The sequence below is a fragment of the Crinia signifera genome, chromosome 2 (genome assembly GCF_055691185.1).
Source record: "Crinia signifera chromosome 2, ASM5569118v1, whole genome shotgun sequence".
In the NCBI taxonomy this organism is placed as follows: Eukaryota; Metazoa; Chordata; class Amphibia; order Anura; family Myobatrachidae; genus Crinia; species Crinia signifera.
Window position 1 is genome coordinate 372345729 of NC_139218.1, and position 126740 is coordinate 372472468.

Consider the following 126740-nt stretch of genomic DNA (forward strand, 5'->3'; position numbering starts at 1 on the left):
CTTTAGACTGCAAACATGTGCCAGATCACAAAGATGCTTATGATGGATCCTTTCATGAGTTATCCATGATATTAAAATAAGTGTATCTATATATAATATAAAAGAAAAAAGTTACTGTAATCGGTCATAAGCACCCCCACCCCCCCATACACTACAGCCATCTTCCTTGAGCCGCCTGGGACTATTTAAAAAGCAATATTTGAGCAAGTCCACCATCAGGGGGTTACTGAAGTGCAGCACCATCAGGCTCTAGACCAGTGGTAGCCAACCCTAGCCCTCGAGAGCTACCAACAGTTCACATTTTCCAGACAACCTAGCTGCTGCACAGCTGCACTCATTAAAAGATCCACAGATGGAGCCAATTAGCTCATTAGTGATTCTGTGAGGAGATCTGCAAAACATGCACTGTTGGTAGCTCTCGAGGACTAGGGTTGGCTACCCCAGCTCTAGACTATACCGCAAGATCAATCAGGAGGTTACTGGAGTACAGGACCATCAGGCACCAGACTATACCGGAGGGTCAATTAGGGGGTTACTGGAGTACAGCACCGTCAGGCACCAGACTATACCACAGGATCAATTAGGGGGTTACTGGAGTACAGGACCATCAAGCCTCAGACTATACCTGAGCATCAATCAGGGGGTTACTGGAGTACAGGACCATCAGGCACCAGACTATACCTGAGCATCAATCAGGGGGTTACTGGAGTACAGGACCATCAGGCACCAGACTATACCGGAGGGTCAATTAGGGCATACCTCCCAACATGACCCTCTCCAGGAGGGACACAATGCTCTGCTCCTGGACTTTTCTCATAATGTATGATTGCCATCACCTGTGGTGACACCTTTCTTATTAGTTAACCTGTTCAAAAACAGGTGATGGCAATCATACATTAAGAGGAAAGTCCAGGAGCAGATTAGTTTGTCCCTCCTGGCATGGGTCATGTTGGGAGGTATGAATTAGGGGGTTACTGGAGTACAGGACCGTCAGGCACCAGACTATACCGGAGGGTCAATTAGGGGGTTACTGGAGTACAACACCGTCAGGCACCGGACTATACCGGAGGGTCAATTAGGGGGTTACTGGAGTACAGGACCATCAGGCACCAGACTATACCTGAGGATCAATCAGGAGGTTACTGGAGTACAGCACCGTCAGGCACCAGACTATACCTGAGGATCAATCAGGGGGTTACTGGAGTACAGCACCATCAGGCACCAGACTATACCACAGGATCAATCAGGGGGTTACTGGAGTACAGGACCATCAGGCACCAGACTATACCTGAGGATCAATCAGGAGGTTACTGGAGTACAGGACCATCAGGCACCAGACTATACCTGAGGATCAATCAGGAGGTTACTGGAGTACAGGACCATCAGGCACCAGACTATACCTGAGGATCAATCAGGAGGTTACTGGAGTACAGGACCATCAGGCACCAGACTATACCTGAGGATCAATCAGGAGGTTACTGGAGTACAGGACCATCAGGCACCAGACTATACCTGAGGATAAATCAGGAGGTTACTGGAGTACAGGACCATCAGGCACCAGACTATACCTGAGGATCAATCAGGGGGTTACTGGAGTACAGCACCATCAAGCCTCAGACTATACCTGAGCATCAATCAGGGGGTTACTGGAGTACAGGACCATCAGGCACCAGACTATACCTGAGCATCAATCAGGAGGTTACTGGAGTACAGCACCATCAAGCCTCAGACTATACCTGAGCATCAATCAGGGGGTTACTGGAGTACAGGACCATCAGGCACCAGACTATACCTGAGCATCAATCAGGAGGTTACTGGAGTACAGGACCATCAAGCACCAGACTATACCTGAGGATCAATCAGGAGGTTACTGGAGCACAGCACCATCAGGCACCAGACTATACCGGAGGATCAATCAGGAGGTTACTAGAGTACAGCACCATCAGGCACCAGACTATACCACAGGATCAATCAGGGGGTTACTGGAGCACAGCACCATCAGGCACCAGACTATACCTGAGCATCAATCAGGAGGTTACTGGAGTACAGGACCATCAGGCACCAGACTATACCTGAGCATCAATCAGGGGGTTACTGGAGTACAGCACCATCAGGCACCAGACTATACCTGAGCATCAATCAGGGGGTTACTGGAGTACAGCACCATCAAGCCTCAGACTATACCTGAGCATCAATCAGGGGGTTACAGAGTACAGGACCATGAGGCACCAGACTATACCTGCGCATCAATCAGGAGGTTACTGGAGTACAGGACCATCAAGCACCAGACTATACCTGAGCATCAATCAGGGGGTTACTGGAGTACAGGACCATCAGGCACCAGACTATACCTGCGCATCAATCAGGAGGTTACTGGAGTACAGGACCATCAAGCACCAGACTATACCTGAGCATCAATCAGGGGGTTACTGGAGTACAGCACCATCAAGCACCAGACTATACCTGAGCATCAATCAGGAGGTTACTGGAGTACAGCACCATCAAGCACCAGACTATACCTGAGCATCAATCAGGGGGTTACTGGAGTACAGCACCATCAAGCACCAGACTATACCTGAGCATCAATCAGGAGGTTACTGGAGTACAGGACCATCAAGCACCAGACTATACCTGAGCATCAATCAGTAGGTTACTGGAGTACAGCACCATCAGGCCTATACCTGAGCATCAATCAGGAGGTTACTGGAGTACAGCACCATCAGGCACCAGACTATGGGCCAGATGTATCAAGCTTCAAAAAGTGATAAAAGGGAGAGTGCTAATCAACCAGCCAATCAGCTCCTATCTGTAATTTTTTTTTAAACCCAGCCTGTAACATGGCAGCTAGGAGCTGATTTGCTGGTTGTTTATCACTCTCCATTTTATCCCTTTTTGAAGCGGATAGATCTGGCCCCTTGTCTTCATAATGTCTACAACAGTGTCCAACGTTGGCCCTCCAGATGTTGTGAAACTACACATCCCAGCATGCTTTGCAATAGTTTTAGCATTCTCTAATAGCAAAACTGTGGCAAAGCATGCTGGGATGTGTAGTTTCACAACATCTGGAGGGCCAACATTGGACATGCCTGGTCTACAGTATGTCTCTGCGGGTGGTTCCTCCATCTGTGCTCCATGTAACAGGAGAGGCATTGTGGACATCCCAGAACTACAGGAAGCAAAGGTGTCACACACAGTATCAGCGCATAGATAACCCAAAATACTACCAGAACCGTAGGCGAGCAATGTGCCCCAGTATGGGTAACCAGATTCATCCCACAATGTGTTATATACACTTCTGGGAAACATGTTGGCCCAGGTAATAGCAGACATCTGCTTCCAGGCTGCACCGCACAGATGTTCTCACAGAATACCACCAACACCCCGGGACTAAATTAAGATCTGGCCTATTTTAGCATCATTGATTGTAGGTTTGGCTTGTCTATCTTATGAGTTATTTCTCTACCAAGGTAAAAGTTTGTGGTCTGTGATATTACTCAGTTTAGAGCTAGTTGCATTTTGCGTGTTAAACCGCAGCAGAATTTTATTAAAGTTCACAAAAAATGTGTTATGTTGCATTTATTTCTTAACTGGAACATCTCTAGGAACATTTAGGCAGGAACGTAAGCTCGCAATGCGAGAGGGGTGGGGAACTTTTTATGCACGAGACTGTATTAACCCTTTAGAGTGCATTTGTCAAATAGGTGTAAAAAAAATGCAGAGCAAACATTTGCACTCATCATAATGAACTGTAATGTTTGCCTTACATGGAAAACAATCTATTTTTTACACCACGTTTTTTATTTGAATCTATATAACAAATGTGAGCGCCGCAGGGATTTTTAGCGGATATTTTGAACATCTCTAAAAGAGATGTTGGCAGGGTTAAAACAACTGTTGCTGCTGGTGTAAGGCAGCAGCATTACCAGAACACATACGGGTGGTTGGCGGATGGGATGGCATGATGATGGCATCATTGCAGGGGTCCGGAAAGTACACTTAACCCTTTTTGAACCTCCAGCCTAACTTTAAATCTTCCTGCTAGTGGCCAACCGTAATCTTTTTACCCGGCGGCCTAAGCCTAACACCCCCCCTTCGCCCCCCCCCCCCCCCCCCACAGTATTCTGGCCATATAACAGCCAAATCACCATGGGACCATGCCCACTGCTACATCAGCATACCTCCCAACTTGAGCCTCTCCAAGAGGGACACAATGCTTTATTCCTGGTCTTCCCTCTTCATTAATGATTACCATCACCTGTGGTGAATCCCCTTTCTGATCAATGAGCTGGTTTAAAGCAGGTGATGGCAATCATACATTAAGAGGGAAGTCCAGAAACAGGATATTATGTCCCTCCCGGGGAGGGTCATGTTGGGAGGTGTGCTTCAGTCCATTTGTTGCTGAGATGGCAGCCAGGGTGTCTGGCCTCCAGATTCAATGTGACACTGGGCCATTGATTCTCAAACCTCAGGCGCCCCACACCGTTCACATTTTCCAGGTCACCCGCCAGGTGCACTCATTACTGACTGACACATTTTAAAAGATCCACAGGTGGAGCTATTTATTTCACTTAATTCTGTGAGGAGACCTGCAAAACATGCACTGTGTAGAGCAGGGTCGTCAAAATCTACCAATGGTCCACATTTTCCAGATCACCTAGCTGGTGCTCAGCTGTAGTCATTACTAACTGTCACATTTCCCAGATCACCTAGCCGGTGCTCAGCTGTAGTCATTACGAACTGCCACATTTTCAAACATGCTGCATTCATTCCTACTATAGATCCACAGGTTGCCTGATATACATGAACTGTTGGTAGATCTTGAGGACCGGTCTGGCCACCCCTGGTGTAGGTGGTAACATGGTAGATCTCCAACCGGTCGACTTGCTGTACCATAACGTACTGCCTGCCAGGTGTGATAAAAAGAGAATTTTTAACATAATACTGCTAAACTAAAGGATCAGAAGAATGATCCCAAACAGAGGAGTCTGTGTGGTTCTCCCACGTTCAGATGATCACATTCTCCGTGTATGTGCTACAAGCTGGATGTAATGGAACCTGAACCACAGACATCCGAATCTTCATGACTAAAGTTGTGTTAATGGAGGACCGAATGTCCTCGCAAAATGTTTCACAAATATCTGTGGATTACGCCACATGGCTTCTTTAGAAATTCGTTCTATGTTGGTTATTCAGACTTGAGCGCAAAGCTGCACTTTACTTAAACGGACGAAACCATGTGCAAGTACCATGTGCAAGTGTAACATGCGCAAGTTATTTTGTTTCTGTGCAGGGTAAATACTGGCTGCTTTATTCTTACAATGCATCTGGAAAATAATAACTATTTACACATCTTGTTAAGGTAAAGCCTTATTTTAAACTTAAATTCATATTTCCCCTCAAAATTCTACGCACAATTCCTCATAATGACAACGTGAAAAATGTTGGGGGGGAGATTTCTGAAAATGTATTAAATATAAAAAAAAGTAAGTCACATGTACACAAGTATTCACAATAATAAACAAAGAGGACACTATCTACAAGTTGTATCACCAAAGGAGCAAGCTCCTGCGATCATAAGTGCGCTAAAAACGGGAGCGTGAACCTGGCGAGTTATTGCCGGTGCACACTCCAATTGCTGGCAATATGGTAGCTCAGCGACCGTATTGCCATTGATTTTTGCCCGTGTGTACACAGCTTTATAGAGACAGGCCTGTGCCTATTCAAATCATGTCCAGCCAACTGAATTTACCACAGGTAGACTCCAAATAAGCCGAAGGAACATTTCAAGGATGATCAGAGGAAACAGGAAGCACCTGAGCTCAATGTTAAGCTTCACAGCAAAGGCTGTGAATACTTATGTACATGTGATTTTTAGATTTAGAATTTTCAATAAATTACCAAAAATCTCCCCAAAACTTTTCATATTGTCGTTATGGGGTCTGGTGTGTCAAATTTTAAGGGAAAGAATGAATTTATTCTATTTTGGAATAGGGCTGTAACAACAAAAAGTGAAGCTCTGTGAATACTTTCCGGATGCACTGTATATTTCAGTTTGAACACACCTCACCCAAATCAAACTCTGACAAGTAAATTACTGGGAGGTACAGTTCCTACGGGTGCCGGATGGCCTTCCAACAGGGGGAATTCGGACAGTCAATAGACAGACATTGGTATTCCGACTTAGAGAGGCTATTCTCCCTCTGGGGGTCCACGACCCCCAAAGAAGGAGAATAGAATCTATGGCGAGCACAGCAAAATCGCAAGAGGCTTCTCTGTGCTTGCCCCCGTCAGAGTCCCGGCAGTCGAGTGTCCGACGTCGGTCTAAGGACTGTTGGAAATCCGACTGTCGGAAGCTCATACCACGGCCAGTTCGTACACCACTATCAGATTGTTCTAGCGGGGACAACACACATTTAACCAGTGACAGATGGATCATTTACATGCAATAAACCCGTCCGAGCAGCGGCTGGGAGCTTGTATCCACATTTTGCCGGGAATTCTTTCAGCCAATCAACGTCCGGCCAGTCATTTCACCCCCCCAACACCACCTGGTCAGACCCCGCTGCCCGTTGGGTGGTCGGACGGCCAGTAGGTCCGACAACTGGCTCAGGTCCGATGCGCACAGGACATCAAACTGAGTCGATTTGGGCGACCTGATTTGTCGGAAATGGCCTAAATCGGCTCAGTGTATGGGCACCTTTTAAGTGGCAATTATTTTAAAAGACAAAACCAACCAGAGCTCTATTCTGTACCATCCTTTCTTTATACCTTTGTTATAGTATCAGAAGTTTATGTGGCATATCTGAAGAATTCACTTGTGCAAAAAATAAAACAATTCTAATAATTATATGACAAGGTCGTTGATGATTCCAAAAAAACAAACAAAAAAAAACCTTTAATGTGGCATGAAAATTAGACAAACAATTGGACAAATAATGTGACATTTGGGAGAAGTTAAGAGCGTTTGAGCCGACAAAACATTGATGTGACACGTTTAAATCTCCCTTTATTTTCCACTCAATTCTTAATCGTAATAAGGGTTCCGTCACGGCTCAATAGAAAAGTCCTTTTGTCGAGAACATTAACAATAAATAATGACACTGGGAGAAAAAACTTTGGCAAAATAAGAAATCTGCTTAAATAAGTCAATTTATAGCAATGGGTTCAGTATTTGCGACGGTATAAGAAGCAACAGAAGGGCTGGAATACAGGAGACTGGGGTACAGACCAGGTTCTTTATCACAGCGGAAAACGGCATCTCCTGTTGACCAAAGTTATAGCGGAATCAGATTTATTTGGAATATCCAGCAATTTTCAGACTCTTAAACCAGCTCACAATTCAAAATAAATATTTTGAACAGTTAGAAGCTCATTTAATAACCTGGAGAAACTTAACATACGATAAAGAGAGCATAAAGGAACTTCCTTCCGCTAGGTGAAGTTCTGCTGACCAAAACTAGTCAGTCAATGACGGTTTACCATAAACCGCAGCCACCAAGCTGGTACAGGATTCTCAGCAGGACCAGATCGCAGGAAAGATGGCGGGTACAGGACAGAGGGGCAGATTTATTAAGCTTGGAGAAGAGATAAACTGGAGATAAAGCGGAGAAAACGTAAAAGGAGATAACACATCAGCCAATCAACTCCCAACTGTCTTTTTCAAACACAGCTGATTGGCTGTGCATTATCTCCTTTTACCTGTTCTCCACTTTATCTCTTCTCCAAGCTTAATAAATCTGCCCCAGAGACGGCCCAGGTTTAGCTGGTCATGGGTAGAAAGGGTTATTGTAAGGGATAAAACAGTAGTGGCATTCCCTTTTAAATAAGCCCCACTGAGCATGTATTAGTATTACAGAAAAAGGATGCTGAAAATAAGACCCATTAACAGCCAGCTTGAGACCCACTAGCAATCTGTTTTATGGAAACTGTTGCAAGTTAAAATGTTTGGAATAATTAGACCCTTAACACATGAAATTGCAGTGTTTGACTATACTACTCCTTGCTCCCCCATCGGCCAACGGGCCTGCTGCAGTGTTACTGTTAACAGAATGCAGGCGACAAAATCCAACTCGCGCTATATTTTTAGACACAAGCGTTCGAAAAAAAAAAAAAAAAAGTGTCCAATTGCTTGATACTGTCTGACCATAACATTTACAAGATATTTGGATTCAAAAATTCTACCCATGTTGAAATAAAAATTCTGGGTAAGAGAAAAAAAAAATGTTTTTTTTTTTTTTTTTTTAAATAAAAACAAAAAATTGGGGGAAATTGTAACCTAAAAATTAATGTTATGTATGAATCTGGCCAGTGAGCCCCCCGAAAGAAAAAACAAACATACACTGTGTATGTATGTATTTATGTGTATGTATATATTATGTGTATGTATGTGTGTGTGTATGTGTTTTGTGGGATCTAAAACAAGTAGACGTGTCAGCCAACCAAAATGGTTCTTTTCATCCAAGAGACTCATCGTTACACAAAGGATATTTTCAGTGCTTCTGAACCATTATTTAGAATGGAAGCCAACACCCATCATATGAGTTAATGATTAGAAGATAGCCTTGGATACAAAAAATGGTTGCCATATTCCAAATCTGTATTGAAAACCAGTGTAAACTTCACTAGATTTTAAATATTAAACACCAGCAGCCAATCTGATGGAGGTCATTGCCGATTTCACATGTAACAAGTAAACATCAGTTCCATATAGAAGAAAGAAAAAAAAAAAACGAAAAAAAAAAAAAAAAGGGAAGTACTTCAGGCGACTTCGGCAAAGATGAAAATATTCTTCAAACACTTCATGTTGGGGCATTTGAAAGTTCATGTTTTTGTTTCCAAGATTAGATCTTGCTATAATGACAGACGGACTTTATTCCACTCAACAAATTCGTCAAGGAGAACGGGCCCTGGAAAGATGGAGAGAAGTAGTTAGGGATATATGCTGCTCTTAACTGGTTTTCTGGAATTTTTGAGACACAGAAACAAACAATTTTCACAAGGGCCCAGGTTCAGACCGGTTTGCTGGGCTGTGAATGTTCGCAGACTAGTGAACAGGTAAATGTGCCCGCCCCCCGCCGGTCGAATCCCCTCTTTAACATGCGTAGGAATGTGTATGATAACAGATCCCTACGCATGTGGGTGCACGGGTGAAAAATCAACCGAAGGTCACTCGACTTCCTGTCCCTCCTGGAGTGGACGGCACATTGCAAACCATGACCAACGGGGCCAGAGCCGAATTTGGCCCGTTACTAACAGATCTTAATGGGCCCCTACGTTATACAAAAAAAGAGAGGTGCTGGGATCTTAATATTAAAATAATTACTGTACCAGACACTATGGTCAGTTGTACAGCCCTTTTCTACAGATATTGAAATTCCAGGTTTTGCATACGGACCCAGGATTTTTGTAATCCCATGTGCTCATTGCCGCCCTGGGTTTTTGCCGGGTCACAGATCATCTCAGCTCACAGACCCACTTCAAACTGCACCTTGGACCAGGGAAATTGCCGGGTCTTCCCCGTTCACACTGGTTACCGAGTCTGCCCTGCCAACAGTGTGAGGAATTTAAGAGCAGCTTTGATTGGGTGGCTAAGATGATGTCATTTAAAGGGGACTTTTTTTTCCCAGCCAAAAGAGGTGTGTGGGGAAAGCACACTGCATTGAAGAACTACTGCTTACAAAGTGCTTTAAGCTTTTTCACAACTAATGCTAGGTTTTATGGATGCCACGGGCAGACACTATATTTGATATGTTGTAGTACACTGTCGAATCCTTGACAGTGCCAATCACTTGCTTCTTTATTTCCTCCTCCCCTATAACAGCCAGCAGCTCCAGCACGCCATGTCTCTTCTTCTCTCTGCAGCATTAAATGGACGTCACATGTCACCTGATCTCATTCCTAAACAAGCAATAAATGCAAGGGTGATAAAGAGAGATAAATATCCAGCCAATCACCTCCTAACTGCCATGTTGGCTGGACGTTTATCTCTTTATCACCCTTGCATTTATCTCTTGTTAAGGCTTTATACATCTGCCCCGCTGTGTGAAAAAAACGGGCCTTCCACATCATTCACCAACCATCAAATGAGGTGGAAGGCCCACGCACATCTTACTGTAGGTTACTCTCAGGTAACCTTAGATATGCATGGCCATTTGGCAGGAAGAGGGCGGGCATCTGATATCCGGTGAGGTCACCTGCCAGCACCCAGAACCCATGTCACAGGCTGATTTCTATGGGAATTCCCATGAAAAGCTGGGCGTTCCCATGGGCGCCACTGTCCGCCAAAGCCCCACGCCCCCCCACCTGCTGTCTTGGGTGTGTGCACGCTGTTCGACGTGGCCGCACGCACCCGGTGTATGCACATACGCCCAACATGGGAATAGATCAGAATAAGGGCCAAGGTGCCTTCTGCAGCGTTGAAAGACCCAGCGACTGCGTGTACGGTGTTCAGCTCTGCGTCATAGGCCTATAGATAATAATACAAGTATAAAAAAAAAAAACTCACAGGCGCCATCTTCATCATAGTTGCTAAGGTCGGCGTGGACAGTCCGGCTAAATTCTAACACGTTATACCATTGGTCTTTGTTCATAACTCGGTATTTCGATTGCTGTTAAGAAGAAAAGTGGACAGGTAAGAGCGTTCTTGTAGACACAATGTCCAGCGGTGGCATTAAACCAACGGTCATCAGAGAGTAATGTACAAAATGCATTTTGCTTTGGGTGGAGGTCAATAATAATAATAAAAAAACAACCCAACAATACATTTGTTGGTATTCTTTGATGTATCATACCCATAAGACAGAGACCATGGGGGAGGTATGCAAGACAATAGCATATATATATATATATATATATATATATATATATATATATATATATATATATATATATATATATATATATATATATATATATATATATATATATATATATATACACACAGGTCGAGTATCCCGTATCCGAATATCCGTTATCCGAATTATTCCGAAATACGGACATTCCAGAAAGTGAAAAAAAAATTTTTTTTTGCTAAAAACTCACTGGGGACATTTGTAACAGCACTACTGAGGACATGATATGTAACTGGCACTATATATGTACAAGAAAATGATTGCTTGGCATTCAAATTCAGTGCTGAGATAGTACACACATTTTGTTTCACGTTTTGAAACCTTGTTTTTTGAACAAATAAAATATATTTGTGTGTATTTTATGTGGTAATAAAATATATTTGTGTGTATATTATGTGTTTATACAGCATAAATGCAAGATACTTCAAAATACATCATTGAAATAATAAAATATTCCGAAATACGGAATAATCCGTTATCCAAAATTCTCCTGGTCCCGAGCATTTTGGATACGGGATACTCAACCTGTATATTATATATATATATATATATATATATATATATATATATATATATATATATATATATATATATATATATATATATATATATATATATATATATATATATATATATATATGATTAATGGTTAGATATACTTTGACTTAAAAGGGCTCATACACCCAGGAGTTTCTACTACAGGGAGAGAAGGAGAAAAAAAATTGGAACAGTTTTTAACCCCTTCAGTGGCATGCTTCGGCTTCACGTTCATAGTGGGGGTGGCGTGGGGGTGCATTTAACATTGTAAGCCCCCATTAGGGTGCTTATACAATTAAACATCGTATAGGGGGCTTATACAATTTTAAATCGCATAGCAGTGCATCGGGTGTATGGCATGCGATGCGATTATATGTTGTGCGACCAAATATCGTGGGTGCCGTGCTAGTACACAAGTACCCACTTTTGTAAAGTTTGGCATCACTCTGCATTATCGCTGCAGTTTTCTTGGGAAGCGCATGGCTAGGTTAGCAAGAGGAATTATTGTTGGCGGAGAACTACCCTCTCCAGCTTCATTACAGGGATCTGCACAGCCCACAACCCCATCTGAGGTCTACAAACATCCAACAGGAACCATTAATGACCTAAAGGCTGATATACCCCAAGCACTGACAAAATTATATTCACAACCAATTAATTTCAAAATAAATGGTTAAAAAAAAAGAAAAAACGAACTGTTAGATTATGTACTAAAATTTGAAAAGCTGTTACAATGCCTTTTTTTCTCACCCTGTGTAAGTTGTTCCAGTAGATGTGCTTTTATAGCAGACAGTCCAAGACATCATGTAAGCAAAAAGTGATGTATATGGACTTAAGGTGTCCATACACGGTACAATATCCCAGTGCGTTTTGAACTAGATCGCATTGCACGCAAATCAGATGCGATTTGAACCTAGTTCAAAAAGAATAAACTGCACAAACTTTATGTGCTGTGCGATGGGATGCCAGTGGGAGCGCGCATTGCACAGCACCATTGTACCGTGTACGGGCACTTTGAGGGCTCAACACAATGGGCGGTATTCAATGTGAATACCCTGCGAGGTGCAGCGAATCCTTTTTAGGATTCGCTGCACATTCGCCACGTTCCGGAGCCAGCGGGCTCCGGTATTCAACGTGTCAGGGGCTCGCTGCCCCTGACAGGCGAATATGAGCTCCTGCGGCGATTGCCGCAGGGAGCCTCAGGACGGTGCCAGGCAGAGAGATGGTAGTCTCTCTGCCTAGCCCAGACCTTTGTGGGGGGTTAGGTGTGCTCCCCGGGTGCCAGGCAGCACAGGCTGCCCCCCCGGGGGTCCCAGCAGGCAAGCGTATATTCACTACACAGGATCGTAATGATCGTGCAGTGAATATATGAATATGTAATGAGCGGCTCCGCTCTGGCGCCACCTGCTGGCTGCTGTGTAAAAAAAAAAAAAAAAAAAAAAATATTATTTTTAAAATTAAATATATATTCATGTGCTTACAGCACATGAATAAAAATAGCATGCCCCTCCTCAGAAGAAAATTCCTGATTTTTTGACACCAAATGTAAAAAACAGAACACTTTATTTTAAAAGTTCACATTCCACTTCACCATAAAAAGATAGCGATTGCTGCTCGGTGAATCATGGTGACCAAAACCTTCAAATGTATTCGCCAACTGGTCATTGAATAGGGTGATTCACCGTTTTAGTCAGAAATTCGCCAAACAGCACAAATTCACCATAAAAACCTGGCGAATCAGGCTCATTGAATACCGCCCAATGTGAAGAAGTTGCTGTCGTAACAGCATAAAGCCGCAGATGCAATTATCCCACCTCGATCTCAACTCTAGGGAACTGCAAGCAAGAATCTGCAAGTGTGGCAGATCCAAATCAAAACGGTTTACCAGACTACTGGACAAGTGTGTACCCTGCGCCGCTCGGCCCCCACACCCAATCCTGATCCTTTAGGTCTCTTGGTTTATAAACATGCTTTAAAACTAGGAGACCTGAAAGTCAACCTGGCAACTGATATTGTAGTGTAAGGGCTTCTGAGGCAGAAGCCAACTGACCGCGGGTCCAGAAAGTCCAGCACACTGTGTGGCGGCAGTGTGGGATCAGGAGGGACGCAGAGGAGGGCATGGCTGCGGAAAGTATGCCGGCAGAACTGTGAATTTTACATGTGCGTAGTACGGCAAAGGGCCGCATGTATCATGGCGGCATTACATTCAACCCTATAGCCCTTATTCAGATCTGATCGCCATACAAATTTGTTCTCAAAATGGGAAAAACCATGCTGCACTACAGGTGGGGCAGATGTAACAGATGTGCAGAGAGAGTTAAATTTGGGTGGGGTGTGCTGAAACTGAAATCTAAATTGCAGTGTAAAAATAATGCAGTCAGTATTTACCCTGCACAGAAACAAAATAACTCACAAATCTCTCTCTCTATACATGTTACCTCTCCCCCACCTGCAGTGCACATGGTTTTGCCCATTTCGAGAACAAATTTGTGCTACGATCAGATCTGAATAAGGGCCTAAGCGTTGGTTTGCAAGCTGCAAGGGTTGCAGAACGGATTTTGAATGCTGTTAAAAGTAAGATTTAATCTGTTACGCAGGTATTTTTAAATGCTGGTGTGTACAAGGCCTTAATTGTGTATCAGCAAAATATTAAAGATCTCTCTAAAAAAAAAAAAAAAAAAAAAGATTAAAAAAAGTGAAGAATGTGAGCCTAGAAGTGCGAAAATTAAGTATCAATCATTTAAAAAGGCAGCAAATCTTGTATTAAAACCACCTTAGATTAGACAGTGTATGAGCTGAGCCCTCTAGTGGTGGCACCCTAGCAGTAAATCACATGGCATGAAGTGGCTATGTCAATGTTTGATCTCCCAGAGACCAAGAGATTAATTTAGTGAACAACCACTTGTCTGTGGCTTTGACTGCTGTTAAAATAACAATAGCAGTAGATGAGAAACACGTCTAATTTATCATATTTTTAGAATGAGAGGGAGTGGGAGAGGGAGAGAGAGAGAGACTCTGATTGGCAGGTCCCTATACCGTGTTGCCATCCACAAAGGTATTTGTAAAAGAAGAAATGAGGAGGCAGCACTCACAGATTTCATAAATCAAAGTAAAAGGGTGTAATGGTCACATATAATCTGACGTTTCGAGGACCTCTTTCTCAAGATGTGAACGTTCACACCTTGAGAAAGGTCACCGGACCTCGAAAGTGCTGCCTCGTCATTCTTCTTTTATATATAGAGAGAGATATCTCTGACACCCTAATAATTGCTTCAGTGTCCGGTCCCCTGATGGAACGGTCTTTATTTACCTAAATTGCCTTGTACTGTAATTCATTATTTTCTTGCTCATTTATGTATTGTTTAGGCGCTGCGGAACCCTTGTGGGGCCATATAAAAACGCTAATAATAATAATAACAATAACAACAACAAATATCAATATTGCCATTTATATGCAGCTGATAATTGTCTAATGCAGTGATGGCTAACCTTGACACGCCAGCTGTTGTTGAACTACACATCCCAGCATGCCCTGCTACAGTTTTACTATTTGGCCATGCTAAAACTGATGCAGGGCATGCTGGGATGTGTAGTTCAACAATAGCTGGAGTGTCAAGGTTAGCCATCACTGTTCTAATGTGTTATCCTACTGTTCAATAAACAAACCTCCAAACCACACACACACACACACACGGAACAGCGATGACCCTGCCCATCAATTGAAAGTCTCACCTCCAGATATTGCAAAAATACAGTGAATAAGGGCCACGTTCTTCCTAGCAGCAGGGCCAACATGGATTTTGTGGTGTCGATATCCAGACTTCTCTGGTCTTTGTCCTACAGCATGGTAGAAAAATGCACCCGTACATTAATAACGCTATACATGGCTTCACAGGCTACATCCTAACGTTATCATCGAGGATTACATGCAAATAAAATGGAGGCTATGGGGTTTACAGATCATTGATTTGTACAATCCGGCACTTGTGATCAGGTTTATGCCCGATATATATAAGGGAAGGTACTTCTATGAGCCGTGTGTCACAGAAGTTGGCATTTAGAAGATTGTCCGTCCATAGCGGCTCTTTAGCAACCTTGTATACTCTCACTAGACCGACATACAAAAAGGTCGACATGCATTACTACGATAATTGAAGGTCGGCAGGCCTTAGGTCAACACACTCAAAAGGTCAACATGGCTTTAGGTCGTTACGGAGAAGGTCGACAGTAAAAAATTTTTTTTTTTTGAGCCGACATGTGCCGGCAGGAGGTATTTCATGCCCTACCATCCACTAAGGCGTAGAGGGAGAAAAGAACAGGGTGCCCGAGGCATGGCGAGCAGACACAGTGCACCGATACAGTATCAACATTCGGGACAAAAAAAAATAAAATGTGAAAAACCCATGTTGACCTTTGACTGTCAAAATTCCCCATGTCGACCTAAAGCCAGGTCAACCTTTTGAGTGTTTCGACCTTCCCGTGGTCGACCGAATGCTCCACACCCCCTTGAGAATGCAGCGGAGCCAGAGAGAGTACAGCTGGGTGTTGCTGCACGGTCATACAGAAGCCTGCAGGATACCCCTGTGATTAGTGTTGGTTGTTGGGTTGCACACAGCTCCTGTGAGAACCAATCAGCTCTCTGCATTCGGCATATACTTCGCATGTTGCCGAGCTGGCACAGAACTGCGACAGCAGTCTGTAAATAGTAGCAGCGAGGCTGCTTTTACAGAAATGTCAAGTGTATATATTCCTAGTCCGGAGCTAGCCATCAGCCTGCGCTTTGGAAATTGGTTGCTATGGGCAACATCCCATCTTCATAAATTTTCCCCAGTGAATATGGATCTTCTCATTTTCCTTAAGACATGGTCCTCGGGGCATCTAAACGGTGAGTATCTGCACGGCACAAAAATTAATCCCGCCCAAATCTAACTCTCTGCACGTGTTGCTGTTTATCAGCTGCACGGGGGCGCCGTTCGCACACGCGTACTTACCCTTGCAAAATCAAAAGCATATCGGTAAATATTCTTAAAGGCAGTGTTATCATTCAGTTGAGCGCGTAGATAATCAAATTTACCCTGTAACTTCTCTGTGCAGTCACATCTTAAATACAAGCAGGAAAAGCAGATAAACAAAATAATGGGAGAACGTGGAAAGAAGACGAACAGCAATTTCCAAAAAAGAAAATTAGTTACAAATCAGCCTGTACTACTTTATACCCAAACACATACTGTACAATGTTTATCAAATAGCATGCAGCAAAAAGCAATACTACTTCCATTCAGATTTCAGGAAGGTAGAACACAGTCATGTACTTAGAATATTTGGCCAGTTACATCAGTCCCTGGGCCCATTGCAGTCTATATATTCCCTACCACATTTACACACACACACACACACACACACACACACACACACAAACACACACTAGGGGTTAGCAGAAGTTGGGAGCAAATAAAACGACCAGATATAGATGTGCCCTCCTACACCTAGCCGCAATACAACTAACAGTGGCAGAAGCATGGTGTAAGTGGGTGAAAGTGACTAAAGGCCCCAACAAACTGGGCAATTTTGAACTGAAAGCAGCTCAGTTTTGTCATTGGAGCTGCTTTCAGCAGCACAGTGTACGGCCTGGCGATGAGCATTGATGCGCGCTCCAGCATCATTGCCGCCCACCGCTGCTCATCTGCTGGTATTACCAGCAGATGAGCGATGAGGAGGATGGCTTTCCATAGCATCCTGCTATGACGACGGAGCTGTCACTGCTGGAAGTGCAGGGACACAGTGTGCCAGCAGTGCACCTCCTCCCTGCGCTGCTGCCGTCCTCCTTACTTCCGGGGCCGCCGTGTGGAGTGATTTGATAGGATGTTCTGTCAAAGTGAGTGGACGCGGCGCTGGTGATCTCCCCGCATTGACCGAGCCCAATGACCTGAACTCGGGGGCGAGAGGGGCGGTGCGGACACCCGGCCGCAGGATATGCGTACGGTGGCCTGAGCTCTGCCACTGTCAGGAGGCTGGGGTACGCCATGTCTGCTCCCAGCAGCAGCAGTGTGTCCCTGCAGCAGGTTCTGGACGAGTGAGTGCCGCCCAGAGTCACTGATTCCCTCATACATACATACACAGTACAACACACTGCTCCCCACACACACACACACACACACACACATACATGTCACACAGCTTGCTTCACACACATATGGCACTACAGAAAATCAAAACCTTACAGTAATTTCCCAGTTTATGACGGTTTTCCCAAGTATGGGATGCAAATTTAGCATTTGGGTCATTTTCCTTATACAGTATGGCCTCTATGGGTGGTCTGATATTTACCAGTAGCTGCTGCATTTCCCACCCTCGGCTTATACTCCAGTCAATAAAGTTTCCCAGTTTTTGTGGTAAAAGGAGATGCCTCGGCATATATTCGGGTCAACTTATACTCGCGTATATACACAGTAATTTATAACTGCAACCCAGTCACTTCAGCCACCAGTGCTTAATGCTTGCAGAGAGAACCAATCCACAACCTAAATGACCAAAGCCCTCCTATGTCTTGGGGAAATCCAGCGGGGAGGTGATTTCATGTTTAGGCCAAATAGGCCCAATCTGGCGAAAAGGGGAAACCTCCCCCACTCTACCATAGGATCGAGCCGCTATGGATATTATTTTTACAAAAAAAAGAAAAATATATCTTACTGTAATGAGGTCATCCCTTTTAGCCATTCTTCCTTAGTGAAGAAGCCCATGTTTTCAGCCTCTAGTTTCCAGGCCAGAACCAGCATGATAATCTGAAAGATGCAAAACGCATTAGATCATTCATATCTAGACCACACTTATATGAAGGACTGCACCTTCTTGTCTTACAGTTGTCTCTCTCTCTCTTACAGACCCGTTTAGGCTCCTCCCCATGGTCGCCGACCGATGAATGATTTTTCAAGTGATTGCAGATCTAAGACACCTCTTTGGTGTCTTACATCTGCGAGTGCCTGTACAGGAAGCGGGCGGGCAGCTGGCATCCGCTGCTAGCCCCATAAGGGAATTACCATGAAACGCTGGGCGTTCTTATGGGTGAATCCACCGGCCCGCAACCCCACGCCCTCCGCCTTCACTGTTGTGTGCGAGCACCTGGCAAATAACTATTCGCCGGGGCCACTCGTACACAGCGGCTGCACATGCGCAAAATATCACACCCCTGCTCAACCACACAGGGGAGCGAATCAACCAGAATAAGGCAGCTGGAGGGCCGAAGTCTGTTTCCAACTACATGGCAAGGTTCACAGATGGTCACTATGCGCAGACAAGGTTTCCCCAATCTAGACAGAAAGATCTACATCAAGAGAGTCATGTACTACCTGCATAGGTTTCCAAGTTCTGAGGAACAAGGATTGCACCATCAAATCTTGCCTTGTATGACAAAAAACAAAAACAAGCAGTAGAAAGGCTGGGACAATACCCGGGACAACAGTGTCCTTGTGAAACAGAAAATACTGATCGTGTATGACAGAGCCCAAATTCCCCCGATGAGGGGAGAAGTCGCATACAATCCCCCTTAAGCCGCCCGGAACCTTCCCAATGCGGCCCCCGCCCTGGGAGTGGGTCTGACCCAGAGATCTTACGTGCAGCAGGGGGGGGGGCACATCATATCAGATGTCACACACTTGAGAATGAAGCCGATTTCTAGGCCCGATCCTCCGGAATCAAGTGAAATCGGGGACCGTTAGGTTAGGTAAAACAACCCCCTCCTTTCCTAACATACACACTCACCAGGCTGTACACGTTTCAGCAGTTAGGTAGTGCCTCATGTAGTGCAGTAAGGTAGTGCCACGTGTAACGGTACACCCCTGGGATGTAGGCCAATGGATGGAGCAAATGTGTCTACATAGTGCAAGAGATTTTATTTATGGCCTGGAAGCAGCAAAGGCACCGGATGGTTTGTACAGTATGGAGGACTAACATCCACTAGATAGCCCTGGGCTCCAAGGTGTGGTTCAGAAGAGTGGACTGTGAGGAAGACCATTTCCTCAACTACCACAATAATGAGCAGGTTCTTCCTACCAACCGGTGGGTCTGGTCCATCAAGCACAATATGAAATGTCTACATGGGCCTTGTAATGTGACTGAAAGGCATCTAGTCTCAACGGGAATCCTATAGAACTAAGCAGAGATGAACCACCCAGTGGTTCTCAAACTGTTTTGAACCACGGCACCCCAGAGTATCAAAATTATTTTCACGACACCCCTAGGGCAAATGTTTTTCATTGATAAAATCAGAAAAAATATAACTGTAATGTGTTTATATCTTATCCTTAGGGCCAATGTATCATGCTTCAAAAAGTGATAAAATGGAGTGATAAAAAGCCAGCCAATCAGGTCCTAACTGTCATGTTACAGGCTGTGCTTGCAAAATGACAGGAAGGAGCTGATTGGCTGGTGGTTTATCGCTATCACTTTTTGAAGCTTGATACATCTGGCCCTTAGTTATCTAGTAATAAACAGGATTAACTTCTGTTTGTCTATTCCTCTCTATTCTATTAATCTAATTCTCTCTACACATGTTACATCTGCCCCCACGCAGCGCACATGGGTTTGTCCATTTGAGAAGGAATTTGCCTTTGCGAGTGAACCAGAATAAGGGCCTCGGAGTAGAAAGCCTAAAAGCTACATAAACTTACATTTTCTGGTTCTACGCCAATGTCTTCACAGAATTTTTCCATAGCTTCTGGTCCAACAATTTCATCGGGACCTATTGAATAAAGTGATTAATCTAATTAACCTAAATATATATCGTGAACCAACGGGAACATTTTTGTTGAAAACGTGAAACTGAGAATAAAGTATTTTAGCACAGAAGGTTCCTGTGTGTATTAGCTAAATACCAGCATAGTCATTACAGACAGAGAGCAGAACCTGTAGTACAACCCTAATGGACCAATCACAGATATTATAATATCTTATATATTTAGTCTGTGACTGTGTGTATAATGCTGGGCGGAGTCATGGGCGGAGTTATACACACAGTCACAGACTCCAGTCCTCACAAACACTATAGCTCAGCTGCTGCAGGAAACCGAAAAAGTTCCCCATCATGTGCACACATCCCCACAGCCCACACACACATTATGCAGTGATGGGGAGGCACCAGCACAGCCACATACCTCCCAACTTCTTCAGTGTTGGAAACGGGGCCCTCACGGCGAAAAGGGGAGTGGTCTATGCAAATGAAGATGGGACATATGCAAAATATGTCACACACCCTTTTCGTATGCTGCGTCGCTGAATAGACGCTGTGCACAGCGTCTATTCCTCATGCTGGGGGGACTCCCAACTGCCCCCCCCCCTCCCCGCTGCTCACAGCCATACACCCCCTTCAATCTTTAACTTAAGTGGCACAGTGCCAGTATGTGTGCACAGGCTGGCAGAGGGATTCAGAGAGTGCCTCTCACCTACCGCATATGTGTGTGGATTTTATATGTTCTCTCCACGCTTACGGTTTCAGTGTCCGATCCATAGGCTAAAGACAAGCAGCACACTAGCTGAGCATGCTGCTGGACCTGGAGCAGAACATATATGTGAAATACAATGCGCATCTTACTTACCAGCGTACTCGTAAAACCAAGCCAGGCACTTCTTGCTAGAAAACAGATCTTCACTTATTATTCTAGTGGGAGCTTGTGTCCTGCAGTAACTGAGGGGAACGACAAAAAAACAAAACATAAAAAAAAGGGGAAATGGACAGTGACATCTCATGTTGTACGGTGGGACCCTTCCGGCTTATAAACCGTGACACGGATAATAGACGTAGGTACTTGTTTCCTAGCACTTCGCCCACATTTTCTACGTAGGGCACCGTAAGGAAATCGGCCATTGTACCCCAGTATATCGCATGGCATTTTCCGCAAAATCGCATGCTATTTTATACGGTGTGCGATGCCATGACATTAGGTATACAATAATATGATTGTATGTCCCAAAAATAGGTTTAACGCACCCCCCACTATCCACGCCACCCCGAAGCGTGGCGAGCACAGCGAGCCCCGCGAATGGCATGCGATTTCACTACCCTGAATAGCCAACTACGCAAATGGCGTAGTGGGCGCCATGCTAGGAAACAAGTACCTAGACCTACAGCAGGCATGCCAGTGCTCAGCAATGTATTAACTATATAGTGGTAAGGAAATTCAGGGGGGAGGTGTATCAAACCTTTGAGGGCCAGATGTATCAAGTTTCAAAAAGTGCTAAAAATGGAGAGTGATAAACAGCCAGCCAATCAGCTCCTACCTGTTACGTTACAGGCTGGGTTTGAAAAATGACAGGTAGGAGCTGATTGGTAGTTTATCACTCTCCATTTCAGCTCTATTAGAGCCAGATGTATCAAGCTTCAAAATGCAATAAAGTACCAGCCAATTGACTTCTATGATTCTACAGTCTATGAACCAAAGCTGACTAGTACTAGGCTTATGATTTGGTTGGTACTTCATCTCTATTCACTTTATCTCTCTCCAAACTTTGATACAAATGCCCCTGTGTTTGGAAAAATAACAGCAGCCTATTGGTTGCAACTTTCTCTCTCCAAGGCTTGATACACCTCCCCCTTCGCGTTGTGTTCTGATCACTGGGCCGGAAATACTACATGCTGGGTATATGTTACTATGTGACTGGTGAATGCTTATTATGGTGGTCACAAGTACCTGCTGAACATAGCAGTATGTATTATCCGTATATTAACATTTACTTATATATAGCGCTAGCATATACCATTGCACTTTATGGCGGCTATCTGAAAAATGTTAGAGGAAAAAAAAAGGCTTCCACTCCCAGACCATTGATTCCAGCGGGAGTCACTGTGGGGTAGATGGATAAAGCAGTGATAAGGGAGAGGTTAGCCAGAGAAGTGGCCCGTGGCAACCAATCAGCACTGCAGTAACACATATACTTCTCACTGCTTCCTACATCTACCCCTGAACCTCAGCAACACTGCACTGCACTGTAACATGTTTTTATGCGTTGAGGTGTCCTTATATTCCCTTAGTAGGACTCATTCGGCGGTAATACCTAGTTATTCTACATTTCTTGAGGTTCATGTCGTCAGTGGAGGACGATTTTCTCTTTTTTTTCACAGGCATGTTGTTGTGAGGGGGTGCACGATGTATAGTGACACAGTTGGGATCTCTGCAACATTGAATGAGAAAACATCAAATCGTTACACAATGTCTGGTGCAGTAATAAAACCCATTAATACACAAAAGCTGAATATTCACTTACATCGCACCCGTCACCTACACAGCAGAGGTGGCGCCAGTGTATTCATGAGGATGTAAGCCCAGCACACAGGTCCTTAAAGAGCAATACGCACGAGGAATGGCGATGGGACATGAGACACTGGCTAGAAGTTACTGTATAGGAAGCATTATCATGAATGTTGCCTCCGTCCACGAAGCGGCAGCTTCCACTTATGCTGGAATAGTTGCTATACTTACAAAAGTGTTCTGCTGCAAGCATGGGGATTACAAACTCCCAAAGGCTATATATTCAAGCAGGTATTCTCTGTATGTATGACCAAAACAAGGTATGCGTGCAGTAGGGATGCAAGATCCTTACTATTTAAACCAGGCATATCCAACCCGCGGCCCTCCAGCAGTTGCAAAACTACAAGTCCCATCATGCCTTGCCACAGTTTTTCTATTACAGTTTTTCTATTGTGGTACAACTATGGCAAGGCATGCTGGGATGTGTAGTTTCACAACAGCTGGACAGTTTGGCCATGCCTGCCATAAGTGTTGACTTCTCAACACGTTTCAAAGTACTGAAGTGAGCACAGAATACTTACATTCCAGGTTTTACAATCAGACCCTGTTAATAGGTGTCTCTCAAAGCTACTGTAACTGTGGAGAGTAATAAATGATGTCCCTGATGATAAAAAACCATTTGCCACTTACATAATGTGGTCTTCTCAGTTCTGCTGCCCCGTACGCTGACTGCTGACAAGGCAGTTTCCATTTTCAGAACATTTGAGTAACACTTAAGCTACAGTAAATGATTTCCTGGGAAAACGAGGCTAATTAGGCAATAAATGAAACAGTACATTAAAGGCCCATACACACTGGGCGACTGAGCTGAAAGCTGCTCAAAACTGCCTGTTTGAGCAGCTTTCAGCTCAAAGCCGCCCGTTGTGTATGCCCCGGCGATGAGTGGTGAGCACTGCTGCGTGCTCCCGCATCATCGCTGGGAAAGCCATTTATCTGCTGGTATTGCCAGCAGATGAGTGGCTTTGAGGACGGCTTGGCATAGCGCTGCTCTATGCAAAGCCATCCTCCCCCTGCTGTCGGCGCCGGACAGGGGCAAAGCCGCTCAGTGTGTATGCACTGAGCGGCATTCCCCACAGCGATGATAGTGATCATCACGGTCCATACACGCTAGGCATAATCGCACAGGGTGTATGGACCTTTACTCTTATTTTCAGACATTGCAGTTAGTTGCACTGGGCAATGGGTGCAACCACTAAATAAAAAAAGTAATGAGCACGCAAAGAATATATATATTTCAATCACCCCAAGGAGTGCGGGTGTGGTATGCACCTCCAACAGTGAGGATCCCGAAAGTCAGTATCCCGATGTTGGGATCTCGACTGCCGGTGCGAGCGCAAAGAAGCCCCTTGCAGGCTTGCTGCTCACCACAGGTTATATTCTCCCTCTATGGGGGTCGTGGACCCCACAAGGGAGAATAGCCCCTGGGAGTCGGGATCCCCCTGTTGGAGCACCAGCAGTCGGTATTCCGACGATGGGATACTGACTGTTGGAGCATCATCCGGCACCCAATGAGTGCAAGGGCTTGTATAATCTAATTATTGCAATAGATAGATACTATAATTTTACCATGCAGCCTAAAAAATAGAAGAATATATATATATATATATATATATATATATATATATATATATATATATATATATATATATATATATATATATATATATATATATATATATATATATATATATATATATATATATATATATATATATATATATATATATATATATATATATATATATACACATATACATACATACACACCCATCATAGTAGTCAGAATCATCAGTATGCCACAAGACCCTGGGGCGGAACTACAACTTTGTAGGCCCCATAGCAAAATTTTTGAGGGGGCCCCTAAGTCAGGTTTCCACCAGAGTCGGTATGGCTTGTGCCGTCCAAGAGGTGCAGTGTTGACTATCATTTTAACACTGGCCCATCAGGGGTGGGATTAAGGGTGAGAGTCACCAGGACTGTGTGGGTCACTCACTTCACTCCCACCTAAAGGAGAGGGGCAGGACTCTCTCGTATAGGTTTCCTTCTTTCTCCCTCATACATAGTGTTCCCGCTAGGCTGTTTTAGCGGGGCGCTGCGCCCTGCCCGATTTTTAAAGGGCAAAATGCGCCCTGCCCCTCTAGCAGCACCCCGCTAAAACAGCCTGGTGCCTGCCCGACTCCTTGCACGGGGAAGCCCAGCGCCGCCTTAGACGGCAATGCCCGGTGCTTCCCCGGCATCAAGGCACCTTCCCCCGTGGTGACGGCATCTTCGGCGGGGCCCGCCCCCTTTAGTGACGTCAACGGCCGGGCCCGCCCCCTTTAGTGACGCCGTCGGCCGGGCCCGCCCCCTTTAGTGACGCCGTCGGCCGGGCCCGCCCCCTTTAGTGACGCCGTCGGCCCGGCCCGCCCCTTTTAGTGACGTCGGCGGTCTGGGACCGCCCACAAGTGTGCCGTCGGCGGCCCCGGACCGTCCCCCCGGCGCCCTGACCCGCAAAATTTCTAGAGTGAACACTAATACACCCTGTCTCTCATATTCCTATGCATCTCTCTCCTTCTCTTTTACACATATACTGTGTCATTTTGTTTCTGCCACATACACACATAAATCTTTTTATTTCATTACACTCATACATAATTCCATACACTGCCACTCACATACATGCATCCATAAAGCGCCTCTCATCTACATACGTACATAGGTCGACCCTATTAACCCCGAGGGGTGCGAGTTGCCGTTTGGGTTCCGTTTTCACGCTGAAAGCGGCACCCGAATTAACCCTAACTCACACCCTTCGCAGGTCCGAATTCACTGAAAATTGCTTGCACCCCTATGGAGGTGCGAGCACTTTTGAGCGAATTCAGCCCACCATAAAGTGTGCCCGGTGTCATGATGATTGGCACTCGGCGAAAATATGTGGATAGAGTTAAAAGACCGTGTTGCCTGGCAACCGCCCCAAAACATGACAGATCTAGAGAAGATCTGCATGGAAGAGTGGGCCCAAGTACCTGCTACAGGGCGCACAAACCTGGTCAAGAACTACAGGAAACGTTAGACCTCCGTAATTGCCAACCGAGGTTATATTACAAAGTATTGAGTTTAACTTTGTGATTGTCCAAATATTTATTTTCCACAAGAATATACAAATAAATTGTTTTAATACAATGCGATTTCCAGTTTTTTCTCTCCACATTCTGTCTCTCACAGTTGAAGTGTAGTAGTAGTAAGTTTATTTATAAGGCGCCACAAAGTGTCCGCAGCGCCGTGTACCTATGATGGACATTACAGACCTCTCATCTTTTTAAGTGGGTCAACTTGCACAATCTGTGACAGTCCAAACACTTTTTTCGGTACTCTTTACCTAGAAGGGCGCCAGCGATTGAAATCGCGGGCGTCGGGGGTAAAAATCGCGGTCATCGCGGGCATCGCCGGTAAATCGGGATGCCCGCGATTTTTCCATAGGGAACAATGTTAAAAAGGCTGATTGACCGCGATTTTACTGTTAAATGCCTCAATGGACCCGATTTGGCCATAGGAATCAATGTTAAATGGGCCACAGAGCCCAAATAGGCACAATTAACCCTTCAATGTCCCCCCCAATTTTTAACGCCACCCCACGATCCACGCCAACCCGAAGCGTGGCGAGCGCAGCGAGCCCGCGAGGGGCGGCGGTACGCGTCCTCCGACCTTTTCATGCCCTACTATCCACTAGGGCGTTGAGTGAGAATATAATAGTGTGGCGAGCGCAGCGAGCCACCGCGCCCGAAGCGTGGCGAGCGCAGCGAGCCCCGCGAGGGGACGCGGATACCTTCACAGGTAGACGCGTCCCCTCGCGGGCTTCACAGGTGTCACGGACACCTGTGAAGCCCGCGAGGGGACGCGTATAACTGTGAAGGTATCCGCGTCCGCTCGCCACGCTTCGGGCTCGGTGGCTCGCTGCGCTCGCCACACTATTATATTCTCACTCCACGCCCTAGTGGATAGTAGGGCATGAAAAGGTCGGAGGACGCGTACCGCCGCCCCTCGCGGGCTCGCTGCGCTCGCCACGCTTCGGGTTCGCGTGGATCGTGGGGTGGCGTTAAAAATTTGGGGGGACATTTAAGGGTTAATGGGCTCTGTGGCCCATTTAACATTGATTTCTATGGCCAAATCGGGTCCATTGAGCCATTTAACAGTAAAATCGGGTCCATCGCGCCTTTTAACATTGATTCCTATGGTAAATCGGGAGCATCGCATCGCGGGTACATTTATGGCCGGCCGCGACGCGACCGACACGATTTCCATGTTTAACATGGGTTTCAATGGGAAATTGCGGGCATCGCGTCGGTCACGTCGCGGCCAGACATAAATGTACCCGCGATGACCGCGACGGGCGCCCTACTAAGTAAAGAGTACCCTTTTTTCTTCCACTGTATACACACACACACATTGCCTCCTGCTTCACACATATATCGATACATACACGCAACTCTTTCACACACATACATAGCACACATACACTGTTTCATACACATAAATATATCCACTGCCTATATACAGAAAGATCTCCGCAAACACTCCCCTTCAACCTCACGCCTGCGCTAGAGCACACAGAGGCCACATTGCCAGACACCTTATCGCTGGTAGGCCTGGTGCTTCGCTGCTGCTGCTACTGGATTACTGCTGCCGTCTCCCTGCCCCATGATGCTGCTCCCTGGACTGAGAGGTGCTGCTTAATCTGGCAGGGGGAAATTGCAGCTACTGCAGCTGCTTCCAGCTCTATAGCACCGCTGGCCAGCTTGGCGGTCCTGCTGCCTTACTATGGAACCCTTGCCTCCCCCGATAGCTGTGCAGTCGTATGCCCGCCATCATCCTGCCATCCGTCCCCTCCACAGTTACACCCGACCAACCAATCCACGCAGACCACACCCCAGGGGACCGGCCTGTTTTAAAAAAGTGAGTCTCTGGCATTTGGAGGTAAAATACTATTGCACGAATATGCGAACCGTGCAGTTTCTAGGGTTATAACCTTTTGTTTTTTAACAAACATTTTTTTTTTTTTTTATAATTATTTTAAAATGTTAGTACATGTTTTTTGCCCTGGAAGCCAAACGTTGATTAAGATCATATTGTAACTGAACTGAAAATCGACCTTTAGTATAATTTTTTTACTTTTACTATAATTTTTTTTTTTTTTATGTTTTTTTAAGTTATTGTAAGTAAGAAATGTTACCCATAGCTAACCAATCATATTCTTGCAATTACCCTCTAGAACAGTGTTTTTCAACCACCGTGCCGTGGCACACTAGTGTGCCTTGAGCTGTTCTCAAGTGTGCCTCCAGATCTAGAGATGCCCAAACTAGTTTACAGCCGCCACCAGTTCAACTGTTATTTACTGGTCTCTTCTTTTCATTTAAATAACCAATGTATTTTATTTGGTCACCTGTGGGGACCAGTGTGATTGTTTTTTATATGAGGGGCAATAGGTTTGGTTTTTTCCTGTGGGGGCCAATGTGTTTTGCCCTGTGGGGATCTCATGGCGTGCCTTGGCAATTTTAAAATCGTATTTAGTGTGCCGCAAGGTAAAAAGGTTGAAAATCACTGCTCTAGAATGTGCTACAGAAATTAATCTGATTAGTTGCTATGGGTAAAATGTCTCAATTCTAAACATTCACATTTTAGTAAATACTGGGTACTCCTAAGGTACAGGGACCCTTAAGGCCCTAACCACTAGTGCGATATGGCCACTTTTCATCCGATTCCGAGCTTCCCTTACGTGGGATAGGATGAAAAGTGTCAGCCAACTCGAATACAAGGTGCGATCCCGCGCTTCTCGGATCGGAGTTGCAGTTCATCATTGCTGCCATGAATATTTACCGTATTCAGCAGCCATGAATAGGATTGCATACGATACTATGGGGCAGATGTATTAAGCCTTAACAAGAGATAAATGCAAGGGTGATAAAGAGAGATAAACGTCCAGCCAATCAGCTCCTTACTTCCATGTTGCAGGCTGCGTTTGAAAAAAAAGTCAGTAAGGAGCTGATTGGCTGGATGTTTATCTCTCTTTATCACCCTTGCATTTATCTCTTGTTAAGGCTGAATACATCTGCCCCATTGTATGCGATGTATCATATGCTTTCCAGCCACCCTGGAGCTGCCGGGTAAAATAATGGGGTATTACGATACCTTGCACTAGTGCAGCCTTTCGGAGTGTCCATAATACATAACCTCTAACTCTCCCTATTTAGCCGGTACAGCACCTTTTTTTTTTTAACGGTCTGTACCAGCTAAAAACAGATGTATCGATTGTACCAGTTTTTAACTGTCACAGTGCCGGAACTGACTGAGGCAACGTAGTCGCCACTTCTCCATTACCCGTGAAGTCCGGCTCCACGTGCTTGGAGGGGGCAAAGAAAGGAGGAGCGGAGCTTTAACAGTGAGCACTGTTGCTCCCGCTCCGTGATGCTTACTGTGGGGTAATACGTTCGAGACCACAATGGGGCTGGGAGACCGTGATGACGACTGTGGTGCTCTAATGTCTGGTCGCGGGCTTGACGTGTCATGCATCCGCAACCCTAATAGAGGATGCCGGGTGACATCAACCTGCCTCCTGAATGAATTCGTGAGCTGCAGTGTGCAGCGCAGCCAGGTGAAGCACCTCCCAGACATCCACCAGTAAGCAGGGATGTACATGTGGTGGATGTGCAGGGTGCCAAGAGGCATCTTGGAAAAAAATAATCAGTACACATTCAGAAAGGGGGTGTGGCCACATCCACTTTACCTGTGACCACACCCCCTTCCAGGATGTGTACCGGTTTCTGCCCTTCAGATGTTGGAGGGTATGATAGCAGCTTGGTACAGTCTGCAGTTTAAAAAAAAGGAAATGCAACGGTAAGTTCGGCCACAGAAAAAGGCCCAGACATCATTGGAAGGCAACAGTGGTGGATGATTACAGGATCCTTTGCTTGGTAAAGAAAAAAAAAAAAAAGAAAAACCTTCTAACAACATCCAGCCAAGCGAAGAACAAGCTGCCTCAATTACATATAGGTGAGAGACTACATTTGTAGATATACATAAGGAACAAGTACAAGTGTACTTGTGCAGAACAAATATGTACAGAGTGCATGCACCAGGGGAAATCATTGTGTATATATAACAGTACACACATGGATCATGCAGACATAGGGATAGATAGGCAAATCTAATTATGTAAATATATGGTAAAGTGCATTGCAATACGCAGCAGGGTAATACAGTCATGTACTATACAGATGTTTCCACAAACATCTATTCTTCATGCAGTACAAGTAAACCTATAGCAACACAAACACAGTAATATGTACTAGGGGACATTATTATGTAAACATAATAAATTCATACACGCGAATATGTAAACATACAGCAATGCGCACGCATGCACACACACACTGAAGCATGCAGGAATATAGCAGCATGTGCATGCGGACAGTATAATATAATACACAGGAACACAGTGACATTTACATAAGGACGATATACTATAGACAAGTGGCATCAGGTAGTAGCCACATGGAAGACTCCTTGCAAAACAGGGGCATGGCCTCACAGGAAATGGGCGTGGCACACAATAGTACTGATTCACATTATGCCCACACATTATGGCCCCTTATACACCACACCTAAATGCCCACACAATAGGGACACCCTTACCTATGATAATAAAGAGTGAACTGGGACTAATGACCCGACACTCAAAAGGGGCTCAGGGTGTTGCCTACCTACCTTGGGGCGCATAAATGCCCAGAGTCAATTTTATTTGTGAAATGGGCCCACTGCCCACTTAACATGAGCCTAACAATGAGCCTAATGCCTGAAATCTGGTCTATAAAAGGGGGGGGGAGGATATAGTACCAATGGGCAGGGCCATCCACAGGTATTTTAAAATAGCTTAACGAACACACAGTGCAGCCTCTTTGCTTCCCACCAGCTACAACAGTGCTCATGTTCTCAATTCATCTTCTTGCCTCTTCAGCAGCAGCAGAAGCTCTTCAGAAAATGGGCCAGATTATCTAAGCTTCAAAAGTGATAAACAGCCAGCCAATCAGCTCCTACCTGCCATGTCACAGGCTGTGTTTAAAAAAATGTCAGGTAGGAGCTGATTGGCTGGCTGTTTATCACTCTCTAATTTATCACTTTTGAAGCTTAGAGAATCTGGCCCAATGTCTGTTCCCAATCATTGCCACTGCTAAAGCTGAAGGCCTTGGCCCTTATTCTGATCTCGACGGTACGGCCCGCGTGCGGCCGTACCGCCAATGTTTTCACTCTGCACATGCGCAGAGGTCACTCTGCGCATGTGCAGGCGAAATCGCCGCACAAAAATTTTATACGCCGCAAAGGGGGCGTATAGGGGCGTGAGGGGCTTAATAGCCTCATTTCCCTATGCATACGCCCCGCGTTTCATGGGCGTTCCCATGCAAACGCGGGGCGTATGCATGGTAATGAGGCTATGACGCCAGTGATGGGGGCGGAAAGCTGACATCGCCGGATGTCAGCTCTCCACCCCCATACAAGCTTTCACACGGACGATTGTCCGTGTGGTCTAAGCTTGCGTGAGCGGGTGGAGCGTGCGGCCCTGCCTTCGATGGTCGTCGACCATCGAATGCAGGGGGCAGCTCCCACCATGGTGGAGGCGTACGCCCCACCATTTTCATGCGGATCGCCAGCCGTCCGCGTACGGACGGCCGTGGCGATCCGTCTTGTAGGCGGGGATTGGTTTGTGCGGCCGGAGCAACGTATGCGGCTCCGGCCGCACAGATCAGAATAAGGGCCCTTGTTATGAGGTGCCTTAGCTGTGATTGGTTACTTGCTGGAGAGCCATGATTGTTTCACGAATGGCGTCTAATTTAAAACGGGCACTGGGTGCAGCTTATTATCAGCGGCTGGCATATCAGAGCAACTTTTAGAGCCGGTCTGCTCCAGGATGCGAGGAGAGCACAGGACCATGTCATACAATATAGAGGACAACGCACAATGCCGTGTACATGGGGAAATGGTCTAGCAATCTATAGTAGGCCAGACAGTGACATGTACATGGGGACAGTGACGTACAATATAGAGGAGGACAGACAGTGAAGTGTACATGGGGACAGGGTCATGCAATAAAGAAGGAGGTGGCACAGGGACATGTACATGGGGACAGCGCCATACAATCTAGAGGAGGGGGCACAGTGACATGTACATGGGGACAGCATCATACAATCTAGAGGAGGCGGCACAGTGACGGGTACATGGGGACAGCGTCATACAATCTAGAGGACAGACAGTGACGTGTACATGGGGACAGCGCCATACAATCTAGAGGAGGAGGCACAGTGACGCGTACATGGGGACAGCGTCATACAATCTAGGGGAGACGGCAGAGTGACGCGTACATGGGGACAGCATCATACAATCTAGAGGAGGAGGCACAGTGACGGGTACAGCATCATACAATCTAGAGGAGGCGGCACAGTGACGCGTACACGGGGACAGCGTCATACAATCTAGAGGACAGACAGTGGCGCGTACACGGGGACAGTGTCATACAATCTAGAGGACAGACAGTGGCGCGTACACGGGGACAGTGTCATACAATCTAGAGGACAGACAGTGGCGCGTACACGGGGACAGTGTCATACAATCTAGAGGACAGACAGTGGCGCGTACACGGGGACAGTGTCATACAATCTAGAGGACAGACAGTGGCGCGCAGGGGCGTAACTACCATAGGTGCAGGGGGTGCAGCTGCTATGGGGCCCAGAGCTGAAAGGGGGCCCATCTTTGCTGTCAAACTAATATGTTTTGCATACATTTATCACCATCAGTTGCTAAACAGGGGGCCCTTACAAACTTTTGCTATGGGGCCTACGAATATCTAGTTACGCCTCTGGTGGCGCGTACACGGGGACAGTGTCATACAATCTAGAGGACAGACAGTGGCGCGTACACGGGGACAGTGTCATACAATCTAGAGGACAGACAGTGGCGCGTACACGGGGACAGTGTCATACAATCTAGAGGACAGACAGTGGCGCGTACACGGGGACAGTGTCATACAATCTAGAGGACAGACAGTGGCGCGTACACGGGGACAGTGTCATACAATCTAGAGGACAGACAGTGGCGCGTACACGGGGACAGTGTCATACAATCTAGAGGACAGACAGTGGCACGTACACGGGGACAGTGTCATACAATCTAGAGGACAGACAGTGGCGCGTACACGGGGACAGTCATACAATCTAGAGGACAGTTGCGCGTACATGGGGGCAGTGTAACACACAGTGACCTGGGGGCAGTGTAACACACAGTGACCTGGGGGCAGTGTAACACACAGTAACCTGGGGACAGTGTAACACACAGTGACCTGGGGGCAGTGTAACACACAGTGACCTGGGGGCAGTGTAACACACAGTGACCTGGGGGCAGTGTAACACACAGTGACCTGGGGGCAGTGTAACACACAGTGACCTGGGGGCAGTGTAACACACAGTGACCTGGGGGCAGTGTAACACACAGTGACCTGGGGGCAGTGTAACACACAGTAACCTGGGGACAGTGTAACAAACGTGACCCGGGGACAGTGTAACACACAGTGACCCGGGGGCAGTGTAACACACAGTGACCCGGGGACAGTGTAACAAACGTGACCCGGGGACAGTGTAACAAACGTGACCCGGGGACAGTGTAACAAACGTGACCCGGGGGCAGTGTAACACACAGACAGGCACATGCTACATAGGAGCAGGCACATACAAGAGCACGTAGGGAATAATGCAGAAGGAGGATACACACGCAGCGCACCCCGGGGCAGGCAGCTTTTACTCGGTCGGTCAGGACTCCCGTCCCCGCTATCCCCAGCCATAGCTACCTCTCAGCTCCGGGTGGTGCTGCAACCCAGGCGGGAGAGCGCTGAGTCCCTGCTGCTGCTGCTACCGGCGGCCGGTGGTGGGTGATGATGAAGTCGCTGCTCTGACGACGTCTCGGGGAGCGTTGATGACATCACGTGCAGAGAGAGCCAATGGCGAGAGCGTGCGGTGTGTGACACACCACCGGTCACTGCCAACACTGCCAGCTCTGCACTGCCCTCACTGCCAGCACTTTCCTTACTGCTGCCACTGCACTGGCCTCACTGCACTAATTGCCAGTACTGCAGTGGTGCCCTCACTTCAATATAAATGCCAGATCCTGCCCACACTGCCTTAAATCCCTGCCAGCGCTGACTTCATTTCCTGCACTGCCCTCACTGCATTGCTGGACATCACCCTGCACATCACTCAGTCTGGTACACTGCCCACTCATGGCCTAATGGTGCATACACACCGGACAATTTGAACTTTGAAGGACAATGCGGGCGTTCCCGATCGATGGGTATGACCAATCGTTCAAATCTTTACGTGCATCGTTATCGATGAGCGTACTCGCCGATCTTTAACGATGGTCTATGATATTCCCTTCATGCAGGAAGATTATAGACCAATCTTTTGTGAAGTGTATAAAATCGTTCCATGTGTATGCACGACAAACGATTTTATACACTCGTGAACGATGTTGGAAGTTTCCGGCATGGTTCCGTGTGTATGCAACTTTATTCTGAGCAGCATGCTAGTCATGAGTGTGGGATACGACAAATCCTTGTGGCAGCCATGACGATCTCAGGATCTGATCTGATGCGCTCAGGACCGCGCATTGCATCAGAATCAGAGGTAAATGACATTACATAATGAGATTACTATCATTAGATTTTATTTATAAGGCACCACAAGTGTTTCGCAGCACCATACAAAGGGCATATAATGGAACACTACAGGGAGATAAAACTTAATACTACAGTAAATACAGTGTTCGAAGTGGAAATTTCAAAGTGGGGGTATGGAAAAGTAAAGGTTATTTTGGTTGACTCTTTCTGACAAAATCCTTCTTAGAGGGACAAAACCATGTGCACTGCAGGTGGGGCAGATATAACATGTGCAGAGAGAGTTAGATTTGGGTGGGGTTTTACTTCAAAGTGAGATCTATATTGCAGTGTAAAATAACGCAGCCAGTATTTTCCCTGCACATTATCTGCCTCACCCGTAGTGCACATGGTTTTGTCCCTCTAAGAAGGAATTTGTCAGAAAGAGTGAACCAAAATAACCCCCTTAGTTATGTGCGCGCCGAAGGCATGCATGCTCCAGAAAAGGGGTGTGGCCTAATGGAAAGGAGGTGTGACATCACAAAAGGGGCTTGGCATTACACGGTATACACACACCGTAATGTCCATTGCACATTTTAGCAAACTTCATAATACCCATTACACACAATACCGTAATGCCAATTACACATAAGGCCACACGTGATGCCCATTGGATACTATGGGGGGGATTTACTAAGATAAATTCGTGGAAAAAAAATCTTATTTTCATACGAAAATAAGATTTTTTGGGGGCGTAAAAGAAAGATTTAACTATTGTTTAATACTGTGGAACTATGAGTCCCAGCAAGCCTTTCCCGCAAGCTGGGACTTGGAGAACCACAAATCCCAGCATGAGGGGCATTAAAAGGCCCGCTGGCACTTGTAGTTCCACAGTATTAAAAATAGTAAAATAAACACACACAGACACAAGAAAAATACATCCAAAGCCCACACATACTGATACTTACCTATCTTGAGCCTGTCGGTAGGTCCCGGGGTCCGGGGCTCCATTGTCTGGTGCCTTGGTTCCTGGGTCCGTGGCTGCAGAGTCTGGGATCCGGGGCCTTGGTTCCGGGGCTGGTCCGGGGCTGGTCCTGACTCTCCCTTAGCATCAACCCTGACCCTCCCTCAGCGTCAACCGTGACCCTCCCTCCCTCAGCGTCAACCCTGACCCTCCCTCATTGTCAACCTTGCCCCTCCCTCAGCATCAACCCTGACCCTCCCTCCCTTAGCGTAAACCCTTTACGACGGTGTGAAGAGCGCCCGTAGGGTGCGATGAATCACCTAGTATATATATATATATTTTTTTTAAATATATATATATATATTGTATATATATATATATATATGCACACACACACATTATGCATCCTTGCTCTCGACGGTGGACTAGGGACCATTGGAGCCATTTAGGAGTTTGCTATGCCTGTATGCTGCTGCCTTTGATACCAACAGTATATGAATGTCACCTGCTATGCTCTACCTGTGAATGAGAATAAACTACTAAGTCATCATTTGAGACCCTGGGTGACATTCTATGGGATGAGATAAATGCACATTTTTTTATCTCGCTCCACATCGCCGTTCTTCGCACTTTTTTAATTTGCATTTTTTGGTAATAATTCGCATATTTAATGGGATGCGATTTGGAGGCTGAAAAGTGCGATGTAGTGCGATTTGCCGCGAAGTGGTGCGATTTTATGACACCAAAAAGTGTGATTTCTTCCGCTGGTCATGTGCGAGTTTTGGACCAACCGGAGTGCGATTTCCAAGACTGTCTCCGCATGACTAAGAACCCCCTAACCTATTGGCCCACCTCTGTCCCCTCCATTATGCATCACACCCCCTATATAAAGGGGCACTGGCGCCATTTCACTCTTTGATAGGAAGTAAGGAGCATGGAGAGGAGCAGTGGCAGTGTGAGCAGAGGAAGAGGTGTTGGTGGCAGAGTGAGGAGTGGCAGAGTGAGGAGTGGCAGAGTGAGGAGTGGCAGAGGGAGCAGTGGCAGAGGGAGCAGTGGCAGCAGCCAGCCAAGTGGGAGAGGCAGCAGAGGACTGCTGAGGTCGTCCTCCATTACAGGGAGTGGCAGCAGTGTGGCAGGCAGCATGGCCACAGCAAGGCCAGCCCCAGACCAGGCCCTGGCGGACAAGCCCCATTAGGAGGAGGTGGAGGATCCCATACCTCCCAACTTCTTTGCTTCATAAATAGGGACACTCGTGCGGCGAGTACCCCAGAGCAGCTGCAGGAGGGCCACATGTCAGAGGTGGAGGAAGATGGAGGTGAGGAGGAGGAAGACACTGGCATGGAGGAGGAGGGGTACATGGCTGGAGTAGAAATGAGGAGGAGGAGGTAGAAGCTGGCCGCACAAAAAGTGGCCGAAAGGTCAGATTCTCATACGAGGAAAATGCTGCACTTGTCCGGGCTATCATACCCCTGTTTGACCGGTTACTGGGGAAAAGTCACCTAGGGGCAGCACATGTTTGGGGGCGGCACTTGGATGCCTGTGATAGTACTGTCAGCCCAAAATGTACCAATAACTGCAAAATACCCACTGTACTGTACATATTCCATCTTAAATAGAGTGTAAATGGATAGGACATGCAGATACTGCCCCTATAAACTGTCCTACTTGGTAAACATTATTGTTGTGCCTAGGGGCACCCTCATCCCTAAATCCGCCCCTGCCAGGCAGTGAACGCTGTAAGTCAGCACAAGCGCCTGGTCAGAAATGTCAAGAAGAGGTTCAACGATATCAAGAGACAGCTCAAAAGTAAAATGGCCATGGAGTTGGAGGAGGCCACCAAGACTGGCGGAGGAAGCCCCACCACTGTCTGCTACACGTCCTATGAGGTCAAGCTCAAAAGAATCATACCCCCTGAGGTCCTGCCTGGCATGCACGTCGCGGATACCGATAGGCCGCTGACGCCATCCAGAGCTGGTAAGTGTGACCACATGCAATCTTAAACATACATGGCAATGTTTTCAAACTGTAATGTTCACTTGTATTGTTATGCTAAGTAAAGTGCTGCTGCGGAACTACATAGCCCAGCAAGGTCAGGCAAAAAAAATTGCCTGCTTCTACTTTCAAATTGGTCATAATGCTGGGCCTTGTAGTTCCACAACTGCTGATATTGATCAACACTTTAACATTATTTCTAGCAGCTTAACATGTATGTGGCCCAAAAAACATTGGTGTACTGGTGGTTTAGCTGCCATGCCTACATACCACAGATTTTCCACCAGTTGTAATGTGTCAAATAGTTTAATAATAATCTAACAAAAAATTCAGGTGTAAAACATATGTCAAATAATGTGGGGAGTAAATAATGTAGTCCTTAACCAAAGGAAGTATTGTCCAGTAATGTCATTTCAATGCATTTTTGGCATAAATGCTTATCCATTGCAAGGTAGATAATGGCTGCCCATCTTTCCTTTCACAGATTGTCCGCCCCGAAGTGCTCACGCATCAAAGAAAAGAAGGCCTGTTGGAGCAGAATCTGTGGAAGCAGGTAAATGAACAAAAAACAGGCCATTACACACACCCATGTCACATCAACAATATCTCACACTACATTCATCTCCTGCTGCTACATTGCAACGGAAATGAATGTAATCGGACCTAGCCATCTCACTTATTATTAATGTCAATGTTACATGCAGTATCGGGGTACATGTGTAAGTACATAATACCCCTAGGTATGTGCGTTCAGCATCTCAAGCCCTTTCAAAACCAGTACTGAAGAGAGACTGGCCTATATATGCATCAGTACTTACCTCTTCATCTGTATCCACAGGGGATTCAGTATGAAATCCCGGCGGTCGGGATCCCGGCGTTCAAAATCCCGACGCCGGAATCCCGACCGCCGAAATCCCGACAAGGGGGGGACGTGGATTGCCCCCCCTTGCGGGCTCGCTGCGCTCGCCACGCAGCGGGCCCGGTGCCTCGATACGCTCGGCAAGCTAATTTATTCTCCCTCCAGGGGTGTCGTGGACACCCACGGAAGGAGAAAGAGTCGGGATTTCGGCGGTCGGGATTTCGGCGGTCGGGATTCCGGCGTCAGGATTCTGAACGCCGGGATCCCGACTGCCGGGATTTTAACTGCATCCCTCCACAGGTACTGTACAACTAGGAACACAACCAACAGAATCCTCTATTATGATGTTGGACGAAATGGACATCATTCTAGAACCCGTGGAGACCTTTGCGGCTGAGGAGGAAATACAGACGTCATCACAGAGTGATCTTCCCCCAAGTGGGGTGACTCCCAACCCACCCCCACCCACATACACACCCCATACAGCAGCTTCTGCTGCACAAGTTGCTAACTCCTTGGTAAATTTCAAGGAGAAACAAATAGAATTTATGGCCTCCCAAAGCCTGCTAATAGGGAACACCCAGGGTTACATGCGTCACACTTTTCTTCAATTAAGAAAAATTTCAAGGAGTGTACGGGTTGGTGTAGGTACTCATGTGCGCATGGCTAATAGCATTGACACCCGTTTTGCAGATCTTACTTCTGCTGTAAGGGAACAGAATAGCCATATTGGCAGCCTTGCGCAAAGTATAGCTGCACTTAGCCAATCGTGTACAGCGCAGACCAATGCCTTAATAGGTATGCAGGCACAAATTCAGCAGATGGAGGTCAATGTCATAGGTGCAGCAGCATCTACACTGAGTTGTGTATCTAGCACCCCAGTAAGTGGCTCCCCCACTTCCCCACCCCGTCGGAGTATTAGGACCCGGGGTGGCCTGGGTGCAGCTTCAAGAAGTGGTTTAGGGTGGCCTGATGGTGGAAGAAAATAATTCATATTTTTTATACATTTTTAATTTCCATCTAATATGCAATACATCTTGTTACATCCCCCGACAGTTCGAATGTTTGAGTGACAAAAATGCAGGTTGTTTATGACATACTATACTGCAGTAAAAATGTCTAAACGCATAACATTTTGTCTGTGTATTATTTTTAAAGCAATTGTTGTGTGAAATATGACATAGTGTAATGGTATACAATGGGATTGCTGAAAAGTAGTGTTGGGTAACTTCTGGCCCGTCAAAGGTTGTGGAACTACATATTCCAGCAAGCTCTGGCACTCATTGGCCCTTATTCTGGTTGGTGCGGTCGAGCCGCATATGCGGCTCCGACTGCACCAGACGAATCCCCGCCTACAAGACGGATCGGCACGGCCGTCCGTACACGGACGGCTGCCGATCCGCATGAAAATGGCGGGGCGTACGCCTCCACCATGTTGGGAGCTGCCCCCTGCATTCGATGGTCTTCGACCATCGAAGGCAGGTCCGCACGCCCCGGCAGCTCCCGCAAGCTGAGACCACACGGACAATCGTCCGTGTGGTAGCTTGTATGGGGGCTGAAAGCTGACATCCGGCGACGTCAGCTTTCCGCCCCCATGAGTTGCGTCATGCCCTCATTACCATGCATACGCCCCGCGTTTGCATGGGAACGCCCATGAAACGCGGGGCGTACACATAGGGAAATGAGGGCATGAAGCCCCTCACGCCCCTATACGCCCCCTTTGCGGCGGACGAAATCCGTCTGCGGCGAAGGGGGCTGCACATGCGCAGATTGACCTCTGCGCATGTGCAGTGTCAAAACATCGGCGGTACGGCCGCACGCGGGCCGTACCGCATAGATTAGAATAAGGGCCAGAGTTTGGACTGTAATGGTTATAGTGTGTCAGGGCATGCTGGCACGTGTAGTTCCACAACACCAGGTGAGCCATGTTTTAGAGCAAAATTAATTCATACATGTTACAAATGTACTTAAAAGGTTGATTACAGCAAGGGATAGGTCAGCACCACCAGCTGCATCAGTTGGGCTCTGTGTATTAGGCTAAATGTGGGTGGAAACAGATGGTATTGCTAAATAATTTGTTTATGAGTACACTTACAGCAAAGGTACATGTTGGAATACAGGGCACACGTGCTTACCAGAAAAGTAACGGCTGATGATTTGTGTACGCACCAGATTTCCCCCTCTGCGTACCCCTCACTACCCGAGGTGTGGTAGGTTGGGCTTCCTGCATGACTGCTGCATGTTCCTCCTCCACATAGGCAGGTTGGGACAGGGCTATGTTGTGTAACATGCAGCAAGCCTGGACGATCATCACTACTTTTGCAGGGTGGTAAAGCAGCGTATCCGATGATCGGTCCAAACACCGGAATCTACTTTTCAATACGCCAAATGTACGCTCCACCACATTGTGGGTTGCAATATGGGATTCATTATACCGGTGCTGTGCAGGGCCCTCTGGGGAGCGCAAAGGTGTCATGAGCCAGGAAACACACTCATATCCTGAGTCACCTAAAACACAGATAGGAAATTATTGCCTTATATGGTAAGGTATGTACATTGTGCAAACAGGAGACACTGGGACAAGAGCAATATGCTTGTGAAACTGGAAACACACACATTTGAGCAGGTACAAATAAGGACAGAGAGGGTAATATGTAAAAATGTACTTACCAAGTAGCCAGCCCTCTGGCATTTGTTGTTGGTTGAATCGGTTGCAGATGGCCGAGTGCCTCAGAATATAGGCGTCATGGCAGTTCCCAGGGAAGCCTGCCACAACACTTAGGATTTTGAGATGAGCATCACATACCACCTCAACGTTCAAAGAGTGCCGCCCACGCCGATTGACATAGACGTATCCCCGCACGTGCGGTGCCCTAATCCCAATGTGTGTGCAGTCTATAGCTCCCAGCACGTGAGGGAATGCTGAGAGTCTATAGAAAGCCACCTTGTGGTCCTGCCACTCCAACTCAGAACGTGGGAATCTGATGTATGTCCGCCACAACTTCTTTAAAGCAAGTAACACTTGAGTAAAATGCTTAGAGAAAGTGGGCTGTGATACCCCCAAGGACCATGAGGTCACAGACTGAGTGGAGCCTGTGGCCAAATAGTAGAGGGTACACATTAATTTCTGCCACCCCCGAAAGGGTCCAAATCATCTCTCACCTGCTCATATAAGTCCAACAGGTTATTGCGGTTCAGCCTAAACATCGCCACAACCTGTTGATCCGAGAGGGAGTCCAGGTACAGGCGAGCACGATACATACAGTCAGGGCAGCCGAGAGGAATGCCAGGCCCCGGTAAAATTTTGGGGGTGTGGCCTAAGTGTGTGTGGTGTGGGCACCTCCCACACTTAGGCCACACCCCCAAAATGTTTAGAGGTGGGTAAAAGAAAACTCTAAAAACTGTAATCTCAGACGCAGCACACACCTACAGCATGTGCTGTGCTGACAGCAGGCTCAGCATGACCTCTCACGCTGTCAGTGAGACACTCATGCTGAGCCTGCTGTCAGAACAGCACATGCTGTAGAAGTGTGTGCTACTGGTGATACCTGGGAGGGACGAAGGGGGAAGGGAGGGGTCGAACCAGGTCCCCTGCGGGGCCCCTTCAGCAAGCCTGGGCCCGGGTAATTAGTACCTGCTCCCCCCCTCTCTCGGCTCCCCTGCATACAGTACGTGGGGTACGCAGTAGTCGGGGGGCTACCTGGATCTGGTGCGCAGCTTCCTCCCTCCTGCGCAGCTCCTCCAAATGGGCCACATCACAAATCAGCAACTCCAAACCACTCTGCAAAATCTCCATGTCTCAAACCCTCACAGGTGTCCTTAATGATGTTGGGGTTTATGTAGGGGTGTTTCTGAGTGAAATTGAGTGCACCTGTGTTGAAATTAACCATTTGTGCACTTGACCAAAGTGAGTTCTGGGCCAAATCGCCCAACAGAACCTGGTCTGGAAAAAGTGCGATTATTACACACCTTAAAAGTGCAATTTGCGAAAACGCATCCCATTAAATAAGCGATTTCTATACTTTTCTTTACGAAAACATCTGGATGCAATAAAAATGCGATTTTTTTCACACATTTTTGGTCCGCATGAGTTATCGCACATAATATGCGATATCCGTCCCTTAGCGCATCCTATTAAATATGCGATTTCAAGGAAAAATGCGATGTCGCCATTTTTTTTACTAATATTCGCCAAAAAACACAAATCTCATCCCATAGAATGTCACCCCCTGTGTTTGTGATCCTTGTTACAATTGGTGGAGAATGCGAGCATGGATCCATCTCAGCAGGACACGGTACCGCATGAGCCTGGGTGAGATATGTATCAGAGTTTAAACTGAAAGTTGGTGTTTTTTTCCCCTCTTCTCTGGTGATGCATTGTGCTTGTAGCCTTAAAGGGCCATCACATTATAAATAGACTGTTACTGGTGTGTGTTGAATATCCAGCAAAGCAGGAGGGTGTCTGCTGGGTCTGTTTGATAAGCCCGGCACATTATATAAAACCGTATAGGTTATCCCTTAAAGGGGAAGCGCGAGGAGATATGGAGAAATTACTAAAAAAGTTTGTTGAACTTGCAGCAGGGCAGCAGAATATGGCTGCAGCACAACAAACCCTGATTCAGAATATGATTGCAGCACAACAAACTCAGATACAGAGCCAGCAGGCCCAGGTCCAGATGATATATGATGGGCAGCAGCATCTGGCTGAAAGTCAGGAATGCCCAGTGTGCCAGAGTTTAGGGCTCCACTGGTACCCCTCCCTATCATTTCTGTGCGTTTTGAGCGGATTGGTATGGATCTGATAGGGCCAGTGGAAAAATCTGCTCAAGGGCACCAATTCATATTGGTGGTTGTTGATTTTGCCACCAGGTACCTAGAGGTTATACCCCTGCTCAGTATGAAATCTGGCACCATTGCCAGAGAGCTACTAACCATGTATACCTTCTTAGGGATACCGAAAGAGGTCTTAACAGACCATGGTACCCCTTTTGTGTCTAGACTCATGAAGGATTTATGCCGGTTGCTAAAAGTAGACAGGATTACCACCTCAGCGTACCACCCACAAACAGACGGCCTGGTAGACAGGATTACCACCTCAGCGTACCACCCACAAACAGATGGCCTGGTAGACAGGATTGCCACCTAAGTGTACCACCCGCAAACAGATGACCTGGTAGACAGGATTACCACCTCCGTGTACCACCCGCAGACAGATGGCCTGGTAGACAGGATTACCACCTCAGTGTCCCACCGCAAGCAGATGACCTGGTAGACAGGATTACCATGTCTGTGTACCACCCGCAAACAGATGGCCTGGTAGACAGGAATACCACCTCCGTGTACCACCCGCAAGCAGATGGCCTGGTAGACAGGATTACCACCTCCGTGTACCACCCGCAAGCAGATGGCCTGGTAGACAGGATTACCACCTCCGTGTACCACCCACAAACAGATGGCCTGGTAGACAGGATTACCACCTCAGTGTACCACTGCAAGCAGATGACCTGGTAGACAGGATTACCACCTCAGTTTACCACCGGCAAACAGATGGCCTGGTAGACAGGATTACCACCTCCGTGTACCACCCGCAAGCAGATGGCCTGGTAGACAGGATTACCACCTCCGTGTACCACCCGCAAACAGATGGCCTGGTAGACAGGATTACCGCCTCCGTGTAGCACCCGCAAACAGATGACCTGGTAGACAGGATTACCACCTCCGTGTACCACCCGCAAACAGACACCCTGGTAGTCAGGATTACCACCTCAGTGTACCACCCGCAAACAGACGGCCTGGTAGACAGGATTATCACCTCCGTGTACCACCCGCAAACAGACGGCCTGGTAGACAGGATTACCACCTCAGTGTACGACCCGCAAACAGATGGCCTGGTAGGAAGATTTCATAAAACCCATAAGCAAATGATAAAGAGAGCAGTGTCTCAAGAAAAACGAGATTGGGATCTGCTCTTACCTTACTTGGTTTGCGATTAGAGAAGTACCCCAATCCTCTACAGGGTTCAGTCCACTTTGAGCTCCTCTATGGGAAACAGCCCAGAGGAATTTTAGATCTATTAAAAGAAGGGTGGGAAGACCAACCGTACCAGGACCCTAACGTCGTTCAGTTTGTGGCCCAGTTATATGGCCATCTAAGGCAGATTGCGCCACTCCTGAATGAACTCATGGAAAGGGCCCAACATTGTCAGAAGCAAATGTATGACGTTACCTCGGTCAACCGGTCCTTTAACCCTGGAGACAAAGTGTTAGTGCTGGTATCCACCACAGAAAGCAAAATTTATGCACAATGGCGGGGCCCTTATGAGATCATAGAGGTGATGAAACCAGTCAATTACAGGGTTGGACAGGAGGGTAGAAGGAGGGAGGTACAAATCTACCATGTACATTTGTTAAAACCCTGGAAGGAACCTGCCAGGGTGCCCTCTTTTGTAGCTAAAAAGGTTCCAGAATGCCACGCTTACTCCTGAACAGAAATGGGAGTGGTGAATTTGGTGAAGCGCTACCAAGATGTGTTTTCTGCCGTCCTGGGAAAGAAACAGATCATCGAACATGATGTTGTGACTCCACCCGGGGTGGTAGTTAAAAAAAGGCCCTATCGCATACCCGAAGCAAAGCGGGCATCAGTAAAGCAGGAGGTGGAAGAAGCCCACTATCTGATGAAGCCGCTGACACCTTACAGGAGGCGGAGAAACACGTCATATGACTGTATGCTACCCTCACCATTTCCTTCTGGAGCTCCAGAATACAATCCCTAACCTGCCTGCAAAAAAGCAAGTACTGCAAATATTACAACCCAACACTACAGAAACAGTAGCTGGTCAGTCAGCAGCCAACATAAAACAGGGATCCATCCTCTTCTTGTTTTAAACTGTGTCTGACCAGACAGCGGACATTAAAGAATCTTTAATAATTTTTATTTTCCTTTTGGGGGGGGGGGGGGGTCATTTTTTTTCTTTCTCTGTCTCAAGAAAGCATAAATGTCGATGCATGGTTGACAATACTCATGAGATTACACTTGGATCTAGACCATCCTAGGAGATTGTATATTAACAAGCTTAGTATGTTAACTCTTATGAGTAGGGTCCTCCTTCCTCACGTACTCACCCTACCTCTTTACCTCACCTGTGCTCCTGTCCTGTTTTTCCCTTCCTCTACTTCATCTTCAGTCTCCTCGACAAGTTCCACACCTACTTCTAAACTGATGCTGATTTTAGTTCTATCAGCTATACCCCTATTTATACTGTATTTTTCAACACACCCTGTACGTTACCTTGTAATTTGTTTTTTTTTGTTTGCTATGTACGGCGCTGTGGACACTTTGTGGCGCCTTATAAATAAACGTACTACTACTACTACTAAAGGCTGTTTTTATAAAAGAACAAATCAGTTATTAATACTATATGTGTATCAGTTTTTAATACTGTTTAGTATCACTGGCCAGTGAAATATATTTGTTTAATAAATTCCTAAACTTTTTTTATTTTTACATTGTTTCTAGCGCGTGTATTTATATATTTTTTACTAGGAGTTGGAAGAGATGTTACGCCTAGGGGTTATAGAAGAATCCACCAGTGAGTGGAATAATCCAATTGTCCTAGTACCTAAGTCTTCAGGTGATTTAAGGTTCTGCAATGACTTCCGTAAACTAAATCAAGTGTCCCAGTTTGATGCTTACCCGATGGCCCGGGTTGAGGAGTTGGTAGAAAATGTAAGCCAATAGTCAGTATCTGACTACACTTGATTTGACAAAATTGGCAGATTCCGTTAAAGAAGCTTCTAAGGCAAAAACAGCCTTCTCGACCCCGGAGGGCTAGGAATAAGTTGCTGCGGCCTAAGAGGGAATATGCAGCTGCATATTTAGATGACATTGTTATTTTCAGCTCTAACTGAGAGTCACAACTTTCAACTGTAGAAGCCGTTTTACAGTCTCGACGGACACACGGGTTTACTGCTAACCCTGAGAAATGTGCCATTGGTATGATTGAGGCCATTGGCGTGCGGTGGGGTGAGGCAGGTGAAGCACAGCCTTTCCTGTGATACTAGGGTATATGCCAGAGTTTTGAATTTATAAAGTATGTCAAAAATACAAAGAATATATTTTTTAAAATCTTATTTTTATTATTCTAATCATTTTTATAGTCATTTTCAACTCTGGATTAAAAAGTCTATGGCAGGTGAGGCAGTGCCTCACCTCGCTACCTTTTCTGTGCATCTCTTATCAAAACTCATCGAATCTCCAGCAGTGTATACTGCTGCACATGTGTATAATGCCGGCATGTACCCCATGGCTCATATATTGTGTTAATATCTGGCTCTGGTACTTGCCAATGACTCTTGAGCCATTTACCTCACCGCACGTCCCTGATTGAGGCCAAGTATTTGGTGTTCATTGTGGGCAGAGGACTGGTTAAACCTAAGCCTTGTAAGGTAGAAGCAGTCCTCACCGGGTCTAAACCTAAATGTAAGTCACAACGTAGGACATTTCTCGGTCTGATGGGATATTATCGCAGGTTCATTCGAGATATCACTGCTAGAGCGGCTCCACTATCCGAATGTCTTAAGAAACAGTCCCCGCACAAAATAAAGTGGACTAGACCAGTGGAAACTGCTTGGCAGGGTTTAAGACGAGCTTTGTGTAAAAAGAGTCTGTCTTGCAAGCCCCTGAGTTTAGAAAACAATTTGTGTTGCAGACGGATGCCTCTGGGACAGGATTAGGAGAAGTTCTCTCTCAAGAGGTAGATGGAGTGGAGAAGCCCATCCTCTACCTTAACCGTCAATTATTGCCCAGAGTGCACAAGTACTGTTGAACAGGAGTGCTTGGTCATTAAGTGGGCAGTTGAGTCACTAAGATATTATTTATTGGGGCGAGAGTTTTTGTTGATCACAGACCATGCACCTTTACAGTGGATGCATACAAAGAGGTGAATGCCTCTGTTAAGACACTACTGGTTGAGACAAATAAGAATACCACTTATAAAGACACAAAGAGGCGACAAGCAGAGACTGATTTTTTAATCAAATCTTTATTCTTTACACGGATCATTCTTTCTCACACATCTTTTCACACTTTATTTTAGTATACTTCGCTAGTGATCTTCCCTTTACCAGATTGTTGCCCCCTAGGATCTACCCCTTTGTTATCTGCCTCAGAGCCAATTTGTAGAACTGATGTCTGTTCAAGATCTGCGTCTCTCTTCTGCACGGATCACTAGCTCCAATTCACTATTATAGGACTTTCATCGGGCTGCTCCCATCCTATGGAATGCCCTTCCACGCACAATAAGACTCTCCGCTAGCCTCCAAACTTTCAAGCGTTCCCTGAAAACTCACCTCTTCAGGCAAGCAAATCATATATAAGTACCACACACATAACCCTCTGAGGCACTTATGTATTATATAGCTTCCCTTCTGGACTTGTAACTTGGTGGGACTGCTATGCTATTACTGGTGCCTGTCCTTGTGTTTCCCTCCTATGTCCCTATAGACTGTAAGCTTGCAGCAGGGCCCTCCTACCTCCAAGTCTGTCTGTTGTTACCCAGTTTGTTTTATCACTGTCTACTATTGTAAAGCGCAACAGAATCTGCTGCGCTATATAAGAAACTGTAAATAAATAAATGATAGAGAGATCACTCAGTAAGAATAAACCATCACCAAATTCCAGAGATGTATCAGAATTAGCCACTAGATGGCAGCAAATACATATAATATATAAATGGAAATCACAGTACAACTGTACAAATATCAATTACTATATGAAATATATGAATATAATTCGAACTATAAAACAATATTCTGATAAAATTATTATCAATTATTTCTACAGAGCCCCTACAGCACCTAATTTAGGACAAGTACAAAGTACACAGTTGCATCAGTGGACAGGACACTGAAGTAATTATTAAAGTGGACAGCACTTGCCTACCCCCCTGGAATGGAGAGCCCCTGCACCCCCATCCCTGCAGACTTAAATACCAACTCGCGGGTCTGCGGAGAGGGGGGGGGGGCTAACATTACATGAATAGCATAATTTAAACCCCGCCCCTTACCTGATCCGAGACGGCTTGTAAACAGTTCGACATTTTCTGGATTTAAATCGAGGCCGAACGTCCTCTTCCCGCTATCAGATTCTCTATAAGTTATGGTGATCGCATGCTGTCAGTGTCCCGTATCAGAGGCAGGGTTGTTGCTATGTGTCATGTATAATTCCAGGGGTGCCACCATGTGTTGTATATACAGTATAATTCCAGCATTGCCGCCATGTCTCATTCCTGGCAGGGCCGGCGCTACCCACTCAGCAGCTTCTGCAAAGCAGGGAGGCGCCATGGTGAAAAGGCGCTGTTTCCCTCCCTGCTCTGCTAAAGCTGCCTCACGGACACTTGCGCTGAGGCATGTAGCGATGTCTGTGAATGCCTGGATGACATGTCATGTCCGGATCCGCCCCCTACCTATTGCTCCCTGCGCCTGTCAGCTGTCAATCAAATGACGAACAGTGTGCTGTGCCAGTGTCGCTGCCAGTCCTCAACACTCCGCCCAATCTATCTCCTCCCCTCTTCTTCCATCTCCTCCTTTTCTCCCCTCCTTTCCCCCTCAGTCACGAGTGCTGCACATACTTTTTGTCCTGCTTTCGGATCGCATCGCACACACATTGCATGCATGCCGTGCAATGCGATGCGATCTAGCCCATGACGTATGCGATTCTCACAGCATGTATGGGCACCTTTAGTGCCTGCAACATTTTGCGGACACAGCACTGAGATGGTGTATTCATACCTGTACATGCACCCGAGATCTCCATAGGATCGCATGTTGCATACACTCCCACAATCAGGCTGCAGCTTGTTGCAATGGCAATGTGAAAGGGAGCAAAATGTAGGGTTTGCAGGAGAGCACCGGACACCCTAGCACCGGCCCTGATATCTGGGGTGCCCCATGTCTGCCGTGTAATTCCTGAGGTGTTGCCACAAGTGACGCATAAGGCAAGGGGTGCTGCCATGTTTCATATACAATTTCCAGAGAAGATGCCATGCGTCGTGTATCATTCCAGGGGTTCAGCCATGTGTTGTGTATAATTCCAGGGGTGCCCAAGGTGTGCTGTTTAATTTCAAGGGTCCTGACATGTGTGCTGTATAATTCCAGGGGTGCTGCCATGTGTGACGTATAATTCATGTGTGATGTATAAATCCAGGGCTTTCGCCATGTGTCGTATATAATTCCGGGGCTGTCCCATGTGTGCCGTATAATTCCATGGGTGCCGCAAAGTGTTGTATATAATTCCAGAGGTACTGCTATGTGTGCAGTATAAATCCAGGGGTGCTGCCATGTGTTACAAATAATCCCAGGGGTTCTGCTATGTGTGATGTATAGTTGAATGGGTGCTGCCATGTGTGACGTATAATTCCAGGGTCCCACCATGTGTGCTGTGTCAGGTCAGGGGTGCTGCCATGTGTGCTGTGTCAGGGCAGGGGTGCTGCCATGTGTGACGTATAATTCCAGGGTTGCTGCCATGTGTGATGTATAATTCCAGGGGTGCTGCCAGTTTTTTTTTAGTTTTTTACTGTAGGGGTGCTGCCATGTATCGTTTATAATTCCAGGGGATCCGCCATGTGTGCTGTATCAGGTCAGGGGTGCCGCCATGTGTGCTGTGTCAGGTCAGGGGTGCCGCCATGTGTGCTGTGTCAGGTCAGGGGTGCCGCCATGTGTGCTGTATCAGGTCAGGGGTTCCGCCATGTATGCTGTGTAGAGTCAGGGGTGCTGCCATGTGTGCTGTATCAGGTCTGGGGTGCCGCCATGTGTGCTGTATCAGGTCAGGGGTGCCGCCATGTTTGCTGTATCAGGTCAGGGGTGCTGCCATGTGTGCTGTATCAGGTCAGGGGTGCCGCCATGTTTGCTGTATCAGGTCAGGGGTCCCGCCATGTGTGCTGTATCAGGTCAGGGGTGTCGCCATTTGTGCTGTATCAGGCCAGGGGTGCTGTATAATTCATAGGGTGCTGCTAGAGTTATATAACAGAAGAAATGGATTGGCACAGACTTTTTTTTGCTGAATATTTTAAATACTAATAGATATTCTTACATCAGAAACGGAACAAGGTACTTGTGTATTATCACGGCGCCCTTCGCGTCGTATCGCATACCACTAATTAAGGTATGCGATGGCATGCGCTGGGACCCGATTTGAGGCTTTCCCCGGGATGACTGTACAATTTTAATATCGCGTCGCATCGCATGCCATTATAATGGCATGCGATGCAACGCGATTTCCATGTTAAATGCCCACCCAGACCAGATTTTTAATTGTATCCCCACCCTGATGGGTAATGACTATGTTAAAGGCCCCCATTGTTAACGCCACCCCACTATCAACGACAACCCGAAGCGTGGCGAGCACAGCAAGCGCGCGAGGGGCGGCGGTACGTGTCCTCCGACCTTTACGCGTCCTCCGCGCATTACTTCACAAGTAGTAAGCGTCCCCTCGTGGGGCTCGCCATGCTTCGGGCTCGGTGGCTCGTTGCGCTCACCACACTATATAATATCATCTCCACGCCGACGTAGATAGTGGGGGTATGAAAAGGTCGGAGGACGCGTACCGCCCTTCCTCGCGGGCTCGCTGCGCTTGCCTCGCTTCGGGTTCGCGTTGATAGTGGGGTGGCGTTAAAAATGGGGGTGCATTTAACATAGTCATTACCCATCAGGGTGGGTGTACAATCTAAAATCGGGTCTGGGGGGGCATTTAACATTAGTCAGGCATCTGGGTGCCTGTACAATTAAAAATCGGGTACAATCGCGTTGCGTCGCATCGTATGCAATCATATCGCATGCAATGCGATGCGACGCGATTTTGTGGTTGTACAATGCCCTGCGATGGAAATCGGGGGCGCCGTGATAATACACAAGTACCCGGAACAATTTTAAATGCTGCAGTGTTTGGTTGGCAGTGTTCCCACAATTACATGTAAACACATTAAGCAAGATTGCAAGTCAAAGGAACGATTGCATTGCAGGGCACTCCTTTAGATTGTAAAATTGTGCATTTTGTATATTTACAATCTAAAGCAGTGCCCCACAAAGCAATCGTTCCTTTGACTTGCAATCTTGCAGCTCCTTTTGTGCTAAGTGTCCTGTATAATTGCTGGGGTGAGCCAAGTGTGTCGTATAATTCACGGGGTGCTGCTAAATCAACTGTATAATTCCTGGAGTGCTGATGTTTTTATTTATTAAAGAATAAACATTTTTGTGTGTGTACTGTATAATTCAAGGGGTGCTGCCATCTGTGCCATATAATTCCATGGGTTCCGCCTTGTGTGCTGCATGAGGTCAGGGGTGCCGCCATTTGGAAGTTGTAAATCACATTATGGGCCTAGTTCAGGTTTGATCGGAATGGAGTGAATTCGGTTCCCCGTTCCACTGGCAGGAGATCTGCGCATGCGTGTATTTGCACATGTGCAGACCCCCTGTGCAAACGCCTTTGGCAAGTATCACACTTGCCGTGGCATTCGCATGAGTAGAGGAGGGAGAGGAGGCTGGCGGGAGCAGACACCGTCCCGGAGCAGAGGTACTCCCCCTGCTTTATGGTCGTTCCCATGAAAATGTTAGGCGTTCCCCTTGCCCGCAGCAGACAGCAAAGGGATTCGGGCAGGGGGGAAGGGCGCCGTTCAGCAGAGTGACGTTAAGGTGCTAGAGAGCCAACCTGAATCAGACCCTCTGTTTCAGCCACATAGTTTTACTCTGCACCTGTGTATTACACTAATGACAACGTGTGATACTCCTCTCTGTATACAAATACAAACAGGAGCGGAAAGTGCTGATGTTAGTGTGTAAAGCTGTGTAATTACACCAGCGAACTTGCTAGAACACAGTGTAGCTGTTCTTGCTTACACCTGTGATACTTTCTATAAAATCCACATGCTGCGCACACAGCCTGGTTATGTACGTCTTTTACTGAGACATAAACAACATTATTAGGATGGACGCATTGATTGGGGAAATTCAGAAATTCAGCTGAATTTCTGCCTCATTCTCACCTAAATAGATCTTGTCTTTTCCTTGGAGAGATCTTTGGTTTTTAACAGTTTCTTCGAAGTTCACTACCAAATTGTATAGTGTGCACCCAGGTTGCGTATGGATGTAGGGTAGAAAAAGAAGGGGGCGGGCAGGCAGCCGTGCTGAGAAAGGGTGGGGTCAGAGGCGGGGCTAACCTAATGAAGACTGCTTATTATCAAAATTACTGACAGTCCAGGTGATCACTGTTCTTTGTCTAGTTAAATTTAATGGATTCGGCATGAAAAGCCGGCGGTCGGGATCCCGCCGGGTCGGGATCCCGGCGTTCAAAATCTCGACGCCGGAATCCCGAACGCCGAAATCCCAACAAGGGGGGACGTGGATCGCCCCCCCATGCGGGCACGGTGCCTCACTACGCTCGGCACACTAATTTATTCTCCCTCCAAGGGTGTCGTGGACACCCACGGGAGGAGAAAGTGTCGGGATTTCGGCGTTCGGGATTTTGAACGACAAGATCCCGACCGACAGGATTTAAACTGCATCCCAATTTAATCATTTATTTTTGACTGGGGAGTAGGAATTCCAAAACCGATGCATTTTCTAGAGCATTTACTAGGATGAAGAACGATCAAATATAGGATAAGATAAGCCTATCTTAAATCCTGAAAGTGTTTGAGGATTCCAGTCTGAGGAACCAAAGTTCCATCAGGCAAAACTTTTGTCTCCAAATCTACACACTACTGTAGGTTGCTTCAGTGAGCACATTTTTGTCGTTTCTCAGGTTATGCCGGAGTTAGGAAGTCATTGGAGCTAATCATCAGAAATTACTGGTGGCCAACAGTTCATAAAGATGTTAAAGACTTTGGGGTTTATTCTAGTTCATTCTTTCTGACAAAATCCTTCTTAGATGGATAAAACCATGTGCACTGCAGGGGGGCAGATGTAACATGTGCAGAGAGAATTAGATTTGGGTGAGTTATTTTGTTTCTGTGCAGGGAAAATACTGACTGCATGATTTTACACTTCAATATAGATCTCACTTTGAAGAAAAACCCCACCCAAATCTAATTCTCTCTGCACAAGTTACATCTGCCCCACCCGCAGTGCACATGGTTTTGTCCATCTAAGAAGGATTTTGTCAGAAAGAATGGACTAGAATAACCCCCATTTTGAGACAACCCGTTTGTGACCAACCTTTTTTCTTGGAAGTGGATACCTCATTGGTAGGAGTAGGAGATGTTTTGTCACAAAGAGATTCAACGGCAAATGGTACTCCTGTGGATCTTTTTTCTCGCAAGTTTACAGTTTCAGGAAAGGAACTATCGGAGATAAGGAATTAAACTGGCTTTACAAGAATTTTGTTATTTACTGGAAAAGGCGAAATTGACAGTAACTGTCTATCAAGACTGCTTATTGTCAAAATTACTGACAGTCCAGGTGATCACTGTTCTTTGTCTAGTTAAATTTAATGGATTCGGCATGAAAAGCCGGCGGTTTGGATCCCGCCGGGTCGGGATCCCGGCGTTTAAAATCCCGACGCCGGAATCCCGAACGCCGAAATCCCGACAAGGGGGGGACGTGGATCGCCCCCCCTTGCGGGCTCGCTGCGCTCGCCATGCAGCGGGCCCGGAGCCTCACTACGCTCGGAACACTAATTTATTCTCCCTCCGAGGGTGTCGTGAACACCCACGGGGGGAAAAAGTGTCGGGATTTCGGCGTTCGGGATTTCGGCGTTCGGGATTCCGGCGTCGGGATTTTGAACGCCGGAATCCCGACCGCCGGGATTTAAACTGCATCCCAATTTAATAATTCATTTTTGACTGGGGAGTAGGAATTCCAAAACCGATGCATTTTCTAGAGCATTTACTAGGATGAAGAACGATCAAATATAGGATAAGATAAGCCTATCTTAAATCCTGAAAGTGTTTGAGGATTCCAGTCTGAGGAATCAAAGTTCCATCAGGCAAAACTTTTGTCTCCAAATCTACACACTACTGTAGGTTGCTTCAGTGAGCACATTTTTGTCATTTCTCAGGTTATGCCGGAGTTAGGAAGTCATTGGAGCTAATCATCAGAAATTACTGGTGGCCAACAGTTCATAAAGATGTTAAAGACTTTGTGACTGCCTGTCATATTTGTGCTCAGCAAAAGGTTCTCCCTCGGGACACACATATCCATGGATTGTGTTGGGTGGTGGTGGAAAAGTTTTATAAACTTGATCATTTTGTGCCCTTGAAAGGTCTTCCTTCAGCCCTAAGTTTGGCATAAGTTTTCATCAAGGAAATCTTCAGGCTGCCTTCTTTGGCATATCACACCAAGAGTAACGGTCAAATGAAGTGAGCAAATCCAGACTTTAAAAAATACATTTGAATTTACATTTCTGCGAATCAAGAAAATGAAGTTAGCATGTTGCCATGGGCTGAGTTCCTTCACAATAATCTTTACCACAAATATCCCTATGTTTTATACAATACAGTCAACATCAATTGTTACCTGAATTGTAAATTGTACAATCTATTTTCCTTCCAGCAGTACAGGAGACCATGACTAACTTTAATATTTGTGTGGTTTCTTCTGGACACAAATTATCTGCTGGCAAAAAGTAAAGTAGATTTCCCTTTCCCTTACTGTTCCCAGGTCTAGCACCTTTGTTTGAAAGTTCTGACTCAAAAATTTGCACCCAAGTTCATTGGCCCTTTTCAGGTCCTTCAAGTGACTAATTATGTGGCATCTCATCTCAAGCTTCCTAAGACTATGAGGATTATGAATGTGTTCCACGTCTCTCTTCTCCATCCTCTAGCTATCAATTGTTTCTTGAAGAATATTAATGCACCGTCAGCCATTTCAGTGCACAAGCAAGAAGATTTTGAGGAGAAGCTACTCTTGGATTCCAGAATTTCTCGAGTGTCTCCAGTCTCTAGTGGATTGGAAGGGTTATGACCTGAGGAATGATGTTGGGTGAAAGCTCCAGATCTGCATGCACCTCAACTTCTTTCAAGATTTCAGAAAGAGTTCCCTAACAAGCCTTTTTTGCATTTTCGGTACCCTTTCCTAAGGGAGGTAATGTCACAGCGTGCTGGATCCCTGGGGCATCCTCGGGCAGGAAGACGGGAGCTGATCGGCGCTAGTGATGCGGCCGCTGTGCTGTCTTGGCCAGTTTCTGGGTCCCGCACATCGCAGGTGCACATCCTTAAATGGACAGGAGCTCTCTGTTATGAGGGGATTTTTGGAGGGCAGAGGTCAGGTAACTGCTATAAAAGGAGGTTTAGGAGTCTACCTCTCCATCAGAGTATAGGCTCCCTAACCTAGCTCCAACATTGTTATAGTTTTTTTTATAATATTGTTACTAAGCACTATTTCTTTGAGTTAATTCCATCCGAGCTCTTATCAATCAATGTTACCATCGCTGTTTCAGCCAGAGTTAAAATCCTCTTCTGCTGGAGTCTGGTCACTGCCTGTATAACCTTGGCGTTACTAGCGCCACAAGTACCTGTACTCAGGAACCCAGACTGATTACCACGACAAGTATGTTGGAGGCTGCTTAATCCAAATTCTCCTGCAAGGGTCCCTGGTAAAACCTCCGGCACGTTAGACTCCGCACCTCAGTTCTGGGTACCAGTCAATTTTGAGGTACCAGACAAGACCCTGGCCCAGACCGGACATCAAGCTCTGCATTCAGGAGCTTGTAACATCCGGTCCATGGGGTGTCCTGTCCAGGGGTGTCCTGTCCGGGGGGGGGGGCTTCACATGACAGCTCACCCCAAGGAGAAGAGAAGGGGGAGAATAAAGCCTCCCTGTATGGTCTGGGCATGTAGCAAAAACCGGAATGGTGTGGACCACACGGGGAGGCTGTAATCTCCCCTTCCCCATGTCCCTGGTAAAAGCTATCACAGGCATCCCCCTGGACGGACACTACAAGCTCCGGAATGCAAATTTTGATGTCCTGTCCGGCGATCCGGGGTCTTGTCTGGGTCCAGTTTTTACATAGTGCCCAGGCTGCCTCCTTAACACTCCAGTGGTACGTGACAGTGATCCCTAAGGAATCACAAATGAAGATGAACCAGGTGCATATTGTCTAGTGTGTACCCATTAACGATGATCATTCCCATGGGTCGTCAATGATCCCGCCGTTGCCTGAACTTGCAGTCAAATCTGCCTACATTGTCAATGACTACATGGCAGAGTGAAATCCCTGAATGATATCATTAACAATATCATACAGTGTTTTACTGCTAGATCATTCATCAGTGAGTTTAAGAAATAACGTTAGCGGCATCGCTCACTAACGATATCGCATAGAGTGTATTCACGTTTTTCTGGAAGATCTGTTATTGAGGGAAAACCCTCAAATACAAAATGGTTTACCCAGGGCATAAAGTGGTCATGAAGTGGTGGGGGAACTCATTTCTCTATGCCACCTAATTACACACACACACCCCCCCCCCCCCCCATTAGGCAGAGACGGGGCCAGTGGTAGGGTTTTTGGCATCTCCTGCAAGCTAGAATGCTTTTCTGTGAGAATTACTGTGCAGGGCTAATGTGGAGGTTAAAATGTTCCACCTCACCATTAGAGGTGGTGGAACTCACCCCTTTCCCCTCATTTTAACTCCTGGGTTTACCCAATTTTTCAAATTCTATATTTGCTAAAAGTCAACAGTATTCAAACCAATACCAAGCACATCTTTTTAAGTAAGGTTGTAATTACACCTGATACAACAAACCAGCCACAGTGAGTTTACAATCAGGGCCTATTGCCTATTAAAAATATCGAAACTTGTTTCCTAGTATGGCGCCACCGATATAGATTGTATGGCATCGGGTCGGCAAAATCTGTCGCATCGCATGCGACCAAATCGCATGCGATGCGACCGATTCGACCCGATTTTTAATTGTACAGCCATCCTGATGGGTAATTACTATGTCAAATGCCCACCCATTGTTAACGGCACCCCACGATCAACGCCAAGGGGCGGCGGTACACGTCCTCCGACCTTTTTATACCCCCACTATCCACGTCGGCGTGGAGTCGATTTAATATAGTGTGGCGAGCGCAGCGAGCCACCGAGCCCGAAGTGTGGCGATCGCAGCGAGCTCCGCGAAGGGACGCGCATTACTTCACATGTATTCCGCGTCCCCTCGCGAGGGCTCGCTGTGCTCACCACACTATATAAGATCATCTCCACGCCGACATGGATAGAGGGGGTATGAAAAGGTCAGAGGACACGTTCCGCCGCCCCTCGCGGCTCGCTGCGCTCGCCACACTATATAAGATCATCTCCACGCCGACATGGATAGTGGGGGTATGAAAAGGTCAGAGGATGCGTTCCGCCGCCCCTCGCGGGCTCGCTGCGCTTGCCACGCTTTGGGTTGGCATTGATAGTGGGGTGGCATGAACTATGGGGGGGGGGGCATTTGACATAGTAATTACCCATCAGGGTGGGTATACAATAAAAAATCGGGTCTGGGGGGGGCATTTTACATTGATTACAATGTAAAATCGGGTCAGTTCCTTCGCATCGCATCGCAATGCCATTATAATGGCATGCGATGCGACCAATTTTAAAATTGTATGGGAAGGTCTTTAAAACCCGAAAATCGGGTCGGTCGGGTCCCATCGCATACCTTAAGTTATGGTATGCGATGGGACCCGATGGGCGCCGTGCTAGGAAACAAGTACCAAAGTATCTTCAAAATATTATTTTTAAAATTAATTGTACTTGTAATTGAAATGGTATACGGTCATTAGGGAGCCCCTTATTAGGTTGGCATGCATTGGGTCAAACACTGAAGGGTGACATGGCTTATGTAGGTTGTACACACGCATTAGGTCGACAAAGGCAAGGTCGACAGTCAAAACGTCGACATGAGTTTATCACATTTTTTTATCCGACATATGTCTACAGCCGGTATTTAATGGTAGGGCCTAGTACAGCATGGCCAGCGTGGGTTGGGATCATTTGGTCTACTGCATTATGCTCAACAGTCATTAGGTTGACACCATTAGGTCAACATGGAAATAGGTCGACATGGGAAAAGGTCGACATGGGAAAAGGTCGACATGGTTCTAGGTCGAAAGGTCATTAGTCCGACAGGTCGTTAGTTCGACAGGTCATTAGTTCAACATTGTCTAGGTTGACAGTCAAAAGGTCAACATGGGGTTTTTCCCTGTTTTTTTACCTGAATGTCAACACAATCGACATGGACACAGTTTAAAGTGCACCGCATCCCCTTGCATCGCTCGCTGGGCTCGCTATTTTATTCTCCCACCACGCCCTAGTGGATGGTAGGGCATGAAATACCGCCTGTTGGCACATGTCTGCTCAAAAACAGTGAAAAACTCCATATCAACATTTTGACTGTCGACCTAGTCATTGTCGAACTAATGACCTGTCGAACTAACAACCTGTCAAACTAATGACCTTTCGACCTAGAACCATGTCAACCTTTTCCCATGTCGACCTAGACCCATGTCAACCTTTTCACACGTCTACCTAATGGTGTCGACCTAATGCCTGTCGACCATAATGCTGTAAACCAAATGACCGCATCCCGGCGAGTGCAGGGAGCCATGCGAGGGGACGTGGCACACTTTGACGCTGTCCGTCTCAACTATGTTGACATTTGGCACAAAAAAAAATGGAAAAATTGATGTCGACCTTTTGATTGTCCACTTTGCCATTGTCAACCTAATGCTTGTGTTGACCTTCTAACCCTTTAAACATTAGGGTTTTTTCAACTCCATATCCATATATAGTTACTCCTATGTTCTATCTGTACATTGTATATCATTGGCAACAAATTTTCTGATTACACCGTTGCAATGTTTTAATTGTGCCAGAAAAAGTAACTTCCAAGAATTGAAGAGCTTGGGTGCCTAAAACTAATACTTGCCTACTTTCAGGGAGATTATAGTTGGTAATAGAATTTTGCACAGTGCCCCATTGAGAGGGCGTGTCATGCTCCACCCAAAGGGTGTGTCTAGTTCCATATATGGAGATATATCCAAATGGAGATGAGCCCCAAAGCAGTTAGTAAGAGATACTATACTTGGTAAAGTGCTGGGAAATGGCGCTGATGAATCAATGTAAATGTATCTATCTCTCATTCCTTTTTCCCCCAAAAATGTAACAGTGTAATGTGGGCTAGGTGACATGAGGGAGATTGCTAGGCTAATCAGGGAAAGAGGGAGATTGCTGTTATTTTAGGGAGTCTCCTGCAGAATGCAGGAGGGTAGGCATCTATGTCTAAAACTCATACTGGTATTTCACAGGTTTCTCTAAGTTCTCTCATAAGAGCATGTTATCATGTTACCAACTGCAATTATTGTTTTACTTCATTACTTACCAGGCTAGCTTTGTAATTATGCTGCGCATTCAGACATGAATCATCCCGTCTGTGTCTTTATAAACACGTCTTCCATATAAAAAGATGCTCCTGGGGTTTATACTTCTCTGTTCCATATCTAAGTGTCCAGTGCCGATCCTGAGGCTGTTCCCCATCCTCGGATACGGATATGAAGAGATCAGTTCTTTTCTGGATGTTATGTTCCTGGATTCATTTCTGGAAATTCTCGGCGGCAGCTCCTGCGCTCTTTGCTTTATCCAGAAATACAAACTGGAGGGAACTGCACACTGCAAAGGTCTGTTGTATTAGCACCTGTGGGGATATTATATAATCCCGGGAGTGACCCGACATTTGCAAGATGAAGCGACCAAGCAATAAGCCTGTTCGCTGATGTCATATGGGGGTGGAGCGGTGGTGTGTCACCCGGGAAGGGGGGGTTGTATGAAACGGCACAGCAGCCCGTGTCCGGCCTGGGTAAAACCCTTCTGTTAACCCAGGTCTGAATGCCGGGTTGATGGACCCGGGTTTTTCCTTTTGGTGCTTTACGTCGCACAGAGACCCGGCAGCAACCCAGGTCGGACCCGGTTTATTCGTGCGGTGTGAAAGGGGTGGAGCGGTGGCCTGTCATCGGGGGGGGGGGGGAGGGGGGCTTTAGAGGAGGCAGCGCTTGGAGCTGACGCTGCCTCCTCCCTATAGTGTAAACAGGACCAAGATGCTCAACCCGGTTAATCCTTTTTTACCACCCATCAACCCTGGTCTGACCCAGGTAAAACCCTTCTTTTATCCCAGATCTGAATGCCGGGTTGCTGGACCAGGGTTTTTCCTTTTGGCGCTTTCACACCGCACAGAGACCCGGTAACAACCCAGGTCGGACCCGGGCTATTTTGGTTTATTTATGTTTCAATTTGAAACTACAAGATACAGTATATACTTTGTAGAACAACAGAATTGGGGTTCCTCTTTTTAAAAAATGGTAATTATTATATCCTGCATACTGTATATTATTATTGTTAATATTGTGCTTCATATATGATTTTGAGTTCATAACTCAATGATATAATAATACAGTATATCCAGGGCTATTTTTCAGCAGGCTCCAGCAGGAACTGGGGCCCTTATTCTAGTTCACTCTTTCTGACAAAATATTTCTTAGATGGACAAAATCATGTGCACTGCAGGTGAGGCAGGTGTAAAACCCCACCCAAATCTAATTATCTCTAATTATATATATATATATATATATATATATATATATGTCCAGTGTCTGTTTGTGTGTCTCTGAATCACTACTTCTCTTTCACACATGCCCCAAACAAAGAGGCAATCACAAGGTAGCAGACTAGGTTTCAAATTATTTGCTTTGAGCGGGTTTACTAGTACATTTTGGGCCTTATTCTGGCTTCATCGCTATGTTTTGCATCTGCGCATGCGCCTATATGGGCATGTGCAGTCACTGGGTGCGAGCGGTCATGGCGAACTGCTAGTTTGCCGTCCCGTTCGCACCTAGCAGTTCTGGCGGGTGGCGCGGGGCCGCGGTGACGGGCTGCGCCCATGGGAACGCCCAGCGTTTCATGGGTGTTCCCATGCAAATGGCGCCATTCATTGCTACATGTTTAAGGAATATTTATTTTATTTTATCTACACTTTCTTATATAGTGCAGCTTATTCCGTTGCGCTTTACAATTGGGATTGCAAAGTATAGCGATGGAATACATCAATGTCCTTCAAAAATATGAGCAGGATTCAGCTGCCTTAGTTGACCCCTAACGTCTCTTCCTGTCCGAGAAACAGAATTATAGGCCCTAGCGGGAAGGGTTAGGATTAGGCTGCAGGCCAGGGGTTTAGGGTATGGGTGTTAGGTATAGGCACTACGGGAAAGGGTTAGGGGTAGGCTGGTAGAAGGGAGGCATAGGGGTGGCAGGGTGAAGGTAAGGTATACTTACATGACCCATGGCGGGATTCCATTGGGATGCCGGCGTCAGTATTCTGACCGATGGAAGCCTAACCGGCCGTCATCCGTATGTATCCTGAGTTGCCTCCACAATTATAAAGTAAATGGGAATTTTTCTGCGCTCTATAAGAAACGGTTAATGAATGAATAAATAATACATTTGCTCAGTTGAAATTGATATTCTCTACACATCTTCATGTTGGCCGTTTTTCCACCGGATATTTATACAGGAGAGCCACGTGTGCCACAAGTACCCCACTCTCTATATTTTTTTTAATTTTCCTCCCTATGTAATAATTACCTTGCTGATCTTTGTCAATTTTAGGAATATCTTGAGAAGTATTACAGCAACAAGGGCCGGATGCCGGTGGCTGAAATGGTGACCGGAGATACCTCCTTGTCAAGGAAAATAAAGACGATGCAAGAGTTTTTTGGTCTGCAAGTTACTGGAAAATTGGACTATTCAACCATGACCGTGATGAGGAAACCACGATGTGGCATGCCAGACGTGGCAAACTATCATCTCTTTCCGGGAGAGCCCAAATGGCAAAAGAGTACTTTGACTTACAGGTGATTGTTGTGTATGAGATAAAGGTTGCCTGAGGTTCGTGCTGCGTACTCGGGGGAAATACTGTTGCCGAATAACCTTCAATAAAATGTTGTATAGGTAAATAGGTAAATGTAGGGAAATACAAAACATCATAGGCTTCATAAGATTTGTAATTGCTTGAGCTGCTTTTGTGGCATCACCATAGGTCATACTTACCTACCCTCCCGGAATGGCCAGGAAGGTCCCGGAAATCAGGACCAATTTTCCCTCTAATTTTACGAAGGCTGTGTGCGGCAAAAGATATTGGCTGTGCAACTTTGGAAGGAAATTAAAATTACGTATAAAGGCCTAGGTTTCGAGTTCTGTTGAGTTAATAAAGCAATTTGAATATTTACAGACTTCACACACCACACATATAGGCTATAGCAGTGATTTTCAACCTTATTAAACTCGTGGCACACTAAACAAGATTTTAACCTTTGTGCGCTCAGTTGTAATGTCTGTGCGCGGGCTTGGCGAGTTGTGTGCGCGCGCACACGCACACAGCTTAGAGGAAACACTGATCAGGACCCTCTCCCCCCCGGAAGGGTAGGCAAGCCTCCTGCATTATTGGCCAGCCGCATCATTTTTTATTTGGGGGGAGAGTATTTCAATTGAGAGTTGATTCTCTGATAGTTTATTTGATGTGCTTTGGCATTTTATATACTGCCATTTCTTATGTCTCTGTATACATGCGTGCCTGCCTATATGCCCAGAAGCAGAAGCCAGATGACTGTAATACATAGAGGATCTGTTTACAGGATAGAGATCTTGCACCAGTTGTCAGATTTCCTCTGCGCTGTGTTGTGTAACTTACTGGGGTTTGTGCAACTTGCGGTTATGCGGTAAAGGGGAAGTTGTTAAACTATTCTCCAAATCTCCCTCATACACAAGTAATTAGTACTAGAGATTACAATCTTGTATCATCAAAACCACGACTCACTGACCCAGACAGTGAGAGGGGGTGATTCATAAAGGCAGGTGACTGCGTGCTCGGATATATAGGCCCTTATTCTGGTTCACTCGCAAACGCAAATTCCTTCTCAAATGGACAAACCATGTGCACTGCAGGTGGGGCAGATGTAACATGTGCAGTGAGAGTTAGATTTGGGTGAGGTTTTACTTCAAAGTGAGTGTAGTGCATTGTAAAAATAAAGCAGTCAGTATTTTCCCTGCACAGAAACAAAATATCTCACCAAAATCTAAATCTCTCTGCACATGTTACATCTGCCCCACCTGTAGCGCACATGGTTTTGTCCATTTGAGAAGGATTTTGTCTTTGCGAGTGAACCAGAATAAGGGCCATACTAAATGCTGGTCTTCACCTGCATTGGGTTACCCTCATGAGTTACCCTCATTATTGCAGCTGCTGCACTCTATACATCTGCTCCACCACTAAGACTAGGCCGCCGCATGGTGTAAGAGATCTGTCCAATGTCAGATCGATCTCTGTGTGCTCTCACAATTGAATAGCCGCCATTTCTGCCTAAACACCAGCGACGTGCCCATGGAACACTGATCCTACATGCAATGGCCCATTGCCACCCAGAGGAGACGCGGCTGGAATGCAGATGGCGCTTGCCCAGCTGCTATCAATTGCCAGATTACATCTGAAAAGCAGAATTGTGAGCACCTTTGAATCACCCTTATATTGTACTTTTGTAATGCAACAAGACAAAGGGCCTGATTCATCAAGGCTTGCTTAGCAGCGTACATACGCTGCTTAGCAAGCCCATAAATGCCACCCGGCCGAATGCTCCTCTCCCCCACCGCCAAATCCCCTTGGTGCTGACGGCATGTGACACCAGCTGCCCACCCCTCTTCCCTCCCCTAACCGTGCAAAGGACTCGGGCAGTGTGATACTTGCCGAAGGCATTCACACAGGGGGTCTGCCAAGATGTAGGTCAACCCAAGCAGTAGGTTGACATGGCAGTGATTGACACATGAAGAGGTCGACATAAGTTTTTCACATTTTTTTTATTTCAGAGCTGGCTGCATACGGGCAGATCACAGCCACATATAGGTAAGCCAGTCCCGGGGCATTTTTTCCACCCTGGAATTGGAGACTGAAAAATGCTCAATCCCGGGATGGACTTCCCTATTAAAAAAAAAAGCCTTGGCTGGGAGCCAGGAGAGGGCGGTGCCGCTGGGAGCCGGGAGAGGGCGGTGCGGTCGGGAGTGATGCTGGAGGTGTGGCTGTGCAGCTTGACCTCTGAACAATTCACGCTGTGCATAGCGGCACAGTCAGGGACGGGAGAAGCCGGGCGGCATCCGAGCGGTTGCTCAGAGGCTGCCCAACATTAGACTACACATGCGCAGTCTACTCCCTAAATCCCGAGATTGAAATCCCGGCAATTTTGGGGCCAAATCCCAGGATCGATGGCCACCATAGCTGCATAGAACTCTATGGCCCTTTCTGTGATACACAGCAGCTGGCTCCGATATCCCTATAATTATTCAACCATACACGTTGCTGATCTAGGGACATATACGAGCCCCCATGTAAGCTGGCTCCCACCACCAGTCAACACTGGATTTTTCAGGGTCATTCTAGAACCCTACTATTTGTTATATGCTCAGGGAATTGTAATTAGACATTGGTTTCCAAAAGTGAGCAGCCCTACATACAGAAGCTTCATCACCAAATTCTAATAAATCTTTCTTCTTTTTCTTCTAGAATTGCAAAGTATACGACCAGCATGAATAAACTAGAAGTTGACCAAGCTGTAGATCTGGGCCTGAAGGCTTGGAGTGATGCGACACCGCTACAGTTTGTGAAGACCAATCAGGGGGAAGCAGATATTATGATTTCCTTTGAATATGGAGGTATTGTAGCTTTGCTTGTAGGACGTGTATGTTGCTTTTCTCTGATTAAGGTGCGATTTTGGCTAAGGACGATTTTGACTATGCTAGAAATAGCTCATACAGATGGAACCATGCTTATTAATCCCGACAGCGTGCCTAGACGTGGGTTTTGGTGCGCCACAGTTGGAGAATGCACAGACGCATTGAGGCGCATTGAGGCACGACATCATACACAGCATGCAATACACATCTCCACCACTGGGTGGCTAATGCTCCATTAATCAAGCTCTGGCAAATGGACCTTGACAACTGTAATGTATACACAAACCAGTGATCATCAAGAGAGAGTCAAATACAACAAGTCAGTAAATAAAATTAGTGTATTCAGGCGCAATTGAACATTTTAAAGTAACAGCCCATTGATGTTAGGCTTGTGTGTGCGTCCGGGTCCCCTAGGTAAATCATTTAATAACAATAGATTGTACACTTGAAATCAAAATTGATCATGATACCAGGGTGGCACGCATTCTGTGATCGTTCTTCCCTTTCCCAAATAGTCGATTAAGATTATGGGGGATATTCAATCTCACGCAGCCATCTCCCAACGGGGGGAGATGGCTACGGGGCCCTATTCAATGCTGTCTTCCTGTACAGCATTGAACAGAGGATCTCGCAGAACAAGCCCGACTTCACAAGCAGTCGGGCTCATTCTGCAGAGAACGGCCCGGAATTGACAAGCTCCCGGCCGCAGCTCGCGGCCACGTCCCCTTCTCATCCCGCTACAGGTGGGACATTGAATCCTGCCTGCAATTTCTCGGTCGAGTAGACCGAGAGCGGGACAGGGTCATGGCTGTCGGGCCAGCTCTGACCCAACATTGAATACCCCCTATGCCTTTCAAATCCCACATAACGGTACCGATCGGTACTGCACTTTCTCCATAGTTACAAAAAGCTCAAACGTGCTAACTTCCATTAGCTACTAAGACAAAAATACACAAAGAATTTATCTGAAAACGATGATATACAGGTTTGACATCAGCGGCGCCATCTGTTTTCAAACATGGGTACTTATCAATCACCCCTCGTAGATGTGGAATGAGACTCTCCTGGCCCTCAGGTCCATTATACCACTTCTGTCCCTCAATCATTCACTTAAAACTTGATTACAAAGTTGCCCATCCCCGCTCAACCCTCCTGATGGCACCTTGCCCTCTTTGCATTCTCAGAACGTCAACAATTCACATTGTAACATTTCAGATGTCAACATTATGAACATGTTGTCATTGTGAGGATGCCAACCTGGTTCATGTCAACATGTTGATCCATGTCAACGTTCTAGTGTTGACATTATAAATGGTGTGGTGAAGTGAGCTGAAATTCCATCTGAAGAGTTTATGGGCCTCATGTAGAGCTTTTTGGGAATTGGGTTTATGTTGCTCTCGAACTGTATGAAAAAATGCATTTATTCGACTGTATATAGTACATATAGGACCTAATTTAGCAGGGATCACTAATAAGAGGATTCCCAAATCGCACGATTATCGAATGTCTATGTACAAGGTTGGGTTGATACTAATCATCATTATCGGCAGTTACAACTGCCCTAAAATAGGTGAAAAAAGACATGGCTGGAGATAGTTTAATTTGATTACCTAATGCTATTAATTATTTTAATTTAGCTGTAAAGCACAAACTGTTTTGGTAAGGTGGCAACAAATCATTGTTAATTAAAATAATTAAATTATTCATTAGATCATGGGGACTCCTACCCCTTTGATGGACCTCGAGGTACTTTGGCTCATGCATTTGCACCAGGTGAAGGTCTCGGAGGAGACACCCACTTTGACAATGCGGAAAGGTGGTCATCAGGAACAAATGGTATGTATATAATTCCCATGATAAATGTTATATATCATGTGAAGTGACGTCATTGTTGACCGCATTGTAGGGTTTAATCTATTCACGGTGGCTGCTCATGAATTTGGACATGCCTTGGGACTTGGACATTCCAGTGACCCATCAGCATTGATGTATCCGACATACAAATATCAGCATCCTATTGGATTCCGCTTGCCCAGTGACGATGTGAAAGGGATACAAGCCTTGTATGGTATGTAAATCTTCTTCTAGATACAGTAGTTATTTAATGCTAAAATATAATTAATGTTGACACTCCAGAAATAATCCTGGTTGGCATGCGTATAACCAATCAGGGCCAATCCCGCTTTCTTTTCACATTGCCTCTAGTCACTATGCTCAGAACAGAATAGTTAGTTGTCCAAGGTCAGCAGGAAGCTTATAGAGTGCCCTACAATGTGACTGCCAACATCACAAGGTATTGGAAGCCCCAGAATGCCATAAGCCGATGCCAGAATTCTAGAGCTCCAAAACGAAGGTATGCTCAGAGGAAAAGGAAAGTCTGGTTCTCCCTTTTTCTCTTAGTGTATAATAGCATGAAGCAAAGGCTGACAACCCACCCAGCTGGGTCATAGAGTGGGGGAAAGTGTTTTACTATATAGAAACTTTGGGTTCCTGTAAAATTTTCCGTATCAGGCCTTCAAAACTTTAGCTATGGCCACCATGGCTGGTTAGTGCTCAAAAGTGTAACACAGAATAATACGCATATTAGAATTGAATGTATATCGGTACAGTTGGAGAGTATGTACTGTAGCTCTGGTGTAAAGTAATCATTACCACCAGGTTATAGTACAAGTAGTTACATTTAGTATAGCTTCTACTGTACCTACTGTACTTGCAAATAGCTTACGTGTTAATTGAGTCATTATGGTCCAGGAAGTCAGATATACAAACCCCTCGCAAGAAGTGATGTGCATTTTGTATTTTAATACAGTGGGACTCAGTCACTGAATGATGTTCTTAACAAGTTACACCAATATATCAGAGAATAGTGGATGGCAAACAAGGTAACAACTGACTCTGGTATAGGTGGTATGGAGTTTGAATGCCCCACTGGAAGAGCTATGACGTTTGTATGTTAATACAAGAGGAAGATGCTTTAAATACTTATTTGGTACTTGTTTCCTAGCACGGCGCCCATTGCATACCGTACTTAGTGGTGTGCAATGCGTGCGATGCGATGCAATATTCCCGATAAATTAACAGGAGTGCTTGTACAATGAAATATCGCATATCATTGCATGTCAGCAAATGGCATGCGATGCGATTTTTAATTGTACAAGCACCCTGATGGATGCTTACAATGTTAAATGCACCCCAATTGTTAACGCCACTCCCACTATCAACGCCAACCTGAAGCGTGGCGAGCGCAGCAAGCCCGAGAGGGGCAGCGGTATGCATCCTCCGACCTTTTCATACCCCCACTATGCACATCGGCGTGGAGCTGACTTTAGATAGTGTGGCGAGCGCAGCGAGCCACCGAGCCCGAAGCGCGGCAAGCACGGGAATATGCCGCGATATTGCATGAGATTGTATAAGATGTACTATGATCAAAATCGGGGGCGCCGTGCTAGGAAACAAGTACCATTTATTTTTTTGTGAGTACGGAAAGTGAGAGGAGTCAGTAATACGGGTGTGGTACAGGGGTCTGACAGCCATTAGCCCGACGTCGAGATCCCAACTGGACGGACCCAGACAGCATGGTGAATGCAACTAAGCCCCTTGCGGGTTCGCTGCACTCGCCGCGCTGCGGACACGGCTCGCTACGCGAGCCACCTATTCTATTCTCCCTCTATTGGGGTCTTGGACGAGGGAAAATAGCCGACGGCCGTTGGGAACCCAGCTGTCTGTGTTTTGACAGTCGGGATCCCGACGCCGGGTAAATGCCTGTCCGGATCCCGACTGTCGGGACCCCATCCGGCACCCAGTAATACAAAGTGTTGGAGTCCAGAGAAATTTGGAGCCAGCTGAAATCATGGCCATGGCAGGTAGATTGTATACATAGTCCTAGATTTAAGCAAGGTTTACTTCATGGAAACGTAATGACTAACACACAGGGCACTTTATATTTAAATTGAGCCTTTGCAGGATATTGCCTATAAAAATGTTGTTTGAGATTTTCATTGACTATACCGAATGCTTTGACCTTGATCTCGTCTTTACTCATGGTTGAGATATTTTTGAATTCTCCAATTTCCCCTCTCTGACCACCACCTTCTCTCTTTTAACTTATCTCTATCTGCCTGTCCATCCCTATCTCCTAATGCTACCATCACTAAGCATAACATTGAGGCTATCAACACTACTACCATGTCCTCCCTGTTCGACTCCTGAAAATCCCATAGGCTTCACTTTACTTTGTACAAAAGTGAAGGAGAATTGTCCACCACTTCTTCGGACCCTGTGCAACATGTTTCCAGCTCCGCAGCTTCCTCTGCCTGAGGCAACAGTTGAGCTGTCAAACATTTTGCAACATTCCAAAGAAGTGCAACTGATACCCCTTTCACACTGCACTTTTAAAACGGTATATTGCCGGTTTTTTTCCATTTTAAAACGTTTAAGGCTGCAATGTGAAAGTGCCAGAGTTGATTTACCGGTTAAAGTTAACCGGTATTGCAACACGGTTAAAAAGCAGAGTCCTACCCGTTTTAAAGCCGTTTTTTTGGCAGTTTGAACAGCTCTATTTCAATGGCTTGAAACGTGTCCCTTGGGGGTTAAACGGGTTGAATGTTTGAATGGTATCAAATGATTTTTAAAACGGTTTTCACCTGCAATGTGAAAGGTCTCAAGGCTCAGACCCGTTTTAAAGTCCCATTTAAGAATACAGGGTCAATACCCATTTCTGCAATGTGAAAGCAGTATCATTTACTTTCGTTTACGTTTTTGTCTTTTAATTGATTCTCATTTTTAGGTGTTTTTATTTATTTTATTTTTATTACATTAATCACCTTAATATCATTCGCTTAACAAACAGTTGCTGTGTGTATGTGGAAACTTTCATGTGGAAACCGATTGCATATTACACTAAACTGGCATACTAGATACTGTAAATACAATATCGAGGGCATGTGTGATATAAGAACAGAGTGTAGGTGTTATTCCCGAGTGGCGCCCTAATAAGAAGAGTACGTCCCTGTAAATAAAGGGGCGATCCTCTTCTCCGTAAATGTGAGATATTATATAATACCGCCACGCTCCTTCTGATCGGAAGGGGATCCTCTTCTCCGTATCAGACAGACCAACCAACTGATTGTGTGTTCCTGGACCAACCGAAGGTAACCCAAGTTTCCTCCCCGATTATGGATACCGGAAAAAATGGATATACAATGGCACATAGAGTAATACCATTTATTCAACAAGAAATAACAATAAAAGAGGTAGACAGTGGCTAATTACCAAGTTGGTGGAGAACCAGGGGCAAACCAAGTTCTCTAAAGCGCATGGAAAGGAAGGTAGGTACCCGGGATGTACCTCCAAGTCCAGGCTAATCGGTAACCATTCCAATGTCCAATCCTCAATAAAAACAACAGGCAACAGGAGCTCCAAGCGCGCTTTCGATCATCTACTGTGATCTTCTTCAAAGGGAGTGCTCCTGTTTGCCCCTCCTTCCAGAACAAGGGGCGCAATGTAACACCTCTCCAACTGATGCCTTTTTCAACTCAACAGTCAATTAGCCTTGTCTCTCTCTAGCAGCAGCTTACTGCCTCCAACACCCAGGGAGAGAGAGAGAGCTCTCTCTCTCTCCCTGGGTGTTGGAGGCAGTAAGCTGCTGCTAGAGAGAGACAAGGCTAATTGACTGTTGAGTTGAAAAAGGCATCAGTTGGAGAGGTGTTACATTGCGCCCCTTGTTCTGGAAGGAGGGGCAAACAGGAGCACTCCCTTTGAAGAAGATCACAGTAGATGATCGAAAGCGCGCTTGGAGCTCCTGTTGCCTGTTGTTTTTATTGAGGATTGGACATTGGAATGGTTACCGATTAGCCTGGACTTGGAGGTACATCCCGGGTACCTACCTTCCTTTCCATGCGCTTTAGAGAACTTGGTTTGCCCCTGGTTCTCCACCAACTTGGTAATTAGCCACTGTCTACCTCTTTTATTGTTATTTCTTGTTGAATAAATGGTATTACTCTATGTGCCATTGTATATCCATTTTTTCCGGTATCCATAATCGGGGAGGAAACTTGGGTTACCTTCGGTTGGTCCAGGAACACACAATCAGTTGGTTGGTCTGTCTGATACGGAGAAGAGGATCCCCTTCCGATCAGAAGGAGCGTGGCGGTATTATATAATATCTCACATTTACGGAGAAGAGGATCGCCCCTTTATTTACAGGGACGTACTCTTCTTATTAGGGCGCCACTCGGGAATAACACCTACACTCTGTTTTTGTATCTTGTTCACATTTGATATTTTAGGGATATCAATTTGGTGTAATTCCCCTTAGGCTGCCCAGGCGCACAGAAGGTCTAGTCTCACTCTACTTTGTTCATGTGTGATATAAGAGTTTATATTTATTTTAGCATCATTTAAAAATACATAACCATTGAAACATGGGAGTATACATTATAAAATACACTTATTTTCATATGCACACACAGTTAATATAATAAAGGCACGGATGTGTTTTTGACATTCATATCCAGGACATTTGTAGGATACATACTGTATATTTAAATGTAGTTGTGGAAGTAATACACAAAAAAAAAACACATCCATCTAATAAAAGTTTATTTGCTCATTGTTAATGGCCCCTCATTTAGAAAATGACTTGCTATAAACACCATGAAGTGAGCGAATTGATGTAATTAACTATAGTTTTGAGGATGGTTTGGCTGCGTGTGTATGGTCCGAGTTGCCAATGGAAAAACCACAGAGGGTGTTCACAAGCACGCACAGTACATGATCCTGCGCTGACACCAATGTGCTTACAAGCATGCAGGTGTGGGGGTAGTTGGAGTCCCCTTTGTGTACCATTGCAAAGTGCAAACACTCCCATTTGCATGTTGTATGGGCGTCACTTCGCTTTACTGTGTGCGTGTGACTGCCGTTCTTATGGGTGCGTGCGAATGTGCATGCAAATGTGGATGCGAACGAATCAACCAGAATAAGGTCCAAAATGTAGATAGGCCAGTTTTGGGTCTAGCAAGTGGTGGGCCAGGTACAAAAATATGACTTTGTTGCCCTCCTTCACCTTGCCTATAACATGCCAGGAGTGCATCATGTTACCACAAGGGAGAGGCAAGGCAGAGGGTGACAGGGAAAGAGGCTGAAATGGTGATGTGTGTATGTGTGTGTGTGTGTGTGTGTGTGTGTGTGTGTGTGTGCTGCTCCCACTCTGGAAGTCCCAACAGGTTCTGCCAGTATTTTTTTTCCTGCAAGCTGCACAACACAGGTGCTGGAGTCACACACAGCATTCTGCTGTAGTGCTGCTCTCTGCTGTCATCCTTCTCGATGCCTTGACCACACCCCTGGATCCACCCCGGTTCTGGCATCACAGTGTTGTACCGGCAGATCTGCACTGATCGCCAGTCAAACCCTGCAGAAATGATGAGGCGACTTAGCCAGAGGAAACAGGGTACCAGAGATAAGACGAGGCTCCTTAGGTGGGACAGTGAGGAAAGATGTGATATGTATATATTTACTATACATGCTTTAGAGTCCAATTGATATAACAATAGTTACAGTACCAGTCCGTTGAAATGTAAAAAAAATTTAAATGTAACACTTGGTTGCTCCATTGAGGACATCTATTGGCCACTGGTATGCACAACACTTTAATTCTCCCTGTAGAGTTGAGGAGCAGTGTCAGCCTTTTATTATATAGGATTTCGCACTAGAGAGACGGTCTTTAAATCAAAACTCATATAAAAGGTCCATTGTTTATTGACGTAGTATAGATCCCATAGCATGTGGAGATAAGAGTACATAGGCCCTTATTCTGATCGGTGCGGCCGGATCCGAATATGCGGCCAGGACCGTGCGTGCGAAACCCTGCCTTCCATACGGATCGCCAACTCCGTCCGTATGCGGTAAGAAGCTGGCCGAACGGACCGCACGTGTATTTTTCATGGAACCTCCCCCATCATTCGATGGTCGCAGACCATCGAATGCAGGACCGAATGGTCCACCAGCTCCCGCAACCTCAGACCACACGGACATTTTTCCGTGCAAAAGCAGGGATCTGGGCGGGCAGCTGACATCCGGCGATGTCATATGTCTGCCCCCTACACGTGCGTCACGGCCGCATTACCATACGTACGCCCAGCGTTTTCATGGGAACGCCCATGAAACGCGGGGCGTATGCATATGGTAATGAGCCCAAATAGCCTTTCACGCCCCTCTCCACCCCCTGTTCGGAGTGTTGACATTTCATGCGGGATTTGGCCGTACGCCCCGCTCGCACATGCGCAGAGATGCCTCTGCACATGCGCAGACACAAAACATCGGTGGCCCGACCGCACGCGGATATTACCGCACCAACCAGAATAAGGGCCATAGCCACATAATGCAGTAATTATCAGCCATCTTTGGAACACTGCGGTAAGCCATTACACCTGGTTAGCCAAAACTCTTAGACATAGGGGAATATTCAATCCCCGCCGCTATTTCCGACGGGGGGGGGGGGGGGGGGTATAGCGACGGGCACCTATTCAATGTTGTCTTGCCTGACAGCCATGAAGAGCCATATCAACAGAATGGGCCCAACTTTAAAAGCCCAGATCTTAACAATCCACAGCCACGCCCCCTTTCCGCAGGTCGGCAGGCAGGATATTGAATCCCGCCTGGAGATTTGCAGTTGAGCAAAATGAAAACGCGCCAGGGTCACGGCTGTCGGGACGGACCAACAGTCGTGACCCGGGATTGAATACTCCCCGTAGACCTCTAAACCACATGTAACCGGCAGTGTTCCCCAAATGGACTTCAAGGGAAGGGATTCCCCAGGCCAGCTATATGAAAAATGACCTATTTTCTTTATATATTTATTACTTAATCTTGATTACTTTTTTTTTTTTCTATTTTGTTTTCAGGGAATTCTGGACAAGGAAACTCTAGAATACCCCAAACACCTAATCCAGCTTACTGTGAACCAAATTTATCATTTGATGCCGTAACAGCTTTAGGGAATGAGCTTTTATTTTTTAAAGACAGGTGAATATAGAAAATGAAAGAAAGAAAATGTATCAAGATATTTAACTTTCAAATGAATTTATATACTGTACATCACCTATACAACACAAACACCATAAATAGTAATGTGTGTCTTGTTATGTGCTTAAAAAATGACCATTGGAGGTCAGGGGCCCAAGAGGCTGCGTATAAATATTCAGAAAACATCAGATGGTTTCAGGGTGGGATGTAGTCAATAGACGGTGCTCAGCATGCCGATAGCGTTTTGCCCGTGCGATGAGATGCATGCTCCCGCGCATAGCACAAAAAGTATGCGCAGCCCGTACTTTTTGTACTAGCTCTAGAATGAGAAGCACGCAGCTATAGCACATCGCATGCTTCGTGTCCTAGATGGATGTCATGTCTAAGGGGTGACTCCGGGCTGAGGCTGGAGTGAAATGGAAGCTGGGCTCTTTAATAATTTTAGAAAACATAAACAAAGACTTTAGATATACTTTAAGAATATGAAGGGCCCGAAGGCGTGACTGCAAGGAATACTTGAACTTGCGAGGAGTTACTGGAGAACTGGATCATAGAGAATTGGTAAGTGGACTGAAGAATATCACGATGAAGTTAGGAATTGGCCCTGACCGATGTTGGCCCTCGATGGTGGAGCATACACTGAGGAACACTGCAAGTAAGTATATGGCTCAGGCAGATACCTCTAACACAGGCAAAGGAGAGGTCCACCGATGATGACTAATGATAACCGATGTTTAGAACCAATGGTGGTACTATCGATGACACTCTTGAGATGGTGACTGGTAATTAGAGTGGTACTGGATACACGAGCAGGCAGCAAATAGAAGTGAGCAGTGAAGAATATGATGAGGGAATCCGGAAACCAATGAATGCACAATGTAGACTTGGTTGGGACCAAGTTGCTTCCAGGCTAGATACTGGAGGAAGTCAGGCTGCAGCAGAATGGAAAGCTGCATGTGCTGTAGAGAGCAGGAATCACTGAGTAGTAACTGGGAACACTGGGGCAGATGTATTAAGCCTGGTGAAGAGATAAAGTTGAGATAAAGTGGAAGGAGATAATGCACCAGCCAATCAGCTGAGTTTGAAATATGACAGTTCGGAGTTGATTGGCCGGTGCATTATCTCCTTACACTTTATTTCAACTTTATCTCCAGTTTATCTCTTCGCCAGGCTTAATACATCTGCCCCAGTGTCACTCTTAAGCTGGCCATACATCAGAAAGATCGATCTTAAGATCGATTGCGCTCATGATTGTGTACAATTTCCCTTGAAATCCCCGGCAGTCCTTGGTGGTTTTTGGACACACAATCTACACACAATCGATCATACAATCAATCATACAATCCATCTACTGCATGATTGTGTACACAAGATGTCCACACAATCTGCATACAATCCATCTTACAATCAGTCATACAATCCATCTGCTGATTGATTGTATGATTATGTACATAAGATGTGCACACAATCTGCATACAATTCATCTTACAATCAGTTGAGATTGTATGATTGGGTACAATATCTTTCTGATGTATGGCCACCTTAAGGACATCATTGCACTGACTGTTTGCCAAGCCCAGCTCCAGCATATTTATAGGGAGTGGCTACAGCGGATTGGTGGTTGCAGGATGATGCTAGAATAGCTTGGCTTGGATTGGCTGAGACGCTTCCTGTATACCAAAGCAATATGGCTGCACCCAAGAATGGAGGGAAGTTTGGCATGCATGGGGGTTTGACCTGAGGCCTGTACTGAGTGTGGGAACATAAGAAGCTGGAAGAAGCTGTCAGGAAGGCCACAGACTGTATTAGCGGCACACGCCAGGATGGTATCACTGGATCGTGACAATGCGTTGAGATCTAGTACAAAAAGTACGGAGCACATCGCTCTGTGTATGGGCACCTTAAGTATTGGGGTTGGGGTTAGACACAAACCATGATTGGTTTGTCACAGTTGCTGCTTGGTAAATGTTTCTTAATCTTTCACTCCCAACCTGCATGATGTCTGATCATATTAGCTAATAGGTATTGCTCAGTAAAATTTGACAGGCTAGTGTGTCATTTTCTGGGAAAGGAGACCTGTGATTGGAACTGAGTTGCAGCCAGCAAATACTACTTATTACAGATGGGGTCTTTTCAAATTAGAAACAGTTCCCGTGTCCCGCCCAGGGACTGCCAGTGGCCCGCGCGGTGTGTGTGTGGGGGGGGGGGGGGGTGCAGTTGGGAGTCCCCCCAGCCTGAAAGGAATAGACATTCAGCGATGCAGAGGGGTGTGGCCTGGGGACACACCATCACATGAGACCACGCCCCCTTTCCAAAGGCCATGTCCCCTTTTTGTGCGCACGAGTGTCCTGATTAGCGAGAGACAGATTTTAGGAGGTATGGATTGGATGTTCTTTGTTTTCCAAATGAATATGAAATAGGACAGATCTGCATGCTACATATTACTATACCAGGATATCGCTGTTGCCTTTCCCACCCATCAAAGCTGTTTATAATGTACAATTTTTCTATTTTCCATCTTCAAAGGTCTTTCTGGAGAAGACAGAGCTATGTTGCTAATATCAGACCCTATCCCATTGCAAGTTCCTTCCCACAGCTTATGTCAAATGTGGACGCAGCGTACGAGGTTCCTGAAAAAGGAACTGCATATTTTTTTAAAGGTAAGGCAGATAAATTGCCCATCGCTGCTCATGAGTTGTTATTATTAGCTGTTTCTTATGTAGCACATGCAGTTGTTATTTACCCACACAGTGCCCCTGACCAGAGGAACTCAGGGGTAAATATACTAGAAGTTCTAAAAGTGAAGAGGAGGGGTGTTGTCATGGCAACCAATCAGATTCCAGCTATCATTACTCTATTGCATAATAGAAAAGGATAGACAAAATCAGATTAGTTGCTAAGGACAACATCTCCTTTCCAAATACCGGCCACAATACCTGACTGCTAGCAACCCGATTGTAAGTACGCAGGGCAGTTTAGCATTAGGCTCGGGGAGGAGAGTTAGGTTTAGCCTGCAGGGTAGGGGGGGTTAGGTTGCGGGGAAGCAGGTTTTGGTTTATATAGGGAGGGCAGGCTGTGTGGCGGGAGTGTTATGCTTTGAGTGCGGGGTATAAATGTTAGGGTTAGGCATTTAGAAGGGGAGGGTTACTATACTTACCGGACTCCAATCAGGATTCCCTGCTTCAGGAGGCTGGTCTCGGTATTCTCACCATTGGCATCTTGGCTGATGATCATTCGTATGTATTCCACTTATTTGGAGATTTGACTTCCCACCAAGGGGTGCCGGACGGGATCCCGACAGTCATTAACCGACATCGGGATCCCGACTGTTAAAATAATGATGGCCGGGTTCCCGACGGCCGTCAGCTATTATCCCTTGTGGGGGTCCACGACCCCCATCGAGGGAGAATAGAATAGGTGGCAAGCGTAGCGAGCCACCACACACGCAGCGAGCCCGCAAGGGGCTTTTTTGCGCTTGCCATGCTGTTTGAGTCCGACCAGTTGGGATCCCAACATCGGGCTAATGACTGTCTGGATCCCGAATGTCGGAACCGCATACCACTCCCCCACCAAGACGATGGCCAACAAGGTATAGGGTTGTACCTGCACCAGAGTTAGCTGCTCTATTGTGTGGTATAGCTGCCGCACTCACAAAAGTCTGCGGAGGGTAAGATAGGTACAAGTTCTACCTCTTGTTTTATGTTGTTAATGTAACTACTGTAGTTATAGAAGGTAACCATATTCTTGTGTAAACGATAGCCTGTTTGCAGTGATGACAGTAATGATACTCTTGTGTCATAGCCAAATTACTCATAAGGATAAGACATAAGTAAGACTATGAAGATAGAATACATTTTGCTTGGTATAGCTGAGATATGTACAAAAATACGCTGAAATCAAATTTGGTCCCATAACCCCTCTTGTCTGATTCCGTTAACCTGTTCTCACTATTAGGGTTTTCTACTCAGAGAAGATCTCAGTCCATTCAAATTTCAAATAGTGGCATCCCGCTGTTTGAAGATACGTCCTTAGCTTTGTCAAAATGTTTAGGTACCCTCTTTGATGTTAATGGCCAGTTAATGCGCTACCAGATGGGGTGGTGGGAAGGGGATTGGTGGGGGGGGGGGGGGGGGGGGGCAGATGTAGGCAGGGGCCGGATAGTCTGCCAGATTGCCCTTGTCTATGGTGTTCGGGCACTGGGATGTGTGTGGCTTACACTGCATCCAATGCTGTGATGTCCTTCAGTGGCAGTCTTCAGTCTAAGGAGGGTAAAGTGCAGCATTGCTTCATCTCCCTGGAGCTTGTTACAGTGCCCCCTTCTCCCTCCTGACAGATTCCTCTGGTCCTCTAATACCCCTTTCACACCAGGAAATGCAGGGACTTACCCGGGAATATGGTCCCTGGATCATGCAGGGACATTCCCGGGATGGCCCCTTTCACACCAGTCTATTCCCTGCGTTTTCTGGTGTGAGGGGGCAAGCGGTGGGAGGTGGGGTGAGTGGGATGATGCTGGCGGGGCCGGCTGGGGACTGGCTCAGGGTAGAACTATAACCTTTTAGCCACCTGGCAGCTTCCCCAGTGGCGGGAGGGGCGGGACACCGCACGACTCAGCGTTCTCCACCCGGCGCCGCGCTCTCCACCAGCTTCTAAAGGCCAGACCTCCCTGACCGGAACCCCTCCCCCACAGGCCTGAGCTCCCGACCTGGCACCCGCACCACCCCCACACAGACAGGATCCCTGGGGTCCGGCACCCTGGCTGCAGCCATCTCCCGATGTCACAGAACGACAGCGGTGAGTAGAAGCCAGGAAGCCGGATTGGCCTCTTTCACACCAACCAGTAACCCAGGCTGGTCGCGGGAGCAACCTTGCAGAGTTAAAATCCCAGCAAATTAACTGATAATTTGGCCCGGGAACCTTTCACACCAGCGCTAGTCGTGAGTTGATACTCTTTTAGTTTGGACCCTATCGTTGTCAATCTTGATCTTGACCTTTTGAATGGTTGTTAAATAACCGGAGGTTACCATACGCATGTTCTGTCACTATTTCCCTTGTGCATGTGCAATGCGTATAGTACACATGCGCACTCACTAGATAATCACTCGATTTGCAAATTAATTATCACATTAACGATCAATGAATTAGGCCTTAAGTTCTCAGGAGCAAACTTAATATCATTACTTGCATGTGCGGCTCCAGTTTTAAAGTTGATAAGGACAGGACAACCTGCAGAGTATTTCAGGAGTTGGGTGGGCTGATCCTGCGGGATGCCGTCCTTTGTACACATGTTAGAGAGAAGTGGGGGGTGGGGGCAGTGTTCCCTCTAAGCTGTGCGCGCGTGCGCGCGCACACAACTCGCCGAGCGTGCGCACAGACATTACAACAGAGCGCACAAAGCAGCAGTGGTCCCTTTTTGCAGTTGTGGACTCAATTTCACCCATTAACTACATTGTGTGCTGTGTTTTGAATGTTTAAATGTTTAATATAAGTGAATTGAAGTAAAGTTAACACAAATGCTGAATGTCATTTTCCAGTTATATATGTGACGCACAAAATTTTTAATTTCCTTCCAAAGTTGCACAGCCAAAATCTTTTGCCGCACAAAGCCTTCGTAAAATTAGAGGGAACATTGGGTGGGGGGGTGTAGAGGAGTATAGTCATTTGGGGCAGGATGCACTAAAGTGAAAATGCGGAAAAACTTGTTTTTTAAGGGATTTTACCACATTTCCGATTGCACTAAAGCCCCTTCACCGGGCCACATCTGGGTAGGGAATCACCTATAGAAGCCTATGGTCCTCTCTCTGTAGCGCTGTGTCCATCACATATCCCTCCCAGCATGCCCCGAGGCCGGCGCTGTCACCCTTCGCAAGCGCAGAGGAATTCCCAGGTCTTAGACCCTGAAGTCCAGCGCCGGAGAACCTTCGCAGAGCACAGCTCTTATCGCTGTCCTTTGCTTTAATAATAGCATATGTTAGAGCATATGCGATTATTAACCCTTTGAGTGCCAACGGATATTTTGAGGATCTCTCACGGTAATGCTGGGGCTCCAAGGGTTAACAACGAGGTAAGCAGGGATGTGGGGAGGCAGATGTTAGTGCATCTCCCCCATATTCTCTCATGTACAGCAGAAAATTCCCTTCAAATGATGGAATCCGCAGAGCGACAGAATGTTTTCATGTTTTCAACAGGACCCCATTACTGGGCCACAAGAGGCCTTCGGATTTTAGGACCACCTCGGCCTATTCATGACTTTGGCCTTCCAAATAATGTGCAAGCAGTCGATGCCGCCGTCTACTTGAAGAGTTCTAAGAAAACGTTGTTCTTTGTTGGGGAAGATTTCTACAGGTAGAGTATAATAGAGTATAATAGTGACTGCACACATCTTTTGACGTGTATTAAGGAACTGTAGATTAATGACCGTAAAAAAATGTTTGCAAAATTTAAAAGAAAGCCACAGCACTTACTGTAACATTAAGGAGTTTCCCAATAGCTGGAAGAGAAAAGAAACATATTCATCCATATGCACAGTTGCCTACTCTCCTGCATTCTGCAGGAGACTCCCTGAAGTAGAAGCAATCTCCCTCTCTCCCTGATTAGTCTGGCAATCTCCTACATTTCACGTAGCCCACATTATGTAGCTGTTACATTTTTGGGAAAAAAGGAATGAGAAATAGATACATTTATATTGAATCATCAGCGCCATTTACCAGCATTGGTGAAAAAACACACTGGGGCAGATTATTAAGCTTTAACTAGAGATAAATCCAAGGGTGATAAGGAGAGATAAACGTCCAGCTAATCACCTGCTACCTGCCATGTTACAGCCTGTGTTTGAAAAAAGTCAGTAAGGATGTGATTGGCTGGGCGTTTATCTCTCTTTATCACCCTTGCATTTATCTCTTGTTAAGGCTTAATACATCTGCTCCAATGATCCCAATGGCTACATGCATGTCTTGTGGACATTTATATGGAACCACGTGTGAAACACAATAGATGAACAATCTCTGACACGAATCAGTGACATTTCTTTAGCATGTAGAGTAGAGTAGTAGGGGTGGAAATGCTACTGACCGGGGGGGGGGGGGGGGGGGGAGTGGGCGGACACTACTAACTATATATGGTGAATAGTGTCCGCCCGCATATATGCGGCGGCCATATTTGTTTTGGGTTATGCTGCCGTTTGTGACCAGGCTGCGGCCGCTTCCATATATCCCCACATAGGATGACACCAGCCCTGGAAGCACGGTCGGCGGCCCAGCCAGAGGGAAATCTGGACCGGCTCACCGGGAAATGGCCCGGTTTCCCGGTGGGCCAATCCGCCTCTGATTGAGGACAGGACAGCACCAGGCTTCAGCCTGGCCAGGTAAGTTCTGGAGGGGGGGGGGGCCTTTATTGGGGGGGTCCCCACTCCCCCAGGACCCCTGGCCAGGCTGACCGGTCAGAGGGCTGAATGCTTTGGCCGGGGGGGACATTACTCTGCTGGCTGGTTGGGCCTGGGGCTGGTTCTTAAAATACGGGGGACCCCTAGTCATTTTGTGCCCCTTATTTTGGGAACAAGCCCCGGCCCTGGAGCCTGGGGCTGGTTTTAAAATATACAGCGAATCCCTATTTGCCCGGTTTTAGAACCAGCCCCGGCTCTTTCAGCCTGGTGCTGGTTATGCCCGTGGGGGGGACCCCAAGCCGTCTTTTTTTATTTATATATTTTTCTATTTATTTTACACTCTGCAGCCTGCACGGATCTGACTGATCCGTGCAGACTACCTATACATATTCCTATTAGCGGCCGTATACACGGCCGCTAATACGAATGGATACGCCATCAGGGATTACAAAGCAGTTTGACTGCTTTGTAAATTCCCCTCCGGAACACGAATTTGCATACGACTAAAACAGCCGTATGCATTCGTATTCATTCGTATTAAGAATACAAATACGAAAAATCGTATTTGTATTCTTAGTAAATTTCCCCCAAAGTCTCTTAGAGTTTTTCCAGCTTGCTGTTTGTGGCCATAGATATGAGATTTCAACTCGGAGAGTTTACTGGTATCAAATTATTCACCAATCTTCGGAATACTTGATTGGCCATCTGAGGCTCTTCCATTGGCCAGGAAGTTGCTTCTTTTAGCTGTCCCACTGATACAGAATCTCAACTTGTTGCTGATTTCTCAGAGGGTAAAGCCTAAAGTCTATAGGCTGTAATTTAGGGCCTTATTCTGCTTGGTGCGGTTCTGTCCGCGTGCGGTCGGACGGCCGATGTTCGGTGTTTGCGCATGTGCAGAGGCATATCTGCGCATGTGCGAACGCCGCGCACGTCCAAATACAGCGTGATTGTTTCAGTCAAATATAATGGATGACCATCGATAGCTAAAACTATCGATGGTTATCCATCAAATAGGTTGCCACTATCGATTGCTGGGTGCAGAATTGCCATCGATGGCATCTGCACCGATGGCCATCCCTACTTTTTAATACTGAAAAAAAAGCCTTTAATTAATACAATACATACATGTAATTATTGAAATCATCTACTGGTTGATAGGCCGAGGCCGATGCGGGGAGGGGCAGAGGCAGCTGACGTTTTGGAAAATGGAGGCATGCCTCCCCCATTTATCTGGTGTGGTAAGACCAAGTACTGCATCAGCATGCAGTTTTACGTGGCCTTTTAAGGTCACCTGGGACTGGAAGCATCAGTAAGGCCAGACTTAGGGCCTTATTCTGGTTGGAGCGGCCAAACGTGCGTACGTTCCAAAACAACGTACGCTATCCGTACGCGGCCGTTGGGGTTAAGTCCACCCACAACTCAGCCGCATACGTACGGCCAGAAATAACGGCAAAGGGGAGTGGCGTACAATTGAGCGTACGCCAACGTACACGGACGGGCCAGCCCTTACACTCCGACAACTGGCGTACAACTGAGCGTACGCCACCGTTTACGGACGTCTCTCGTCCGTCTTCCCACCGACTTCTTGCGGAAATCTGAGCGTACGCCAGCTTGCACGGACGGGTCCCTATTGTTTTCAATAGAAAACTCCGCTTATGTCACCGCTCGTGAGAGTGAGCGTACGTCCGTGTACGCTGGCATACCCTTCACATATATGGACCTGCAAATCTTGCCTTTCAACTATAATTATGAAAATTAATTAATTGATTGAATTAATTAATGGGCAAAATAGTGCCCATGGGCTTAAAACATTGCTGAAACACCTTTGTAGGTGTTAGATGTGGTTTATGTTACTGTATCATAAATACAAAACCTATGTTTGTATTAGAGTGAACACGTTGACACATGTCGACTTGTGTAGATTGAGTGTGCTACTGTGTAAAGTCTATGAAAGCACGTAGTGAATGTGTATAACTGTTTAACAAATACCTACCTTAGCATATATAAGCAGGTCTTAAAAAGATTCTTGACAGGGTATTGTCTAATCGCTGTGCCCAATTATCCCCCCAAAAATGACATAACTCTCTTGTTGGATAAAATTGGCCACAGCAGCCATCTTTATTGAAACAATACAATTTTAACAATAACCAAAAACATTCCCACGGAAGGTGGTCCCCGAGGCCCTCAATAAATCTATCCACACCTCTAAGCACTTCCAGGAGCTCTTACCCCCAGCCGATAGCGATTGGCTCGAGGGCACCAATTGTAAACACCCAGTGCTCATTAATTAACCTCACCCAAGGGAGTCCAGCCCCCTCATGGGGCCCTCCCCGCCGCATAATTAAGCCTCAATGCCACTAACCTCGAGGACCCCCCTCTGCACCGGCCACTGTGACAAAAAGACATCCTATCAAATAGTCTACCTAACCTATAAAAAACAGGGAAGGGTGGGTGGGAGCTGTTGAGAAAATCTCCCAGTGACCCCTATTTCCCGCCTGAACCCTGCTTATAAACCCCTCCAACACCCCGTTAAGCCCCTCCCCCTATGACCCTCTCCTTAGACACCCCTCCTATGACTATCCTGCTAGTCAGCTCCCTACAAACCCTGTCAGGGGAGCCTACCCCCAGGCTTTGCCTCCAGTCCGGCTCCTACATGACAGGGTATTGTCTAATCGCTGTGCCCAATTATCCCCCCAAAAATGACATAACTCTCTTGTTGGATAAAATTGGCCACAGCAGCCATCTTTATTGAAACAATACAATTTTAACAATAACCAAAAACATTCCCACGGAAGGTGGTCCCCGAGGCCCTCAATAAATCTATCCACACCTCTAAGCACTTCCAGGAGCTCTTACCCCCAGCCGATAGCGATTGGCTCGAGGGCACCAATTGTAAACACCCAGTGCTCATTAATTAACCTCACCTAACCTCACCTAACCTAATACAGCACTCCACTCCATACCATACCGCGCTTCCCCAGCCAGCGGACCAACGCCTCCTCTCTATTCAAACCTAGCTGGCGGCCATTCGGTCTAACATCAGCCCGTAAAGCTCCCCAAAAGACATATGAATGTCCTAAAATCCAAATCAGGCACGGAGGCTGCCCTAAAAACAGAAAAGAACACAGTCAACCTCAACAATCCCCCAAACGAACATAAGAACGAAAACGAGACGATTCCCACCGCCCAATATGCTTAATTAACTCATCCCCAAATCCCATTCTAGCAGCCTCAGTTGCGGCCCCAATGCGGAAAGAATGACCCGCGTATTCCTCCCCCTTGAGGCCTCTCTAAACACACTTGTGAACTGGAACCGTGATAAAAAGGAACCATTTGCATGCATCAACAAGGGATCCCTTTCCCTGCCCACTCTGACTTCCTTAAATATCCTTAGCCGTGTCACCGGGCACATATCCGACCCTGGTACAGAGAAGAGAACTACCTTCTTCCCCTTCCCTAACTGATCCGTCTTTGACCTCCTCACCACTAGCTCCACCCTATCCGAGTATAAATCCACATCCTCCTCTAACAACCCCCCTGGCCTGGACACGCTTGGACTCACTAGCTCCCCTATCCGCAGTGCCCCGAAGAAGGCAAGCGAAAAGGCTACCCCGAACAACCTTTCCTCGAAATTGGAACTACAGACCTCCCCTAACTTCATGCCCATATTCTGTAACAACTGGAAGGACACCGGCCTTCTCTGATCCTGCACCACGTGTCCTTTCCTCCAACCTTTCAAGGCTTGCGCAATCAGGAAATTTTTAGTAACATCAGGCCTGCCGCCTGCACGAAACCCAAAAGCCAAACCCGCCATGCAGCGCGTGATTTTTGCCACTGACCAACCAATCTCCTTACAATGGCCTATATACAGTAGGACAGCCAACTCGTCATCATCCTCCTTCAAACCTACTACCTCACGCCATTCCAACCAGCTCCGCCATTCCTGATTGTATGCTGACCAAGTATTCGGGGCCAAAGATTCCCTGATGAGCTGATCGACTACCCGTCCAGCAGAGCCCAGAGCCGACTCGGGAACCCGGTCCCCTCCCTGTCCGCCTCTGGTGCCAACTCCCGGAAACGTTCCCACTGTGAACGAGATAAAGAATCCGCAATGCCGTTAGAGACACCGGGGACGTGCCTAGCCACCACCCACAAATTCAAAGCCAGACATTCTAATACTAACTGCTGCAAAATAGTGACCACTGGCGGTGAAGATGCCGACAATTGGTTAATAGCCATGACAACGCCCAAATTATCGCAGTGAAAACAAATCTTCTTATTGCGGAACAACTCCCCCCAAACAACTACAGCAACCAAAATAGGAAACAACTCCAACAATGCCAAGTTTTTTCCCATGCCCCTCTGCACCCAAGACTCCGGCCACCGGCCTACACACCAATGTCCCTGGCAATATGCTCCAAAACCGACACTCCCGGCCGCGTCCGTGAAGAGGTCTAGCTCAGTAGCCACGCATGTGTCTGACATCCACAAAGCTCTGCCGTTAAAAGCTTCCAAAAAAGTTGCCCACACCCGCAAATCCCCTTTCAACTCACTACCTAATCTGACAAAATGATGAGGAAGAACCACCCCCGCTGTCGCTGCTGCCAGCCTCCTGCTGAAAATGCGGCCCATAGGCATAATGCGACACGCAAAATTCAATTTACCCAACAAGGACTGCAATTCCCGCAATCTAATCTTCTTCAACAGCAATGCCCTCCGTACCTCGGCCATCAAACCCAGCAATTTCTCCTCGGGCAGCGGCACTCCATATTCTCGGTATCAATGACAATACCCAAAAAACTGATCACAGTCGCAGGGCCCTCCGTCTTACCTGGTGCAAGCGGGACCCCAAAGTCTGCCGACACCCTTTTAACAGTCCTCAATAATAAGTCGCAGACACCGGTCCCCCCAGGACCAATACATAAGAAGTCATCTAGGTAATGAATAACTGAACTGCACCCAGAAACATCCTTAACCACCCACTCCAAAAAAGAACTGAAGGCCTCAAAATAAGCACACGACAAGGAGCAACCCATCGGTAAACATCGATCAACAAAAAACTCCCCGTCCCAACAACATCCCAACAAACGCAAACTGGTTGGGTGAACCGGCAGCAAACGGAATGCCGATTCGATATCAGTCTTTGCCAACCTGGCCCCTTTCCCAAACCGCTTCACCCACTGAACTGCCGCGTCAAACGATGTATAAACCACCGAGCAGATGTCGGGGTCGATGCCATCATTGACCGACGCCCCTTTTGGAAAAGATAAATGGTGTATAAGACGAAACTTGTTCGCCTCCTTTTTAGGTACCACCCCCAATGGAGAGACTATCAAGTCTGGCCATGGTGCCGCCCCAAAAGGTCCAGCCATACGACCCAGCTGCACCTCCTTAAGCAGTTTTTCCTGCACCACCTCTGGATGCTCCCTTGCCGACTTCAAATTCCTCCTAAAACTCCCTGAAACCTGCACGTCAGAAGGTATCTTAAAACCTTCCCTAAACCCCTCCTCCAACAACACGGCTGTCTGCTGGTCAGGATACCTACGCAGATAGCCCAGCATCCTTCCCAGCCGAACCGGTGTCTCCCCCTTTTGAATTACTGTCCCGTGACTTCCCTCTGAAACATTTATTTGCCCCATGGGTCCCTCCACACGAGAAACATTCATGCTTAAATTTGCATTTTGCCCCAAACCGGCATGACCCGTCATTAAAGGCAAAGCAGAGTCCCTTCTGCATGGCCGTCCCAATAGTGGCCTCCCTCGGCCCCCCCCCCCCCCCCCCGTCCCCACGAAAGGGCTGCCCACTTTTTACGGGAGCCGTCACCTTTAACCATAGAGCAATATCCTTATGATCCCAACGTATGTTAGGGCGCACCGCTTTCCTCTGTCTAAACTGCTCGTCGTACCGGAGCCAAGCCAAGCCCCCATATACCCGGTACGCCTCTCCTATCGCATCCATGTAACAAAACAAGCCTGAACAATTGTCAGGTGCCTTCTCCCCAATCACGCTAGCTAAAATAGCAAATGTTTGCAACCAGTTCGTGAATGACCGCGGTATCAGCCGATACCGCCGCCGTTCCTCCTCCTCCTTCTTCTCCTCCTTACGGGGCCTATCCAGATTAAAACGCTCTAAAGGGAGCAATGAAAATATATCCACGTATTCCCCTTTCCAAATCTTCTCCCGCACCTCCTGCTTCAGATGGGCCCCCAATGGCCCCTCAAAACATACATACACCTCCCCTTTTGCAGTGTCACTGAGCCTCCCACTTTCCTCCTGCAACCCCACACTGCCCCCTTCTGCCCCCGCACTACTGCTACTTTGCTCACCGCCAGATACCGGCACCCCGCAGCTCACCGGCACCCCACTGCTAACCGGCACACTATTACTGACTGGCACACTATTGCTAACTGGTGTGCCCGAATTCTGCGGCGCCCACGCCGCCGCCGGGGACGGCCCCGCCCCCTGTCGCAAACCCACCAACCAATCTGCAAAACCACTCAATAACTCATTAAAGCCCCTGCTCATCTCCCCCTGGAGGGCTAACCCCCCCCCCCCCCCCCTGACTCTGCGCTAAAGCATTAACAGACATAGAGACAGACTCACCAGGCTGCCTGGGGGCTGTGAACCCAGCAGCCGCAGGTCCAGTGTCCTGACGAGCCCCATCCAACGATGAAGGACCAGGTACTTCTCCATCATCTGCTGACGCTGACATCTCACTTCTCCTGTCATCCCGACCCTCTGGAACAGCACCAGCCAGCGTAACCTCGTTGGAGGCGGAGCCAGCTGTGCGCCGCACGCTCCGTGTACCAGGCCTGCGGTCCCCAGCCTGTACTTCAGCCCCCCTGGCACGACTCTCCCCACGCTGGGCGGCAGCATGCGCCGCATGCCCCGCCGCTCCAGGTCCAGTACCACGCACCGCCGGATCTTCTTGCACGGGGGGGGGGGGATCCCCCCCGCGCGGAGGGTTCCGCCTGCTGGTTGGATTCCTCCCAGACCTGGTCCTGCGGGCGGAAGGTGCCCGGCCCGCAGCCTGGCCTGGAGGGTCCCTAACGGGGCTCCGCGAACGGCGCTGAACCCTGGGGGACACAGATGGGCTGAAGCGCTCCGGAGGCCTAGACCTCCGAGGCCGTGCACCCGTGCGTTGCTGCTCCCAGTCCCCCCAGCAGACCTGACATCTGCTGCTGCAGCCACACAGCCCCTCTGGTGCCCGCTGCCTCCCTGAGGGCAGCAAGCGCAGCGGATACTTCAGCATCAGCGTTGCCTGGGGAAGCCATGGGAGATGCCAGCGCTGCTTAGCTGTTGAGAAAATCTCCCAGTGACCCCTATTTCCCGCCTGAACCCTGCTTATAAACCCCTCCAACACCCCGTTAAGCCCCTCCCCCTATGACCCTCTCCTTAGACACCCCTCCTATTACTATCCTGCTAGTCAGCTCCCTACAAACCCTGTCAGGGGAGCCTACCCCCAGGCTTTGCCTCCAGTCCGGCTCCTACATACCTTAAATTAAACAAACCTTTAAATGTAGAAAAGTATAGAAAGATAAGCTTCCAATGTGTTTGAGTGCTGTGTGTGGCTTGCAGGTAGTGAAATCATGGTTTGGACTTAATAGACTGCAGCATTGGTTATTACATTCAGGTGTATGTGTTTGGTAGTAATCAGCGTAAATTAGCAAACCCAGGCGCACGCTGGCATGCGGTATCTGTAGGGGTGGTTTGAGATGGCGGTTGGCGGCCGCCTGTTTTGTGTCCGAAATGAACGGTGCCTTAGTCGATCGTGCGGTAGTAGCACCGCTCATTTTTGGTGCACACCCCCGTGTACGCCCATATTTACGCCCATTTTCCCTCATTATTTCAGCCGCTCCCCTCATCACGCCCCTATGCCGCCCCCAATGCCCGTACACTCGCGTATAGGTTTTTTCGCACGTAGAGACCCGTCCGTAAGCGTTGTGGAGTGTTCGCGCCTGCGCATTAGCGAATGTACGCATGCGCAGATCATAAAAACCCCCGGGACGTACGCGTACGGCCCGGCCGCTCCAACCAGAATAAGGCCCCTACTCAGGCTGCAGGTGCTGTGGTTGTGAGCTTTAGCCATCGCAAATGCAAGCAGGAGGTAGTATGTACTCTGCATATGGCATATGCTACTGCTGCTTCTATGCGATCCAACCTGAAGGAGGGCCTTCACCAGGGATTTTATATAATTTTCAGTCATTGCTATTTCTTATTATCATGCATTTTGAATCACAATCAAGATTTTGGGGAATACTGTTATTGCAAAATAAAATGAACCACATTTAACCCCTCTCACTTCTGCCATTTCATATTCTGATTAATAAACCGACAGATATAAATAACAACGGTATAACAGTCACACTGTGACTCAGGGTGTGGGAGGATTTGTGTGCAGAATAAGAAAGCAATGTATAAATGTAGGGATAAAACAAGCACCACGTATGCTACTATATTGTACATTAATTTTAAAATGAAGGGCCTGATTTGCTTGGCTGCGTACATCAGGGTTGCCGACCCTCCCGAATTTAGCGGGAGTATCCCGTTTTTTGTTCCTTCCTACCGGTCTCCCGGGAATGTGTGGGATCCTCCCGGGTTTTTAGCCCGCCTGGCACAAAAAAAAGTCACGAAGCGTCAGGGCAGACGTCGCGGCTGTCCGGCCAGGGATTTGTCGGCAGTGGCTACAGCGGCAGCGCAGCAGGGGGCAGCCATGGGAACAGGAGTAGAAGAGAGAGCGGCACAAGCAGCAGAAGGCAGCGCCGCAGATGAGATGGTAAGATAGCGGCTAGCTGCTTTGTGCTTCCCTCCTGCATCTCTCCCTCTGCTCCCCACTATTTTTTCTTTAAAAAGTGCTACGGTACTATCTCAAAATGTTATTTATATAACTCCGCCCATGGCCCCGCCCCGTTTGTACAATAAATGGCGCGGGGCCATCCAAATTACATTTGAGAGCTCCCACGCCCCCTAATTAGCTGCCCTCTCCCTGGTCTCCCGCAATTGGGAGATGAAAAGTCGGCAAGTATGGCGTGCATTCGCATCTGAATGCGTCTAATTCGGCTCCTAAATCCTATAAAATAATATTTTAAAACAATATGAATTTGCTGATATGAGGTATTTTGGAAATATAGAATGTACAATGTCGACAATAACAAAACCGATATTATAAATGTCTGAAGACAATTTTAGGTTTAGGCTGCAGTAACGCTTAGGGTGCTGCTAGGTTTAGATTTAGGGTTGGGGTAGTGAAGACCCCTATGTACACTGCAATATTAATATACTGTCAGCATTCACAGTGTCAACATTATGTCAGTTGACATGTCGACATCCCGTCCATGTCAATTCTAAACGTAAAATTTTCAGACCACATCCTGTAAATACCCCTTTCACACTATACAAATAACCCGGGTCAGACCCAGGTGGTTGTCGGGTTGACCTGGGTCACTGTGCCGTGTGAAAGGGCCTTTTGAAAAATCCCAGGTCCAGCAACCTGGCATAAATACACACGCTGCTGACCCGGGTTCTGTTCACACTATAGGGGGGAGGCAACATCATCTCCAAGCGCTGACTCCTCCCCTGCCCTCCTATTACACGCTGTCACTATGTCCCCTTTGTGATGTCAGCTACCCGTCTTATTGCTATGGCGACCAGGGGTGAAAGGGGTATTACAAATGCCTAAGGTGCAGCAATTACAATATACCAGTGGTCTTACAGGTGGATTGGGAGGAAAAGTACAGTACTGCACCTGCAGATGGCGTCAGTGGGACAGATAACAGGGTGGTTATATTTACAGATAGAGGGCGCTATTGTGTGAGGTTCAGGTTCTGCATTGTTTTGCCCTTTACAACTAGCTCATGCTGCAGATATATGGAGAGATTGCTGACCAGGCACATGGCTCTGAAGGGGCTGCTATAGATGGGAGAGAGGTTGTATGTGGATTACATAGACGGACAAGTATGGGAGTCTTCCGCACAGGACAAGGATCACCTATTCTCAAAAATGGCGGTGTGGCCCCCTATTTTAAATGTGTGGCCGTGGCCAAATGATTGCTCATGGGGTGTGCTACCACTGACACTCAAATAATGATTTAGACACAAAGAAAGAGCAGTGTGTCAAAGTGTGGTGCACCTTTAGAGTAATGAATTGCGACACTTAACCCCTTCCCGACATTTGACGTACATTTACATCATGGTCGGGAAGTACTTCCCGACACATGGCGTAAATGTACGTCATGGCTTTAAACTGTCACCGCGTCTATAGACATGTCTGCTGCGATGCAGCCCCCCCGTCGGCGATCGCTGTGATTGGCTGTTCAGTGTGAACAGCCATTCACAGCGTTTTCTGTGTCACCGGCGAATAACGTTCGCCGGTGACACAGGGATCGGAGGTGATTGGTGCTGTAAAGTACAGCACCAATCACCGCGGGGTGTAAGGGTGACACTGGTGTCACCCCACCTCACCCCGCCCGCCCCCAAAGGCCGTGATTGGTTCGTCGGACCGACGAACCAATCACAGCCATGGAGGGGGGTTTAAACTAACGGTGACTGCACTGCAGACGCCATTCTGGTCTGGAATTGCGTGCAGTGCGGTCACCGTGCCTAGCTGCCGCGATATACTGACCAGAACCTTGCAAAATACTTACCTGATCACTGCTTGGGATCTTGCTACTTGTTGTGACTTCCAGTGTTGTGCTGTGCTGTGTTGTGCTGCTGCAGTGTCATCGAGTTTTAGATAGAGAGATAGAGAGAGAGAGATAGAGAGAGATAGAGAGGGCTAGTGACAGAGAGTGCTATATTTTGTGCTGCTGCAGTGTGATAGAGAGATAGATAGAGAGATAGATAGAGAGATAGATAGAGAGATAGAGAGAGATAGAGAGAGATAGAGATATAGTGACAGATTGTGCTATATATTTTTTATATCACTGACTGATGCCCCCCCTTTTGTGCTGATCAGTATAAATTAACTGATCAGCAACTTTTTGGGGGCGCAGGTTTTTTTTTTAGATAGATATACCTGTCAGTGCTGCTGCTGCAGTGTCATAGAGTGATAGATAGTGAGAGATAGAGAGATAGAGAGAGATAGTGACAGAGAGTGATAGAGACTGCTATATTTTGTGTCTGCTGCCCCCCTTTTGTGCACCCCCAGCAACTTTTTGGGGGTGCAGGGGTTATTTTTCATATATATAACTGTCAGTGCTGCTGCTGCAGTGTCATAGAGTGATAGATAGTGAGAGATAGAGAGAGATAGTGACAGAGAGTGATAGAGAGTGCTATATTTTGTGTCTGCTGCCCCCACCTTTTGTGCTGATCACTATATCTGAGGTGATCAGCAACTTTTTGGGGGTGCAGAGGTTTTTTTTTTTTATATATACCTGTCAGTTGCTGCCAGTTGCACTGTCAGTTGCACCAAAGGTTGTGCACCTGCTGCCCCTCACTGGTAATCAGTGTCGCATCACTGATCACCTTTTTTTTTTTTTGAGGGTGCTGTGGGGTCTTTTTTTAATTTTTTTTTTACACACACTGTGATTTTGTGGGTGTCCTGTGGCCACTGTGCGCTGATCAGTGACGTACATCACTGATCAGCTTTTTCGGCACAGGGTTGATCTTTTTTTTTTTTTTTTGATCAAATTCCTGTTGCCTTTGAGCACTGTTCAGTGACGGACGTTACTGACCAACATCTGTGCTCAATTTTTGGCGCAGGACCTTTTTTTTTTTTTTTTTAACCCCTTCAATTTTTTTTTTTTTAACCCCTTCAATTTTTTTTTTTTTTTATTGGGATCAAATTCCTGTATAAAGTATTTTTTTTTTCTGCACTACATACACACTACACACTACATAGCCCCCGGGTTGAAATAAAGTTTGTACCCCCCCCCTACACTATACACGTGTTGAAACATTTCACTACCAGTAACACAAAAATAAAAATGGCATCCCAAATGTCATCCCAAATGTCATCCCAGTCATCCAGAAGAATGTATTCAGCGGAGGAGGCATATGCCATGCTTGCCTCTGACTCTGACACAGCCAGTGAGGCAAGCGGGGAATTTGAAGGATTCATCTTAAGCTCCTCTTCCTCCTCTAGTGATGAGGGACCCCCTCAAAGACGCCCCCGTAGAGCAGCTGAGACCCCCCCCCCCAATAATTGATCTCGTATGGACCCAACCACCAGACAATTTTGAGCCCCAGGTTTCCGAGTTTTTGGCCATGCCAGGAATCCAATTTGATTCCACAGGTCTCAGAGAAATTGACTTTTTCAAATTATTTTTCTCTGATGATTTTATAAATTTAATGGTGGACCAAACTAATTTATATGCCCAGCAGTTTATTGCTCAAAACCCCACGTCATCATTTGCTAGGTGGACCCCTGTAGATGCAGTAGAGATGATGACGTTTTGGGGTCTGGTGTTTCATATGGGCATAGTAAAAAAGCCAGAAATTAGGCAATATTGGAGTACAGATGTTCTGTACAGCACCCCACTTTACCGTATGGCCATGACCCGGAATCGTTTTGAGTTAATCCTTAAATTTTTGCATTACAACGATAATGCACAGTGCCCACCCAGAGATGATCCCACCTTTGACCGGCTATTCAAAGTCAGGCCGGTCATTGATCATTTCAGTGCCAAATTTGAAGAGATGTACATCCCAGATAAATTCATTTGCATAGACGAGTCCCTTATACATTTTAAAGGAAGGGTTAAATTCCGCCAGTACCTTCCCAGTAAGAGGGCAAGGTATGGCATAAAAATGTATAAGCTGTGTGAAAGCACCTCAGGGTACACCCACAGGTTTAGGGTATATGAAGGGAAGGATTCAAGAATTGAACCGCCAGAATGCCCCCCCTCCCTCGTAGGTGTTAGTGGAAAATTGTCTGGGATTTAGTGCACCCCTTCCTGGATAAAGGTTATCACCTCTATGTGGATAACTTTTACACCAGCATCCCCCTGTTTAAGGCCCTTGGTTCAAGAGGTACAGCAGCTTGCGGTACTGTGCGCAAGAACCAAAGAGGCCTCCCAAAAACGCACATTGCCCAAGTAATGAGAAGGGGTGAAAGCAGGGGAATATGCACCGAAAATATGTTGTTGGTCAAATATAAGGACAAGAGGGATGTCCTTATACTGACAACAATTCACGGAGACAGTACCACCTCCGTCCCTGTACGAGGTACCAGTACCCACACCTCAAAACCTAATTGTATCCTGGATTACAATAGGTACATGGGCGGAGTGGATCTTTCAGATCAGGTACTGAAGCCGTACAGTGCCCTGCGGAAAACAAAAATCTGGTACAAGAAGCTGGCCGTGTATATCATCCAGATGGCACTGTATAACGCTTACGTGCTATTCCGTTCTACCAGCCAGAGGGGGACATTTATGCACTTTCAAGAGGAAGTCATAAAGGGCCTAATATTTGGGAACCAGCAGGCAGAGGGCCCCAGTACTTCTAGTACTGGCCCCCGTATTGTACCAGGGCAGCATTTTCCTGATGAAATCCCCTCCACTGGAAAAAAGGGCAGGACACAAAAAAGGTGCAAAGTTTGCTATAAAAAGGGAATAAGAAAGCAAACTATTTTCCAGTGTGACACTTGCCCCGACAAACCCGGCCTATGTATAAAGGAGTGTTTTAAAATATACCACACATCTATGGATTTTTAGGTTCATCATTTCACCGTGCTTCGGGGGTCTTGCTAATGCCACATAGCACCCACCATTCATTCCACCAGAATCTGAGCCGCAAAATCCAAAAATCACTCCTTCCCTTCTGAGTCCTGCCATGCACCCAACTGGTATTTTTTGGTCACATGTGAGGCATTGCCGTACTCGGGAGAAATTGGGGCACAGATTTTGGGGTGCTTTTTCTCCTTCATACCTTATGAAAATGAAAAATTTTGAGCCATTTTTTTGTGTAAAAAAATTTAATTTTTCATTTTCACTGCCCAGTTGTATCAAAATTGGTGAAACCCCTGGGGGTTTGAAATGTACACTATACCCCTAGATGAATTCCCTGAGGGGTGTAGTTTGCAAAATGGGGTCACTTGTGGGGGGGTTCCACTGTATTGGTGCTTCGGGGGTCTTGCTAATGCGACATAGCACCCACCAAAATTCCACCAGCACCCACCAAAATTCCACCAGAATCTGAGCTGCAAAATCCAAATATCACTCCTTCCCTTCTGAGTCCTGCCATTTTTTGGTCACACATGAAGCATTGCCGTACTCGGGAGAAATTGGGGCACAGATTTTGGGGTGCTTTTTCTCCTTCATACCTTATGAAAATGAAAAATTTTGAGCCAGAACTGCATTTTTGTGTAAAAAAATGTAATTTTTCATTTTCACTGCCCAGTTGTATCAAAATTGGTGAAACCCCTGGGGGTTTGAAATGTACACTATACCCCTAGATGAATTCCCTGAGGGGTGTAGTTTGCAAAATGGGGTCACTTGTGGGGGGGGGTTCCACTGTATTGGTGCTTCGGGGGTCTTGCTAATGCGACATAGCACCCACCAAAATTCCACCAGAATCTGAGCTGCAAAATCCAAATATCACTCCTTCCCTTCTGAGTCCTGCCATTTTTTGGTCACACATGAAGCATTGCCGTACTCGGGAGAAATTGGGGCACAGATTTTGGGGTGCTTTTTCTCCTTCATACCTTCTGAAAATGAAAAATTTTGAGCCAGAACTGCATTTTTGTGTAAAAAATTTAATTTTTCATTTTCACTGCCCAGTTGTACCACAATTGGTGAAACCCCTGGGGGTTTGAAATGTACATTATACCCCTAGATGAATTCCCAGAGGGGTGTAGTTTGCAAAATGGGGTCACTTGTGGGGGGGTTCCACTGTATTGGTGCTTCGGGGGTCTTGCTAATGCGACATAGCACCCACCAACATTCAACCAGAATCTGAGCTGCAAAATCCAAAAATCACTCCTTCCCTTCTGAGTCCTGCCATGCACCCAACTGGTATTTTTTGGTCACATGTGAGGCATTGCCATACTCGGGAGAAATTGGGGCACAGATTTTGGGGTGCTTTGTCTCCTTCATTCCTTGTGAAAATGAAAAATTTTGAGCCAGAACTGCATTTTTGTGTAAAAAATGTAATTTTTCAGTTGCACAGCCCAGTTGTATCAAAATTGGTGAAACCCCTGGGGGTTTGAAATGTACACTATACCCCTAGATGAATTCCCTGAGGGGTGTAGTTTGCAAAATGGGGTCACTTGTGGGGGGGTTCCACTGTATTGGTGCTTCGGGGGTCTTGCTAATGCGACATAGCACCCACCAACATTCCACCAGAATCTGAGCTGCAAAATCCAAAAATCACTCCTTCCCTTCTGAGTCCTGCCATGCACCCAACTGGTATTTTTTGGTCACATGTGAGGCATTGCCGTACTCGGGAGAAATTGGGGCACAGATTTTGGGGTGCTTTTTCTCCTTCATTCCTTGTTAAAATGACAAATTTGGAGCCAGAACTGCATTTTTGTGTAAAAAAATGTAATTTTTCATTTTCACTGCCCAGTTGTATCAAAATTGGTGAAACCCCTGGGGGTTTGAAATGTACATTATACCCCTAGATGAATTCCCTGAGGGGTGTAGTTTGCAAAATGGGGTCACTTGTGGGGGGGTTCCACTGTATTGGTGCTTTGGGGGTCTTGCTAATGCGACATAGCACCCACCAACATTCCACCACCAAAAATCACTCCTTCCCTTCTGAGTCCTGCCATGCACCCAACTGGTATTTTTTGGTCACATATGAGGCATTGCCATACTCGGGAGAAATTGGGGCACAGATTTTGGGGTGCTTTTTCTCCTTCATACCTTATGAAAATGAAAATTTTTGAGCCAGAACTGCATTTTTGTGTAAAAAAATGTAATTTTTCATTTTCACTGCCCAGTTGTATCAAAATTGGTGAAACCCCTGGGGGTTTGAAATGTACACTATACCCCTAGATGAATTCCCTGAGGGGTGTAGTTTGCAAAATGGGGTCACTTGTGGGGGGGTTCCACTGTATTGGTGCTTTGGGGGTCTTGCTAATGCGACATAGCACCCACCAACATTCCACCAGAATCTGTGCTGCAAAATCCAAATATCACTCCTTCCCTTCTGAGTCCTGCCATGCACCCAACTGGTATTTTTTGGTCACATGTGAGGCATTGCCATACTCGGGAGAAATTGGGGCACAGATTTTGGGGTGCTTTGTCACCTTCATTCCTTGTGAAAATGAAAAATTTTGAGCCAGAACTGCATTTTTGTGTAAAAAATGTAATTTTTCATTTGCACAGCCCAGTTGTATCAAAATTGGTGAAACCCCTGGGGGTTTGAAATGTACACTATACCCCTAGATGAATTCCCTGAGGGGTGTAGTTTGCAAAATGGGGTCACTTGTGGGAGGGTTCCACTGTATTGGTGCTTCGGGGGTCTTGCTAATGCGACATAGCACCCACCAACATTCCACCAGAATCTGAGCTGCAAAATCCCAAAATCACTCCTTCCCTTCTGAGTCCTGCCATGCACCCAAATGGTATTTGTTGGTCACATATGAGGCATTGCCATACTCGGGAGAAATTGGGGCACAGATTTTGGGGTGCTTTGTCTCCTTCATTCCTTGTGAAAATGACAAATTTGGAGCCAGAACTGCATTTTTGTGTAAAAAAATTAATTTTTCATTTTCACTGCCCAGTTGTACCACAATTGGTGAAACCCCTGAGGGTTTGAAATGTACACTATACCCCTAGATGAATTCCCTGAGGGGTGTAGTTTGCAAAATGGGGTCACTTGTGGGGGGGGTTCCTAACTTTTAGCATCTTATGGTGCCTAGAAACCTACATGGTGCCTAAAAAATAATCTCATAAAAAGGAGGCTCCAAAATCAAGTAGGTGCTCCTTCTATTATGAAGCCTGTGGTTTGGTCAACGTGCACACTAGGGCCACATATAGGATATTTATGAAAACAAAAGAATTGGGGGAATCAATTTTTAGTCACATTTATCTAGTAAAATGTACTGTGTTCCTTAGAAAAATGTATTAAAATTGCAAATCTGCAAAAAAAATGAAATTTTGAAATTTCACCTACACTTTGTTTTAATTCCTGTGAAACACCTAAAGGGTTAACAAACTTCCAAAATGCTGTTTTGAATACTGGGAGGGGTACAGTTTTTGAAATGGCATCATTTATGGGGGTGTCTCACATACAAGTCCCTCAAAGTCACATCAGAACTGAACTGGTCCCTAAAAAAATCAGTGTTTGAAATTTTCTTAAAAATTTGAAAATTTGCTATTCATATTGTAAGCCTCCTAGTGTCCAAAAAAATTAAAAGGAAGTTGAAATAATGATGGAAACATAAAGTAGACATATGGTCTATGTTAGTTATTAACTATTTTGAGTGGTATGATTATTTGTCTCACAAGCAGAAAATTTAACATTTTGCAAATTGCTAAATTTTCCATTTTTTTCCGACATTTTGGTATTTTTCACAAAAAAACACAGACTGTATCGACGAAAATTTACCACTAACTTGAAGTACAATGTGTCACGAAAAAACAATCTCAAAATCACTGGGATAAGTAAAAGCAAAAAAAAGTTATCCCCACTTAAGTGATACATGTCAGATTTGAAAAAAAGGGCTCTGTCAGGAAGGCAAAAACATGCTGTGTCAGGAAGGGGTTAAGAAATAACTTTTATTGGGTATTTTAAAAGCTGCAAAATATATAATATAACATATAATGACACAAACAAGTGAAAGTGGTGCGTGTTTAAAAACAGCACGTGCAGGGATTCTCCTTATGCACTGTAAATTCTCTCTTAGTCTAGCCGAGACTCAGCATCACAATTGATTGTACTGTATGTAGCATATAACAATCTCATACGATATGGGGGATGTGAAAATTCACCTGTCAGAAATAAATACATTTGTTGCCAATCCTAGGTTTGTGATGGTTAGAAATATCAACCAGACAGGTACTGTATTTGAGTGGTTGTACACCTGCTTATATTAGCATTTCAGTACCGAGAGTGATAATCTGTCAACTGGCTCCTCACGGTAACCTAGATTGCGGCCATATGTACACACCAAACAACACACTCTTATGTGGCCGGACAGCGACAACCTATGTGCACTAGTGCCGGGTGTATCACCTCTGGCAGTTAGTGGTTGCGGCCGGAACACCCACTCGTTGGTGTGGTGTAGTCACTCAGGTGGACTCGTAATGTGTCAGTGCAACCCGTTGGAAAACGGCAGCAGCACTGTCACTGCAGTTGGCAACATACAATCACAATATAACAGTCATTTTAGAGCCCTGAAAAGGGCTGGGTATATATAGGAGCTGAGGCTATAGTTTATAGCTGACGGAGAAGGCACATGTGAGAATACACCTGCACGGCCGTGCTGCCTTATGTGGATTACAAATGATGTTTAAGTAGTTAATCAAGCACATGGTGTATTTAATACCCCACTGACAGTGCATATAATACGTGCATAAAGCATCAGCTGTGTCGATAGTACTGTCCAGATAATGCCAGATGCACTAAGGTTCAAAAGTGATCAAATGGAAAGTGATAAACAACCAACCAATCAGCTCCTTCCTGACATTTTCAAACACAGACTGTGACATGGCAGCTAGGAGCTGATTGGTTGGTTGTTTATCACACTGTCAGTGCGGTGATCGCACAGTGGGAGTGGGGGGGGGGCAGCTGCGGCGATGGGGCATGGGAACGCCCAGTGTTCATGGGCAATCCTATGCAAACGCTGGGCATCAGCCGTCCGCCCTGTCTTCAACGGAACGTCCGCAAATATATGTCAGTCTCCACTGACTTATATTTGCTTAGCCTGAAGAAATCATTTGATTTCTCCGCCAGCGGGACATGCGAGGGGATGTGTCTTTGTGGCGATTACGACCGTGCGGCTTCTCCCGGAAAGGAGACTTTAAAAGTAGTCGACCCTGTGTAACCTTGATAAAGACATCAACACTAGCGTCCTGGATACTTTCAGCTTCCTGTGACACTGTCAAAGTTCAGTTTGTCTCTGAGTGCAGTACTTTATTACATTTGTCAAATGCCACTGATTTATATTTTCTCTACAGCTATGACGAAGCAAATCGAATGATGGAGAGAGATTACCCGAGAAGCGTTGATGATGAGTTTTCTGGGGTGGAAGGAAAAGTGGACGCAGCAGTAGAAGTGAATGGTAATCAACCCTACTATACCAGGAACATTTACATTTATACTACACTAGTTAAAAGCCTGTCAAAATGACGTCTCAGTCCCTATCTGCTCCCACCTCCAATCTCTGTCCTCACAGCTCCCTCTCTCCATATCCATGAAGTTTGCTTTCATTTTGCTTTCACTTTCTGTTAAGAAGTAATTTGATCTGCCGAGTGACCTCTAGTGGTCATTTACAGTACTTCACCTCAAAAAGGTGAGAACGATTTAGCCTTTTATATTGAGTTTGAAGCGTGAACATTATGATGTAATATATATGTATATATATGTATGAAGGTAATGCAGCCACCACATCTAGGCCCTTATTCTGATCTGTGCGGATATTCCCGCATTCTTACGGAGCGGTCCGCACGCCACGGTGTTTTGCCGCATGCGGCCATCGTCCGTAGAAACGCCCACGTGTCCTCCGCATTCGGACGGACTCACTCTTTAAGAACAGGGCGTGTTTACGGACGACATACAAACCATGCGTGTGCGGGAGAAACACTCCGATTCGGCACGGTATTACAGAGTATTACAGAGTATGCTCGGGAATACCGCATCCGAACGGGAGCCAAGCGGTGCTACCGCACGTAAGCGGAGGATTTACGCCAATTAACCCACTATGAAGTATCTTCTGCAAGACATCACATGACCCACTTATTCAATTACCTATCCTCATAAAAAACTGCTTATTTGGAATTGGAATCAATTAGATTCCAATATATCCTTACAAGCATGCCTAACACATGCATAGCACACATTAACCCTTACAGCAATGTAAGTGCAATGGTTTCAACTAAAGCACTGACAAGCGTCCTATTAGTGAGTAATGAGAAAAGGAGTAGATTGTATTGGGTTCAGGTGTTAATGGTTGTAGTCATTAGGCGTACGTTCGCCTACCGCATGAACGAGTGGTGTCCGCAAAGCAATAGTACACTTGTGGACACCGCACATTTCAGCCCTTTTTGCTCGCGTGCATTCGGAGTGGTTTCCGAATGTACGCCCCCCAACATAAGTGTACTCCCCCGTGTCCGCCCATGTTTCCGCCCCGTTTTGCCCACTTTGAAACTACGCCCATGTGTCATTCCGCATGACGCCCATAATACGCCCCTATTTCCCGACTGATTGCGGTGACCAGTTTTGGACGGGCTTTGTCCGAACTGGTACCGAGTCAAGGCGTGGCACATGCGCGTAGCGTTCTCCACGCATGCGCAGACGCCGTAAAGACGCGATCCGTAAGAACGCGGTAAAGTCCGCATCAATCAGAATAAGGGCCCTAGCATGGTACTTGCTTTATCTCTGATACTCAGCCAAAAATATAAAACATTTCCCTTTATAAACATCTCCATATACAGTACTGCATTTTGATGTGTCAATAGTGACAGGAAAACATTGTCTGCTGATCATGTGTAACTATATATTAGCTATAAGGGGTGCTGCTGTTGGTGGTTCTTTGGAGGCCAGAGCAGGGTTGGCCAATCAGAGCCTTTGTAGGAACCCAACTGATAAACCTTTATTAATGTAAGGGCTTTTCAGTCAGAAGTCCACGCAGATAGTAATTTAACTGTTTTTCTTTTTAAAGGAAAGGATTATTCTGTGGGGTCTGGAAAGATGACTTTAGTCTAAGTTATTACACATACTTGCTGACTTTTACATTTGTGTCTCCGGGAGAAGCCCGGAGAGGCCAGCTGAATCTCCTGGTCGGGGGGCGGGAACAAGGCTGACACAAAGCCCCGCCCCCCAATACACACAAACACTGCGATTCGTGGGTCTGTGAGTAGGGGGAGGGCCTAAAATGATGCAAAATGATGCGATTTGCATCATTTTAGCCCCGCCCCCTCTCTGCGGAACCGCAATTTGTGGTAAATGCCAGTAATAGGATCAGCGGGGAAGGGGGGATGCAGGGGCTCCTGCGCACAGTACATCGCACAGCACAAAAAGTAGCACATTGCATGCTTTTTGTACTAGGCCTGATTCTGGTTTGATCAGTCCCCAGTTTGTTTGCACCGGGGACCGTTACTTTGGCTCTGCCCATGCATATATTCTCATATGCGCATGTGGACAGGGAGGGGTGGCGGGATGGAGGTGGGCAGGGGTGTGTCGCATGGGCACGCCCAGCGTTTCTTGGGCGTGCCCACAATAATGGTGGGTGCACCCAGGAAACACTGGGCATCCCCATGCAAACGCAGGCGGGCAGCTTCCTGCCAGGGAGGGGCAGCTGACTACACAGGACATAAGCCGACTGCCCCGTTCCGGGAGCCAAAAGCCGCAAATATAGGTCAGTCAAAACTCAAGTCTCACAGCTTGCGCATCAGGGCTCACAAGCCTCTCCGACGTATGCACTCCACATTCGCCAGTGGGGGCTGGTAGTCGGAGTGGTTCCATCTGTATTTGCGAACAGGGGAATAATCATTCAATGGTCGTTGACCATCAAATTATTTTACCGCCATACGCTCCCCTGCGAATAGATGCATCAGGGATATTCACGGGGGCGGCCATTCGCTCGTTAGATGGCTCAGGCCCTTGATGCGATGTGATCTAGTACATAAAGTACGGCACACATCGCTCAGTGTATGAGCACCTATACACCAGTCCTATGGCAGGTGTAGTTTCTCTGTTTGAACAGCACCCTACATAGGCGGCTGCTTAGCCACCTCCCAGCAACGCCCTCTGAAATCCACACTCCAAACGCCCAAATCCCTTCTTTGGCTCTGCGCAGTAAAGGCCCCCCATACACTGGGCGATGTACCTGCAATTTGGGCACTTTTCCTGTGATTGCAGCAATCAATTGCGTGAATGTCAGCCTAGCGTGTGACCAATCATGTAGTTAAGTTTCCATCATATAATTACTTTTTAAAAATATGACAGAAAAAATTTAATTATCGTAAAAATAAAAGAAATAAATGATTGTCGTTATAATGCATTTACGGAGCCACTGGAGTGTCAGCTCTTGTTAATAATAAGAGACAGGGCCGGCGCCACCACTAGGCAAATCTAGGCATTTGCCTAGGGCGCCGGCCACTGGAGGGTGGCATTTTGCCCCCCCCCTGCCGCCCGGGTACCTGTCCTACGGCGCTGTGTATTTAAATCTGGCGGCGGAGGCAGCGGGGGTCCCTGCAGTCCATTAGAAATAACGAGCGCTATCCACCGGGCTATGCGGAAGCGCTTCTGTTGTGAAAACACTGGCAGCACGACGCACACTGATCTCAGCCAATCAGCGTGCTGCCAGTGTTTTCACAACAGAAGCGCTTCCGCATAGCCCGGCGGATAGCGCTCGTTATTTCTAATGGACTGCAGGGACCCCCGCTGCCTCCGCCGCCAGATTTAAATACACAGCGCCGCAGGACAGGTACGCCCCCACCCCGACTCGCCTGGGGCGCTCCGGTGCCTTGCACCGGCCCTGATAAGAGACATTGTATATGTAGACTTTCATGTGTATAAACAATTGTTTTTGTTCTTTCAGGGTACATTTATTTCTTCTCCGGGCCTCAGGCTTACAAGTACGACGTGGAGAAAGAAGATGTGGTGAACGTTGTGAAATCCGGCTCCTGGATTGGATGTTGAGGCAATAGGCATACATAACTGTACTGTTACACAAACTGTGTGTGTGCTGGAGATGGGGAACTGTGTGAAATACTGTATCTCGTTACAGTTTCTGGCACACACGCAAGTGTGACCATAACTCTGCACCCGCATGTTGCACCATACGCCTTGTTTACTAAGACGGTGACCTTATTGGGGGCCTGATTCAGAGATGCACGCTATTCCCATATTTACACAGTTGGTCCATGTATTACACATAGTCCATACATACCTGCTTCTGCCTCAAGTGGGCGATAACTTCCATTTTATAGGCAAGTCGGAGCCAGTGACTGAGTCCTTGTACGCAGTTATTCTGAACACAAGGACTCAGAACGCCAATCTGCGATCGGTGCTACTTCTTTTTACATCTGTTCATAAATCTGCTGGTATGTGTCTGAGTTCAAATCCCAGTGGCTGCAGCATGTGCATGTTTTCTGCAGCAGCAGTGGCAATAGTGTACAGGCCCCCATACACTATGCGATTTGGGCCCGATTTCACCCGATTCCGGGCCGAAAAAATGTGGTGAAAACAGCCCAAATTGCATGTGTCTGACATCCGGTCTGATGCAATGCATGGTCAGATTTGGAGGTCGGACGGGCAGCAATTAAGATGAGTCGGAATCGGACCCATCAGCGGATCATTGCAGGGTCTTTTAAGCACCCGTGATGTATCTGGTCCGATTCCGAGGTGTGTGCCAGCAGTACTGCACCGATGACACACAGCTTTCTGCATGTCCAACATCTGGGCAGTGGGTGCTGAGCGGCAGCTGGCGGTGATCAGTGGGACCAGTATTAGAGTTTTTTTAGAGGTTTTTTTTAAGGTGTCAAATAACTAGATGGCCTCTAATTGGCTGAGAGCTCTCAGCCAACCAGCGGCCACCCGGAATGCAAACCGCTGATTGGGTGAGAGTGCTTTCTCTCAGCCAATCAGATGCCAGACAGTCATTTGACATTTTTTTTAAATTCTAATATCAACCGCAGCCCGGCGTGCCTGTCACTGCTCGCTGCTACTCAGCACCCGCCACCTGCCTCACTGATCCTCAATGCATGCGAGGAGAATTAGGACAAGTCGTTCTAATGTATGGGGGCCACATTTCTGATGCAGCCATGTGCTCATTATTATTATGTAAATTATGTATTTTGGAATGAGATTCTGAGAAGTCTGATTATATTAATATAGTGGGATATTGCCTGAATTTAGCACGAAGAAGACTTGGTCATGGGATTCGTACGGAATTTGCGTCTAAATAGTAAACGCCAACTACACAGACTCTGACCAGCACTGCCAGGGTAGCTACTGAGAAGAGGTAAATGCACCTGGCTTACTTACCTGGTAGTGTCCCTATGCCAAACAGGGCAGTGTCCCCTCTCCTTATCTATATCATTAACCAGCTTCACCACTTTGCGGCTTGGACCGGTTTCCGCTACAACAGAACCATGTGGTGTCCCAGTTCATGAAAACCAGCCGCTCATGGATAGAACAAGAAAAATCCCTCCCAGATATCATCAGCTTCTGAGTCCAGAGGAAACTGGGTCAAAGTATCGGATTCATATATTAGATCTATCGATGCGATGTACTAAGCCTTGAGAAGTAATAAAGTGGAGCGAGATAAGCTAATAACCAATCAGCTCCTGTCATTTTTCAAACACAGCCTGTAACATGGCAGTTAGGAGCTGATTGGTTGGCACTTTATAACTCTCCATTTTTTCACTTTTCAAGCTTAGTACATCAGACCATATATCTTTCCTTGTAACCCTTCGATGATTCTCTGTGTGATGCAACATACTGTAGGTTTTGTATTATCTAAAGCCACAATAAACATTTTTTTTAACGAGTTAACACAAATGGTTTAGCAAACTAACGGGGAATTTTATTAATATTATTTTTATTAAAAAGGCTTCACACCATCTCACATTTTTTTCCATTTAAATCTCGCTGCACATGTTACATCAACCAGAATCCCCACTATAATTGCTGTCTTACAGCAGGCTTGCCTACCCTCCCAGAATGGCCGGGAGGCTCCCAAAAATTGGGTCCGGGAAGGTGGGCAAGTCTCCCGTCTGCTGGCCAGAGCCCCCCGCTTCTCCCTACCCTGCCGGTTCAAATACCACAAATCGCGGGTCCGCAGAGAGGGGTCGGGGCTAAAATTACACTTTATTGACATTTCACGTCATTTAAGCCCTCCCCCCTCTCCGCGATCCATGAATCATGGAGTTATATGGCATGGGGGCGGGGCCAAGTGATGTCAGCCTTGGCCCCCGCCCCCGCTGGCGTGTTGCCTCACCGGGCTTCTCCTGGAGAGGTGAAAATAAAAGTAGGCAAGTATGTGTTACGGCACAGGTTCCCGGGCCCTCTGTTGCTGTGTGTTACATCAATATTGTGAATGCTTTTGCAAGAATGTGGAAGTTGCACTGGTGCAAATGACTTTCTATGAAGAAACTTCTGGCTTGTTTGTCAATAAATTGATTATTCTGCTGCCAATTGCAGTATTAGAAACCTGCATGGTGAGTTATCAGTAATAGAAGTCTGGAATATTTATCAACATTTACCACGTTAGCAATTTTACACATTTACCACAGTAGAAATTATAATGTTGACAGCATTGTGTCGACACATGTAACACACCAATGGTTTGCTGTCTGATGAAGTGTCGAAATGGTGTAAATGTCGATAAGCAGTTTTAATCCTAACCCCAACCCAAACATTCCTATTGCCAACATTTTGACATTGGCAACATGTTATACTGTAAAGGTGCCCATACACGTATAAGTCTTAGGTGCGATGAGATGCGCGTACAGCTCAAAAACTATGTTCTGCTCTTACTTTTTGTACTAGATTGCATCTCATTGCATTGCAAAACCTATGCGATGCGATCTATTCCAAATTGCATACAATAATTGCACCGTGTATGGGCACCTTTCATAGGCAAACGCATGAGGGTTTTCTGGCTGTCGGGAAACCCCCCTCCTCTTGCCAAGTGCCTTAAATTGTGACAACAATAGCACTGGTATAAAATATGATCAATAGATCTGCCACCACATCATGCAGTGTAAGGGACAGAGGGGAGCTGCTGCACATGCCCAGTGTACCAGCTTCTTCTACCACATTTACTGCATGTGTGGATCTGAGCCCGCCAAACATCACAATGGACCAGAGAGCAGCTGCCAGGAGAAAGAGACAGGAGCCGTACCATGAAGTGGGAGATTGTAAGCTTAGAAAGTGCAGTACTGGTTCTATTACGTTTGTGTATTTATTATATGTTTAACATTTCCTGACTACTTAACTTATTTAAATGTTTTAAACAGCCGATACTATAGACCAGGGGTGGCCAAACCTGTCCTCAAGATCTACCAACGGTGCATGTTTTACAGGCTACCTGTGGATCTATAGTAGGAATGAATGCAGCAGGTTTTAAAATGTGACAGTTAGTAATGACTACAGCTGTGCACCAGCTAGGTAACCTGGAAAACATGGACCGTTGGTAGATCTTGAGGACCGGTTTGGCCACCCCTGCTATAGACCATCTGTACTGTTAAATATCAATACTGTATTCCATACAGTATCCAGTGTATAAAAATACCAATTTTCAGGGCTGTTACTGCTCCCCAGACTCGCGTACCTACTCCAAAGCCCGGCAGAGTGGGAGATTTTGGATTACATTTGGAAACCCCCCCTCTAAAAATCCTGCGTTTGCCACTTCCTATAGTCGACATTTAAGAGTACTGACATTTTGCAGCCAATATTTTAAAAACATTCCCATTATATCATTCAACGTTCTGGAGCAAATTTCTTGGCCCCAGCAAGCAAGTTCCAGCGTACTGACTCAGATGGTCAATGGCTGCGACCTTCACGAATAATGGTTACTATGGTGATCGGATGCGCAATTGGATTCTGCAAAGCTGAAAGGACTTTTTTTTGTCTTCAGACACTTTGGCCCTCATTCTGACCCATATGCTCCCCTGCGCGTCACAGGGGAGCGATGGTTTGGGACAGCACATGCGCATATGCAGTTAAGTGCATGTACAGGCTCCATTTGTGAGTGGGCGTGGCAAATTGATTAGTCGCCGGCCTTTCCACGCAGAGAAGTGCGGGGGCCTGGGGCGGCGTGGACGGGTAGTGCCCGTGAGAACGCTCAGCTGGGGATTCCCATGGTAATACGGCTGCGACACGTGTGCAGTGGGGGGGGGGGCAGCTGATGTCAATCCTCCATTTGCATGCGTGCGGGGGTATTCGTCGTGCGAGTGGGCGGTCGGGCGGGCTGCGTTTGGTTGGCGAAATTCGCAGCTTTGCAAGTCAGCCAGAATGAGGGCCTTTGTGCAGCTTTAGCATCTATATCTGAATCACGCTGATAGATAAACACAGATACAGTAGGTGCATGCAGTTAGCTCACTGCAAGTATTTACTAACAGTTATTTATATAGCGCTCAAATATTCCGCAGCGCTTCACAAAGAATTATGTCCGTCATTCACATCCGACCCTGCCCTAGTGGCACTTACAATCTATATTCCCTACCACATGTACACGCTAGGGTTACTTTTTATCAGAATCCCATTAAACTGTCAGTATATCTCCATATTATGGGAGGACACCAAAATCCCAGAAGAAACCATTGCAAGCACAGTGAGAACATACAAACTACACACAGTTGGTTCTAGACATTTATCAAAGATGACACCGATTAGCCCTGTGGAAAGTGGAGCAGAATGCAAATGACATCACACAGCACTAATGACAAAGGGACACAGGTAATAGGGGTATTTCTGTCCCCAAATGGCAAATAGCACTTCTGCCAGTGGGGTACTAGCGTATCTGAAGCCTAAGACCTCTTCCAAAGCCCATCTACTCTCCTATACACCAAAGGGTTGCTGTATAGAGATATGTGATACAGCTGTGCCGCCCGATTCCCTCTGATGTCGTCTAATGACCATTCTGTCATTCACCCCCACATAGAACAGTGCGCTTTGTCTTATGACAATTTGTATAAGGGACCCATACACCTGCGCCGGCTTTATGCGTCCTCTGCTGTTACCGGTGTGTTACACCACACTTCCTTTATTCTAAGAAAGCTTGGAGACCAGTATGTGTACATACTTATATTTATATTGTAGGTACTTATGTAATACTAGGTGATTCATCGCGCCCTACGGGCGCTCTTCACACCGGCGTAAGGGGCTACGCCCCTTAATTTGTGAACATTTGTATTGTGAGAAATATGGTTAGAATTGTATGAAAGATGCCCTGTATTGCAGCTTCTGCCAGTGGGTGAGGGTCCAGCGTGGCAGCACAGGAGTACCGGACGGTGGCCCTGAGTCAGTGTCTCCTCCTACTGGGTGGGAGTTAGGGTGCATGAGAGCAGGAGGCTGGGATATGAGGCATGATAGGGGTATGTGGGCAACACAGCGTCAGCGATTACCCAGTGGTGGAAGTTACGGTTCAGGAGAGCAGGAAGCTGGGTAGTGATAGGGGTGTGTGGGCATACGGGGGACTAAAGAGGGTGGTGGACACTGTGCAGCTTCTGCCAGTGGGTGAGGGTCCAGCGTGGCAGCACAGAAATACAGGAGTCAGTGTCTCCTCCGACTGGGTGGGAGTTAGGGTGCATGAGAGCAGGAGGCTGGGCGGTAAAGCATGATAGGGGAATGTGGGCAACACAGGGTGAGCGGGTCTCCACTGGCGGAAGTTACGGGGCAGGAGAACAGGAGGCAGGGCAGTGTCCTCCCACATTGATGGCAAAAGTATTCAACATCGGCCATAAACCATCGATTATTTGAAAATCATTGATGGTCGATGGGCATCCCTAGAACTGGAGGTGGGTGGGGGACAGTATGCAGCTCCCGGCAGTGGGTGAGCGTCTCCTCCCACTGGGAGGGAGTGAGCGTGCATGAGAGCAGGAGGCTGTATAATAGTGGTATGTGGGCAAGACATTGATAAAAGTTGTGGCGCTGGTGCAGAGGGCAGTGGGGAAACCTGCAGTGCGGCAGCCAGGGCCGGATTTCCCACCTAGGGGCGGTACCTGCTTGTGGTGGTACAGGGGGAGGGGGCGGGGGTCCGCAAATCGTGGGCGGGGGCGCGGGGGGGCTTGAATCGTGGGAAGGGGGGTCCGCAAATTGCGGGAGGGGGGTTGTCGGGGTTAGTGAATTGCGGGAGGGGGGGTTGCGGAGGTCCGTGAATTGCGGGAGGGGCGCGTGGGGTGCCGTGAGTCAAGGGGGGGTGGTGCGGGGGTCCGTGAATCACGGGAGGGGTCATGAATCGCAGGAGGGGGGGTCGTGGGGGGGCTGCGAATCGCAGGAGAGAGGGTGTGGGAGGTTGCCGTGAATTGCATGAGGGGGGTGTGAATCAAGGGAGGGTGGGCGCAGGGGGGTGGTGCGGGGGTCCGTGAATCGCGGGAGGGGGCATGAATCGCGGGAGGGGGGGGTCGTGGGGGGTTGCGAATCGCAGGAAGGGGGTGTGGGGGGTGCCATGAATTGCGTGAGGGGGGCATGAATCGCGGGAGGGGGGGTCCCCGAATGTGTGAATTACGGGGCGGTCGCAAATCGCGAGAGGTGCCAAGGGGGCCCGCAAATCGCGGGAGGGGGGCGCTACGGGGGGTTCCGTGAATCGCGGGAGGGGGGGTCGTGGGGGGTTGCGAATCGCAGGAAGGGGGGTGTGGGGGGTGCCGTGAATTGCGTGAGGGGGACATGAATCGCGGGAGGTGGGGTCCCCGAATGTGTGAATTAGGGGGCGGTCGCAAATCGCGAGAGGTGCAGAGGGGGCCCGCAAATCGCGGGAGGGGGGCGCTACGGGGGGTTCCGTGAATCGTGGGAGGGGGCGGCGCGAATTGCGGGAGGGGGGGTCGCAAATCGCAGTAGGGGGGGGGTGTCGGGGGTCGCGGGGGGCCCTTTTAATGCCGGGAGGGGGGTCGCAGGGGTCCCGCGAATCGCGGGAGGGGAGGATGCAGGGGTCCTGCGAATCACGGGAGGGGGCTCGCGGGAGGGAGGGGTCGCTGGGGTCCCGTGATTTGCGGGAGGGTTGCGGGGGTCCCGCGTTTCGCTTGGAGGGGTTGGTCGCGGGGGTCCAGCGAATCGCGGGAGGGGGTGGTCGCGGGGGCCCCTTGAATCGCGGGAGGGGGGTCGCGGGGGTTCCGCGAATCGCGGGAGGGGGGGTTGCGGAGGTCCCGCGAATAACGGGAGGGGGGGTCGCGGGGGTCCCACGACTCGCGGGAGGGGGGAAAGCAGGGGTCCCGCTAATCGCGGGAGGGGGGGGTGCAGGGTCCCGCGAATCGCGGGAGGGGGGGTCGCGGGGGGTCCTGCGAATCGCGGGAGGGGGCTCGCGGGAGGGAGGGGTCGCTGGGGTCCCGCTATTCGCGGGAGGGTTGCGGGGGTCCCGCGTTTCGCGGGAGGGGGTGGTCGCGGGGGTCAAGCGAATCGCGGAGGGGGTGGTCGCGGGGGTCCCGCGAATCGCGGGAGGGGGTTCGCGGGGGTCCTGGCAAAGGGTAGGGATGTGCAGGAGTAATGGTGGATGTTGGCTGTGGAGTAATGGTGGGCGTGTACTGTAGCCCTGGCTGGGCGGGGGGAGGTGATGTCAAGGGGGTGGAACGTCATACACATGAAACTGTTCTACACAGGAACGTTCTCCACAGGGGTTGAGTGACAGATCTGGCTAAATATATAAGAGATCTGGGCTCCCGTTTTTCTTATGAGAACGCGTCCCCTCGCCACGCTTCTGGCACGGTGGCTCGCTGCGCTCGCCACACTATATAAAATCAGCTCCATGCGTAGTTGGATAGTAGGGGTATGAACAAATGGGGTGCATTTAACATGGGAGCCCAGATAATACATAAGTACCATATTGTACAATGGTTGCTCACTTAATGCCGCCTGGATAAACACCCCACCCCCTTGTGCGTGGTGCCAAATCCCCTCAGTACAATGCGAAGGGATGTGTACAAGAACACATCCCCATGCATGCAGCCAGAGGGGAGAACAATCACTCGATAATCACCAACCATCGAAGTACTCTCCCTTTCGGAAATAAAAGTCAGTCTGTAAGGAACTTCAGGCTGCGACAAACCGATTTGTATGGGGAACAAAAGGACATAGATTAGCCAAGTCGATACTAATTAGACGACGAGAGGACGGGGGGCTACAACTTCCATATTTCATAAGCTATTATCACGTAATATATCTGGCTAGAATTGTCTAAATGACGTGTTTCCCTGCCGAAAAACAATGGCCACAGATAATTAGCGCCACCACAGATACACACTCCCACATACTTCCTTGGCTTCTGAAAATCCCTCACCTTAGACACCCCACACTAGACCCAATCCTGAAATGTTGGAAAAAGCATAGATACCTACGCACCTTCAGCCCTAAATTCTCCCTACCCATGCCCTTACTTTCTCACCCAGATATACCACCAGATGCTCTTATTGTAACATCTCTTGCTGCGTGGTCCAAGGCTGGCGTCTCGAGACTGGCACACCTTGTGAGCTCCACGGGTCTTCGTTCCTTCACAGAATTGACCCTTACATACAACCTACCCCCCAATAGCTTCTGGACCTACAGTATTTACAAATACGACATCTCATAACTTCCTCACCACTGCGCCCGATAGGATGGTCACCCGCCCCTTTTGAAAATTTATGCTTAGCCGATTCCTTACCCAAACATTTGATCTCGCAACTATACCAACTTTGTCTATCTAGCCTCTCTCTCCCGGCTCCCAAATTTATCAAAGACTGGCACAAAGACCTACAACATGAACTCTCAGAAGAACAGTGGTCCAGTATATTCAGATACACATTTGCTAGCTCGCCCTCCATTCAGGTACTAGAAACCCAATATAAAATAATGTCCAGATGGTATCGTTGTCCTGAACAAGTACACAGAATGTTCCCATCTGTATCTGCTTTATGCTGGAGATGTAAACAATCGACAGGTACTCCCCTTCACATCTGGTGGCAATGCAACCTGCTATCTGGCTTCTGGCAGAAAATCACTCAGGAACTCACGGATCACCCAGTCCCAGAGACCCCTGAATTTTGGCTACTTAGTTTGATGGAGATGCCACTATCCCAATACAAAAACTCGCTGCTACGCCACTTGGTGAACGCAGCGAGAGCTACCATTCCCTGCTTCTGGATGACATCCATCCAACCACCAATATGTCGATGGCTACAAAGAGTTGATTTTTATATGAACATGGAAGATATCACCTCCACCTTTCCAAACTCATCCACTAGGTTCACTACCACCTGGGCGGCTTGGTTTACCTTTAAGGAATCACCTCTATACAAAACTCATATGACACAGACCGATTCACACCAGTAACACGTTGGCTTACCCACTCCCCTCCACCCCAACCCTCCTACCTCCCTCTTCTCTCTTCACCTCTTTCTCTCATATACTTTATTTCATGCATACGTAAACTCTGTAGAGAATGTCTTTGACATACAAATGTATATTTGGTTGTTATTTAGCAGTATCTACTAGTTATTCTGAGTCCATACATTGCATTGTGACCTCTGCATACACGTATTTTCTGACTCTTGTTGAAAACCAATAAAAATTAGTTTACAAAAAAAAAAAAGTCAGTCTGTACTGATTTATATTTCTTTCGGTGTTCGCCGAATAGGGTGCGGGCGCTGACGCATCAACCCACCACTGTTCCCAGGGGAATGCTTGGACCGGTTTCCGCTACAACAGAACCATGTGGTGTCCCCGTTCTTTATGAAAACCAGCCGCTCATGGATAGAACAAGAAAGATCCCTCCCAGATATCATCAGCTTCTGAGTCCAGAGGAAACTGGGTCAAAGTATCGGATTCATATATTAGGTCTATCGATGCGATGTACTAAGCCTTGAGAAGTAATAAAGTGGAGCGAGATAAGCTAATAACCAATCAGCTCCTGTCATTTTTCAAACACAGCCTGTAACATGGCAGTTAGGAGCTGATTGGTTGGCAATTTATAACTCTCCATTTTTTCACTTTGTAAGCTTAGTACATCAGACCTAGGCCCTTATTCTGGTTGGTGCGGCCGGAGCCGCACACGGTGCTCCGGCCGCACAAACCAATCCCCGCCCACGAGACGGATCGCCACGGCCGTCCGTACACGGACGGCTGGCGATCCGCATAAAAATGGTGGGGCGTACGCCTCCACCATGGTGGGAGCTGCCCCCTGCATTCGATGGTCGTCGACCATCGAAGGCAGGGCCGCACGCCACAGCAGCTCCCTCAAGCTGAGACCACACGGACAATCGTCCGTGTGATAGCTTGTATGGGGGCTGAGAGCTGACATCCGGCGACGTCAGCTTTCCGCCCCCATCAGTGGCGTCATGCCCTGATTAGCATGCATACGCCCCGCGTTTGCATGGGAACGCCCATGAAACGCGGGGCGTATACATAGGGAAATGAGGGTATGAAGCCCCTCACGCCCCTATACGCCCCCTTTGCGGCGGACGAAATACGTCTGCGGCGAATGGGGCTGCACATGCGCAGATTGACCTCTGCGCATGTGCAGACTAAAAACATCGGCGGTACGGCCGCACGCGGGCCGTACCGTCCGATTTAGAATAAGGGCCCATATAACTTTCCTTCTAACCCTTCGATGATTCTCTGTGTGATGCACCATACTGTAGGTTTTGTATTATCTAAAGCCACAATAAACATTTTTTTTTACGAGTTAACACAAATGGTTTAGCAAACTAACGGGCAATTTTATTAATATTATTTTTATTAAAAAGGCTTCACACCATCTCACATTAATTTTCCATTTAAATCTCGCTGCACATGTTACATCAACCAGAATACCCACTATAATTGCTGTCTTACAGCAGGCTTGCCTACCCTCCCAGAATGGCCGGGAGGCTCCCAAAAATCGGGTCCGGGAAGGTGGGCAAGTCTCCCGTTTGCTGGCCAGAGCCCCCCGCTTCTCCCTACCCTGCTGGTTCAATAACCACAAATTGCGGGTCCGCAGAGAGGGGTCGGGGCTAAAATTACACTTTATTGACATTTCACGTCATTTAAGCCCTCCCCCCTCTCCGCGATTGATGAATCATGGAGTTTTATGGCATGGGGGCGGGGCCAAGTGATGTCAGCCTTGGCCCCCGCCCCTGCTGGCGTGTTTCCTCACCGGGCTTTTCCTGGAGAGGTGAAAATCAAAGTAGGCAAGTATGTGTTACGGCACAGGTTCCCGGGCCCTCTGTTGCTGTGTGTTACATCAATATTGTGTATGCTTTTGCAAGAATGTGGAAGTTGCAATGGTGCAAATGATTTTCTATGAAGAAACTTCTGGCTTGTTTGTCAATAAATTGATTATTCTGCTGCCAATTGCAGCATTAGAAACCTGCATGGTGAGTTATCAGTAATAGAAGTCTGGAATATTTATCAACATTTACCACGTTAGCAATTATACACATTTACCACATTAGCAATTATAATGTTGACAGCATAGTGTCGACACATGTAACACACCAATGGTTTGCTGTCTGATGAAGTGTCGAAATGGTGTAAATGTCGATAAGCAGTATTATATCTAACCCCAACCCAAACATTCCTATTGCCAACATTTTGACATTGGCAACATGTTATACTGTAAAGGTGCCCATACACGTATCAGTCTTAGGTGCGATGAGATGCGCGCACAGCTCAAAAAGTATGTTCTGCTCTTACTTTTTGTACTAGATTGCATCTCATTGCATTGCAAAACCTATGCGATGCGATCTATTCCAAATTGCATACAATAATTGCACCATGTATGGGCACCTTTCTCACATGGGGGTTTTGTGGCTGTCGGGAAACCCCCCTCCTCTTGGCAAGTGCCTTAAATTGTGACAACAATAGCTGGTATATAATATGATCAATAGATCTGCCACCACATCATGCAGTGTAAAGGCCCCCATACATTAGTCCGACTTGTCCTAGGGACAAGTCGGACCTGATTTCCCCTGCAGCTCCCCAGGAGGGGGAAGCACGATTAGGCACTTGATGTGCCAAGCTTTGCATATGATAAATCGCATGGATTTATCATATGCAGTCCCCGGGGAGCAGCAGGTGGAGGGAGCCGTGCGGGGGACGGCAGCGGGATGCCGGCTAATTGAGAGCCAAGCAGGGAGAGGCTACATAGGGACCCGGGCAGGAGGAAGCTGTGTTGCGGTGGGGTGACAGCGGGAGGCGAGCAGGGAGAACTTGATGACAGGATGCTGGCTGCCGGGCAGCGCCGCAGCGGCGGGAGCCGGGAGGAACAGATAACTTGAAAAAAAAAAAAACGCCCATAGAGATGACTAGCAAGCCATTGATTGGCTGAGAGAGGTCTGCGAGCGGGTGGTCGGGCGGGCTGCGTTTGGTTGGCGAAATTCACAGCTTTGCAAGTCAACCAGAATGAGGGCCTTTGTGCAGCTTTAGTATCTCTATCTGAATCACGCTGATAGATAAACACAGATACAGTAGGTGCATGCAGTTAGCTCACTGCAAGTATTTACTAACAGTTATTTATATAGCGCTCAAATATTCCGCAGCGCTTCACAAAGAATTATGTCCGTCATTCACATCCGTCCCTGCCCTAGTGGACCTTACAATCTATATTCCCTACCACATGTACACGCTAGGGTTACTTTTTATCAGAATCCCATTAAACTGTCAGTATATCTCCATATTATGGGAGGACAACAAAATCCCAGAAGAAACCATTGCAAGCACAGTGAGAACATACAAACTACACACGGTTGGTTCTAGACATGTATCAAAGATGACACCGATTAGTCCTGTGGAAAGTGGAGCAGAATGCAAATGACATCACACAGCACTAATGAGAAAGGGACACAGGTATTAGGGGTATTTCTGTACCCAAATGGCAAATAGCACTTCTGCCAGTGGGGTACTAGCGTATCTGAAGCCCATCTACTCTCCTATACACCAAAGAGTTGCTGTATAGAGATATGTGATACAGCTGTGCCGCCCGATTCCCTCTGATGTCGTCTAATGACCATTCTGTCATTCACCACCCACATAGAACAGTGCGCTTTGTCTTATGACAATTTGTATAAGGGACCCATACACCTGCACCGGCTTTCCGCTGGCCGGATGCGATGATCAGGAATCCGTCAGTAGATCGGAGATATCTAGCATGTTAAATAGTCCCAATTCCTCAATCCAAGCCGGTATCGGGGGAATCAGGAATTTCTGCATGGTTAATATCCCCGACGCTTTATTATACTGTATGGGTCCTCTGCTGTTACCGGTGTGTTACACCACACTTCCTTTATTCTAAGAAAGCTTGGAGACTAGTATGTGTACATACTTATATTTATATTGTACAATGGTCGCTCACTTAATGCCGCCTGGATAAACACCCCCCCCCCCCCCTTGTGCGTGGAGCCAAATCCCATCAGTACCATGCAAGGGGATGTGTACAAGAACACATCCCCATGCATGTAGCCAGAGGGGAGAGCAATTATTCGATGGTCGCCAACCATCGAATTACTCTCCCCTTCGGAAATAAAAGTCAGTGTGTACTGATTTTTTTTTCTGTCGCTGTCCGCCGAATAGGGTGCGGGCGCTAACGCATCAACCCGCCACTATACCCAGCGGAATGCCCGGCATCTTTACGGGGAGCGCATACAACACATGCCGTTCCCCTGCCACCACCCCTGCACTTTCCCAATGCTTCTGCCCCCCCCCCCCCCCCCCCCCTCAGAGAATGGCCCGGCTGGTGTGTAACTCGCCGAAGCCGTTCGCTGATGGGGTTTGCACATGCGCAGAAATACCCATGGGCAAATCCTGATGGTCAGGATGAGGGAACCAGAATTGGCCCTAATGTCTACTTGTATTTTGTACTTCACAGCTTAACATGACATTCCGCTGGGATGTGCAATTGGTCGGTCACCATGGAATCATTTCTGCCCCGCACGCAAGGCTGTGAATGGATGTTTATGCAAAACACCCATTTGCATGCGTGCGGGGGTATATGTCATGCGAACGGGCGGTCGTGCGGGCGGCGTTTGGTTGGCTCGCAAAGCTGCGAAATTCACAGCTTTGCCAGTCAACCAGAATGAGGGCCTTTGTGCAGCTTTAGCATCTCTATCTGAATCACGCTGATAGATAAACACAGATTCAGTAGGTGCATGCAGTTAGCTCACTGCAAGTATTTACTAACAGTTATTTATATAGCGCTCAAATATTCCGCAGCGCTTCACAAAGAATCATGTCTGTCATTCACATCCGTCCCTGCCCTAGTGGCACTTACAATCTATATTCCCTACCACATGTACACGCTAGGGTTACTTTTTATCAGAATCCCATTAAACTGTCAGTATATCTCCATATTATGGGAGGACAACAAAATCCCAGAAGAAACCATTGCAGGCATAGTGAGAACATACAAACTACACACGGTTGGTTCTAGACATGTATCAAAGATGACACCGATTAGTCCTGTGGAAAGAGGAGCAGAATGCAAATGACATCACACAGCACTAATGAGAAAGGGACACAGGTATTAGGGGTATTTCTGTACCCAAATGACAAATAGCACTTCTGCCAGTGGGGTACTAGCGTATCTGAAGCCCATCTACTCTCCTATACACCAAAGAGTTGCTGTATAGAGATATGTGATACAGCTGTGCCGCCCGATTCCCTCTGATGTCGTCTAATGACCATTCTGTCATTCACCACCCACATAGAACAGTGCGCTTTGTCTTATAACAATTTGTATAAGGGACCCATACACCTGCACCGGCTTTCCGCTGGCCGGATGCAATGATCAGGAATCCGTCAGTTGATCGGAGATATCTAGCATGTTAAATAGTCCCAATTCCTCAATCCAAGCCGGTATCGAGGGAATCAGGAATTTCTGCATGGTTAATATCCCCGACGCTTTATTATACTGTATGGGTCCTCTGCTGTTACCGGTGTGTTACACCACACTTCCTTTATTCTAAGAAAGCTTGGAGACCAGTATGTGTACATACTTATATTTATATTGTAGGTATTTATGTAATATCTGGGCTCCCGTTTTTCTTATGAGACCGCGTCTCCTCGCCACGCTTCGGGCACGGTGGCTCGCTGCGCTCGCCACACTATATAAAATCAACTCCATGCGTAGTTGGATAGTAGGGGTATGAAAAAATGGGGTGTATTTAACATGGGAGCCCAGATAATACATAAGTACCATATTGTACAATGGTTGCTCACTTAATGCCACCTGGATAAACACCCCACCCCCTTGTGCGTGGTGCCAAATCCCCTCAGTACCATGCAAGGGGATGTGTACAAGAACACATACCCATGCATACAGCCAGAGGGGAGAACAATCAATCGATAATCGCCAACCATCGAAGTACTCTCCCTTTCTGAAATAAAAGTCAGTCTGTACTGATTTATATTTCTGTTGGTGTCCGCCGAATAGGGTGCGGGCGCTGACGCATCAACCCACCACTGTTCCCAGGGGAATGCCCGGCATCTTTACGGGGAGCTCATACAATGCATGCCGTTCCCTTGCCACCACCCCTGCACTTTCCCGATGCTTCTGCCCCCCTCCCCCCCCCCCCCCTCAGAGAATGGCCCGGCTGGTGTGTAACTCGCCGAAGCCGTTCGCTGACGGGGTTTGCACATGCGCAGAAATACCCATGGGCAAATCCTGACCATCAGGCCGGGGCCGAGGGTCAGGATGAGGGAACCAGAATCGGCCCTAATGTGTACTTGTATTTTGTACTTCACAGCTTAACATGACATTCCGCTGGGATGTGCAATTGGTCGGTCACCATCGAATCATTTCTGCCCCGCACGCAAGGCTGTGAATGGATGTTTATGCAAAACACCCATTTGCATGCGTGCGGGGGTATATGTCATGCGAACGGGCGGTCGTGCGGGCGGCGTTTGGTTGGCTCGCAAAGCTGCGAAATTCACAGCTTTGCCAGTCAGCCAGAATGAGGGCCTTTGTGCAGCTTTAGCATCTCTATCTGAATCACGCTAATAGATAAACACAGATACAGTAGGTGCATGCTGTAAGCTCACTGCAAGTATTTACTAACAGTTATTTATATAGCGCTCAAATATTCCGCAGCGCTTTACAAAGAATTATGTCCGTCATTCACATCCGTCCCTGCCCTAGTGGCACTTACAATCTATATTCCCTACCACATGTACACGCTAGGGTTACTTTTTATCAGAAGCCAATTAAACTGTCAGTATATCTCTATATTATGGGAGGACACCAAAATCCCAGAAGAAACCATTGCAGGCATAGTGAGAACATACAAACTACACACAGTTGGTTCTGGACATGTATCAAAGATGACACCAATTAGCCCTGTGGAAAGTGAAGCAGAATGCAAATGACATCACACAGCACTAATGACAAAGGGACACAGGTATTAGGGGTATTTCTGTACCCAAATGGCAAATAGCACTTCTGCCAGTGGGGTACTAGCGTATCTGAAGCCCATCTACTCTCCTATACACCAAAGGGTTGCTGTATAGAGATATGTGATACAGCTGTGCCGCCCGATTTCCTCCGATGTCGTCTAATGACCATTCTGTTATTCACTACCCACATAGAACAGTGCGCTTTGTCTTATGACAATTTGTATAAGGGACCCATGTAGTAGTAGTAGTAGTACGTTTATTTATAAGGCGCCACAAAGTGTCCGCAGCGCCGTACATAGCAAACAAAAAAAAAAATTACAAGGTAACGTACAGGGTGTGTTGAAAGATACAGTATAAATAGGGGTATAGCTGGTAGAACTAAAATCAGCATCAGTTCAGAAGTAGGTGTGGAAATTGTCAAGGAGACTGAAGATGAAGTAGAGGAAGGGAAGAACAGGACAGGAGCACAGGTGAGGTAATGAGGTAGGGTGAGTACGTGAGGAAGGAGGGCCCTGCTCATAAGAGTTAACATACTAAAAATAGGTGGGTGGACGAACAAAATACAATAGGATAAGTAGGAACGGAGGGGAACGGAGGCAGGTTAGGAGGAGGGATAGGCTAGTCGAAAAAAGTGGGTTTTGAGGGAGCGCTTGAAGGAGGTAAGGGAATCAGATAGCCTGATGGGTGGCGGGAGGTTGTTCCAGTGCAGGGGGGCAGCGCGAGAGAAATCTTGGACACGGGAGTGGGAGGAGGTGATTAGGTGAGAGGTCAGTCGGCGGTCAGCGATGGAGCGAAGAGGACGGGAGGGAGTGTGGATAGAGATCAGTGAAGAGAGGTAGGGAGCTGTGGAGGAGGAGAGAGCCTTGTAGGTGGTGGTGAGGAGTTTAAAGAGAACTCGGAAAGGAATGGGGAGCCAGTGAAGAGATAAACAGAGGGGGGAGGCGGAGGTAGAGCGGCGGGAGAGGAAGATGAGCCTAGCAGCAGCGTTAAGAATGGATTGGAGAGGTGCGAGGCGGGTGAGAGGTAGCCCAGAGAGAAGGAGGTTGCAGTAGTCAAGGCGGGAGATGACAAGAGAGTGAATGAGAATTTTGGTTGCGTCAGTGGAGAGGAATGGTCTGATGCGTGAGATGTTGCGTAGGTGAAAGCGGCAAGACTGTGAGAGAGCACGAATGTGGGGGGTGAAAGAGAGGGAGGAGTCAATGATGACACCGAGGCACCTGCACCGGCTTTCCGCTGGCCGGATGCGATGATCAGGAATCCGTCAGTAGATCGGAGATATCTAGCATGTTAAATAGTCCAAATTCCTCAATCCAAGCCGGTATCGGGGAACCAGGAATTTCTGCATGGTTAATATCCCGACGCTTTATTATACTGTATGGGTCCTCTGCTGTTACCGGTGTGTTACACCACACTTCCTTTATTCTAAGAAAGCTTGGAGACCAGTATGTGTACATACTTATATTTATATTGTACAATGGTCGCTCACTTAATGCTGCCTGGATAAACATCCCCCCCCCCCCCTTGTGCGTGGTGCCAAATCCCATCAGTACCATGCGAGGGGATGTGTACAAGAACACATCCCCCATGCATGCAGCCAGAGGGGTTCGCTGACGGGGTTTGCACATGCGCATAAATACCCATGGGCAAATCCTGACCATCAGGTAGGGGCCGAGGGTCAGGATGAGTGAACCAGAATCGGCCCCAATGTGTACTGGTATTTTGTACTTCGCAGCTTAACATGACATTCCGCTGGGATGTGCGATTTATCTAGGTTTACATTGCTAGGAAGGTTTACAGAATGTAAATACATGAGCACAGGCTGAATGTCAAAATTCTTCTGTGTTGGTAGAACATGAACCAAAACCTCTTGCGGAATCTGTGATGAAGAACCGCAATCATTGGGTAACAGAGGAAAATGGGGAGGTTGATGGTCATACGCACAAGACTGTATGTAATAGAACCCCTGTCTATTGATCTACTTCATTAGGACCTCACACTGTTCAACTCCTTTGAAGTTGTTCTATATCATTTTTATTTCCATCACGAGTTTTTGTATTTTATGGCTGCTTGCAGTGACACTCACTTTATTGGAGTTCCCATGTCCTACCACAATCTTTCTACTCCTTTATCTATATGTTAGGAGAATTGGTAAATTCTCATCTCACACACACATGCTTCATTCACATTATGTTTGATCCTATCACATGCATACTAAGTGTGCCTCACACCTCATTGACTACTATATATAGGAATATGATTAATATTCCTCCCTCTTTTTACTACATTCCATGACAATTATTCTTTGAATTTTCCCTCAATCATGCATACACATTTGAGACAATGTATACAACCCAGTCTCCATCATAGGCCTGATCGGCCACCCAGTCACCGGGACAAAATGAATATGGGATGCAAATCACGGCCTATTTTCCAGTTTTTGTGTATTAATATATATTTCTTCTCTCTCATGCTCTATCTTTTGCAATACTGTAACCTCGTATATTCAACCTCACGACAGACACTCTGGATGAGCAATACGTCATCACGGAAACACAGATGCCTCCTCAATGTTCCACATATACACTTAGGTATATTAATTATGTTCCCTGACTCGTGTGGCACTTATTTTTCGGAAGTGATGGCAGGGCTGTCACCCAAATCCCCCTAGAGTCCTTACCCAGCATCTCTGGGTCGGTCTTGGCTTTAATAAGTGAGCAACCCGGCAGGAGCAGGCAGATGATACACATGGGACATGCCTACAGGTCTGTGGCACCCACCTACCCATATGTTCTTTAAAGGTGACTCCGATCCTCGGATCTCTCCACAAACCGCACCGAACATATGTATGTAAATCTGTTTGTGTATATAACAGTAACCTTAACAACCCCACACCCAATGAGGTGATTCGCTGGACAAGTGACGGCAGCTCAACTACGCCAGCACCGACACGCCCACCAACCTCCCACTGACGGATCTCTCCACAAACCGCACTGAACATAAGTCCGATTGTGTACATAACAGTAACCTTAACAACCCCACACCCAATGAGGTGATTCGCTGGACAAGTGACAGCAGCTCAACAACGCCAGCACTGACACGCCCACCAACGTCCCGCTGACGTTTGGTGACGCGTCACCATGACGACCACCACATCCCGGATGGGTGTGGATGTACACACATCCGAAGACACGCCCCGACCCGCCTCTGATTGGCGGAGTGGGCAACACGCCGGGGGCTCGAGATACGGCTACCGCCGCCATTGGCCCGTGCGTTACCAGGACGACCGCAGCTTCAATGCGGCAATGCCGGAGGTGATATGACGCGCCCCAGACACGCCCCGATCTGCCGATGATTGGCTGACAGGAGGCAACATGCCGGGGGCTCGACATGCGGCCACCGCCGCCATTGGCCCGTTCAATTATGACGCCTCAGACCGGGGTTAAAGGCTACACCTACTGGAGATGAGCCCTAGCACCACTATGATTGGCCATAGGTGATCATGTGCGCTAGAGGCGCGAAAAACGGCGCAAACCGTGATTGGTCCATCTATTTCCATATGGGGTATTTAAACCCATACAATCCACAGGCAGGTTGGCCCTGAAGAAGCTTAACTGCGAAGCGCGTGCCGGCTAGCGGTGCGCAGGCAGTTGTGCTGTTTATTATTTTCTATACTTATGCATTTTGATTTATGTACTACAGTGTGTAACCTTGGAAGCCCTTATAAGGGCTCCAACGCATACCTGTACCTCAGTGGATATACCCCACCTTGGGATATCCCACTCTCTTTGCTACTCTCCGTCTAAATAACCATCAGCGGTGGTTGTGTTTCCACACTCCACCCCAGAATCCTTACCCTAAACTGGTTTATCAACTTGCCGTGTCACTAGGTTTTGAGGTTGAGGTCTCTCTGCCATTGGGACAGAGGTGACACCCCATTACTGGACACCGGCACCCCAGCTTGTGAGGTATATACACCAGGTGACATATACAGCACCTGAGATTCTGTATTCAGACGTATCAGAGAGCCATCAGTGGTGACTGTGTTTTCCCTGGTCCACAGACAGGGACACACTTCACCCTAGAATCTATATCAACAGCTGTTCGGGCACCGGGCCACACCACTATTGGTCGTGGGTTCGAGGTCTCTCTGCTATTCAGACAGAGGTGACACCCCATCATTAGACCCTAGTGGCGCAACTGCCTGGTATATGTGTCTGTTCTTTATATATACAGCACTCAAGATTCTGTTCTGTGTCATGGTACACTGAGGTACACTGAGGTCCTACCCCATGTGGAGCTATTAGCAATTTGATAGCTGAGCTCCTCTGGGCACCCCAGCAATTCGGTTAGCAGGCAGAGATCACAGATCCACTGCATGAACTGGGGCATCTACACACTGGCCAGCCTTTATACGTCATAATAAACTTACAGCCATACCTGCCTGCCACCTTAGTTTTAATATAAGTGTGTTACCCCACCCAGTCATGTTATATGTTTTTTAACTATTTTTTCGCAGCCTTTTATATGAATTGTAATAAAAGTTATTTTTTACATACTTACCTTATCTTTACGGTGCACCCACACAAGGACACTCTTTCTCTTCTCTACCCTCATGCATTGGGTAACAGATGCTGTGAGCTCATGTCCCAGACAGCTGGGTTCCTCTTCGGTGTTTAACTGGACAAAAATAACATGAATTATTAACAAACCTGTTTATGGTCTATTAAAGAGTCAGATGTTGGCATTATTCTGGTTCACTCGCAAAGGTAAATTCCTTCTCAAATGGACAAAACCATGTGCACTGCAGGTGGGGCAGATGTAACATGTGCAGAGAGTTAAGGCCCATACACACACTAAGATGTCTTCTTAATGATGATGAACGACCCCATTATAAATTACCAACCAAACAAAGGTGAAAATGAATGATGGTAGTTAACGATGTGACACATTGTGGAGTGTGTATGGACCTTTAGATTTGGGTGGGGGTTTACTTCAAAGTGAGATCTATATGCAGTGTAAAAATAAAGCCGTCAGTGCCTTTTTGCAGATGACACAAAGGTATGCAACAGGGTAGACACACCAGGAGGGGTAAAACAAATGAGTGAGGATCTAGGCAGATTAGAGAAATGGTCAAGAGAATGGCAACTACAGTTTAATGCCAAAAAAATGCAAAATCATGCACTTGGGTCTCAGAAATCCAAAGACTCAATATAGTATAAATGGCACTATAATGGAAACTACTGAGGAAGAGAGGGATCTAGGTGTCACTATTTCAGGGGACTTAAAAGCAGGTAGGCAATGTAACAAAGCAATGAAGAAGGCAAGTCAGATGCTTGGTTGCATAGGGAGAGGTATCAGCAGTAGAAAGAAAGAAGTAATAATGCCACTGTATAGGTCATTGGTACGACCTCACCTAGAGTATTGTGTTCAGTTCTGGAGGCCATATCTCCAGAAGGATATAAATACATTAGAGACTGTACAAAGAAGAGCAACTAAAATGGTGCATGGCCTACATCACAAAACGTACCAGGGAAGACTAAAATATCTTAATATGTATACTTTAGAGCAGAGAAGGGAAAGGGGGGACATGATAGAAACTTTCAAATATATCAAGGGCTTTAACAAGGTACAGGTGGGAGACATTCTTCACTGGAAGAGGAGCAACAGAACACGAGGACATGCACTGAAACTAGAGGGAGGAAGATTCAGGGGAAATGCGAGGAAGAATTTTTTCACAGAAAGAGTAGTAGATAAGTGGAATAGCCTCCCAACAGAGGTGGTAGACGCAAATACAGTAGTACAATTTAAACATGCTTGGGATAAGCATATTGATATCCTTACAAAAAAATGCTGGCCATGGCAGTCACTCAAACTCTGCTTGAGAGAACATCAATGGCAATGAATCCAGGATCAACAGTTTTGACCAAACAACAGTTGGGCAAATGGACTCCAGTTCCACCATGAGTGCATTGTGGCCAAGCAGATGGTGGCTTTTTTTGTGGCCATGTCTGGTCATGTAGCTATTGTAACATACGTACATAAAGCACTGTCTCTAGGGACTGGTACACAAACTAATGCCTGACACAAGTGCTGGAATCCATTTTCAGTCCCGGGAATAATGTCCCGGAATTGGCATCCCTAATTGTGGTTCTTCATCATCGGACCATGCCATCAGGACCACCTACAGTACCTGAGGCTCATCGAAACCGCCCAGACATAAAGTCAGTAACTAAAAAAGTAAATCAATATAAATGTTATTGCAACGTTTTCCATTTTTGGACATCACTCTTTACCAACGTTGTCATACATTTTACA

The 126740-nt window shown here is 46.9% G+C and overlaps 2 protein-coding genes across 4 annotated transcripts; one reads left to right on the forward strand and one right to left on the reverse strand.

Moving 5' to 3' along the window:
- Nucleotides 1–6860: 6860 nt before the first annotated feature.
- Nucleotides 6861–33773, reverse strand: DCUN1D5 (defective in cullin neddylation 1 domain containing 5). Of its 2 annotated transcripts, XR_014469816.1 has the most exons (10): nt 33555–33773; nt 22434–22550; nt 20978–21066; nt 20054–20124; nt 18078–18169; nt 16379–16487; nt 15120–15224; nt 10505–10607; nt 8757–8906; nt 6861–7261 (listed from the first exon to the last, which is right to left on the reverse strand). XR_014469816.1 is itself a non-coding variant. In XM_083170054.1 (9 exons), exons 2-9 carry the CDS (start codon nt 22502–22504, stop codon nt 8851–8853), a joined length of 696 nt encoding a protein of 231 aa, XP_083026180.1. In that variant the 5' UTR covers nt 22505–22550; nt 33555–33773; the 3' UTR covers nt 6861–8850. The 2 variants fall into 2 exon arrangements, 1 of the variants encoding a protein (XP_083026180.1); XM_083170054.1 differs by having other exon boundaries at nt 6861–8906.
- A 2746-nt stretch (nt 33774–36519) lies between these two features.
- On the forward strand, nt 36520–106166 carry MMP20 (matrix metallopeptidase 20). 2 transcript variants are annotated; one of them, XM_083170058.1, is made up of 11 exons: nt 36520–37296; nt 37799–37867; nt 61806–62050; nt 64747–64895; nt 66627–66752; nt 66823–66984; nt 73817–73937; nt 76464–76597; nt 80123–80279; nt 100382–100485; nt 103966–106166. In XM_083170058.1, the coding sequence occupies exons 3-11, from the start codon at nt 61842–61844 to the stop codon at nt 104064–104066; spliced, it is 1263 nt and encodes a 420-aa protein (XP_083026184.1). In that variant the 5' UTR covers nt 36520–37296; nt 37799–37867; nt 61806–61841; the 3' UTR covers nt 104067–106166. The 2 variants fall into 2 exon arrangements, with proteins under 2 accessions (XP_083026184.1, XP_083026183.1); XM_083170057.1 differs by lacking the exon at nt 36520–37296 and having other exon boundaries at nt 37710–37867.
- The last annotated feature ends 20574 nt before the right edge of the window (nt 106167–126740 follow it).

What these genes read in the sequence shown, in the direction of transcription:
- DCUN1D5 (XM_083170054.1), bottom strand. Translation starts at nt 22,504, where the DNA reads ATGCCTGTGAAAAAAAAGAGAAAATCGTCCTCCACTGACGACATGAAC. An exon ending in TTGGTTTTACGAGTACGCTG is followed by an intron (nt 20,125 to 20,977) that starts GTAAGTAAGATG and finishes TTTATTCAATAG; the next exon opens with GTCCCGATGAAATTGTTGGA. An exon ending in AAAGGGATGACCTCATTACA is followed by an intron (nt 16,488 to 18,077) that starts GTAAGATATATT and finishes CTTGTATTTAAG; the next exon opens with ATGTGACTGCACAGAGAAGT.
- MMP20 (XM_083170057.1), top strand. Translation starts at nt 37,748, where the DNA reads ATGCTTATCCATTGCAAGGTAGATAATGGCTGCCCATCTTTCCTTTCA. An exon ending in GTGGTCATCAGGAACAAATG is followed by an intron (nt 66,753 to 66,822) that starts GTATGTATATAA and finishes ACCGCATTGTAG; the next exon opens with GGTTTAATCTATTCACGGTG. An exon ending in AGGGATACAAGCCTTGTATG is followed by an intron (nt 66,985 to 73,816) that starts GTATGTAAATCT and finishes TTTTGTTTTCAG; the next exon opens with GGAATTCTGGACAAGGAAAC.